Below are 144,179 nucleotides of genomic sequence, written 5' to 3'. Positions count from 1 at the left end.
GCTAGCTGTCACACTTATTGATGTATCATAGGCACAGATAATACAGCATGGTTGGGTTTCCTTTGTGTTTAGCCTAAATTGAAGATTATATGGGAACACTTTGACTGTAGCTCACTTTGAAATGAACACGATGCCTTTATAGTAAGAAAAGTGCTTTGAGAAAGTGACATATTGATGGCACAGTGGGAGATAGTAAGAACACTATCCTTTTGTTACAAAGATTCATAGCCAAAGGGTCTTCAAGACTGAGGATGATTTTATTGTTTCCAGTCAGGAAATGTTGATCACAAGATTAGGAATTCAGAGGTGGGTCCATAGTCCAATACTAGCTAGAATTTTTGTTATAAGAAAATGCAACCTTTCTTTGGCATCTGGCTCACATCCAACTTGTGTTACTCCTTTGTCATAACTAGACTGAATTACTGCAGTGAGCCTCTACACAGCAATATACCAAACTACTCATCTCAGAATTTCAGGGAGCAGAGCAGAAAGTTGCCTGCCTACCCGGCTTATTTTTCTGTAAGAGACATTTTACAGCTACTCAGAAAAATTTATTAGTACCCATTTTATTCCTAGAAATAAACTAATTTATTAGTATAGATCATTGAGCACTGCAGAGCTTATGTCCTATTTCCAACAAGTGAAATTAAGTGGGGTACTTCAATGGAGAGCCTCCAATTTAAACATGTTCTAGAAGACCTTGTGCATTTGTAACCTGATTCAACTTGTAGGCAGATCATAGCTGATTCCTTCATGAACATATTAGTAGGAAGGAAACTGAAAATTTGTTGCATGATGTAAAAGAGAAATCTGTAGTCTGCCTATAGAATTCAGCGCTGAAAAATTATTAGATCAATCACCCTGAAAAACTGGTGCTGGAATACAAATCATCTTTACCTTTACCATCACCGGCAAACAAAGGAAAAGTGCTTCCTTAAAACAATAAACAAAGGAGAATAAAGCTTCCATAGCAGTAATTCAGGTTTCAAGCATCAGAGAAACAAGATATATCTTCCAACACTCACTATAAACAGAAATGTGTGACACTTTTAATACTTCACCTGACTGTCTATTTAGCTATAATATAAACATGAGAATTATTAAATCCATATGTAGCTAGAGATCTCTAGTATCTGTCAAACAAATAACCATGGGTCATGTTCTAAAAGCCCATTTACCTTTGCCTTTGAGGAGACTATTAGGCATTGCAAGTCAAGCAAACGGTTTATGATTTATATGACATATTATGAAATCCAGCATCAACCAATATGCCATTTCTGACCAAGTATCAAGACTCTAATCTCCACTTTCCTTGATTCTTCATACCACAGTCAAAATGTCACTAGAACCAGCACAGAGAATTTTCAGTTTTATTCAGGCTCACCCCAGCTCATAGATTGACACGATGGACTATGACAGCTCTTTTGGAAGCACTCCAGTCTATCATGTCATGTGTGGCTGTTGTTCATGTTGCACAAGTCTGTGCACTAAAACTCCTTATGAAATATTTATTGGCAGAAAGGTAATGTGCATTACCAATAACAACTTCCACAAACAAAAATAAGTTAGTCATTTGTCATTTCTCCCCAAAGCATTGTGTGCATCACAGATTAATGTCTTCAAATCTTTAGCTAAAAAAAAAAAAAAAAAAAAAAAAAGGCAGGAAAAAAATTATTTATAATTTATAAGTGCCTGAATAAACTAGGTGAAAATTTTATGCATTTTGAACACTTTAAAAGGGCCAAACAATGAACTGCAAAGTGGAATTTATAATTGGAAGCAGTGACACGCTATACCCTACAGCGGCATCAAGAGAACTTTTATAGTACTGTCACCTGAACACACCATAATTTCATTTGGCAATGAAGTCCTATAACAGCCACTCTTGAAAGACACTCAATTCAATAATGTAAAATACACAGTAATATTTTTGCATTTATTTATAGGTTTTCATTTTAATTCCAAAACAAAATTTCAACACAGCATACATAATTCTGTCTGGTTTTAGGGGGTTTTCATTAAACTATAAGTGAATTGCCCTTCTGGCTGAAAATCTGTTTTCTTTTGCATTCCCATTCCTCTTATGTGCTACATTCCCTCTTAAATTCCACATGGATTCTATAGATTTTATTTAAGCAGGGCCAAGTTGCATGAACAGATCTGCCCTAGAGAAGTTTGCCTCTTTTAGCATGCAACCCACCACTAATGCTCCTTTTTCATTTAGGTTTTCAATTTGGATGAATTCCAAATTACCATTTATTCCAATAGAAACACAACTAATTACACAAAGCATCTTAATAAAGAATGGAAACAAGATTAAAAGCCCTCCTCCTTCTGGTGTTTCAATGTGTGGCATTTATAAAATGCAGAAAGGTACTTTAATTTTAGTTGTAGTTAGACCTCTTGCACATCTTTTGTCTGGTGTTTTAGTACTAGTCAACTAGAATAGTATTCAAGTTGAAGGCAAGATATAGTCACCTCATACATTCGTATGCAAACACAGGGTTTGCTTACTCATTGTATTTTCTCATGTTTTATGAAAAATAGCAGACAAGATCTTCACATACTATTTGTTCAGAGCACCTATCTTGCCCTAGATAATTCCCTGTCCTAAGAACGATATTTCCATCTTTAAGAGCTTTGCAAACTTTGAAGAGAGAAAAAACTCTCTCCATGTAATAACTGGGAGAAAGAACAACAATAGATATTTATTTTACAGATCATCTTGATTCACTACAATCAAAACACAATTTTTTATATTCTCTAAGAGCACTGCCCTGTTGGAAAAGAGAAGTTTCAAACAAGCTCTTAATGGTTACACAGGTGTAACAGTCCTAAGCTTAAAAAAGAATAAGGTGGGACAAGAGTGATAAAAGAGTGGGGATAGAAGGTATATTTAAGGAATATACCTTCCTAATATTATTATGTGAATATTTGAAGGTGATGGTAGCACTGATGCCACTAGAGATGTGAAGGTGGTGACTGAAGTCCTCCAGGCGAATGATACACCCTCCAAGTGGCCAAGTCTGATGACAAGTTTTCAGACTTGAAAATGCCTGACAGAAAGAATGTAGGTGCTAGAAGAGCCAAATAGACTTTTCCCACATAACTATTGCTCACATTCAAACCTGTATAATACAGGTCCAAGCTGTATAGGAACAGAGTCAAAGAGCACAGAGGAAAAGATTAGTTCCCTCTGCTGCCTCCTCTGTGCCACAAAGAAGCTGTGGCAGGATCCAGTTAAAACAGCCACTCTGCAGCACAGCAGATCACTTGCAGTGCTCAGCAGTCCAGACTCAGTCCCTGAATGAAAAATCTCTCTTACTTCCTTGGTGTGATATGTTGAACACAGTGAAGTGTTGGTAGCCACGGAAGCAGAAAGACATCTGGTTCAGAGCTAAATGAGAGAGCTGAAGCTCAAAGGAAACATGGACAAATATTGGAAAAAGTTAAAACTGTATTTTAAACTGGAGTAAGGATGTATTGGCTGGAGTCAGGATATACTTTAAATCAAATAATACCTTACTCTGAACTTTGATGTTTATACAAATTTTCTGTTGACCTGGTGTCTATTTGTGAATGGGTGTTACAGAAATTTATAGAACAGCAAAGGAAAATTATCAGGTCACACTAGCAGGGCTGCTGCTAGTCCTCCTCCTCCTGAATTCAGTGCCTGTCTATCCTCTCTCAAAAGCACTGCACACTGTTTGCTTCTTGCCTTATTAGTTATTCAGCTCATGGATATACATAGTTTTGTTGTAATAGCATTGCCTGGTGCTACAGAAAGCTAGCATGTAGCAATGACTAAGAGGTCAAAAATAGGATGTTGCAAGGATTGCTTGCTTCTTCCTGTGTTTATTTTTCAAAGGGGTCACTATGGGAAATTAATGATGATACAGAAGAGATTTCCAGATCTCACTGCTGGAGCTAGTGAGATTGAACAGGACCATATACATACACTGTGCTACCAGAAAGATACAGCAAGATATATACAGCAAGATATATACAGATATATATCTCTGGTATACATTCAATGTATGGCAACAAGCATCTGAAATATCTAAGAGGTCAGGAGTACATAACAGAAAAAATAGTGCTTTCCCAACCATTTTAATTGCTCTATTGCCCTAAAAACTTTTGGAAGTTTCATTTGCACTACTAATATGTAAGGGAAAGACAGTGCAAAGGAGAAATTGATTATTGTAGCGGAAAATGTCCTTTTCTCAACACAAATGAAAGGATAGCACAACCCAGTGAAAAAAGGTCTCTTTACTGTAGAAGGCAATAACTGGTTGTTTCTATCTTATGCTTCACAAGCATCACTTCTGCAAATTTAGTGCACTGCCCGCTGATAAACAGCTATTCACAGAGCCAGTTTGCAGTACTTCCTGGTGCTGTGCTGTTGAAGACAGGAAGACTAGGAAATCCCACAGTCTAACAGCATAAAGGTCAACAGCTGGGAGTGAAATACAGTAGAAATATGCCAGAGGCTACAGCCAAGTGGTCAACTCACTACTGAGACTCTGCTATAACCTTTTAGTTTCCCGGCACCAGTAGCTCACAGAAAAATGTCCTTTCCTTTCCCAACAGCTTCCTGGAAATCCTACTATCCCCACTCTCCCCCCTGTGGTTTTATCACAGAAAAGGGCTATAACTACTAATAACAATGTTACATAATTTTCAAAAGTGAGGCAATTTTTTGTGTAGCATAGACCATGCCCATCTGTACTAATTCATTATCTCAATATGCAGAGCTAACATGGTTCTCAGTAGTCTCACTTACTGGCAATAAGGGAACATCAGAAATGCATGGCACATCTGCAGCTGAGTACTTAAGGATGCTGGTGCTATACACACCTATATTTTTTTTATAGTGCACGAAGAATGTCTTCATAAAACTCTGGGTGTTTTTGTAAGATCCTGGCTAATTGATTAATGCTGTTTAAATGTGAAATACATTATGCACATCAGTTTTAAAGAGTATTTTCTTCTTCTCATATCTGTTTTTACAGCATATTTTTAATAGAAAATTAATTTACATAATAATGAATATATTTTTGGAAAAAAAAAAAAACAAAAACAAAAACAAACAAACAAAAAAAAAAAAAAAAAAAAAAAAAAAACACCACAAATACAGCAACTGGGCTTTACGCCCTGCCCAGTACAACTACTGTAACTGCTAGACACCTCTTTAACATGTAGTGCCATTAGAATATGTTTTTTCCTGACAGCAGAGTACTGTAAGTATAAAAAAATGTAGTATAAAGAGGAAAAAAAAAAAAAGAATCATAGAATACTTTGGAAAAAGACTTTCAGAAATGCAGCTTAATGAAGATACCTCTGAAAATTCAAGCTTTTTTGTCTAATTTATGTAACTGATTTTTGAGATCCATGAATCGTGCCAAAAAGAACTTTTTTTTTTGGGGGGGGGGGTGAGGAGGGTGCAGGAGAATGGTCAGAAACCTCTTAGTAATTGAGGAGAACAGAGAACACTTACAATGCTGTTGATAGCTGTAAGCCCCCATAAACAGTCTCTCCTAAGCTAAACTGAAATGTTAGCTTCTATTTAGACAGCAAAAAAGGATCAGTTTCAGGGTAAAGACACAGACTTAATTAATAGACTATATAAGAGACTCTAATATGCATCAGATTGCAGCTCTGAAGCAGATTTCTTCCATGGAATCTAATGACTCATACAATTTTGTTTCTCGTAAGTTGGAGATATAGAAGTTCTTGGCATCAGGGGATGGAACTGATTCATGTTATGACAATTCACCCACACGATGCTCACAGAAATGCTCTTTTACTTCAAAATCGAATGCTGAAAATGATTTTCTCTGAAAAAAATAGCTAGCCCATGAATGCTATAGAGCTTTAGTCACTCCACTTTTTCCAGCTCATAGAGCCATCACAGCTACAGATGCACGGAATTTTTTATCTATAGTTTTTTAATTATTTTTTTTAGTATAGCACTTTGTGTGGACTCAGTAATCCTCCCCAAGATTCTTAGAGTAAGTGAAATTGTGGAAGACAGAATCCCTAATACCATTCTCCTTCACATGTCCTGCAGCAAGTGACAGGAGACAATCCTTACTCTTGATAGTCTAAGAGAAATGATACTAAAATAGATAAAACCAAAATAAATAGACATTAATTTACAACACTACAAAATCCTGTCACTCATGGGATTCTCTCAAAGCACCTTTTATAGAATCCTCCATCTCAAAATCTGAAAAAAGTCTGATTACCAGGCTGGGCTTTTAGCTCCAGACCTTCTTTATTACTCCACCCTTGACCCCTATAGAAGGACTGAGCAGAAGGTGTAGAAAATTAAGGCTCACTCAGTTGCTTTTCTATCAGGTGGGTGATCTCTGCAAGGTTGTGCTCCTGTATGCTTCTGGAAATAAGCTGGGGCATGCGATGCTTTCCTCTGCCCCCTCTCAGGCAGCTCTTTTATAAAGGTCTAGCCAGGATGTACAACTGAAGCCTCAGTTTCACAAACCTCTTCCAAGTAAACTCCCACTGAGAATCTCCATGACTAGGTACACTCAGAGCAGGGCATATATTCATGCCATCAGCATTTTGCTGCGGATCTCCTTGCTGGTGGCTACTGCAGATGTACCTCTCCTCTGTTCTCTGCAGGTCAATCATGAGCCCAAAACATTGAGAACTGACAATGAAGTTTCAGTTGAGGTATGTCAGCTGGAAATTATACATATTATGAAATAAAGACCAAAGATTAACATCGCCATTCAGGGATTTTGAGATATAGCTGCTTCTTTTAATTTCCCAGTTATTTTCAGTATTGTAACAATTAGCCACTCCTGTCATACTTTTATTTGGAGAAACTTCAGGAAATAGTAATTGTCCCAAGTGCTTCTGGATTTATCCAGGCTTTGGAAAATATAAAGGAAATTTGAACAGGAGCTGACTACTGCTAATATGTTATTTTCTTACAGCAATTGCTGAGCTATTAATTATTTTACATGAATTAATGAATGTTTACATGATCTAATTGCATGTTAGTTCCTTCCACCTACAAATTAATGTTAAGAAATATTTTCTCTATGTGGGACATAGAATCACATTTATCAACGAGTACAGAAGTCTGAAATTCATACTTGTTTTTACCATGCTCTTGAGTAAGTAAAAAACCTCCCCATTTGATCCAATGTTATAATACTATTTTAATGATAAATCTGAATTTTGCATTAAATTTGGAATAAATTCTATTTCTTTTTCAAAGCACTCAATTTATACTTTGATAAAACAAAAAATTAAGAGTCACATGTCAAGAATATCTCTATGGAGTTCTGGTAAGTTACATAGATGCAGATTGAGTTAACTGCACAAGTTGAGTTCATAGAAGTAAATGAGATAAAAAGAAAGAGCTTTGTGAGGGTGATGTTTTGAGTAGGAGATACATGTGTAAGACTGGGTCTTCACTCAACATTCGTGACAGTTATCAGTTCCTTTCTAAAATATTGGATTGACAGTCAGTACCCAGCTAATCAGATTAAAAAAAAAAAAAAAAAAAAAGGAAAAAGGAAAAAGAAAATGAAAAACATCCTTGGCTGTGTTTAATAATAGAAATAATGTCAGATTTCCATTGTACATCAAAGGGTTCACAGATGTTTTACAAGCCAAGACATCTGTGAATGTATTAAACTGTCCAAAGACAGTTCACTTCTGCTGTTTTGGTATACATGCTTTCCTTATTGCTCAAGTAATGAGTGGAAATCACACCTGAAGAGTGTCTCAAAATAGAGAAAAGCCGCACTAAATTCTGTCAAGTTTTATTTGGCTATGACAAGCTGAAGAAAAATAGCAATTAATACTGTCAGAAAGATTCTGTATGCTACCACCAGCCCTTTTCACACTGAATGAGGGAGATGGCACATCTCTGCCCGTGGACTGGGTGACTAAAAAAGTGTCCAAAAGCTGTGTTAACACTGTCAAGAAGCTAGAAGGTAGGAAAGCCAAAAAGACCACGAAACCATCAGCCAGCATGTGTAAACTGACCATGTAGAGCAGCATGGACCAATTCCAGTGAGTTGTTAGCTCCTGGCAGTGGAATCACAAAGGGGAAGGTTATTAAAATCATTTAAAATCTGTAAATGTAACTAGACTGCAGCTGAAGCAGTGGGACAGGCCTTGGTGAGACAGCATACCTCGGTGTGCTTTGAGGGAAGAGAACACCAGCAGCAGCCCCAACATTTTTGGGACATCATTGCGTGGTCCCTGAGAGGGGTGCTCAGAGCAGTGGAGCTGGCAATAAAAGGTACAAATATTGTAAAAAGAATATGAAAAGCAATGTCATTCTCAGCTGAAAACCCTTGGCATACTAACATAAATGTTCATTATCTTGGACTTCACCAAGTGTAAATGTGAAGGAAAGCATGACACCTATCAACTCCTTTAAAAAAGAAGTTCCTCGTACTATGTCCTTTACTCCTTCTGCTCTTTGCCACTTAAAAAAATATACTATCAGGAATAGACAATTACTTTTTTGTCTCTAAATGCTGAAGAGTTTGGAGGTGCAACTTTCTACAGGACTTTGTTTTATCTTTTTCTATATACCTTCAGCCTAAGTTTTCACCTGCCTTTCACCCATATATAACTTACTTCCTCAGGTGGAAGCTGCTGTCATTGGCTAAGTCCTGGAGAAGTCACACACATCTATGATCCATGATACTTCCTCACCAGTGACAGATGGCAGGATGACAAATATAAGAGATGCCAGAGGAGAGTCACTGACACTAGAGAAGGACCCAAGCTCTCTGTAAAGGTTTCCAGCAGGTCCAGCCTTCTGAGCTTGCAGGCAGTGCACCTACACTGCAAATTTGTCAGCTGCATCACTGATTCATTGCCTTGCATCTCCCATAAGAGGACCAGGACTCTGCCAGCACGTTGCCAAGCAACCCTGTCTTGGGCTGAGCACAAAAATAAGCGCCACAAAGGCTTCAGGGGTGACTTTCCCTTTCCTTCACACCGGCAAACTTGCCCTTCAGTTACCACACAGGTCTCGGCTGCTCTAAAAACTCTGCTGCTGATGATCTCTCAGTGGGATGTGTGTTTATACTGCTGCTGCAGAGGTACAAACAAAAGGCCTTTACTCAGCCATTCTCCTGTAGCAAGGCTGTTAAGTCCTGAGTAGGGTTTTGGTGTGGCTGCCACTCGCTGAGTGTATGGCCAGCAAAAGATCATCCCTACACTTTTGGCTCACATGCTGCATAATAAGATTGTAATAAGATCCATCATTTAAGAGTCACGGACTCAATCTACGCCACACAGCAGCAATGCTAAATAGGTGTTTGCATTCATTTGTTTACTTCCAGCTGTCTTGGTAAACACCAGTTCATTTTCAGTGGCAGTCCTTAAGCATAACCGTATCATAAATGAAGATTAAAGTCTATATTTTGGAAGGCAGAGGTTAATAAAAGAATCGGCCTGTATATCCCTATTTATTACACAGGTCTTAGATAATTTGATTTATTTCAGTGACATCGTTCTGGCAGCACATTTTTTTTAAATGTTGCTGACTGCTTGTCCATTTTTAACCAAAGTATTCACAAGAGTGTTTTGTTTAAAAATGCACAAAGGTATCTTATTAAATAATGTCACAAACATGAAGTTCATTATTATGCAAATGCCATCCTCAGAACAGATTTGTTAATTGCAACTCATTTGCATAATTAATGAACTCTCAAATGAATAATGCCTTTGCAGATTTGTGCAGCATTGTTTTAAAATAAATTATAAAATACATGTCAAATGAAGAGTGCTTCTTAGATTCCCATAGCATTGTTTGAAAATTAATTACCAAACGCTTGTCAAATTAAAATGAGTTTACAGTTTTTACAATGTTATTTTAAAATTAATCACAAAATAAAATGTCACCATATTAAAGTCAATAACTTGTTCTTTTTTTTTTTTCGAAAAAATGCAGAAAAACATTTCTAAGCTTCAGTCAGATTTTTTGTTATACTGATCCAGTGTTTTAGCCATTTCGTCATAGCATTATGATATAACAAACTTGGTAGCAGTTTGTATGTTAATGTTTTAGTAAATCGAGATTAATTTAATTATATTGCATTGGATCTCTAATAGCACTAATGATTAATGATAATACCTGTAAAAATGTTGTGTGGGCAAGGTCAAGATATATTAGTAACAAAAAAGCTTGGACTTCTGATGACTATGTATTAATGCTTGCTTTTATACAGGGCTATTTATCTTTAAAACTCCTGGTGTTTTTGGATTTGTTTTAAACAGTACCCTGTACCAGTGCTCTTTTTCTTGACATATAGCTTTCCATTTTTCATAGAAAAAAATGACCTAAAAGTTCAGCAAAGTCAAAATTTTCCTACATTCATAACTATGCAGTCTAAATGAAGTCAGAGTGTTCTCAGGAATTCGGCCCTACAGCTTGAGCTCCCTTAACTCTTTGTTGTTTTAAAACCCAGATGATGGATGTTCTTCTCTGAGATGCAAAACCTTGGGCAGATTCTCTGCCTTCTGTAAATTAGTGTTCAGTGACTGTAGTGGAAGAAAGGCCCTGAGTAGCCAAGCATCTCTGTAAATGATGGAGTGACTGAAGGATTCGGGTACTCTGTTAAGAGTACAAAAGACAACACTAGTGTGTGTTTAATTTTATCAAAGCACCTAGCTCTTTTTGAGATAAAATTTACAAGACATTCAGCTTGGGGCTTTTTAATTCTTTTCTATGCAGATCCCTGAGACTGTATGTAACTCTGATGCCCAAGTGGAATCATTGCCCATGAATACATCCCAAAAGGGATTTGTAAGAAGCAGTGATGCACAGTAGCCTGTCAGCTGGGTCACTTGCACACGTAACCTTACACACTGCCATGCACGAAAATTCTCTCTTATTTTTCAAGCAAGCAGCAAACTTGGGAGACCAGCGAGAAGACCAGGTGCATGGTGGACACACCTTAGCAGCACGCTGTCTACGGTGTTGTATCTCAGCTGAGGACACTGCAGCGTGGATGGTGGTCTCATCCCTTAGAGGTGTGCTGCTCTCTGTTCAGCAGCAGAACCTTTCAAAGGAAAATTAACTTCCATTTACCCCTGCTAAAGTAGAATAAATAGAGGAAAAAAAGTTTCCCTAATATCTAAGTGTGGCAAGTGGTGTGTCCTGGCAGCAAGCATGGCCAACAGCATCCTGGGCACAACCAGGAGAGCAAGCAAACAGATTGATTATCCTTCTCCACTCAGCACTCACTAGACTAATCTTGAATAACAAATCCAGTTTTGAGGTCATCCCCATATACAAGAAAGACATCAATGACCACAACCAAATTCAGCAGAGGGTCACCATGATGGCTGGGGCTGGAGCACTTGGAGAGGAGACAGTGTAAGGTGAAACAAGAGATGATCCCACTGGATGTAAAGAGAAACCTTTTTTGCCATAAAGACAGCTGGGCAGTGGAAAAAGGACCCTGAGAGGTTGTGCCATCTTTGTCCTTGGCGGCTTTCAAGAAGAGACTTGAAAAGGCATGAGCCACCTGTTCTGACCTCATTGCTGATCTTGCTTTGTGCAGGAGGTTCAACTGGAGATCTCCTGGGATCCTTTCCAATCTGAATTATCCTACTGTCTGCAGAATTACCGATCTAGAGCATTTGCTTGATAAATCTCTGCAATGAAAACCTGTCATGTATCTTTGCCTGTGATTTCAGAAATTTACATATTTTAATACAGGAAAGAGATTAAACTTTTTGAAAGATGTTTTCCATCTTGTTTCTTTGAAACCAGATTCCCTCATAGGGCTTAGGAGTGACTGTCATGCTGGCTGCCTTTATAGACCAGATACAGCCTTTGCTTTTGGTCTTGTGTGATCAGACCCTTAAGTTCTTCTACCACGTACCACCCTTTGTATAACACAAGTTATTCAATTGAATGTAGTGATTCAGTTCTATTTATCCATGGTTTGTTTAATAATTATGTTGCTGAAATCCACTGAATAGGTCTGTAAGACAAACTATACTATTTGCCAGAAGGATACTGTAGAAGACAACTGAGCGATTGAGGATGAAGATCCCAGAAGCTACAATCAGGGTTCTATGAGGTATGAAATTTTCAGTTGTGGTTTAAATTTGAATATAGTATGCAGGAAATGTTGTAAACCAACTAAAACTACAGAGAAGACAGACTGGAAGTATACGTCATCTTTTTGAAAGCCCCTTAGATGTCCTCATCAAATGGCAACACAGGAGGTTTTTGTTTTGGAATGGTTACTGAAAATCAAAGATAGACGTTCAAAAGATTTAATTCTAATAATTTATTCCTTTAGCTTGCTTAGGAAAATAAATGCAGAGAGAGATGCTGGCAAAGAAATTTCTTTGTGGGTAAAAATAAACATAAAAACCTTAACCCTCTTGTTAATAATAATAAAGTTACAGATTTCTCTACAAGTGATACTCAAAATGGAAACAGATTTTTTAAATCCTATAAAAACTACAGTGAACTACTTACATAAGACAGTCCAATGCTCTAGAAAATAAATAAATAAATAAATAAACAAAATCATGGAATGAATTAAACTCTAATAGACCTGCCTTTAGGAAGTCACACATCCAATGTCAACTATAGAAGGATTACAGAGGACTTATTCTGAAGTAATCTTCAATTTATAATCACTTAGTTTCTTTTGGATTAGGTCCAGTCCATTTCATTAACCTGTAGTAAGGTTTTTCCTTTCTTGCTTTTTAATCCACTCTAGCCTGATTTACAAAGATTAACTTCAGATTGAAGTTCTTCAGATCCACATCCCCAAATCAGAATATTTGACTTAGAAACACATATATCAAAAAATACGCCTCAAATAATGGCCCTTTTCAATTTTACTAATTAAAAATATCAGTCTGAAAATGACTGATCAACCAATTTGTAGGGACATCATCCTTCTCAGACACTCCAAAACCTACTGTTGAGCCAAAAACAAACACCAAATTTAAATATGCCTTTATTGACCTTGTGGATGAAAATGATTCAATCTGATCTAATGAAATAAATAAGAATTAAGAAAGATACATAATAAATAAATCAGAATTGGAATGGGAGATGAAAGGAAAGCAAGAGCACTCCCATTTAGTGATGAAGTCCGAAAGTGACCTTAGCTTGATTTGTTCACCATTTGTAAGTTTGAGGAAAAAAGAATATAAATATGTAGTAAGACAAACTGATTCTATTTTCACTTATCATAGTGTAAATTCAGTCAAACATTACTGAATTTCAGTAGGCTAAGTCTGACTACTTGAGAACACCTCATCTCATATATTTCAAATATTAAAATATATCTGAGAAAAAAGAAGGAGACAGATAGGTGTATTTTGAAAAAGTAAAAAGATTTCCAGTACTTCACATAATTTTATGGAACTATTCCTACAGATGGTGTCTATGAATTAATCAACATACCAGTTCCAGATGTTATCATACATCTTCATTTTTGAAGTAAGAAAATCAAAAGGTTAGGATGCTGTTATGCTAAGATGTTGTGCACACATTATAACTGGGCTGTATGCAATGTAACCTTGATATTTCAGCTTTTCTATTCTGTGCCTGATGATGGATACTTCCTTCCAAAGCATTTTCATTTCATAGTAGTATTTGGATTTCTAAGTATTTTCATATAAAATAGCAAAGAAAACATAAGCCTTTAAGCCTTCTCCAAATATGATTGACATTTTTTTCAATCCAACCTGAATTTTTGTTCTAAAAGTCCTGTACTAGAATTTAAATAGATTACCAGTTTGCTCAATATATTTTATTAACTGAGATCATTAGAGTTACAAATAATAATAATAATAAATATAAATAAACCTGAACTCATGAACTGGCTCGGTCTACACTCTTGCCAGAGCAAATCACTTTGGGGCTCTGCAGGTATTTTTCTCTGAATCAGTCATATCTTTATCTAGACTAATGTGAAATTAAAAAAAAAAAAAAAAAAAAAAAGTGAGGATCACATTATAGAACAAGGATGTAAAGATATATTTGAGTTTAAAAATAAATACATGAAAAAAGAAAAGCAAAAACTGCCTTTGATATTTCTCATTTTAGGTTTGGGGCTTTGCCCCATCTGTCTTTAGAGAGGATGCTTCCCAGGGTAGCATCATGATTCACCCTCTGACGCTGGGGGTTGCTGGGAGCAGTCCTCACTCAGCTGTTGCTCTCAGAGTCTCCCACATTCAGCCATCATCCCCTCACCTTAGAGACAAGTGTTGGTAAAGTGCCCATGTCCTGGGAAGGCTGTAGAGGATCAGTTCACCTATGTATTAATGGGAGATTTCTGGGTGCCCATCACTTAGCTCTTTACCCAAGGGATTTAATATTGCACAGCCCTGTTAATGATCATGGTCCCCTTCCCCTTTTTTCTCTGAATCATCTAAGAGAATTACTAGAAACAAAGCCATCCTTTTTCTGTCCTCCCTGCTCAAATGATTCATCTTATTTTTCCTCCACAGTGCAAGTTCCTTAACTATTTAGCGATTTTAATAGACATACTGCCCACAGTTATGCCGGGGGGGGTTTCCTGTCCCTAAGAAGCATGACTCATCATGCACTGAGCCCCCATCACAGTACAGCCTTCCAGCAAATATTTGCTGACTCCAGCCATGGCCAGTGTATCAATGTCATTACGATTTTATAGGTCTTATACTGACTGCTCTATTGGTATGATCAGCAGCAGCTTGATGAGAGGTACACAGGGATACAATTACAAAAAGATCCAAAAAGATAAGGCTGATGTCATTGATAAATAAAATATGATTTGAACAAAAAACTGCAAAGGAAACTTTTTTTGTATCTATGAGGCTTTTGTATGAGTCCTTGTCAGCCCAACAGTCTCTGTGAAAGTGGCTCAAATTAACATTAACATATGATCAGTTGTGTCCAGTCTGTGGTGTCTAAACTCATTTTAAGCAAATAATATTATAGTTCAAGGTATTCTTCAATTACATATTAATTATTTTTTTTCCAAAATATTAGTTATGGTATATTTCTTTCTCTTTTATACTATGAGGCATTAAAGCAAACAAATGGATTAAATAAACATGAATCTGTTGCTAAACATGGAAAGTCAAAAGGAAAATACATGTCTAGAAAGAATAAAATTTAATTGAAAATATTTCTTCTGAGAATTGCTACAAACTTGCTTTTATTCATGACTTTTTCAGAGTGTTAGCTAGCTTTATAGTCAAAATCCATGCTACCAGTAAAAAGACTTCATTAAACCTGAGATAGATTGCATTCTGCACTTGGAAATAAAAGCTATGAATTAGAAGTACTATTTTGTTCAAGCAGGATTCAAAATAAAACATTTAGAAATGCCACAAAACCTAAAATGCTTAAAAAGTTCTGTTCAACTTATATTGACTCAGTTCCCTCTGTCACTTCTCACAAGTTTTGTTTTCCAATCCCTTCATCAGCTTTGTTTTCTTCCCTGAACATGTTCCAGTACCTCAATGTCCTTATTGTAGTGAGGGGCCCAAAACTAACACCGTATTTGAGGCCCAGGTTTACCAGTGCCATGTACAAGAGGACAGTCACTTCCCTAGTGCTGCTGGACACACCATTGCTGATGCAGGTCAGGATGCCATTGGCTTGCTTGGCCACCTGGGCACACTGCTGGAATACAACAGGACTTTCTTGCTTAGGGAGGATAGAGATTTCAAAACGGCTCTCTGACATTCTAGATGAGCATATTTGCCACTTGGCTATTTGGAGAGTTCACTTCCGCTGTTTAATTTTTAAAATTTGAAAGCTCAAGGTTGTGGGTTGTTTTCTTTTTCCCCAATGTAGAATGAATGCCAAAAGCTTGAAATCATTTGCAAAACAGAATTCTTGTTTTATAGCCAATCTCACAGCTGACTTCACTGGAGCTATTTGCATGAATAAGGGAAGCAGATTTTGACCACACTAGATGTGTCTAGACTAGGAGATTGAAGAGTGCCAGGGAAGTACTCCCAGGCATTGGAATTCGATTGTCTACCCTGTTAAATTGTTAAAAGTGTCCCTGGCACACTTCTGGCTTTTCCCAGCTAAAGCAGTTCCAAACAATTCACAAGGACTTTTCCTTGTAGATAGTGTGAACACAGACACTCTTTGGACAGTCAAAGAGTTTCATGGTATGGATGTGGGCCAGTCTGTACTACATGCCAGAGAACAGTCACAGCTAAGTTTAATTTACTGGTATATAAATAATCAGTATGGATCAAGAGAGAAAACCAAAATCTTTGCTTTCTCTTCGGGGAAGGGAAGAAAGGTTAGAAGAAAGGGGAAAAGGGTCAAACAATGATTATATAATTTTCACAACAAGGTGATTCTAAATGGACTATCTCCTCCTATTTTCTCAAGGCTAGGAAAACCTAATGTTCCTTCTGACAACATTCACATTGGTTTCTTTTTGTCTCACTTCTCCATTTTGCAATTTTGTAGTAATCAGTAAAATGTCAAAGAAAAAAAGGTATGGGTTTAACTGATTAGCAAATTTCACAACTAAAAAGTGTAGCTACTTTAATTCTGAGCAGGCCTCTGTCCAACCCAAAGATTCTACTGAAGTCTCTGTACTGAAGCATGAAAAAGGGGTCTGTTCAAATCCTTCTCCTCTGAATAACCTAAGAAAAGAAGATTTTGAAAAACAAGGATCAGCTCATCTGGGGGACTAAAGCTAAATTGTTTTTGTGTCTTTGCAGAGATACACAAGGGCAGAAGGGCATCTTCTCCAGGCATCTGGTCTCTGTACAGCATTGAGCACAATAGCAGTGATTGTACTCATGGAATGACAGGATTCTGCAGGGTTAAAGCCCCTAGAAATTATGTGTGAGAAGGGGTATGCACTCTCACCCTCTTTACTGCACCATTTATACGGCTGGAATTGGAAAGCAGAGCTTTCTGGCTCCCAAGGACTTGTTCTGCCTGTACTTTTGATGTTCACTTTTAGGACTTCCAGGACTGAAATGACCAAGGCACTGGAGAAAGTATGCCTGAACTCTCCATTATAGCCGCTGTGGTCCAGGTTCTTTTCAAGCACCTTTCTGGAGAAGGCAGCATGTACTGTACTGTTAGAAGCAGGTTCATTCAGGTGAGAAGCTCTGCTAAACTCAGTTTGACATGGTTCACAGAATCAAGATAAAGGACCTGTTTTGCTTTTATTTTTCTTCTCATCAGAGTGAGGTAGCACCCCAAGTAAACACCTGGTGCTAGTTTCCCGTCACTGCAATCCATCCCACAGAATGTTTTCTGCCATAGGTTGGAGAGAAAAAACTGCAGACTGGTTCATATCTATCTTTTTTTGAGAATACTATATTGCCTATGTATAAAAGCTGTCTTAGATAAGGAAATGTCACATGAATTAGTTGATTTGAAGACTCCTCTAACATTTCAGAGGAAATTTATTTCAGACCATGTATATTAATAAAGAAAAGCCCATGGTGTTTCCAAGCGTGCTTGGTAACATGTGCAGAACTGCCAAATGGTCCATTATTTCTAAAAATTATGTGTCCCAAGGCAGTAGCAAACTTGTTTTCCAGACTGTGGGCATCAGTTTATGTGCTACATTTAGCATGTCCCTTTTTCTTGTGCTTTCCAAGATAAGGTTGATTTTAAAAATCATATTCTTTGAATAACATTTCTTTCTTCAGAATATTATCTAAAATGCCTGCTTATTTTGTGTAGTCCAGTAGTATGTAAAGCATTAGCACCGGCCAAGACTGAGAATGATGAAGTATGAAAATGAAAGATCTGGAATGTAAAAGTTGTGTTATAGTAGCACATAAGGTCTATATAGTAGTCAAAAATAAGATATTGCTGCAGTTTTATAAGCCCCATGTATTTTGTCATGTTAATTATCTGTTCATTAATACTGGTGAGAGCAATTATTTTCTTTAGGGGTCTAGTATTCCATTTAAATTATGATGCCTGAGGATTTTTAGAGATTTGTTTTTGGTTTCAGCATCTATTGGATTATTTCACATGTTAGTGACAACAAGAAATACAGAGAATATTTCAGACTATCTACTTACAGGAAAAAATGGACTTTGTTTGCATAAGAAAAAGCTTTTAACAAAGAGCGTGATAACAACAGTATTTGATTCAGTCAAACATTCTGGTAATGGTATACTTCTAAAGAGTCTCTCCATAAAACATAGCTTACCAGTGACAAGTGCTTATCAGGATTTGAAATTGTACACAGAAGAAGGACAAAAAAAAAAAAAAAAAAAAAAGCAACCAAAAACAAACAAACAAACAAAAAACAGACATGATAATGCAACAGGGCAAATTCACTCTTCTTTACTGATCAAGAAGCTTCTTGTGAGCATGTCAGTCATGTTAGGTACTAATTCACCAACTAAAATATATGCATTTTCAATTTTAACAGGTGTGAACTTTGGTGTTACAGACCTCTACCAGGTCAAAACAATTATAATGCATTTTCCCCAAGGATTTCATGCCACTGAGAATTTTGGATTCATGAGGAATTGTGGAACAGATTTCAGCTGTCCCCCAGCCTGTAAAAGAGACTTCAGGGGGAGGGTGATTTTGGAGAGATGAGAAAATATATAAAATAGCTACATTGTTCTCAGCACAGCAGGATACTTCCAGCCTTTTAAATAGGTGGCTGTGCAGTCTGATAGATCACTGCCTGGGGTAACACAGATATCACCAGCTTCCTATCTGACTTCAGGGAAGCCCCTCTACCCATTTCTCAGTCTCTCTCATGATCTGTCATGCACAGGAACAGACAGAGACATCTAGTCTCTGCCTCAGTTTCTCCACTTTGTAGACAGAGATAATGCTAATGATGTCTCTAAAGTTCTTTGAAATCAGCTGACACAACAGAATATGTGTAAGTCAAGCACTACTCATGTACAATTGACTCTCCTTTTTACTTTCTGGAGATCAGACTGTCTTAGAAAATAAAGGAAAATAAAACTTTCATATTCATAAAATAATCAGGTTGTAGTAGAAGGATAAATGCTTGGAGTTGATCAGTTCTGCCCTCACCAGCAGAGCTGATAATAATCAGTCACTTATGTGCTATTTCACAGCTGATACCTCCTCCAAAAAAAATTAATTGCAAAAGTTTCACAGATGTCTGCAGCAGTTGACCAGAGCTCTTGGGTTATTGCTTGTCAGACTATTAATGGGTTTGGCTAACCATGACAGTCATTACTTTCCCCCTCCTGTGAGCTACTTTCTGTGTAATTTATGCATAGGTTTTGCCAAGATTTGACAACTTTCAGGATATTAACATAAAATTAGACTGCAGAGCTGAACAATGGGTGGCATTAAAATTAGCAGCAGTGGAAACCAATCAAAGAGAATTGGTTTCTCTCCTGCTTTGCTTTTAAGTGAATATTTTTTATTTATTTTATCTTATTTCATTGTAATTTTAGAAGGAGAGGTAAAAGAATAAATGCTAAAAGCAGTTTTGTTTTCCTGGGGAATCTTCAGAATGGTGGAGAAATTTCAATGAGACAAAATGCCTGACAGCATCTTAAACAAGAGTTATCCTGAAATCAATCACAGAGGACAAAAAGTTAGAAGTTTGTTGTTGTTATTGTTTGGTGCAGTTTCTGTTGTGGTTTTTTTTTTTTTTTTTTTTTTTTTTTTGAGAGAGAGTAGGCCTTTAAACAGAGCAGAGTCTGCTCCACACAGATTGTTTAGTGAATGCCATTACAGAATGCGATGTGTGTGTTAATAAGTAAGGACATCTGGTAACCAGCTTTTTTCTGATTCATTAACTGACTCTGCTTCTGTGGCCACAGGGCTTGATAGGGAAGGCTGCAGGACTTCTGCTCCTAGAAAATGGGACTTTGATGTATGCTTCATTTCTTTGACCCAACCATATCCTTTACATTTCCTTTTATGCCTGCATTATAAATATTTAAATTTTAAGTCTTGCTGGAAACACTCAAAATCCTAGAAGAAGACATCCTCCTATTTAACTGTACAAAGTAAGAAGTTGTATTTAAGATTCCTTCATCATTCCTTTATAACAACTCCTCCCACCAACACACATCAGTAAGTGATGTTCTTTACATGTTAGCATTTACCATGGCTACATTTAATTTTTAAGTTATTCTCCTCTTTCTCAATGTTTACACTTCTTCAACCATGATTCATGACAATAGAAGGAATCTTTCTGGAAAAAAAAAAAAAAGGCTTTGAACTGATTCCTTTTTTTTTTTTTTTTTTTTGAAGACTAAAATTTGTGCCAAACTGGTAGCATTTTTTTAAACACTCCATGAGATTAATGAGCTTGGACAGAGAAAGTAAAAGCATCACAATGCTCATATCAAGTGCTGTTTTTCTTCATATAATACAAGTGAAACAGCTCCAAATGCTCTAGAGAGAATGATTGAGCAAAAGAAATCTAACTTGATAGTACATGTTGAGGGATGAAATGGACAATGAAGTTTCCATATGTTGTTTTTACGCAGTAATTAGAAACTGTCACACACCGTTTCATTTTTTAGTTTCCTTGGGCTTATTTGCATGTATGAGGCTTTCCTTAGAGCAGAATTGTAAGCATCAAACTGGCACCCAGTTGAAATCTGAGGCAGTGACACGTGGGCTTCTTCCACCTCATGGACAAGAAGCCAGCGGCAGGTACTGTGATGGCCCAGAGCACAGCTCAGCAGAAGCCAGCTGCAGCCTCACTTACCTCTCTGCCTGTGCCAAATTTTCCTTTCCAGGTTGAAGCAGTGGCCGTTCCTGTGGTGTGAGTCTGTACACACTTGGATAGGCAGTCTATCTTTCATTTACAATAGATAGAAGGATTTAGGCATATTAACCTGCATGTGTGCTCAGTGGGAGTTTGGTTCCTCATTCTTTCAGTTCCTTTGAAAATCCTTGCACAGTTTCTCAGGAACAAGACAGGAAAAATGCTCTCGTTCTCAGTTTATTCTTCAACTTTTCTCATGTATGCAGACAATTGCCCACATGGCTTTGACACATCTTTCCAGCTCTTTAGTAGTGACTTCTTTCCATAGCTCAACAAACAGCTGGTTCTCTTAAAACATCTGAATCTGGCCTTCAGAATCACACAAGAGCAGAATGACCAGTAAAATAAATAAATAAATAAATAAATAAATAAATAGATAATGATTTGACTTTTATCTTCATTATTCTGATGGCATTCTGATGATCAAGGACTTTGTAATAATTGATTTATTGTTGCTGTTGTTGTTAAATGAAGGCTATACGTGTACATTTTCAATGTCTGCTAAGGAACTAAGTCAGTCTGTATGTGTGTTTTCAAGTGGGCTGATGTTTTCCATCTTTGAACTGTTTTCCAAGCCTGTGTAAAATACCAGAAAGCTGGATGCAGATATCTCTTGTCTATGCATGGTAAGTTAGCTCTCTGGATTGTTGTCTAATTAAAGCTCTTAAATGACCTATAACCCCAACAAGCATGCCTCTGAAAACCATCAAAAGGCATGACTACATTCACAATTACAACCAAGAAGCATATTTCCAAGATCTACTGCAAAACCACTTTTTTGTTGTCGTTTTTGGTTTTGGTTCTGTTTGAACACTGGAACAGATCCTTGATCTTACTGATCCCCTTTTGTTCAGTCTTGGCTAAGGCAATATTGTCTTTGTTTAAAAAAAGGCTGAATAAACATTCACTGTAATCAGTAATTGTTTGTAATGCCATAGCACTGAAACACTCCCCTGTGCCAGCTACTGTACAACTTCCTAGAGACCTTCATCTTCACACTTGATCCATAGAGACGGCTCCAACATCTAATTCATCCATGCAAGAAAGTCTTTGAGGAGAATAGGTCATGACATCCTTCTGCTTACTGATAGACACTTTAAAGTATATAATATAGATCTTTGCTTTTATGTGTATTTACTGAATTTTGTTAGTTATTTAAACTATATTCAAACTGTAATTAGGGGTTGATTTTTTTTATTATTATTTCTTCATTTTTTTTCTGAATACAAGAGCAAATTCTCAGGAAGCAATGAAGATAAGTTGTTGGTTTATACCAGGAAAAAACATGGACATTATAATTTACAGAAACTTTCAAAGGCAGTTATAGTACCTTACTTTATTTTTGTGATTGGAAATATAATGAAAGAAATGAAGAGAAGAAAATGCTCATATGGAAAATGATATACAGCTAGATTGAGAGATAGAGGTGTTATTGGTCAACACAGTGGAAGGCATGTCATTGGTTATAGCACAGCTGCTGGAGGTGACTGTGTTGGTATCTGTAGCATGTTGATGTGTGAAGTGCAAAAATGAATCTTATTCCTCAGGAGAGTCCTGCATATGTCAAGTATATTGTCTCATTAAGCCAATCCATTTATCAACCCACTGAATGCCAATTAAATTGCACAGGATGGTGCAGGTATATGGTGGGCTGATGGTGCCAAACTTTATTACAGCTGAGCTTTTCTGGCTCAGTACATTCCTGCATAGCAAAATGGCAGACATATCAAAGCCAAATTAAATGTTCTTGAAATAATGCCTTTAAAGAGGAAGAAATGCCACAGTCTGGCACAAAAGAGTATGAAATGTAATGTCACTTCTTAGTGTACTTTTAGTTCCAATGAAGATGTCACGGCTCAGATCCAGCCAGTGCCAAATGTCTTCACAGCGTGCAAATTAGATCAGTGTAATTTCATCAGGATGATGATCAGATTCTGTTGTAGTTATATGGCTGCATACACAGCTTCTGCTGACTGCTGCAGTCAGACTGGCACAGCTGAGCTAATGCTGCCATCCTCAGAAAGAGACAGAAGTTGATTTTATAGCATTCTCCTGATGCCAGAGTCCAAAGGACATTTCTAGATCCTGGGAATATATTGCATTAGTATCTACTCCAAAGAGTAGATTCAAGTAATTTCCCTTTAGCAACAGTAACATGAGCATCTTTTTCTAAATACATTATTGTTACATATTTTCAGATGATCGGATTTTGATTGAAGGTTTTTAATCTGTTAAAATGTGAATAATGACAATCTAGAAAATAATTTTACCCTTCCTTTCTGCTCCAATACACTGTCCAGTTCTGGGCAGTAGAAAAGACCTACTGCCTTAGCTACTTCAGCATAAAGTCTATCATAGGAACACAAACTTATCTTCTTTGGCAGTAGTGACTAAGGATTCTAACAGATGTTCTCTGTTGGATTTAGTATTAGCCACTAAAACATTATTGCTCTGGCTGTCCACCTCACCCCTTTGCTGGAGGTTGCAGACTGCATAGCAGTGGTGGGAGAAGTAAACATTTCCCATCTTCTTCAGTTCACAATTCACAATTCACAATAGTAGCTTGAATTAACTGCTAAAGCCAGTGTCTCTGGCCTGCTGAGTCTTAGAATACCAAACCCTCTTCTAGAACGGCTGGTGCATGACCGTGTTTTTGGTTTGCTGATGGATCTGGTCACCACCAGCACCATGGAAAGACAGATGGTAGAAGAAATACTGTCCTAAAAGGTTTAGCCTGCCTGCTGCCTTTTTGTATGCTCAGTCTCCAGGCATGCAAAATGGGCTTGCCTCTTAGAAATGCCACTATGGTGCAGAAAGATTAAATCTACTAAGTCAACAAATTGCTGACAAATGCATTCAGAAGCAGGAACATGCTGTTTGATACTAGATTTCAGCACCAGGTAAGAGGCATACATATGATGTATTGAAGGTTTGGTTTCACTTAGTTTTTTGCATGGAGGATTTTATATGTTAAATTGTTAGATTTGGTGATTTTTTTCTCCCTAAAGCATTTGGTAAAGAGCAATTACTTACACATATAACAGCTAAAATCCCTAAACACCATGGCACACAGCCATTTGAGGCAAGTTGCCAAGTCCGTAGCTTCAATTAACCTTCATATATCCCCCCCCAAACTTGGAACACTATCAGAAGGCTATTATGTTCAAGCCTTACTCATGTGGTGAGCACTTAGACACTGAAGTTGAAATCAATAGGACTGGTGGATACATGACTGCTCATGTATTCGGGCTTGCACAAGCAGACTTGAATTTGTGGCAGTCTCTTCCAGATCAAAGCAGGGAGACATAGAAACTTGCAGACACAGCCATTTCTGGATTTTGCCACAAAGATCAAGTCCTTTGTCTCTCATACAGCATCTGTCCATCACCAACCCTATTTTGGCTCTGATAGCAGCTACTGAAGGTGGCCTGCAGTTAAAGGGAAGGGAACACAGCAAGATTCAGACATCCCATTAAGCCTGTGAAGTAGCCACTGCTTCCAGTAATAGCTATATGTTCATCAGAGGTACCGTGAAAACGAGTTGCTCTCTCTGGAGACTGAAGCAGAGTCTCTATGCATCCCAGATGTTCCTAAGTGATTTACTTACCCTCCCTTGTGTGCATTTAATTCTCAAGATGGATGGAAATGGAGCAGAAATGGGAAATGAAATAAAAAGTCAGTTTTGGCTCTAAACTGAAAATGTTACTTATGCTCACATTGAAAATGTAAAGCTTCACTAAAAGCAGATAAACACAGTTTTTATGTGGGGGCAGACAAAGGGCTAGATGCCCAGCTGGTATAAACTGGCATAGCTTCACACTGAAGTTGATTAAGCATAGTGAGGTTTGTGCCAGCTGAAGATCTGGCTTACAGTTACTGTTCAGTATCCCTATTGTGTGGGTGACATCCTATCTGTCTAGGACATAATAATGCATCCAGCAATGAATATCTTAGGTACAAAGGCTACACACACCTTATAAGATTATCTGAAAACTTACACAGTTTTTGTACCTTATAAATACTACTACCAATTGCTAGAAAATGCAAAAATGTACTACTAAACAGAGCCTGAAATCCTGGAAGAGCTTCTATCAATAGAGTAAATGAAAATTGTATTTAATATATCTATACAACTTTATATTTTGTGAGAAATATTTACACTGTGGTGCTTCTGCTCAACCATTTCACATTTGCAGTCTACAGGATCTGCAGTCTGAAGCAAATTAGATCTTTCAGCTGAAACAAGAAGCAATTCTTTCTGTGTGTGCACCTACCCCGATGATGGGGATAGCACCCCGGGCTGTTCCTGGGGTGTGCCAGGACCCAGATGCCAACCTTGGGAAGGCTCTAGCAGCAACATCTGGCTGCACGGCAAGGTCTGAAGGCAGTTGTGCTGACAGATCTGGAATAGCCTCTAGGTTTGGGCTTGCTTGCACTCTCCTAGGATACGTTTTCCTTCTGCTCACCTTTGTTTTGTCCAATGCACAGGATTTTCATTTATTACACACTAGGGTAATATGGAAAGACTTCATATACTATCAGCAAGAATTTTTTGTATACCTCTTATTCTCCACCAAATCCTTGCTTCATTATCTATAACCTATACAAGTTCATACTACTTGATTTTTTGCCTCTTTCATTTTTATAATGAAACTCTTTTTAAGATCTGATTGCTGATTGGAAAATTATAACAAGAATCTTTCATCTTATTTTTAAGCAAAAAAAGGGTGTTTTTTTCATTTTGTTTTGTTTTTTAAATCCATTTGCTAAACGTATCAGGTATACTAATTATCTTCTGTTTACACTAGGGTCAATTTGCTGGTGAATTTCTTCAAATTGCTTCTAGTAACACAAAACCACAAAAAAAAAAAAAAAAAAAAGGACATGAAGTTTTAAGAGTCCCTACAACATTTGAGAATTAAACTCTTTCATATTATTTCTCTGTCTTTAAGCCTTTATTGTACATTGTATGTGCAATGCAAAACTTATCATAAGACAGATCCTTGCATCATTAAACTGATGAAACCTACCGGAAACATTGTTCAAAGACCATGAATTCTATTGCATCAAGAATTGCATGCTTTCAGAAATAGAGAGGTTTCTTTGTGTCCTTTATTTTAAAACAAAAAGTTAATGAACTTGGCAAACTATTTTAAAATACTGTCAACTTGGTTTAAATAGATCACAGTTTAGGAAGTCACGGGGTAAATACCATCTTGAAAACAGAACATTAGTATTTGGCCCTAAACTAGAAAGAGTCATTGTGCATCTATTATTCACTATCATTTAATAAATGAATTTGAACAGAAAGATATTTTTTGTCCGTGGCAAGAGTGTAAAAAGAAAGATTATGAGATGGAATTACACTAGTCAGTGTGCGCTGTACATTGCTAAAGGTGTTCAACCAATTTTTATACAAGCTGAATTTTTGTTATACACTTCTACAAAGCAAATAGATAAATAAACGTTAGAAAAATAATGCACTAAGCATTCTAGGTGTTTAATGGCAAAAATTTGTTTTGGTCTGGTTTGTTTTTCTGGCTTCATGGGAATGAAATTACTGCAACAACTACAATCCTGTGGAACTAAGGAAAATCTTGTTCTTCAGGGATTAAAAAAAAATCACTCAAGAAAGGATAAATCCAGAAAATATAATCCAAAGAAATCCAAAAGGACATGCAGATTAGTACAGAGAAAAAAATAATTGGAGCATTAAATGTTAAAGAAAGCATGAAATGTAAAAAGGAGGGACTCTAATTTATATGTTGCTCAGGGATTTATGTGTGACTCTGCTTAACTGCAGACCAATTCATGGGTTTCTTTTGAGTTTAATCTAATGCCACATTTAAGAACTCATACTAGGGTTACAGCAAATGTGAAGTATTAGAGAGCTGGCTGAAGCAGTACATTTAAAGGACTGTGGAATTGATGATAGAGATGATGCAGCAATAACCAGTGCCATGATATTACACTGTATTTGAAACTGTCTCATGGAAACTCAGTTGACCATGCCAAACTCACTTATTCAGATTTACATCAGAGCTAATTAATAATCACAAGTGAGTTATCACTAAAGCCAACTCGGGAAAGACTGAAAAAGAATTACTGATAGTCTGTAAACCATATTTACACTCACAAATCAGGACCTTGGGAAGGTACTCATTAACATCCGAGTTACTACAGATCCCCAACTATTGTTCCCCTGCATCACAAGAAGGAATGTAGCCTGCTGTTCATAGTCTCCTAGTACATCATATACTAAGCTTTTCTATTTTTTGTATGCATCTGTGGGTGGGTAGAAGGCTGAGAGAAGCCATTCCTTCTAAATTAATTCAAAATGACTGAAGCTAACTTCATAGGGAAATGAGCTGTGGAAAAGAATTTTGGCAGCAAAAAAATGGTAAAATATGTCTGACAGATTTTTCTTTAATGTCCAACCACAGCTGAATTATAATAGGGTGAGCGATTAACTATGATTAAGAGGTGATGTCATTAATTTTTTTAGCATATAGGAAAAAACACATTTACTCAAGGCAAAGGAATTTATAACTGACTGACTGTTAGAGTCTTGCCTGTCCTCTGCTGCAGAAAAAGCATCGAAATAACTCCAAAAGTGGAAGAATAATGATGAACAGTCTACCCTAAAGGAGATTTCACACCATTGTCCCTTGATGAGAGAAAGCTTACTCTCAACATGTAACTTGTTTCTCTTCCAGGAAAAACAATGAAAGCCATTAGCCTAATGTCCCTTCTGTGACATATTGAAGAAACAGGGCACCATCCTCAGGGGCCCAGCCCCAGGGAGACAAGAACAGGCAGCCCCACTCCCTGTGGATCAAGAGTGTTTAAATCTGCCTCTTGTCATTATCAGTGGCATCATCTAGGAAATAATAGATAAGAGCTCTGTAAAATAATATCACCTCACTCCCTGTTCTCCATATTGCTAAACATTATTATTTTTTTAATAATATATTCCAATCACAGGAATTTATCCAAGTCTCTTTGGAGAACAGTGCCTAGTTGTTGGCATTGCCATAAGCTCAAAAAGGGCAAGTAGTCACGTTTTCTTTGCTGGAAGCCAAGGATCAAATAAATACATTATCTGGCCCATAGCTTCTTTTCTTCTTCTATAAAGATGACACACCTATCCCAGCTTGCATGTGTTGAGTGGCAGGGGTAGGGACAGAGTCCAGGATCACCCATAGACACAAGAGCCTCATGTTCTTAAGAGATCACTGCCTCTAAACTTCATAACGAGGGCACACAGCAAAGTCCTACTTCAACTTTTAGCATGTCTGGATTGTTTAATTTCACTTTAGGAAGCAAAGGATAAAATAATGTATTCCCTAGCCCTTGATTATTATTATACTTCTACTATTCTTCTCACTCCTCCTATTACTTCTAACAGCAGAATGTGGCCTGATTTTTTGAAGTTAAAAGAGTTTCAGTAGATCATAAGACTAATGAAGACATGAGCAAAGCCTGTCCAACTTGACAAGCATGGATCCTGTATCTATAGCTTAGGCACATCACAGATTTACATGGCTGGAGCTAAGAGGGCACCATTTCTGCCTTTGATGTGACTGCTCAGGGAATCACCTGAGAGCACAATCCAGGCAATTCTGGAGAATCTGTCACAAAATCTTTCTTCTTCCCAGCCACACATTTTCCCAAAAGTTACATTTTATTTTTTTTCCCAAGAAGTTACAGTTTTTGAGCTTTCTTACCTTTTACCAAATACAATAGATACATTTCTCCTAAAAAATCAGGCTATAGCATTTGTAGCAGAACACTGCTTAATTAATACGTAGAGTGAATTAATATAGTCCACTGACTGACATGCACCTTTTGATAACGAATTCTATAGTTACAGTCTTACATTTGCTAACAGGAGTGACCTCACTGATTCATCTGGCCTTTTATTATTGTTTTGTTATATGAGTACCATTCAAGTTGCAAATTACTCTGGAATGTTACATCATGTTCATCTTTTCTAAATTAACGTCCTTCAGTATGGTTCTTTGGTTAATGCAAGGAAAGCATGGATTACAGTCTTTCCCATTGAGTATAACAAGGGGAATACTCCATCATAAAATATCAGTCTGGAATGTATTTGGCAGATTTATGGCAAAGGCTTTGGAAAATACTGGTTTAGAAAAGTCATTTCTAGCATGTCCTTCAATTCAAGCAGCTTGGCTGCTCCTGGGAATTTCCTTGTTAGTACTAGTCTTGACTGTATGAGCTACAGGGAACTTGGAGCAAATTCTTGGATATACAAAAGTGAGGTTTCACAAAGGCCGTATAAAACAAGCTATTGACACTTTGTGATTGTAAGTAATGGCATCAGATTTCATATTTATTAAATATGCTAGATCCAGGGGAACTACAAATAAAAGATCCTTGAGGTTGAGTAGGAGGACAACTTTGCTCTTTCTTTACCTCAAGGCCGATTTACACAGGCTCTATCTATGTGACAATTTATTCAAACTTGATGGCCAAGAACATCAGCACTGTGGCAGTAATAACACAACTATCATTGCTAAATGCTTTTTTTCCTCAGGCATTGCAGCCTGGGTGGATGAAGAAATTTAAACAAAAATGCTGACTTCTTGACTTTCCAACAGCACTTGGGTTCAGGTCAAGAAAGGAAACGCTGGAACAACAAAAATGCTGCATCAGACAATGATCCCCTTAAGCAGAAATGGTAATTTAAGCCTACACTGATGCTAGCCTGCAGAACCGAAAGAAGCAGAACGTGTTGCATTAGTTAAGACAAGACTTTGAGCTTATCTGTTTAAAATATGTAACTGATATCTGAAATTGTTTTGAATCATGCAAACCAAAACTTTTCCATGGCACAGCTAACTCTGCTGGGAACTAAACCTTGTTTGAAATTACTAAATTAACCAAGCTGATTCTTTAAAAATACATATATTGTTTATAGAGACTTGACTGTCATATTTGGTTACTCTTAAGTTTAAAGACAATCTGCAGAGGCTTACCACTGCAGTTCTGTCTGGGGTTAACAGAAGTCTGCGTGGTTAAGTATCATTCATTGCTTTGACAACATATAATGCCCTTAATTCTTCATACACAGATCAGATGTTGGTAGTGGAAAACATCTGTTTCTGCTCATATATTATAAGAGAAAACAACACAAAACAAAAAAGACAACAATGAAGATTAGAGATGGGTAGCACAGTTGCAAAATTCTGGCTCAGAATTTATGCAACGATAATGTCAGGGGACACTCCTTTCCTGTGTTGCCCATGCTTTATACATTTTTTTAATATTTTAATACTGATCTATTGTTTAATTCTCTTTTATTAAGCACAAAAAGTTATCCATGGTAGTACTGAATAATACATATTTTTTGGTGGAATTGTTTGAAACTTTGAACAGGAAAATAAAATAATTGAAAGTCATGGAAGTCTTCATGATGTGGGGGGGATAAGCTTCCATAAGGGCTGAGGTGCATGTCGCTAGGGCAGCCCTTGCCCTACACCAGCTCCACAGAGTGATCACAGGCAAAGATTCACAAGTCCAAGGAACTGTATCTTTGATTTTGATCTCCACGGTGAAAATAATCATGAATGCTAAAAATTGTATTCCACTTGACTGAATTAAATTTTACTTTTTAGCAGAAAAGGATTCTGATGGAAAATTTCTGGTCAGATCCAGAAATTTCTGTTTGTTACTAGGACAGTTTTTCTTTCTAGCTTTTCCATGTGACTTCTGAATTCCTTTTTTTATTAAGTTCTTCCTTATATCACAGTAAAATTACTCTCACAACAGCATTAGTTTCATATTACATTCTTCTCCACATGCCTGTCATGGATACAGATTTTCTAAATTAAGCTTTTTCAGTTATAGACTAGTCTCTTTTGAATGGGAAAACTCCAGTCTTACCATCACTATGTACGTGGATTTTTTAAACAATTCAAATCTTACTACTATATAATATATGTCCTATTTACCACAAATGGTGGTAATTTAATTTAATACAGTAGCTATCCAGTTTGTGTATTTTTATAAATATTTAAAAACTTAACTTCACAAAACTGTTCACACTGTTTGTTCTCATGAATGTTTCATCATTACAAAACTGTTAATGAACATAACAAAACAATTGTTGTTATAATAAGCAAGAAATTAAACATATTTTATTACAAGTATCTTCTGAGAGTAAACCACATACTACCTCCTAGATAGTAATTTGTTTGTGGATAAAACACTTTCCTGTGAAACCTTTATTCATTTTTCAACCTAATGCTACTGTGTAGTACTTCCAGGAAGAAAAAAACCTGCAAAAAATAATTAAAGGAAATAGTGGATCAACCTCAATATTTTCTGACCTTTTTCTTTGTCTGCGTTCAACTCAGTACTAGAGTCATATTTACAGCAGATGTCATCTGGACATTTTTCATGTAAGGGAGAAGGTTATCATGTAGATAAGCCCAATTATGTGTAATAATGCACATACCTCAAATTATTGCTTATATAATGAATTGACTTCAGAGAGAAAATGGTAATTTTCATAATTGGTAATATCTCCTGGATAAATAAGCTGCATTCTTTTATTCTAGTTCAAAACCAAAACGATCTGCAATAGCTTTAAATTTCGTACTCATACATATTGATAACTCCATGCATTTTGGAGGGCTGCTAGTACTGAAGGCTAATCAGGCTAATTTCACCTTGTTCCATTTCTAACATGGCGGTATGTGACATGACCAGACCTTTGGGTTAGAAAATCATTCCTGACTTTTTTAGACCATGTAATTTATAGCCTTGTTCATACTTATTTCTGTTGATAGCATCCATAATCATGTCAAATATCAACTTTAACATAACCCCTGAAAACACCAGAAAAAGACATTATATACCAGAGATTCCGAATCTCTACCTCATTCTCCCACTTATTGTGTACTCTGTCCTTCAGAGATCAGCCTGCTTTAACATTTATATATAATAGTCTCTTTGTTCTTCACATATATGACTTTGCATATAATTTTCATTTATAACTATTATTCCTGCTTAGTACTATCTAAAAGATTGTAAGCCTGCTTTTCCCCATGCTCAGCAGGAAATAATTTTTGTACCGATTAAGATATATCCTCAATACTTTTATGTTCTTATCCAAGACCAATAAACAGCGTAGTGGTTACATTTCGTTTTTCTTTCTGTGTGATAAGAGAATAATCCTTCAGAAACTTCTAGTAAAAGTTTCCAAAACATCTGTTTGTGTGCTATTATAAAGTTTTCTTAACGTGTAAATTACACTATAGATACAGCAAAGAGTATATTAAACACAAGATTTTCAAAACCACTCAAGGGAAACTAGGCTGTATCTCTAAAAAGCTCACAAGACCTGAAGTGGTGTAAAACAAGTTAGGAAATTTTACCCTAAGTGTGTAACTAGAAAGTAATCGTCCTTATGAGTTGGAATATGATATAAGATAGCAGAATTCTTCCTGTTATACAAAATTAAATAAATATAAGTAATAGAACTTAATTGTCTTCCTGAAATGCTCTAACCTTTTCCAACAGCCTTTCTTTGTCTGTCAGAATCCAACAAAGTATTTAAATGAAGACCCTCACAAAGCTCTTCCCCTTTTGGGTTTTGTTTACATCTTCTGGTTAACAGAATCTCTATGGAACAGTTTTGCGCAAAACACTGCTGTTGGGTTGTGAAAGAGAACTCTGCAATTGCATTAAACTGATACTAATATAAAATATAAAGAGAAACAACCAAAGGAGAAAGAAACATACCTTGAATTTATCTACTTACATGGACTAGATTTTATACTGAAATATTCTTGTGAATTCAATGAAAAAATTCAACTAAAATAAGATATGCAACTAAATTTCTACTCATCTTAGCTCTCCTAGGCCCATTTGGAGTTTATGTTCCAGAGAATATCAAAATAAAATTAAAATCTGGTAAAAATACTTATTTCCTAACAAGCCATCCAGATTTATTGCAATTTCATACAACCAAAACCTCTAGAGTTCTCAGTTACATTCAGGTGCCTTGCCTTCAGGAAATTTTATCCCACTCTTGAGGTGTATAGGAATGAGAATGCTACCAATCTCAATCCTCCAAATCTCCCAGGCATCATGGAACAGTGAAATGATATTTTTTCCCTGGATTTTCTCAAGAAGAACTCAGCTATGCACACTATGGCACAGCACAGTTTAGACTATCTCAGGTCATAGTAAGTGAGGTGATGGTAGGAACATGGTAAGTGAGAAGATGGTAGGAACAAAGAGTTGCTAATAAGAAAGGTGAAGAAGTAGTAAAATTGATCTGCAAAAGGACATACCATCGCTTCTACTCCTTTTCCTTTGAAAATGACTATAAAACTGGAAATATAACTTTTTTTTTTTAACAAAGACATTTTGAAAAAGATGGAAAATGAAAATGATGTTGTATTGTTTGAAAACAGCAATACTCCTATTGTATAAATATTGCTATGCTCCTATATGCAAATTTTGCTGAAATTTACAAATATAACTTAATTCAGTAAATTCCTTGTTTTGGTTCTGTTGTTTTAAATCTACTTTGTTTAATAATTTTTGAGAAAAATATTGCATGTACCAAACAGAAGATACAAGCTCATCTTTCCTTATTCTGAGCCATCGAACTGCTGAAGCCCGAGCTAAGATAATAAATCCTTTTATATTTCCCATATGCATAAGATTTATTTATTGTTGTAGCTAGCTTATGAAAATTCCAAAATGCCTTACCTACCTGGTGTTGCTGTTTTATGCTGTATGGTATTGAGTGCAATTATGATACAATTCTGTTATCAGGGAAAAAAGAACATTTGCAGCAAAGAATGTATCTCATAAATGTAATAAAGAGGAAAACTGCTTTGTTTTCTGTTTCATACTGTACTTTCAGATCAAGAATTTCCTGCATTGAAAAAAGATCACAAAACTGAGGACTGTTTTAGTATAGATCAATGGTTTAACAGAAAACACTCAGTATCTGAAGCGGTGCTTTTAGCTTTCAGAGGAACTTTCTTAAATTTGTTCCACTAAAAATTTGTATCAGGTGCACTAGATTATAAAAATCAGTATATATAAAAAAAAAAAAAAATGGTCAGAACTGGGATAGAAAAGTGTATTAATTCTGAATTTCTTAAATCTCAGGAGACGCTGCTTAAAGAATGACAGACATTTTGGAGTGTTCTCCAGTTTACCTTGCTCATGAAAACAGAAACTTTTGGGAGATGAAGAGTGGAACCATAGTGGAACTTACAAGAAAGGCAAACAGTAAAATATTATGCATCCATCTTTTTTGTTTTGGTTTGGTTTTTGTTTTTCATAATAACATCATCAAAGAATGCTTTATTGTACACACAGCTAGAGTTGCGTGGAGCACATTCCTGACTTGTTACCCATGAGTTATTCACAATATATAAATGAATTGCTGAAAATGAGAATAGAAATCTTATCATTTTTTCCTCGAGAAGCCTTTCAATAGAATTGGATGAACCATTCAATATTAGCACTGTTTGCTACATGTCATTTTCCTTGTTAGAACTGAACCACAAACCACTGATCTTGCAGAACTTTGTTATTATTCATCACTGTTCAGTGACACTTGTCCAAATTACTGCCTATCAATTATGGAAGGTTATTATTTGCTTATAATGATAAGTGATAGATCATTCAAGTCACGTGTTATTTAGATATTAAATATTTAATAATAATAATAATAATAATAATAATAATAATAATAATAATAATAATAATAATAATAAATGTATCTGGTTTTTACTAGTCTAGGATTTTCCAATGGCTGAGGCCCAGAGTCCTGCTGGATCCTTGGGAATACCAGACAATAGATATCAATCTCTTTTGCTGCCAGTGAAAACATCAGGACAAAAGAAGGGGAAAACCTAGGTAAGATTCAGCTTTAAGATTCTCTCTATAACAAAATAATATCCCCAAGCTTGGTTTTAGTGATGAATGGCTGAAGACTTTTCAGTGACTATTTCCTGTTTTCAGCTATCACCTTGAGGATGGGGTTTTATTTTGGAGCTGCTACACAGATCTGAAAGGGTTACATAGGATTTTCCCTTGGAGTTCCTCACAGCTGTTGGACATTATATTTATTTTAAAATTACTGTAAGCAGTCTGTTTCATTAGGCATTTTGTCCTGCTCTGTTCAACTTCCATCAGTTCATGCAAAATACTTACTTGAGTCAATGATACTTTTGTGGAAGAACTAAAAGTATGAGCCCAACATGTGGTTTGATGAAATTAGACTTTCTTCCAGTATGTTACAATGGTGTATCTATACTGCAGATGTAAAAGAAGCACAGTTTTCTTTCTTCTTGTTATGAAGAAAATAGAAGTCACTTTGTAAAGTTCCTTAATATAAAATAATGCAGGCCAAACCCTAGTACTTAAATGACTATGTCATTTAAATCTTTTACAACCTTATACATAGAGTTGATGTGATATTCACAATCTTTCCAACATGATTTATATTAGAAGTATTCTGATTGAAATCTTTAGATTTTGATATATTTCTTTAAGTATCCTCTCTCTCTAATGTTTCTTCTTTGCAAGATAAAAGATTCAGCTGCATGCTGTGGGCATTTCCTCTGATTTTTCACTATCCTTTCCAATGCTATATGATTATTACATTTGTATGGGATAGTGATTATAGCAAAGTGATTACTGAAATACAATTATTTTTAGACTTTAGGGAGTTGTACATTGTTCCTGAATGCATCTGTTAAGACCCTGTAAAAACTGAGCCAGATGCTGCGTGGTATGCAAACACTCTCAGTTGTAGAGATCATATGTACAAAGACTATAAAAATACTCTCTATAAAGTAACTGTGATTATGATCACATAGCTGATAGGCAGCTAAAATTGAATTATGTCCATTTAAATTCCATAATCCACACAAATTTATGGGAAAACTTCAGCTGTCAATGAAACTGGCCTTACTTGTGGCAAAATTGCTGTAAAATATCTAACGTCAGCACCCACTGCTGAACAGAGGCAAGAGGAGAGGAAAATATTTTAGAAAGATAAAAATACCTATCTACTGCTCAAGGAGCGATTGGAAACAATTCACCCCACCAGATTCTCAGCTAGCATAAATCAGTGTAATTCTACTGACCTCTCATTCCCCATCATCCCTCAGGTATATACTATTCAGCTTTCAGACATGGAATAAGAATCTACAATCTCCCTAAAAAACCTGCATTGCTACATCTTAGAGCTTTTAATATATCATCTGCATGATTTGCTATTATATTTTTCTCTACAAGTCACAGCTCATTGGAAGTTCTATTGTCAGTTACAACCTAAGATGGTAAACAGTTACTTATGCCTACACAAGCATCTATTGAAGTCAGATCCTGTACTCAGCTGATTAGATACAGAGCTGCAGTTTTTATCCAAGTGCAGGAACTATGCACTACACTTCCCTTGTACTCATGAATCTGTCCTTCAGATACCAACCCAGACTTAAACAGGCCTTTTCCCACTCCTAAATAGTGCAGTGTTTTCCTGCATTCCATCTTTTCAGGGATTAACTGCTACTTGAAATACACAGTTTTATTGTGTCGTAGATTTTAAAAGATGTATAGGCACCTTTGAAAGGTCTGTATTTTCTCTCTCAGGGTGGGGTGGAAGGTTGTGTATATATCTGTATCTATAGCTACATCTATATTTACATCAACATCTGTCTTCCTGTATTTAAAACAGTGATTACAGTAACAGATCACAAAGAATTAATGTTTGTAAATGCTTTTTTGCTTTTGTTTCTAGATGTCATCAATTTTATTGCTCTAAAATTTTAATGCACTTTGCTTTGACTCATCTTATGTACAAATTAACATAAAAACTGAGGGAAAAACAATATCCCTTGTGAATAATCACCTCTTGCATATACTGAACAGCTAGCAGGCATAAACTAATATTAATAGGGAAAAAAAAAAGTTCAGAAAGCAATATTTAGAAGAGTAAACCAATAAGGCAAGTTTTGTGGAACACTAGCTTTTGCACAGGGTTTTCCATCAGTCAACTTGTTCCTTTAAACATGAAAACGCTTCAAAAGCTGCAATTCTTTTCCCTTGTGGAAGTCAGCTTTCTACTACTGCTAACTTTTGGGATTGTTCCGTTCTTTTCTACTCATCTACCAAAAGTTTTAAGTCTAACAATCATTGCAGTCTCCTAATGATTTCAGAAGCAATGGATCAACTTATCTGTGGAAAAGTCTCATGAAGATTTCTCAAAAAATGTATATATTTGGCATTTTATGGACATATCAATGAGAATGACCACAAACATTGGACCTAAGTATCTTTTTTGAAAAGGAAATCTACTACTGGTCTGAAATAGCTTCCTAAATTTCAAAACATAAAAAATATAAAAATATTTATATATATATATACACGCACAGGCCCCTTGGCAATACATAAAACCAGAACTATTTGATCTCAGTCTTCATAAATTGCATCTAATGACATTTTCAAGACCTTAAATGTGAAAGATGAATGAACAGGCAACACAATGTGAATATTCAAAAAAATTTTGAAAAATTAGATGACACAGGTCTAGGTTTGGGGTATATGATTTCAAAAGTAGATGTTACTGGCCTTGAGAACTACAAGTAAATATAAAACTGGATCTAGACAAGAAGAAGAAGATGTAAATAAGAAAGATGGAATACTCAAACTTTATTCATGCAGAGATATACCCTATTCGTAAGCTTTCTGATGCATAAAAATCTGATTGATTGCCAGGTTTGCTTATGTAAGCCTTATTTACTGTTCCAAGTAAGCTATAACTGAAAATGGTTAAGTGGCAAAATGCTCAAAATGGTCTTGAACAGATAAAATTACACAAGCAAATCCATCCTTTATCTTATTTTTGAAAACATTTTTAACTCTATATTTTAACTTTTTAACTCTGTATTTTCATACATTTTATGCTTTTAAAAACATTTACTCTTGACTTTGAAAGTTTTGCTGTCAACACATGGCTATTAATCACTGGGACAGGAGGGGAGCTGTTTACTGACTTGTTCCTCATGGTAATTGTTGTACATATATGGCAGAAAAAAGAAATACCCAGAAAAAAAAATACAATATTGTACTTAATTCTAAGTTAATTACTTAATTCTAAGTAATTAACAAGATGAAAAAATGCAAATTCTGTTTACAAAACAGGAAGTTGATAATAGTGATCTGATAAAGTAAAGACATCCTGACACACTATATTACTTCAGAATAGAAAGATCTTGGGCAAAGTCAATTAAATAGATAATCTATTTTTCATATATTTTGCCAAGTTTTTATGTAATAGTATTTTAAGTAAATATATCAGAATACTTGTATGGGTTTTAATTAGAAGATCAGTTTTCATTACCCAGAAAAACTGAAGAATGTCCACTGCAAAGCACATTATTCTGATTCAACGTAATGATTACACTTCAGCCTCCATGCAGTCCCAGACGAATACACAGATGGGCAATGACTGAAAGATTATGGCCCAGATGAAAACAATGGAAAAATTCCATTAACTATTAAAAGAGCTAGAATTTCAAACTGAATTTAGCCTTAAATCTCTAATAGTATAAGCAATTCTCTCCACTTTATGAAGTGAAATGCCAAACAGCTTTCATGAACGTTGAATGTTACAGAGACGTGGCCCATTGCTGAAGATGTTTAGAATTTAGTAGCTCTGGATCAGAACTTAATTTTCTAAGAAACATAAAATTTTGTCTTAGCTACACAAAATACATATTCAGCATCTTACTTCTACCCATCTGTGATGACACTTAAATTCTGTTTTAGTTTTCTCTGAGCTGCCTTCTGTGATCTCAGTAAGCACACACACACACAAAAAAAAAATAATTAAAAAAAATAGATAAGCAACATAACCATTTTGCAAAACAGATATTATGTCTTATTATCCCACAGGCATGTCTATGATGTAAACTGCATGCTCATTTGTGGGCCGTTTGTGTACATGAAATAGTCTTGACAGTGAGAATAAAGAGAAAACTGTGGTTCAGATAGATGTGTCACAAGAAAGAAAATAGCTCAGTTATTTTTGTTCTCATCTTATGTAGTTAGTTAAAACCAATATCACTTTATATATAATTTTAAGTGCTATCACATATGGCTTATAATGATACTTAAATATACGTGTTTTGTGTGTTTGTTTGTTTGTTTGTTTCTATTAGTATATCTTTTCTCTTACTCTAAAGTTATAACAGACCATAAAAAGAAAATTGTACTCTGCCCAAAATAATGCAATCCTTTTGTTCTTAAAATTGTTATTCATTTTTATTTCTCTACTCATTATGTAATAAATACTGTTTTGTGGTTCTGGTAAGTCAGTAGATTCTTCATTCACTTTATCTAATACAGATGCAAATTAAAATATTTAGGACGAGATCCCTTTATGAATTCTTCAATCATACAGAAGTCCTCTGTCCAGCCCAGGAAGGATTCTCATGGGGTAGGAAAGGGTTATCAGAGGAAAGATCACAAACTATAATGTTGATTTTTTAATAGATGTAAACCCTAGGGATGTAGGGAGATACTTGTGTAAGCAAGAATTGTGCCCCTTACATACAGTATGAGAAATTCCAACTCACTTTTAAGCCTGGAAAAAGTAAATAATGTGTAGTTTCTTACCCCATTGTTACGAAGAACTTGACTCTTCTGCAGGTACTAGATGTTGATTAAGCCTCCTTTCCTCATAGTTCTTAAGAAAAAGAAAAAGAAAAAAAAAAGAGAGAGAGAAATCAAGTTTTAGGAAACAGGAAGAGATAAAGAGAGAACAATTTAATGATATTATCTAAACCCATGATTCACTTATACCTTGAATATTGCCCTGAATATTGACTATACATTGAATTTTACAGCCCGTATCCCCTTACACCACAAATGGTACGGTGACATTGGAAAATGCCTAAACCTTAGCAGTGGGTTAACCTTGGCAGGCTTCTAGATGCCCATTCAGCTGCTCTCTCACTCTCCCTCCTCAAGTAGAACAGGGGTAAAATAAGATGAAAAAGCTTGTAGGTCAAGATAAAAACTGGGGGATCAATTACTAGTTATCATCTTGGGCAAAACAGACTTGATGAGGAAAAATAATTTATTGCCATATTGCCAGTTAAAATAGATTTGGAGTAAGTGACAGACAAATTAAAACACCACCTTCACCACCACCAATGTCTTTTTCCCAGGCTTAACTCATCCCTTCATACCCAGCTCCTCTATCTCCCTCCACTTCCTTCTCCTCTTCACCCCTTCCCCCCCCCACCCCACCCCCCCATGCCCTTGTAGTGCAAGGGAGAATGGAGGGTTACAGTGGGTGTATGTAAGTTCCTCTCTGCCTCTCCTTCCTACTCACATTTTTCTCCTGCTCCAGTGTGGGTCCTTTTCATGGGCTGGAGTATTCCAAGAAAGATGTGCTCCAGCAAGAGTTGTCCATGGTCTACAGTTATTGTCAGGAAAACATGCGCCAGTGTAGGTTCTCCACAGACCACAGCCACATCAATAAAAATCTGATCTAGCATGAACTCTTCATGCCACAGTTCCTGTCAAGAGAATTTGTTTGATCTTGTTTGGGCCCTTCAGGGCCACAGTCCCTGTTAGGAGAACCTACTCCACTGTGGACACTCAACAGGTCTCAGTTTAATCAAAAGAGATAATGCCACAGTATGGATCTTCTTCATCCACAGCTCCTGTCAGGAAAAAAACTGCTCCAATTGTCCAGGGCTGCATTTACTCTCAGGAGAACTGACACCAGCATAGGATATCCATGGGCCACGGTTCATATTAGGAAAATTCTGTTCTGGCATATGTTCTTCAGGGCCAAGGTTCCTGTAAGAGGAATCTATGACATTGTGGGTCCACTCCATGGCCACAGTTTCTGTCAGGAGAACTTGAACTAATGTGGGCTCTCCATGGGCCACAGAAATGTCTGATCCAGCCTCAGCTTTCCATGGCTGCACATTCTGTCAGGAAACTCCTGTTCAACCAGGGCTTCTCCAAAGCCAAAAATTCCTGTCAGGAAACGTCTGATCCAGCCTCGGCTTTCCATGGCTGCACTTTCTGTCAGGAGAAGTCTGTTCTCCTAAGGACTCTCCAAAGCCAAAAGTGTCTGTCAGGAAATGTCTGCTCAAGCCTCGGCTTTCCATGGCTTTCCATGGCTGCACTTTCTGTCAGGAAAAGCCTGCTCAACTGGGGCTTCTCCAAAGCCAAAGTTCCTGTCAGGAAATGTCTGATCCAGCCTCGGCTTTCCATGGCTGCAACTTCTGTCAGGAAAAGCCTGTTCAACTGGGGCTTCTCCAAAGCCAAAAGTTCCTCTCAGGAGAACCTGCTTCAGTATGTGTTCTTCCTGACCTTTAACTGGTTCTGGTCTTTCATTGGCTTTCTGTGTGTGCCAGTGTGGATATCTGCTCTACCATTTTCCTCTCCAAAAGCTGCAGAGAAGCTTTTCCTCTCAAAAGCTGCATCTTCTCCATGGTGTCTGCAGAGAAATCTGCTCCAGTTCCTGGGGCACCTTCACCTTTCCTCCTCTGGCTGTTGTGCTCACAGTGCTACCCCTCACTCTTTTTTCCGTCACTGCCTGTGCAGCATTTCCCCTTTGTTAGATGTCTACAACGAGGCACCGTCAGCTGCGCTGATTGGCCCGCCGTGCTGGGGGTCCGTTAGAACCATCTGGAACCATCTGGAAATGGCTGGAAGTGGCTGAGCCTGGCACAGGGTTGCCCCTGAGAAGCCACCCTGTTTTGTTGTGTATTTTTTGTTTGTTTGTTAGAAATTAAAAAGGAATACATTTCAGTTCATAAATTAGCCAATACTCCCAGTGTTTTCTGTGAAATTCTCTAACCAATACCAACTTAGCCAGTGAGTCTCTGATTGATATATTCAGTTATGAACTAATTTTAAGTTCACTAAAATTCAAGGCTTTGCTGAATCTGAACACATGCTTCCATGGACTTTTGGGACACAAGTAACTTTCTGAGTCCTTTGTGTTAAGGGGGTTATTAAATAATCGTTTACACTGTCCATTCTGCTCTTATATAAATATTTGTGCATTTTGCGTAAGATAACTGATACATGTGTCTTTACAGTCCTCTCCCACAAAGAAAAAGATTAGCTTGTTTAGTTGGAGGCAAACCACAAATATGTGGAGACAGACACATGGCCTTTCCTTGACTTTTGGAAGTACTGTCTCATTAAAAAGGGAAAAAAAAAAAAAAATAAAGGTAGATGCTATTCCTTTCTTATTAAAGTGCTGATGTTTTACTACTATAATATACCACTGTTTGTATAAGAAGACACTTTGGAGAATCTTTCCTTTGTTAAAGCATCCTGTTTCTGGTATTGTAACACTCAATGGCTTTGCAAATTATATATTATAGTAACAAATAGTTGAATATCAATATTCTTTGATAACAGCAGGAGTACTGGAGTCAGTATTTTCTCAGTACAGGCTGTACTGTCAGGCACCTGCTCATGTACGATAAGTGCTCAATGAAAAAGAACTTTTTCATACACTATTCCTACATATACAGGCTGTGTAAATTTTTCAATAAGTTAATGAAAAAGTATAACAGTATGCTACGCAATATCTGTGCCCATTATGCAACAGAAGACATACCTATGTGAATATGGGATTAAAATATGTTAATACATAGTTCATATGTGTATATTGGGTGTTGAGTCTGTAGAATTTCCAATTGCCCAAGAGTTTACATACATCTCAAGTACATCAAGCTATGATTACACCATTTAAGAAAAAAAAAAAAAAAAAAGAGAGAGAGAGAGAGAATTACAACACATCAAAATCAAAGTTCTTATAGAAACAAGTTGCAACTAATTGCTTATGGTGCATATTATGTAGATCACTACACAGAAAAAGACCTACTTCAGCAGAAGAAAAAAAGACTACTTCAGCAAAACCCAGGAACAAGGACAGATATGTGATATGTTTACCTTTAAGTGGATGAATTCTTAGTAGCATATTCTCAATTTATTCTGTTTTCTGTCTAGTTTGAATATTCCTTGTATAGCTGTAACTTTAAAAAAACTCTCTTCCAGACTACATGATGATGAGACTCAAACTGGACATGTTTTTGCAAGCTCTACGTCTATATTTCTAAAGAAGTTCTTTAAATTTAAAATCAGAGGGTCTCAGATTTTATTGGACCTGATTGCTTTGAAATCATAGATATACAGGTAGCAAATAACTAATTACAGAGGTTATGTCAGTACCAATGACATTTTAAGTCAATATTTTAACAATAAGAGCTCTGAGAGACTGCAAGAAAGTTTTTATTTTCCCATTTTTTTAAAAAGGCTAATAAATCCATGAAGATATATTGTGAGGAATGTATGTTTTTTCTATTCATGCTAAGAGCATACATGGAGGGAGCACTAGAATAATATTAATAGGTACATAAAAAGGTAGAACAATCTTATTTCTTTCTCTCCTCTGAAAAAGTCCAAAAGTCTCAGATTGCACATAGCTGTACCAAATCACAGAATTTTCACTGCCTTCTATCGTAATTCTTTCTTATCTTAATTCTGTCCTGGATTTAGCTGTGGCTTGTCTTTGCAACTCTGCTGACATCTTAGAGCTGGTTCTGGTTAGAGATGTCTGGTCCCACCCTCACATAAGTTCAGAGTTTGTGAAGTAATCATTTTTGTGCGTATCTAGGATTCCATTCTAGCATCAAAATAATGATACAATTTCTCATGAATGGATGAAAAATATTCCTGATTTACTCAGTCAGGAAGCAGAAACAGACATAACAATTACCATGCTTCATAAAGGTGACCTGGAGTCCATATTCAGAGGTATGATCTCATTGTCATGTTGTCTGATGAAGCACGGTATCATATCCTGGAAGATGTAAGTTATGGTATTCTGAAGACAAGACTGAAATTGGAGTGGCATTTCCTCCAGATGTTTTCCTTCAACAGCTCTCTTCCAACAACTGATTTATTTTGTTTTAGAAAGAAGGGGGTCTTATGAGTTCGTTTCCTATCTGAAACACAGCCGTTGTCACTGCTAAAAGAACACGCTCCAATTGACAGCAGACACACAACCAAAACCTTCATAATCTGGGGGCTGTTTTCTTGTGCTCACATTTCCTGTGAAGCCAAAGGCTTTCAGCCTCAGCATTATTTGACCTACAGACTCAGAACTATTAATTGTCCAGCTGTTGCCAATCATTTATCATGCCTATTTTTTTGTCACAAATAAGAGGGAGGGAGGGAGGCAGGGAGAGACCAAAAGACACCTCCACTCTCCACAAAATCTTTAGTCATTTGCGTGTCCTTGAATGAACACCTTTGGAAAACAGCAACTATTAAAGTGGTCTTGTGTAATATGACAGTCTTACTGTACTGACATATGCATGTATTCAAAAGCTGATACAATTGGAATCTTTGATGTATCCAAGTCATTTTGGTCTAGTGATGATAAATGTTGCATAAATTCATATCTGAGCATCTGTAATACAGAATTGATATTTCCTGCCAGCAAAACTAATATCTCATTTGGCTAAATACCCAAAGCTTATGCTTTTTGTGTTCACTGGTTTTTCTTGCCCCGCAGAAGAAACAGACTGTTATTTAACTTAAAGCTGCATTGCAGCCAGCAAAGTTCTTTTGAATTCAGTCCTTTCACATTGCACACAATTTTGTCATCAGACACTGCATAAGAACAGAAACAAGTGAAAAACAGAAGTCTGCAATATCAAGAGATGGTTGGGAATTTTTCTGTTGAGAGATTGGAATGGAAATGGAAATTAATTTGCATGAAAGAGTTGAATTAAAGAAATTATTCATTTTGAAAAAGAATGAAAACTAAATAATACTTCACATTGAAAATCCGTGAACAAAAATATTTACTTTTCATGCCAAAATAACAGTGTCAAACCTAAAATACTTGCTTTAAAATGTGAAAATAATGAAAAATGCTACAGCTGTGATGACCCACACTTTTGCAATGGAAAACACAGAGGTAGTACATGAAAATGCTCTTTGTTTGAATTTGGGATAGGAAAGTTTCAAAAGCTCAGCAGTTCCTCTAGGATGGGAAAAGGGGTTACTGCCCAGCTCTACTCAAAAGTAATTACTTATGCTTGGCCCTGATTTTGCAACTCAGAAGTCTTAGAAAAAATATTAAGGAAGAAATTTGATATACAATGCAATTATCACACACATATATATTATTATTTTCCAATCTTATGTATCTTATCACTGTAAATCAGAATGTAGTCAGTCCTACCTGATTCTGATTATAATGATCTACTATTTGATTATTCTGATTATATATAAAAATATATTAAAATATACTTTTATATAACTATACAATAATATATTTAAAATATACCAATATATTTTCTATTATTATATAATTTGTATATTTTATTTTGATTATCTATTATAATGACCTATTCTCCTATGAAGAAAGGCTGAGAGAGTTGGGAATGTTCAGCCTGGAGAAGAGAAGGCCCCGGATGAGACCTCATTGCAGCTTTTCAAAATCTAAAGGGGGCTAATAAAAAAGATGAAGAGCAACTTTTTGCTCGAACAGATAATGATAATAAAAGGGGGAATGGTTTTAAACTGAAAGAGTGGAGATTTAGATTAGATGTGGGTAGGAAATTCTTCACTCAGAGGATGGGGAAGCACTGGAACAAGTTGTCCAGAGAGGTTGTGGATGCCCCATCCCTGGAGGTGGTCAAGGCCAGGTTGGACAAGGCCCTGGGCAACCTGATCTAGAGGGTGGCATCCCTGCCTATGGCAGGGGGTTGGAACTAGATGATTTTTAAGGTCTCTTCCAACCTATGCTGTTCTATGATTCTATGATCCCATGATTGTTTGTTTCTTGTAGTCAGGATGCCACAGACATTATCTGTATTACACCATTATAAGCTTAAATATTGGAAAGATCATTTAGAAAACTTGTCTTATACTTCACCAACACAACTGTTCATGAAAAAACTTCTTTGAAATATTCACTGAAAAGACATAATATGAGCTTGAAAACACTATTTGTCAATTAAGTGAAAAGTTTCTTCTTTAATTGATTCTAAATGAAATTCTCTAGAGAGAACAAAAGGATGATAAAAATTAAGACCCTTGCTAATATTAAGTTTTTTGTTATCTCAGACATCTGTGCTTAATTCTGCTTGTCAGTGGACAATATATTCTATTTGTGCAAGCTCAGATATAACTTTCTGCAGAGGAAAGATGAAGTTTCTTGATGAGAATCTTAGTGGTAAGTGTAACAGTATATTTGCCTTCTATAATTTCTCAAGTGACAGCATATGAATAATTGATTTTTTTGGTCCAATGCAATTGTTAAAAAAAAAAAAAAAAAGTTAAATATAGAAAAACAAGATACATTTCTGATCTGACCAAAACCCTAACTTTTCCTAGTTTCAGTGAATTATAAAGGTTTAGAAAATTTCAATGTGAAATACCAATGTTTAAATACTTTGACAATTTCAAACTGAAACTATCAAACTTTTCTAGTTTGGAAGAGGAAATAAAATGTTAATCATTTTTATTTCTAATTGAGATTTGATCTGGTGACACTCCTCCATGGGCAGAGTCAGGTTCACATGAAACAGGAGAGCAGCTACAGACACGGCTGGAAGCAGGCATATTCATGAAGATTTTTAGGAATGTGTGCTTTCCCCTGTATTTGCAACACAGTGAAAAAATTCATGTGACCAGTTATCCAAGTTCAGCCCATACATGGGACTTAATTTAAACCAAATGCCTTCCAAGTTAGGGAATCAAAAAGTGAGTAGTACAGGTTACACAAAAGAAAGCTAATGACAGACTTTCAGAATGAATATGTTCTTCCTACAGCATTTTTCTCTCTTCTCACTAGCAGTGGGATGCATTACACAAAAGCAATGTTGACAGAATGATTAAAGACACAAAATATCATTGCTTTTCTCAAATTGAACAGCTTAGGGGAAGACAAGATTTATTTTTTTTTTCAGTGACCTCCTTTCAAACCCCTTCAAAATGCAATGAAGTAAGAGATGAAAATCTTTGCAATACTATCTCAATACTCTTCTCCTGATATAGACCCCAAGTCTTCTCATTGCTTGTTTCCTCTAACAACTCATGAAATTAGGATATATGCATCTGGAAAAATGAAATCATCTCCATATTTTCTGATGAAAGATACTCACATGTTGGCAGACATTTCCTACTGGAGGTTTCTCAGTTCTCTCCCCAGCACACACAGCCAAAAAATATGCAGGGTGCTGATTGTGTGAAGTCTTATCTGCTGATTTCCTATGGTTCAGGCTTCAAAACCCACAACAGCTACTCTGTGGAACAACTTTCAAGTTTCCAAAGTTCTCCAAAAATCATTATAGTGTTAAGAAGGCAGATCATTGTAAGGAAATTGAATTTTTCATTATACATGTGAAAAAAAAAAATAATAATAATTCAAAGAGATGTACTTCAGTATTTCTGTATCTAAACCACTCTAAATTCATACATGCTAAAAGAGTATTGAAAATGGAAATTTCTGTAAGGTGCAATGTCTCTCTCTCTCCTCCCCGGATGACCAGCATGACCACCTAATCCTAAAGGCTTGGTCAAAAATCCATTTGAAAACTATCTATCCATTTGAAACTGGATTCAGATCAGTATCTCTTTAAACAGGTCACAAAACCTAATTGTCAGGCAGTATTAGCCTTGTCTTGGATAGTTATCAGGATGTAAAATGCCTCATATAATCCTCGGCAACTTAACAGACCTCCTAGACATCTCCTATAACATAAATTCTTTGTTAAGATGGGTATTTGCCTGCCATGGACAGTACAAATGTAACTGCGAAGTTCAAAACTAGCAATGTGTAGTGAAACGGCCTCAAGTTATGCCAGGGGAGGTTTAAATTTGACATTAGAAAGAATTTGTTCATGGAGAGGGTGGTCAAACACTGGAATGGGCTGCCCAGGGAAGTGGTGGAATCCCCATCCCTAAAGGGGTTCCAGAGACGTGTTGATGTAAGGGACATGGTTTAGTGATGGGACTCAGTAAGCCAGGTGGATGGTTGGACTTGATTATAAGAGTCTTTTCCAACCTGGATAATTCTATGATTCTGTGACCATTTCCTGGCTGCTAAAAGTTTACTGGAGACTTGGTGGGACTAAAGAAAATCATGGTATTCATATGAACTGAGTTCCTACTTTTGGCTGATGCTGAAGCTATCCAGCTAGTTCAATTATGGAAAATTTTCCATGTTTTAACACATAGATATATTTTTCCTACATTACTAAATTAGCTATTAATGTGCCATCAGGCACTGTCTGTGTCATTTGTTAGGCACTGAAACTACCATGTGTCCTCATATTTCTGTAGGAGAGACAACTATACCACAGGTATAAAGATTAAATATATTTAAGCTTTAGAAATTACTCTGTCAAAAAAGCTCTACATTTTTAATACATGATGCAATTGGGTATTAAGTCAGAGAGTAAACATTTAAAGAAGAAAAACGATGAAAGAAATTTAAAACAGCATCAGAAAAACAGTAAAAGTAGAATCATGGGACTTGTAGCCCAATCTGTAATTTATTATATTAATAGACATGAGGGTTCTGAGCTATGCTGGTGAAACACAAGTCTTTGTAATAGATTTTTAATAAGTTCTCTTGCAAAGACAAGCCAAAATACCACATTCATAGACTGATGGAGGAAAGAGAAGAAATACTAGTGACTAATGCTATGTTACACAATACCTTCTGGAGAGACACAAGCAGCTGAGACATGTTGGTAATTAGACAGTTAACATCATGGAGACTTGTCACAAGCGCTGCCTCTAGCATATGATTTCTTATATGCTGCTATTTATGCATGTTCTTATCAAAAAGACTTTCTTTTTACAGATTTAGGCATTTATGCCTTAATGTACTTTAGTCTACTATGCCTTTAGCTGTCTGTATCACGATTTTGAGCCTGTTAATAGACTATTATAGTCACAGTATAGCCCTGATACTCATAGCACCTTGTGAGAACAAGGCTTGCAAGACAGAGAAATTACATTTTGTAGACTTAGTACACCTGGAAAAAGCAGATAGGATTTCAGTAATCCGGGCTTTCTTCAGGACTGGAATGGAATTTCAAAAGTAAATTCAAGATGAGGAAAACTGCAGTTTAATGAGCAGGAAATCATCAGGGAGAAAGATAGCTGGTACCTGTGGATTAGAAGAGCTCTTACTGTAGAGGAGAGAGAAAATGCATTATATGTTGAAAGTCAGGCTAATTATTTACAGCCTGTGGAACCTGGGGGGCTGGGGAATGAAGAGGTTCTAAGATTACATAATACACATATTTTCCATTAAAAGTTGTATTTTTTATTGTCCAGTTGGATTATGAACATAATTCCCAAATTTGTTTTCCAAAGGTACACCAGAGGTCTCCTTGGCATTAGGGGTTTAAAGCCTAGAAGCAGAGTGCCAGAAGTTGTTGCCAAGGTTATATGGCTTCTTCTGGTTATGCTTACATTCTTCTCACTCTGCCCCAACAAACTTCTCCATAAATATCCAGTGTTCATAATTGCATTAGGAATATTAAATCTTGAAGAACCATATATAATCTTATTTAGAAACTGATGGTTACTGTGATCGCGTGATGTTGTATGTTGACATTTATGGCATCAGTAAATCAGATTTATTCTAATATAACTTCTTTTAAGCTGGATGCCTCAGGGCATAGGCAGAAGAGTGTTTGGGCCAAGATACCTGAGCTCCAGCAGGAGGTCAATGCTGGGGAAGTGGACTTCTATTTCCATTTTAAAGTACATATGTAGGCTTTAACCTTTCAGATTCTTGCCACTTCCAAGGCCGTAGTCTTAAAAAGCCCTTACAGCTGCAGCACTGGCCGAAACTACCCTACTAATACAACTCACCCAACTGGGCAGCCACATAATACATGCACTGATCTAGATCTGTGGGGGTGGCTGGGTTATTTTTAACCCAGATCACTTCTCTCATCAGGTTCACTGCTCAGTCACATAACAGTACCAGTGTAAGAGACAGCAGTATGATTCAAGCATGAGCAGTGAGAGATGAGGACAATCAGATGAAGTGCATGCATCTGCCATAAAACATGCTTGCCAAGCTCTGGCCTAATATACTTTCTCACGTAACAAACCATCCCAACAGCTTCTTTGAAATTGCCTTAGATGGTGAACCAACATCAAGCAGAAAAGCAAGTCACCGTGATATTTTGCTTTAGCGTTATTAACTCACAGAGAACTATGGGAGATAGCTTGTCCAGATAGCATAGTGGCAAGATTATTTTGGGAAGGATTTATTTTCATTATTTCAGGATAGTTTCAGTATCCATATTTGTGAAGTAAATACAAATGTGTATTTTCTTTGTAAATACCAATACTTGGCTTCCAGTGTTAGTTGCACCTTTTCTGCAAGTTTTCTGAATCCTTGAAACTCAAATTCTCTCTTACACCATTTTGTTAGTTTTGCATTGATGTTTTATTGCTTCTGCCTGGCCCTGCACCTGACCGATACTGAAAACCTCAAGTATTTCTCAAATTACTGTTTTCTCACAGTCCAGGAGATTTACCTTCCACAGACTTCCTTGATATTTGGTGAATCCTGACTGCATCTACTCTAACACAGTCTAGGAAAAAACAGATATCTCTTTCTGACAAGCAAGGTACAGTAAGTTTCTCATCTGCACCAAGTACACAGCTGTTTATGTACTAACAGCTGAATCCCATGGCTTTAGGATCCACCTCTTCTTGTCATGTAGCAACTGTGCTGCCAGTTCCATGCCCTCTTTCTCTTTAGCAGCCACTAGACTGGAGGTTCTACAAAGTCACTGTAACTTTCAGCTGCACATCTCTCTTTCCCTAAACTCTCAGCCACACCAGTCTCAAGAGACTAACTTGTCTCTGGTTACCACAAACAGCTTGTGTACATTTATCCCTTTTCTATGACACCGGTTGATAAGCCGCAATACCTAGTGTGAGGAACAAGTCACATATTCAAGGGTTAGGGTGGGGTCCCCCCAAATGTTTAGAAACACAGCTGCAAAGAGATTGCTTGGTTGCATTCATGTTTTCTGCATCAGCTATATTCAAAATGATAGACATAAAATTGGTCATGAGAGAGAGCAGAAAGGACAGAAATTCCTAGACCATAAAATTGCCAGGGTAAAGGAGGCTGAGAGATGGCTCTTCCCCTCTCTGATTTTCAAGGGATAGAGCTTTGTGTCCTTTTTTGTGAACAAGAAACAAACCCAAGAATTGTAATGATTTCTTGGAGAAATGCCTGGAAGTCCCCAAAACCAGGCTAAGTGGTCAGAATAGTGGTGAAATGGTGGTTCAATTAAACCACAATTTAGCTTTTCAGATTTGAATCATGCCTGTTCTGCTGCTTTCAGAATGACAGTGAAAACCTGCCTAGTAGAAATGCAGATTCACAGCTGCTGTTGATTGTCATAACTCCTTTGATGTCAGTAGTTGGAAGGAAGATGAAGGGCTGCTGAGGGGCTGTTTAGCTCCTTTACATGAAACAGTCACTGCTCCACACCGGTGCTATCCAGGGAAGCCCTCTGATGGTTCTAGACATGAGTACTTCAAAAAAAGACACGGTGCTGACTGACTGATCGCCTGTCAGACCTTGCAATGCACTAATCCCATTACAGGCATTATACACCTGAATGCGCTTAGGACAAGATGTATCACTCAGTGTCCCACTCTGGTAGTTGCACTGCATTTAGCAGAAGTGTTATTTTTTCCACACTTTGATTAACTGACTGGAAATGAGAGGTTTTTTTTATTCCAAGAAGCTTAAAATGCCATGTTCTGAATTTCTATTTGGGGTTGGTACTCTACCATCTCACAGTTATTTCTAATGCGTGTAATATTCAGCAGTTGAAATGACAGTGGATGTCTCCCAGCTACAGTAAATAGTCTTTGCAACTAATTTTTCCTCTTTGAAGAACTGCTTATGCTCTTGTACCTGTAACTGAAACTACCATAGCGCGTAGCTGTGCTACTGTAGTACTGCAGCAGTGGGGAAGCCCTGCTATTCAAGGGACTTCAGCAAGGCAAGGTTTATCTGTGGAGTAACAGCCTTGATTTCAACACACACCCAACCCAATGTGAGCTAAATCGAGACTCAGTGACTGACTCTGGAAACACACAGAACCAAGCTCCTTACTAAGATCAAGGGAGCCTTTTACAGGGCCTGCTAAGCATCAGGTCTCCTGCATGATGTTCAAGTTTTTCTTTATTCCTGTGCAGTCCAGCAGACCGGATGGTAACTTTACCAGCTACTCAGCTGGAATGCAAAACTGAACAGGAATGTGAAATTTCATTTTCAAATGTGAAAAAAGTGCCAGGGGTTGTTCTGATTCCGTCCCACAGGGAAGGAAGTCATCGGCAGGGAGTGGTCCTGTGCAACACGGGCGGGATGGGGCTCAGGACCGTCCTCGGCCGTTAGGACGCTGGTTTTGGGGCTCTGGTACCTCTGGTACCTCCCCACCGAGAGGGGGGCCCGGGAGTACCCCCCAGTGCAACGGCCGAGGGGCAGGAAGGCTAGCAGCACAGACACGAGGACTTTTTCAACTTCCAAAAGGAAGGCACGAATCTGACCGCAGTTTCCCTCCCTGAGGACGGACCCGGGCTTGGCTGGATTTCCACGCCGGGACTCGGGGCAGACGCGCTCAGGGGAGCGGGAAATCCAACGCGCCAGGGCGAGGAAGCCGGCGAGGACATTTTGGGAACAGCCTCCCTCCATCTCCCACCCCCCCCCCCCAACCCGAACACCGGGCAAGGGGCTCCCGGGGGCCGCGGGGAGGCCCGAGGGGGAGGCTCGGAGGCCGTGCCCCGTCCTGCAGCACCCCTGTGCGCGGGCGGGGCGGGGAGAAACCCGATCTCCGCCGCCTGAGGAGGGCGAGGGGCTGCCGCGGCACGGGAGGAGGCGGCGGCACGGCCGAGCGGTCCCCCCCCTCCCCTCCGCAGGGGACACCCCGCACGGCCGCGGGGACTGAGGGAGGGAGCCGCCCGGCCCGGCTCGGCTCGGCCCGGCGGGGAGCAGGGCGCGGGCTGCCCGGTGCCGGGGCAGGGCAGGGCAAGGCAGGGCGGGGGCGGCGCTGCCCCTCGCCGAGCAGAGCGGAGCGGAGCGGGGAGGCGGGCGGCCGGGTGCCTGCGGCCGGCAGGAGCCATGCGGAGTTGCGGGAGGGCTGCGGGCCGCGCCGCCCCGTTGCTGCTGCCGCTGCTGCTGCTGCTGGGGCAGCGCCTGCCGACGGCGCGGCCCTACAACCTGGACACCCGGTACCCGCTGCTGTTCCGCGGGGGCACCGGCACCTTCTTCGGGTACTCGGTGCTGCTGCACAGCCACGGCGAGGAGCGATGGTGAGTCTCGGACGGGGCTGCCGGGGGGGAGCCGGAGCCTGCAGCCCCCCCGCGGCCCCTCACGCCGCCGTCTGTGCCCCGCAGGCTGGTGGCGGGCGCCCCGCGGGCCAGCTGGCCGGCCAACAGCTCGGTGGACAGCCCCGGGGCCATTTTCCGGTGCCGGATCGGGAGCAACCCTCACGGGCAGTGCGAGCAGCTCCAGCTGGGTGAGTGAGGGATGGAGGGAGAAAGGGAGGGAGTGGGCGGCGGGCGGTCTGTCGGTCTGTCTGTCTGTGCCTCCGCTGCCGCTCTGAGAGCAACCGGCGACCACCTTGGGACCAAAGGCGAGCCCGGTGCGGCTGCCCCATCGGGCCGGACCGTAGGGGAGTCCCGCACCTCCCAGAGCCTCGCTGGGGAGTCGGTGCCTCCCCTCACGGCTCTGCGTTAAGCGGCCGCAGCTGGCAGAGGGGGCTGGGGCTGGCACCATGTGCCCGGCCATCCCTGCGCGAAGCCGCCCTGTGGGAGCCCGGGTGGGCGCAACCCGCTGGGTAAATCCTCTTTCTGGGCACCAAAACTACTCGTGACCCAGGCAGTTTTTCCAGCTTCTGTGTTAACCCAACTGCTCTCTGCTGCCACAGTCCCAGAAGGTGTAACTGGATGCGTTTTTCTGGTACTTGCTCGAAATGAGCACGCTTTGCGATGGGTTACCGTGAATATGCCTGAATTGCCTTGGGGTCTGTTCTTGTCCTCCTTGCATATGGTACCTTCACTCTACCTCCACGCTGCATGTTAAAAGTTTCCTGAACTTTCTCTCCCGCTGTAACCAAAACTATCTAAGCCGTTAAAACCATGAACTCGCCGCCCAGTGAGGAAAAGAAGCGCGGGAAAGAGTTTTCAAAATATTTGAAACCAGTGGAAATGATAACGCACCATGAACTGATGTGCTTTGAGGACAGAATGCAGGATTCTGTTACAAAAAAAAAAGTTACAACAGTAATTTCTCTAGAAAATTAGAATTGGTGGGTTCTATCAACTTTTTTTCTACAGACGGAAGCAAGAGTTATATTTTGTAACTGAACTACAGAAAACTAAGATACAAGCAGTTGCTCGTGGAAACTGCAATTAAAGTTATTCCAGCCCAAACCTCTTTTTTTTTTTTTTTTCCTGAGTGATTTCATTCCAACATCAGATCTATTGGAAAAATAATATATAAGAAAGAGCTTTCTTCTCCAATTGCTTGTTTAAGAGGCTTGGAAAAGCCAAAGAAGTAACTAAATGGGTAAAAGAGTATATGCTAAAAAGGCATTAAGGCCCTACTGGATTGGAGGCTAAAACAGTCCCTCACTGTGATGAGGCAAAGGGTAGTAAGGTTTTAACTTCTTTGAAAGCTGCAATACCTCTGCAGTACTTGACTTATTCATTTAGCCAGTGGAGAGACAAAAGCCTCTAACAAAGGAAATTGGTAGGCTTTTCTTCAGTAGCTTAGGGGTTTCTAAATGAAACGGTGCAACAGGTGAACGAAAATGTTTATGTGGTACCAAGGGCTTGGTTTAACACCACTTCCGTCCCTGGATTTAGAGGTTGTAGGTTGCGCAACAATGTTTACTCTCTTGTCCTGCACTTCTAAAAACAGTAATACCACAAGACGTTTTTTCAAAATGTTTGTTTTCATTAGTGATAGGTGACATCTTTATAACACTAAGGTACATCAACAGTATTTCTGAAATCACATGGGTCCTTCAAAAGTATTTCTGAAGTTGCATAGGTACTTCAAAGAAGTGTTCCACTAAAACAAGAAGTAAGGTCAATAAAGAAGCCAAACCATACTGTGGTGCATGAGATGTAAATGAAGTAGATTAGTATCTGAGCTTCGTTAAGTTTCTGTCATCCTGCTGAGCGGTCACAGAAATACACAAGGGAATTTGCAATTGCAAAGCTGAACTTAATTATCTCCTGTCTAACTCATTCAGGCTGTCAGCAACTTTGGGACATAATGGTTTTATCAACACCATGTCTTTCTGTCAGTGACCTCCTTGTTCTTTTTTCTGCTTGGATTCTTGCCAAGTTTGGATTCTGAGCTCGTAGAAAAGGATATTTTTCTGTGAAAAATGTGCAGGGATATATTACACTGCTGGGACAGGCAAACTGAGAAATAGCCATTTTTATCTTTCTCTTAAATACCTGGATTCACATTTCTTTCAGTAAAAGAATCTCTGAGGTAATAAGTTTCTGATCCTGTGTCATAGAAATATAGAGGTGACAACAGGCAACAGAAGTCTTATTTGTTTTTTTCCTTCTGAATGTCAGAACTCTGTAATAAACAGATTTGAAGTACTTAGACATAAACATGTTAAAACACTTTGTTGCCATTTTTCACTAAAGTAGCCTTGAAACTGGCTTAACTAATTAATGAAGGATTCATGCACAATTAAGAAGCCTCTGATCACATAAAACTGTTATTGTGTTTTCTATGTCACACGTTTCTATGTGATTGCTCAATAGAGAAAGACTTGGTTGGAACAGTCTTATGCTACAGTCATCCAAGCATCCGAAAATAACTCATCTAGGCATACTTTAGAGAATTTTACTGTTGTTCAGAGTGTCACAGGGATGTGGGCTGGTTTAAGAACCAAGGGGAGTCATGAGATACACTAGTAAATGTTTGTCTTCACAGACCCTCATTGAAACTTTTAAATCTCACTGTGATGGTTGAACAGTGAAGCGAAGTTTTCAGTTGCTTTTCTAGTTCTAGTACTTCTGTCAGTGGTTTCAAATATTCAAGTCTACTGATTTATTCATAATTGGAGTATTTTTCAGTGATGGCTTATGTTAGATGCAGAGGCTTGTAATCCACCTGTAGGCACAAATACAACATAGAATGCCTCAGGTATGTTACTCAGAACACCATCAGTCTGCTAGCTTGTGTTTCAATTTCAAGGCCTTGTCCAGGTCAGTTTGGGGGTAGTAATACATTACTGCAAGGGGACTTGTGCAATGTTCTTCAGATGTTTTGACCTGTTACATTTTGGACTTGCAAAATGTTACAGAAATTCTTCAAGAAAATTGCTCTGGTATTTGTAACTGAGAATGATTAACTGGACAGCAAACTAGTTACAAAAATTGCCATCAAGTGTAAACAAAACAAAACAAAAAGTTTCAACTACAAATACATACAGTAAACGCAGTGCATGTTTTTTTAAAATCAGGCCAGCAAGCTCTGCCCACAGTATCAGCCTTCCACCCCTCCAAGAAGTCCCAGCTGCAATTAACCTATGAACAAATTGCCCTCTAGCTCCCCCAGCTGAATCGTTACAATGGAAAAGTGAGCAGTTAATGGCTTTCTCCAAAAGGCAGACCTGTGTTTCTTCAGCTTTGATTTCAGTAAGTTTTGCCTTTGATACTTTGGCTTTTTGATCTCACTTGCATCGATTATACTCTGCCAGTGATCTACTTGGAAATGTCCTTACTGTGGAAGGAGGACAGGACATTCTGGGCCTCAGCCTGTTACAGAGTAATAGAAGCAGTTCTCATGTAGCTGGTGTGTTTTGGTGGAAGTGGTTCTGGGGGCATTGGAAGAATAAGACTTAGCAAATCGCTGAAAAGAGAGAAGATTGCCTTGGGCAAATGAAAAGAGTCTGGTGAGGCCCTGACACCTAGGAGCAGGACATCAGGAGGCCTGTCATCTTTGCAGTAGACTTTGTAGTTTAATCAGTTAGCATTAAAGGAGTTCTGGGAGGATAAAAAGGATCATGGGAGGCTGTTTGGCATGGAAGGCACTGGAGCGAGTTATATAAACCTGGTTTCTCAGATGACATTGCAGACATCTGTATTAGAGTCCTTGAGGCCAGAGCTAGAAGTGGCTTTTCAAGTTCTGACCTTATTTGTATGCGATTATGCTGTTTCTGTGGATGCGTGCAGCAGGGATTATAGCAGAAGTGTATCTTCCAGCTGTGTAATGTACACAGACTGGGCAATTACTTATCTCTCAGTGACTTTATGACAACGCGTGCTCCTTTTCCCTGAGGCGATCAAGCTGCTGTGTCCTTCTGAGCTTATGCAGTGCTGCTCTGTTGCTTGTGCAGAATGCAGTGTTTTCTCTTCTCATTAGATAAAGCCTTTGCAATGTCCTACACGGAGCAGGGGCTCATCACCATGTTGAAGATGCCAGGCTCACCCTTCTCTTGCCCATAAAGGCCTAACATTTTTAAGGTGTTTGAATACTTGCCAGGCAGAGGAAGAGAGGAAACATAAGGCAGCAGATCAGCTGAGGTCCAAAGGGAACCTGCATCAAGAACATGTGGTGGAGCCCAGGGAAAAGGGAATATAACCCAATGAGCAAGAGTGAATGGTGGTGCTTTTTTTGTTACGGGCCTCTGAAATGCATATGGGAATGCATCGGACACTGGATCAAGCAAAGCTTCCTTCTGTCTTCGACGTTAGCTGGCTTTGCTTGACTTTCTGACAAGAAGGCTCATAAACCCTCCAGAGATCTAAACTTATGACACTGGTCTGCTTTCCTTTTTCATTTCCTACAAACTCAAATACACTATAAAACAAATCCCAAGTAAGTCCTTGTCATAAGAGGACAGAAAGTATTGCTGGAAAGGGAGTTGCCAGAAGGGGCTTTTCTGATTTAAGGGTATATTAATTCCTGCATGTGGGAATGTAATGGAATTTTGTTTTCTGAGGAGACTTCATTTAGATTAACATGCTTTGTAATTCATGGAAACCATGGAAGTCACCTCCCTTAGGAAGTGAAGTATTCTAAATGACAATACCAAAATTAAATTCCCAAACTAAATTCCAAAATTGTCTCAAAATTGCTGCAGGATGGGAGGGTAGAGATGTATTCAGTATATGGAAATTCATGTCCCTGATGTTAGCAGTGTGGGAGAATTCAGAAGCTTATCACTCTAACCTCAGTAACTGATGGCCTGTGGAAAAATCAACTTCTTTGTAGTAGATGCTTAAAGTAAGGCATTTTACTTCATGCTTGTTTTGAGTAAGAGCCCACATGTTAGTTACCATTGCTCAGGTGACCTACAGATATTCATTGAAGTCCAGCAACGTAAGTTCTCTTGGCCCAAAGACAATTGAATGTGATGTCATTGTAAGTGCTGAGCTTGGTTCCTATTTACAGGGACTTCACATATGTATATCCTCGGTGTTGTGGGGAAAAGCACATGGGGGAGGAGGAAGTGGTAAAGAGGAGATGAAGAAGGGTCAGGTGCCTCTTCATCCTGTGAAGGGAAGTGTTTTAGGAAGAAGGTAGAGCACAGTTGTGTTGGTCAGTGTGCATCGTCCTCACTGCGGTGTGATGCAAGATTTCTGACTGCTCTGCTTTGGTCTTTCCACCAAAACAGGGTGAAAAAACAGTATTTGGAAAATGAAGTAGAGTAGAAGTAGCATGGAAGAAGAAAAACTCCTTGCAACAGTTTCTTCACACAGCTGTTCAATGCTAGGCCTGTCACAAAACTGTAGGGAACAAGCTCCGAGAGAAGGATGACTGTTGGCTTTTATTCCTGCAGCTGCTTCTCTCCTGAGTGTTTTGTTTTGTTTTTGTATTTATTTATTTTTTACTGTGATAAAGAATTGTCTTGATACCATGAATGGGGTATTTTTGGTTTTAAAAAAAACAAAACAAAAAAAACCACACAAACACACTCTGCGACATCCTGGTACAAAATTATTTAAAACAGTGTTAATTTTAAGGATGTGTACAGCAAAGTCATTCATCTGTCCGCTGGTCACTGAATAGACTAGATAGATGCTTTGTTCTGTTTCCATACTTACTCAATATTGGCAGTTGTGTCTCCTCCAAAAGAATTTCAACAAATCCACTAAATTAGGACTGCATTTATTTAAACTGTCAAATGACAATAATAAATTTCAGCTCTGATGGCAGTGCAGTTTGGGGGATGGAGGTGGATTTTTTTCCCCTCTCAATGTCACCTGTAGCATTGGTCCTCTGATCTGTATTGGCGCCATCTTCTGGGTAACTGCAACAAAAACTTCAAAAGTTACGGTTCATCACTAGCTGTATTGAGTCTAGGAAAGTCTTAAAAGTTGTACAGAACAACTTGTTCAAATGACATTATGTGTTTCCTTATTTTATAAGCATTTTTTTCATAAGCTGTGTCATGGAGATGCATAAAAAATACCAGTTCAGTGTGTTTATTCTCCTGAGCATGTAGTAGGTACTACTAAGAATGAAAAGCTTTCTTTATATAACATAAAATACTTTTACATGTGTAGCTTTGTCTTACCATAGGTAGTCCTGATGCATTCTAGGAGGAAGCAAATATTTACTAGCTTGGTAGTACTGTAATCTTTTGGGGGAGTTCGAAGAAATTTCACTATGTTCTCTAGGGTTTTAAAAATTAACTCTCCTTAAGAAGAAAAAAAAAAAAAAAAAAAACAACTATAAAACTAGCAAATAAAAACTACTAAAAATACAAAAGAAAGAGCTACTGCTAAATAAATGCAGCAGTGCAAGGTGTACACAGGGCAAGTAGACACAGTGATTTTATATCCCCTGTAAAGACTGCAGTGGTATTACAGCACTTTACTTGATAGCCATTTGCAGTAGAGATAATTTTAAGATCTGCTACCAATTGATACATAGTTTAGAAAGAAGTTGAAGAAATGTTTGTTTTAGGCTAGTTTTTAGGGGTACTCAGGGGTACTACTTCTGTTTATAAGAAACCTTTAGGCTGAAGAACACTGGAGAAAACAACCCTAGGATAGTCTCATTATTACATAATGAATATTTCATTATGATATAATTTATGAAAGAGAGGCTACGTGAGAAAAAAAAAATTCTTAATCAGATTGAGTGTAACATCATTTTCTATCTTCGTTTCAATAATGACAGAGAAGCCAGTCCTCACTGCCTAACCTACCCTGTTCAGAACCAGCACGCTCCCTTTGGCTTCATGCAACCCTACCTTTGCTCAAGCATGTGAAAAGTATATGCAACCAATGCAAGACAGAGATGGGGTCAGGTCCACCAAACTGGGACTGCCTGAGTCTCCCCATAGAGCTCTCCTGTTAGCCACCACGTGGCCTTTCAGCTCATCCTCTGTTCAGCACATTGGTCTTTGTGTCGTAGGCAACCCCAACGGAGAGCGCTGTGGGAAGACCTGTGTGGAAGAGCGCGATAATCAGTGGCTGGGCGTCAGCTTATCAAGGCAGCCAAAAGAGAACGGATCTATTGTTGTATGTATTAACCGTTGGAGCTGCGAGTCCGTTTGTCAGACCACCTTCATAACTGTTATGCTTGTGTGTCAAACGTCATGTTTTTTATCCATAGGCTTGTGGACACAGATGGAAAAATATCTTTTACATAAAAAATGAACACAAACTGCCGTACGGTATTTGTTTTGCTATCTCTTCTGATTTTCGAACTGAACTGAGCAGAAGAATATGCCCGTGCTATATAGGTAAGCAGAATGCTTGGGTCCATTCTAGGGAAGGAAAAGATACAAAATTAAGAGGTGCAGATTTGTGAGAAGCCTGTGTTACTCTGGGCAGCATTTCTGCAGCCAAAGGCTTGAAGACAGTGTACTGATGTTATAAACCCAACCTGTGATATAACTTTGATAGTAAGATGTTTATCACTTTTAGGAAAAATTGCTTTCAACAGGCAAAACAAATAGTTTAAATCAAGCATCAGAATACTTGCTGATGAATACTTGTGGTTCCTCAGCACAACACCGTGTCCCGTGTCCAACACTGTGCATCCCTGTTCCTACATCTCCTCCTGCCAAGGCTACTGCCATGGCACAAGACCTTCGGCAGTCCTTCCTCAGAGGACCGCAGGAGCAGAATAAAAGTCAAGACCATAAACTTTCAAACAAGGCCATCCCTGCCTTCCCTTGCATGCATCCCTCCCATCCAGGAGAACAGTCTTGTGACCCTGTCCCTTGCCAAGGCAAGAGAGAGCTGACAATCTGCCTTCTTCATGCAGACCAGTAGAGTAATGCCATCAGACATCCCGCTGCTGGCTTTGTGGACTGCTCGGCATGTTGGTGAAATCATGCTTTTCTCTTCAGCAGTGCTCAGGTGAACAGATCTAGGGATGAGACAAAGGGAATCCTGATGGAGGCAGTTAGCAAGAAGAAGAAGGAAAACAGAGCTGGGCATGTTGGATGTAAAAACAGCTACTGAGGATATTAGGTGCCAATGTTTCTAAGATATCCATATTACAAGCCCTTCAAAATCTTAATGGAGCACTGGGGCAATTTCCATGAAGACACGTAAGCCTGTCAATCAGATTGCCTGGATTATACACTGAGTGGAAGAGAGGAGTTGAGTTTATCCATCTGTGCTGCTCAGTTTATACTGTTTCACTTCGTGTATTACTTACTTGGAATCATTTAAAAAGAAAACTATAATCTTTCACAAGATTTCAAAGGCAGCTGTGATCAAGTGATACATGGTGCTTTGCGTTTGTTACAATAGGGTATTGAAGCTAAAGGCTATACCAGGGAAAACAGTATTTTTACTTTTATTACAGAACTGAAAACTGATTTTTTTTTGTTTGTTTGTTTGTTTGTTTGTTTTTGGTTGAGTTTGGTTAAACTTGTCTCAACTTCTCTTTAAGACTTAGTACTAAATTCTGAAACTGCATGTTTCTCATCCTCTTTAATATTTCTTGCCCATACCCAGATCATGTGCGAAAGTTTGGAGAAAACCATGGGTCATGCCAGGCTGGAATATCTAGTTTTTACATTGGGGTGTGTATTGAAGATACAAAATTTCTCACAGATGTATGTAAATATACACATATGTTAAAGTTGTATGTGAACACAAACATTAGCACTGCCTTTGTTGTTGTTGAAGAAATAAGATTCATCTCATTTCTTTTTAATGGAATCTTAATAATACTTGCATGATAATTCCCAAACTAACCAAGAATACTTTTATATTCAAAATTACTTTTATTCTGGAATTAAAAGTCAAAATTACCTTTCAGGGGTAAAAAGCATGCATATAACAGAGTATGAGGTTTTATTGTTCTCTTTAATCTATTTCATATAACAGTAATGCTAATAAGGCTTACCTTCTTGCTTTGCAAAGTAATATTCTGTATTTAATCAATGCTGCACTCTAAGCACTCTAAGTTTATGATTTCTAAAAAAAAAAAAAAATCATTTTGAGATGAAACTGTACAGTTTGATGCTCTCTTTCAAAATGTTCCCAGATCAACGTTTTTCAAGAAGCATATTTTTAGAAAGTCTGAAAAATGGTGTCTGTGATCTGGTGGTAATCTTGGAGCACTGAGCTATATACATCTCCAGTATCGTTTCACTGAGTTCACAGGAGATCTAAAGAGAAGCATTTGACTTGTTTTGCTATCTTCATGAATACTTAAACGTGAATAACATAGCTATGTTTTATTTTTCTTTTAGGACTTAATTATAATGGGAGCCCCTGGATCATTTTATTGGACTGGTTCTGTTTTTGTATACAATACAACTGCAAATACAATCCATGCTTATACAGATTCAAATAACCAAGTGAAATTTGGCAGTTATCTAGGTACTTCAAACATTTAATACTTTATAAATATATAAATCAAAGTCTAAGCTAAATAGTTGATCTTGAAGTCAGTGCACAGTATTTCTCAGTATTTGCTATGTTAATCCCAGGAGTGACATTTCTATAGACATGCTCTGATTTTTGTTAAATATTGTAAGGCTTCTTCTGTTATTTTCACATGGAAGCTTTTCAAACATTGTTTCTGTCTCTATCATCTCTGCACTGACTTTCCATCATTTCTTGCTATAGAAGGGGGAGAGATGCTTCTGATTAGTAGCAGTTTGCACTTGGCTCTTAAGTCTGAAATACTTAAATGTTTTTATAGCAAAAGATGTGCTTTCACATGTAACAGAAATGTAAAAAGTTTATTACAGTGAAGGCTGAAAGGAAACAAGACCTAATTATATTTTCAATAAGGGGGAAGCATGCTATGATCTTAAGAGACTGACTTGCCTCCAATCATAATTTATTTTTTTATTCCTGCCATATCTTGGTCTGGATACATGGGAATGCAAACCTCACATACAAACATCTACAATGAAGGCCACACAGCTCCTATACATGTTCCTTTAACCCAGTGGTTAGCTGGATTTAGTGCTAGAATTTGTAGGGTTGTATGCCAGAACCATCAACAACTTTAGTTTTCACACTACACGCTAAGACTATCTGTCCTTCTTGAACTGTTAAGGAAGACTGCTTTTGCCTGTGGCCTTTTTTCTTTTTTTTCTTTTTTTTTTTTTTTTTTTGCGTTTTCCCGTTCATAGATCTAGTTCATGTGGATAAACATTCCTTTTTTTTAGTCTTTTGGCAATAGGAAGCAGGCATAAATTATGAAATAAATATTGGGAAATATAAAATGTCTAACATTTTAGAAGTCAGTACTGAGCCTTGCAAAAGCTGCAGCTGGGCTCTGAGGAAAACTCAAGCAAAAGATGCTGGGTGTAAAAGGTGATTAGATACCCAGATCAATAAAGTTAATCAGTAATGTTTCTAACCTTTCATAGGACAAATTAAAAATTTTAGAGGGTGCCTACCACTAACATTTAGTGGCAAAATATTGCACCTGTCTGGGAAAAAGCTTATCCAGATTTCTCTCCTGCAAATATAAGGGTGAGAATCTCTGTAATGAATGAATAAACTCTTTGACAGCCAAAAACCAAATATAGGCAAGTGGTTAAAAGCTTGTATAAGAACTTTTCTGGGGAGCAAGTGGGGAGAGGATTAGATAAGTTGGTTTTACAAATCAGCTGGGCCTGATGTAAGAGTAACCTGAGATACTTAACAAAATCCTGTAAAGAAATCACAAAATAATTGATAGTTTCTTTTAGGAATCTGAGAAAACTGAGAAGTCAATATAATATCTATCATTAAAAAGGGAGGCAATGAAAAGCCAGAGGATTTTAAGGTAGTAAGCCAATCTTTAGTAATGCAGAAGAGGAGATAATACTGGGGTTGGAAATAAAATCTTGTTGGATTATGCCTTTAAATTTAAAGGGTCAATTACGTGATTTCCCCTCCTCCCCCTAACATTTGAATGCCACAATAGAAATCTGTGTGCTCTGATGACAACAGTTTCTTTTGGTGACTTTATTTTTTTAAAAGTTCATTTATCAATAACAATTATAAATATTTACACTTCAGTAAAACCAAAATAACTATAAAATAAAGATCAGAGGAGGTAAACGAAGGTTCATCTAGTCAAGCTTAATTTTTTGGTTGAGTATGTAAAAACTAGGTATTGACCTCTAAATGATAAATTGTCTTGTTTGCATATTTTAGCTTAAAATATGAAAATAAAAAGCTGGCCTTAAGAAAGCTTGAATTCTAGACAGCTGTCTTCACAGATGAAGGATTTAAGGCCCGTTCTTATCTGATCTGATATGATTTATCCATTTTCTCTGTGTGCTGTGAAAATCAACAGAAATTCAGTAAATGCGAGAGTAGCAGAATATGTTAACTGTCTTTTCTGTTTCAAATTAGCCTTAACACATTTTGGAAAGAGTAACAATGACTGGTGTGGCTACAGATTAAGGCGTCAGCCTTCAGTTTGCAATTCTGTGGCTGGACAACTGAACCAAAATATGGTCCCGGTTGTCAAGCGCTGTCTCTACGCAGACAAATACTTTATGTGGATCCAGTTAAAAAAGCTGATGCAATGTTTTCTTATTACATAATTAGACTTTGCTGGAGACATATTAATATGTGAATAAAGACAATAAGCTGTGTTTGTATATATGTACATATACACATACACATACAGGTGTATGTATATGTGGACACATAAGTACCCCCGCATTTCACCTCCTTGCAGTCCAGTTATAAGAATAATTGAATGAGAATTGAATAAAGTGCATCCCTATTGCACTGTATGGACATGTGATAGTTTTTATTTGTATTGCAGTATGAATAATCACCGAATGATTGTAGAATATGAATTAACAAAAGATGTTTGCAATTTATTTTGGAGACTTTTAAAGTATAGCAGATAATTTAGATCCTGGGAAGAAATAAGTGTTTCTGACACTTGTTTCTGCTTGCTGGAACTTACTGTTTGTATTGACCTTTTGTTTATATTTAAAAACGTTCCTTTCTGTTTTCATTGCTAACTTGCATGAGTTCTGAATGTCAGACTTGCAATAATTTGTGGTGTTGACAGCTTTTATACGTCATGTTCCCATTTTTTTCTTTGTATGGTATTGACAGTATTGAATGGTGCATTTGTAATTTACAGGATACTCTGTTGGTGCTGGACATTTTCTGACATCAGACAGTACAGAAGTAATTGGAGGGGCTCCCCAACAGGAGCAGACTGGTAAAGTAAGAGATTGTTTATAGTGTTGTTCAACATTCTTCCATATACTCACACATGTTTTTTCAATCTAAATTAGCATAATAAAGGCAAGTGTCAGGTAATGTGGTTTTCTCCCAGGGAGAAAAGTCGAAGGAAGGAAGGAGGGAATACAGTCTAGATAACACTGCTGTGAACTATGGTGTTAAAGAATGGGAACAGATGGGAAAAGCAAGTAGTGGTACCTTGTGATAGCTGATTCTGTAGCACATACTGTAGAGAAAGCACAGGACTGTATTTCATGTTACTGTTTGCTGAAGGAAGCTTTTGTTTTCTTTTCATTTTAGGCATACATTTTTAGCATTGAGAAGGACCTAAATATTCTATTTGAACTAAGGGGTAAAAAAGTAAGTCTTTCTTGCTACTTTTCTGCACCTTAGAACTTCTAGCATGTCTTCCCCAAAGTCTGAAATAACAGGATTTCTTGTTTGCACACAGCTTGGTTCTTACTTTGGAGCTGCAGTTTGTGCTGTGGACCTGAATGCAGATGGCCTCTCAGACTTGTTAGTTGGTGCTCCAATGCTAAGTACCATCAGAGAGGAAGGACGAGTTTATGTCTATATCAATTCAGGTTCTGTAAGTATTTTCTCTTAAAAAATAAAAAAGAAATAAAATCATAATAACACTGTTATTATAGTGTAACAAGCTAAAAGAAGAGATTTCTTCTCTCTTATACAGTATTTCAGAATAAAGCAAAAACGTTAGAACCACAGTGACAATCTCAGCAGGACTGTGTAGCGCAGCTGCAAAGGGTAGCTCAATGAACCTCAGTGCACACAGGTTTCTCAGAGCAGTAAGCCCTTCTACTCTGATATAGGCCTGCTGCTGTTTGTAGCTGTTTGCTATGGGAACACGTTGCTATTCTCATTCTCAAAGAACAATTTTCTTATTCTTTCTTGTTCTTAGGCTAAATATTGTTAGAAATCTTTGATAATGCTGACTTCTTCGCTACAGTGTTGATTAGGAATACACGCTAGCATTCAAGATAGTTCTAACATTTTGAGCAGTGTTGCAGGTCACCTGGAAGAGCCTCTGTTAATTTGCCATTGACTCTGTTTTCCTTCAGGAGGCAAAGATGGTAGAACTGGACATAGAGCTCAGTGGGAGTGACTCATATTCAGCCAGGTTTGGAGAGTCCATAGCCAATCTAGGAGACATTGATAATGATGGTTTTGAAGGTAAATATAAAAATTAAACACTTGGTTTTAATTCTTGCTGAGATGTGGACCGTCACTATAAACAAGTGGATTATTGAAGGCTAAAAAGACTGAATTGCTGACCTGACCATTCCTTTCTAGGCCACTGACTTGAAATACAGTTGGGTAACAGTCATTGATGTGTAATAACAAAAGATTAGCTTTTGTCTCTTTAGTATAGGTGATAATTTATTCTACAAATTTGGGTACTAGTAGAATCCCTAATGCAGGATCAGGCCCAATGTTTTTATCCATTTTGTCATGGTTTCACACAAATAAGAAACGGTCAGTTTGTTTGGAAATGCAGCATGTATTCCCCTCCAGCAGAGGTGCAGGCACAAAAAGGCTGTGCAGGGACAAGATAAAAATACAGCCGGCATTGTCTGCTGTTCAGAAATTCATAAATGGTTTCATTTTTTCCATCAAAAATTGGACTGGATGCAGGGAGCTATTATCCTGTGTGCAAAAACTGTCAGCTTTTACAGGGCTGTGTCTTTACCAAGTTCACATCTTTCTTCACGTTTATGAATAACCCTTTATATTTTCAGTTATCATCCAGGGTTCTTCTTTCACTCTTCACTTTGTCTTGTGTTCTTGATCCCACTCTGGAATCTGCAAAGCTTGTAACAGTCATTTTCTTCTTATCTGGTCTCCTTTTCTCTAACAGAGTCCACTTTCTCCTTTAGAATCTGTTTCTTTATCTCTTGCTAGAATCCCTATCTCCTGTTTTACAGTTATCTTGACAGTTTTACACACAAGTTTTGGGATTTGCCCCCCCCAAATATTTACAAACTGTAAAGGAAAGTAGTAGCCAACAGTATGACTGGGGAACAGAGAAGTAAAATCAAATTAATAGCAGCATATAACAAAGTAGATGTATGAGAGAATATAATGTAAAAGGGGCATCGTAAAACTGCAGGGGCAGTCGAAGCAAGTGGATTAGCTTTTGAAGAAAGCTAAACATTGAAAAGAATAAGTGGAAGCAATATTGAGAGTGGCAGTAGGAAAAGAAATTTCCATGTAAGAAAAACAGCTGGAAGCAAAACATAAAGAGAAATCGGGTGCTAGAAACCATTTGTCTATAGTAAGTAACAGAAAAGCACAGCAGAGCTTCAGTGATGTAAGCCTTTTGTATCAGCCCTGTGAAGATAATGGCGTGCATGTTGGTGTAGAATCTGACCACCCCCAAGAACATATGTTTAGTTTTAATTAGACAGCACAACTTGGCTGTCCTATTTTCATCTCACCAGTGGAGAGACATATTTTGTGTGTTTTAGTCACCCAAGTTGTGGAATCAGTCAATGTGGATTCAATCAGAGAGCTGTTCAGCTAAACCAAATCATCAGAGCTTTGCTTTTCTCGTGATTTTGGTTTGGTGCTCTGTATGGAGTATTTATTTGTAGATAGTTCTGTTTTATTTGTAAATGAAACTTCACAATTACTGATTCATATGGGTGAATTTTAAGATGTAATAACGCATTTCCCCCTGCTTTCTGGGGAACGTACTATGGCTATTTGAAACCTGAAGCTTTTTGAAGTTTTCGCAAGGACTATTACAAGCACTTTTTTGCATATTTGTATGTTGACACACTCTGCAGGTATTAGATCATCTAAGCATAAAACATACTCCTTTGTACAAATGGACCACCTTCATTTCCATGTTAAATGCCCGTTCAAGCCTGTTATCAGCTGTTAAGGACATTTCAGAGAAAAATAAATGGTTCATTTTAGTTAATGTAATAAGAGCACTTCTATTCTTCTAAACTTCAGTGTTTAGTCCATTTGGGAATAGCAGAATGCAGGAAAATCATCATAGTTTCAAGAATAAAAGGCAATTGTTTTTCAAGACCACAGTTGTTTTAGCTACTCTCCATGATAGCCTCTTAAGGGTCATATTCAGAATTTATAGGAACAGACTTTTTATTGCAGAAAATTAGTGGCACAGGATCAGTTAGCACTTACTCTCCAGAAACATAGTACTCCAGGCAGTCAAATTATTTAGTTGATCTGTATTGTTTTAGATTTCCTTAATGTTTAGCACTTGCTTTTGAATTCAGTCAAATGAGTTTGGTCTGGTATGGTGTGCATTGTGATTTGGATTTCTTTAACTGCACCTTGTTCAACTGTTTACTGTAAAATTGTTTTTTTCCACAGATGTAGCAATTGGGGCTCCACAAGAAGATAATCTAAAAGGAGTTATTTATATATACAATGGTAGGAAAGATGGAATAACCCCAACATTTTCACAGGTATGCTTTTTCAGTGGAAAACAACCAATTCAGAAAAACCTTAAGTTTAGATTGAAGAGGGTTTTCCCTTAATTTAGCATTCAGACCATTGGATTTTAAAAGACTTCAGAAATTTTTACACAGTCTGTGATTTCAGTCCTAATATAATCTTTAATAGAAAAATAAAATGTTTTAGAGGCCTCAGACAGGGCTTCTGGGATATAGTGTTTAAAATTCTGGAGGAATATTACTTTCAGAGGTATACTTTCACAGGTAGGCATGTGATTGCCTGCAGAAGCAGGATGTTTACACTACCATTTTTCATTGGATATTGTAGCTGAAAGATTAACTTTACAAGAATAATTTTATCTTCTTTTTCCTCCGTAGAGAATACAAGGACATCAAGTCAGTAATTCTTTAAGCATGTTTGGACAATCCATAGCAAGTGGCATTGACGCAGATAACAATGGTTATCAAGGTGAATTAAACAATTGTGATTATTTTTAATTTTTAGAGGAGTATAAATTCACAGGGAACAATGTCATGGTGCTACTTATTACTCTTAATGGAATAAAATCTGTTATTAAGATGATGTGTCTTGCAGTTTGGGAAGGAAAAAAAGGTAAAGTTCAGGTGAGCATTTTTTTTTTACAGTCATGTACCTATTACTGAAGGACTCAGAGAGATGTAATAGCAAGATTATAGTGCTGAAGTGGAAGAAAAATGTACTTTTTTTTTTTTTTTTTTTTTGTGGTGGCCATCTCATTTGGTAGTGTCACAGTGAGCTTATTTGGGCATTTAAAGCATGCTTACTGTCCAGACTAGTATGCTAAGCTAAAAATCTCACAGGTCTTCATGTAAGTCTGGATCTTGCGAGGAGTCAGTGAGCTCAGCAGCCCTCACGGTCTGTGTGAATGGTATGTTAACCTGCCTCACAGCTCATGAAAGTGGATTAAGACTCTTGCGGAGTGCTTTTGGGCATGGCAGAGAAGTGCTCATTTGTTGTAAAGTGGCTTAGCTGGTTCTAAAAACATACTCAAATGTTTTGCTGTTGTACAGAAAAGGATTATGTCAGATCATACTTGTGTTAAAGCATAACGTTACCATTAACTTCATGTTGTAGGCTCTGGCTGTGTCCATAGAAATCTCATCTGGGTTGAACCCATTAGGCTGGGTTAAGAGATAGTGTATAGGTAGTCTGCTCTTCGGTCACCTGCTCTTTACTGTTTAGGGAGTCGCATCCTCTGACCATTATACCATTGAGACTTATCTGACAGATTTACTTTTGCTACCTCATTTGAGGGGTACATTTCTTTCCTTACTGCATCAGTAGTTTTCAGATAATTTGGAATAAAACATTTTTTCTGTCTGTTTCTTCCTGTCTCTATGTATAATGTGATACATGTAATACATATAATTGTTTTTTATATACACATACATTTGTGTGCATAGCAGAGCAAAATCAAATATCTGGGTTTAAAAGAATGCCCGTACCCTCCATTTAGCTGAATTGTATTTCAGTGTCCTTTGCTTAAACTTGTAACGGAAATCAGATCATCACGTTACTAATATCTGCAAATCTAGCAAATTAGTGTGTGGTATTAATGGACAGGGGACAACAATTTAAGGAATCATCTGTATGGAGAAGTGCACCTCTGAATATTAACATATACCTTTTAACAAATAAAGGGCATGTAGTGGTTTAATGATGCCAAAAGGTGAATATGTTGCAAAATGCTTGTACCTGAAGTAATTCCTGTTGACAAATTATGCGTATTGATCTGTTTTTTTCATACAGATGTAGCAATTGGTGCATTTCTGTCTGATTCTGCTGTGGTGCTGAGGTGAGGTTGCTACATTTCAGTACTTTTAAAGACCATCCAGTTTAACTGTACTTTAAAAAATGTAATTCAAAAAAAAAAAGTGTACTTTAACCTCATGATAATCTTCTTGGGTGTTTTGAGCTTTCACTCACTTGTTTCCAGAATGCTCTACACCTGAAACATTTAAGTAAATACCTTGAAGAAAAAGAAAATACCCTTCTGAAATTTTTTGAGGCAACAAAAATATTGCATTGAACTACTTGGATTCTTGAAAATGCAGATAACCTAAGAATGATAATACTAATATAAAAATAGATTGTTAGAGATTCTGTAAATTATTTCTGAATCACTTTGTGAACACTGACTCTTTTATATTCTTAGAACAAAACCAGTAATAATTGTTGAAGCTTCTTTAAAACATCCTAATTCAATAAATCGAACTAATTTAAACTGCATGGAAAATGACCAGCCTGCCATCTGTATGAATTTGAAGATATGCTTTACCTATACAGGACGAGAGGTACCTGATTATATTGGTAAGCTACTTCCATTATATGTATTCATTTGAAATGCACACATTTGCAAAATAAAGCTATTGGTGTTTAACAAGTAGTTGAGTTCACCAAAATGAAAATGAGTTTAGTATAAAATAAAAAATTAAGACATACGGATACCTTTTTTTTGAGCTCCTGCAACATTGAGCCATTACACTTCTATTTAATTTAGAATAAATGCATATCCCAGCTAGGACTAAGTGAGTTATATGTCATGCAAAAGGTAATGATGTTAAACAGGTGAAAAGGCATTGTGGTTAGGATGGCACCCTTGTAGATTCGCTATTTCCAGTACCTGAATTAGTTTAGATAATAGTAGCGTCATAAAATTCACTCATAGCTTCAGATGGTCCCTTTCATAGCATCATAATAACTTAATATATAATTTTAATACATTTTTAATTAGATAGTATGTCACAAGGGATCACAAAAAATACAGTGCACTTATTCTATGAACACTTTCTTTTTTCTTTATTTCCCCCAAAGATTATATTCAGTTTTGCAGAGGATTGTCTGTCAAGTTTGTCTGAACTTTCCACATGCAAATATGTCTGAGCCGTTGCTTTGCAAATAGAGAGGGAATTAATGATGGATGAATGTCTTTTCTTAATGTAGAATCAAACAGATTATTCAGCATGATATTCAGATGTCTTCTAAAAGCAATCCTCCTAGACCAAGACTGCTTTAGCCTGAAGTCTTCCACTTCACAATAAAAAAGATGTTTCTTTTATAAAGCTGCTCAAGTACCTGATTGTAACACTATACCATTATGTGAAAGAGAGGGAGTCCCATAAAAAATACTGAAAAATACATCTTGTAGCTATCTTGTACATAATGAATATTTTGCTTTTGGCAAAAACTTACTTTGCTTGAAGGAATATCTATGGGAGGGAATATATTCAAAATAATTTACTGACTATATTATAAAAGTAAATTGTTTAAATATTTTCTATGTGAATATATGCTGTCCTTTAGGAACACATTACCGAGAACACATGTAAATGGAAAACTAATATTCCAAGTTCAGATCTTCCGAAATTCATATTTGAAATGAAAGATGAGCAGTCAAATTGGACTACCCTTGCTGAATTTGGACATATTACTTGTCAACTTAGACAGAAGAGAGTAGAGGAAATTCTAGGTATTCTAACTTTTGGAAGAAATGAGGAAGGAAAGTAATAGGTCGGTAATGCTTTGAGATGTTTTTGCAATTTGTTATCATAGCAGTTCATGCTTTCCAACTTACATAAAAAATAATTAAAACAAACAAACAAAAAAAAAAACAACACTGAAGTGAAGCTGTATTTGTCAATGTCTGGTGACTTCATTGTTTCTTGAAATTTAATGTCAGCCCAATGAGGAACTGAAGAAGATTTTCTGTAAACAGATTCTGGTAGAAAACTGTAACTTGACAAAACTATCACTGATGTAAAAGCATGTATCAGGGATCAGTCACTATGCAATTATTTTCAGAGGTCTAGAAGCTTTTCAGGTATGGACTTGTACCAGAGACTTTTTAAGTGGAGCATTTTGAGACTGATATTATGGAACATAATTAAGGGAATGAGTCAAAAGATAGATAGGATTTCTATCATTACTTCATGAAAATTATTATACTTTTTATAACTCATTTTCCTTGGTTTTTATTTTGCAGTATTGTTTTATAATCTTAGTGTCGATGTGAATAGAAAAATGGATATGCCAGCAAGATTTTACTTTTCTGTCAATGGAACATCTGACACAACCTCTGGAAATATTAAGATTAACAGCAAGAGCATTGCCTGCAATGACCATCCAGCATTTATGAGGGTAATGTAATTTTCAACATGTATTGCTCTGTAAATCCGTTGTTCTCCTTTGAAAGCACACCTGCTGCAAAATAACTTGTTTTGTTTACAGTTGCATCACATAATTTCTGAAGTAAAATATTTGTGTTCATAACTTCTACAATTAATACCTTGTAGTTCTGATGCCAATTTAGCTTTCTCTGGGGAAGTCGGTGGGCCTGCCATCTCTTCTGTCAGAGAAAATGTGCATAACAATAATAATCACAGTGATAAAGTAGGACATGAGCATATTTTGACTTCTTTTTTCACTTTGTTATGGATGACATCATAGACTGAAGCTTAATCCTGGACCAGATAAGTAGTGAATGTAGTTTCCATTCTGTCCGTGAAGGTACAGAAACAACTTTGTTGTGGATTTTTTTTTTTCCACAACAACTTCGTGGTAGAATTGCTTTGCAGGAGATGGCACAGAGGTAGCGGTGCTGCCAGCAGAAGCGGGTGTTCAGCAGCAGGTTATTGGAGACCTGTGAGCTGTCAGCCAGGCAGGGAGACATGTACCAACATCAGTAGTAGAGATGACGCCAGCCACTCTGCATCAGGAAGTCAGCTGTTGGTTTCCCAGAAGTAGAGTTTGATCCAACAGCAGCCATCCTTTGAATTTAAGGATGGTTCTGACTTGGAAATAGGTTAGTAAAAATGTAGTCAGTGAGATCCTAACTCCAATAGTAGCCTTTAAGTCACCTAGAGCAAGTGAAATGCAGTATTCATTCTTGTTGTATCCCTCTAAAGGATGAATGAAGGACTTGTCTTGAACATAAAAATAGATGCTGTCTGGACAGAGATAATAAGACCATTTACTGAACAAGAAAGAATAAAGTGATTTAATATATCAAACATCTTAGAAACCCACCTATTCCACAAAAAAAAAAAAAAAAAAAAAAAAAAAAAAAAGGAGAATAAATTAGAAGAACTTGAAGTCCTAAAATACAATAGAATGAAACCTAGCGGACAGAGAAGAATCACCTTTTATTAAACTCAGGAAAAAAAATAGATTTATCTCCTGTAAGGCATTATCTAAGGAGGAAAAGAATTCTTTAAAGAAATTCTAAGGACAGGGAATATGAAGTAGAAAAGAGGGTAATAAAACAATGTGTTAGCTTGCCTGTCCCTTTTTTAAAAATCTTCAGGTAGCAATTCTGTGACTTTTTAGAACAAACATCTATTAGGATAACTGGTGCAATTGATCCTGAGCAGAGGCTGGGAAATAGATGTAATCTTCTACAGCTAGAAAGAAACAGCAGGGAAGAAGTCTTCCATGTATTTTCTTCCTTTCCTTTACTTCTGTTTTGCTTATGACATCATCAGAAGCCAATTCTTCAAGATAAAGCTTTGGGTTAGAATGGAAAGCCTGTGTTACCTCCTGGAAAATTGCCCAAATGCATCTCAATTGGTAGTTGCACCTAAGTGAATGTTACTTAAAGGAGCAATGTCAAATTGCCCACTTCTTTACAAGAGTTGTGTAAGCTAAGAGAGGTCTGACTGACAGCTGACCTTGTACAGATTGCCATAGCAGCATCAGCATGCATTTGTGTAAGAGGAAAGATATGATTTGGCACATCACCTCCTATAGTCTATCATTACTATTTTTACTTCCATATAGCTCAATTTTATTTGTAATTGTTAATTAACAACAGTATAAGCATCTTCTTCAACCCACTGAGGTTTCTGTATGAAAGCTTGTATGAAGCTCCTAAAGCTAAGTGTAAATGTTGAATACAATCCTTACGAAAAAAAAGCATGTACGTTTTATGTATTTTAAGTAAATAGTAATTAATGGCTAATTAGTATAGTGAAAATAATATAAAGCAGATGCAGAGAAGACCTTGTGGAAAATTATGAATTACATTACACGTGATTTGGTCAAAGCAAGCTTGCAGATAAGAATTAGAACAGTGGCCACGTGGAGGGACAATCAGTGAATTGTACAGTGAATCTGTCGTACATTCTTAGGGAATAATTCAGTCAGGTTTGCTATTGTTAGTGCGCAGTGCTTCAAGCTGTTCAGATTTCACAAACAAATAGTTTGGGCTTTGAGCTCCCGCACAAGTCAAGGTTTCATATCAAAATGGTCACTTATTGAATTTAATCTTAATACAGAATTAGAAGTACTCAAAGGCAGAAGAGTAAAATGCCATCATGGAAAGATTTAGTAGTACTGTGTGAAAACTCCTTTTAATTTGATATAGGGAAAAACCCATTGTTTTTGTTTGGAATTATCCCACTGTTCAACTTTTTACCCTTTTAGCCTACTTTTGCCTATTTTTGTAATTGGGCAGTACAACATTTCATAGGCATGTTAGGGCAGTATTTTGGATGGAAGTAATATAGATCACTATCCAATCAAACATTTTTAATAAAAGAATTTGTTACAAAATTCCTGATGTTGTCACTAAATGTATTACGATTTTCTGCATTTCTGATTACCTCTTTCAGTAACAAAGATGTCTGGAAAAATATATGAACCATATGGCATAGGAAATTATTTTATATTAAAAAAAAAGTTTCTGTTTAACGTAGTTCTAGGGCTCCTCGTAATTTTTAAGACATATGCATACATGTCTTGTCTTATATGATTAACTCATTAGGTTTCCAATTTTCATAGAAAGATGTAAGGGATATCTTGACTCCTATACATGTTGAAGCAAGTTATCATCTGGGGCAACATATTCTACAGAAAAGAAACACTCAAGAATTTTCTCCACTTCAACCAGTTCTTCAAAGGAGGAAAGAAAAAGATGTTATAAAAAGCAAGGTTAGTGTATGATTTCTTCTTTCAAATGTAGTAAGTAAGTATTCACATTTGAATCTTTAGTTTCAAAAAAAAGCTTCCCACAACAATAGCTTATGAAGGAATGCATTTTCTAAAACATCACCTAATCTTTTGATCTTAATAAACCAGCATGCTAAAAACATGGGTAAATTTTCACTAAAATTAATTGTAGCACTGGTAATATACCTCAGAACAATATCAAATTTCAGTATGAACCTCACTTGTAGAAATATTCATTCTTTTTTGACTGCAGGAGTTACTTTCCAAGATAAAACTGTCCTTTAAAAGGAATTCTATGTTAAGTACACACTATTATGCCGCTATTAATCTTGAACTGTTTCAACAACGTTGCTGACATATTCTTTCTGTGAAGGTATTCCCAATTCTCAATGGAAAGTCGGGGGGAAAAATGGTGTATGCTGTATCCTTAAACGAATATGAAATCTACCATTTTAATTTAAAAAAAAAAAAAAAAGATTATTGACTTAAGAAATAGTGAGGATAATTTGAGTTATTAACTACCATATGTTCATAAAAATATTATGACTTTTCACAAACAGTAAGCTTTATGTAATTCAGATACAGTTGACTGTCAGAACTCTGAGATATTTGAAAGCTCCTTTTAAATGTCAATGTTTTCCTTTTCATCTTCCAAAATTTTGTTTTAGGAACCACAGAGAGACCATTGCTGGATATAGTGACAAGTGATATCAATGTGCTCTATGGCATACTGATAATCAAGGCATAGACACATGGTATCTCATGATACCTACAGTTTGCTAAGTAAAATTTGTGTAATAGAACTCCCTTTCAAAAGTTACTGTCGTATTTTATTGTCATATTGTATTGATACTGCAGGGACCTCAGTTCTGGATCCTCTAAAATGCTCTGCCCTTTTTTTGTACTCGTTTTAAAATTAACTGAACATACACCCACAAGTCTGACAGATTAAGCTCCAGCATGGAGGGCCTCTCTGTAGTTTTTCTCAGAATGTGTCTGCAAATGATTAAAAGCAATTGTTCCTAGGACTATTAGTTATTAGCTAATTCCAGATACTTGGTAACAAGGTGATATGTTCGTTTCATAATATGCATAGTATACTAAAGTGCTTTTTGTTTTTTTTTTTTTTCCTTTGGTCTTTTATAGTTTGTTTTTGCAAGATTTTGCTCCCAAGAGAATTGTTCTGCTGACTTGAGAGTTTCTGGAAAAGTGGCTTTTCCAAAGTAAGTATGGTCTGGCTTTCATTTGCAGAAAGAAGTTCAATAAGATCTTATTTAAATTGTTACTTAATCTTTCAAATATAAAATGAATTTGCAAAAGTAGACAATGGACTCCCAGAAACGTATGAGGAAGAAAAACCTGTTTAGTTGAAGAATGGTTTGTAAATTATAAATGTTTCAGGAAATGTATAAGAAATGTAAATATTTGTACATATGTTCTTGCATAATTAGAAGACTTTACAGCTCAGAAAGTACTACCAGCTTGACAAAAGGGTAAACTTGTGTTCTGTGGTTCATACGTTAATGTGCTAAGATATGGAGTACAATGCACACTCAATAGGTAGACCTTGTAACTGCCAATATTTTGACAACTCAATTATTTCTGCTGCTTTTATGAAGGTACTATACTTGCACTGTACAAAGAAGATACTTAAGTTTTCTACTAAGACATTGCTATGTTTATCCTTTCAATTATAATTAATTAATTAATTATTAATTAAATTAAATAATAAAAAAATAAAATAAATAAATAAAAAATTAAATAATAAAATAAATAATTAAGTGGTTCCTTTTCTTCATTTACTTAAAAAATATTACATCTTCATTTTTATACTGCTGATTGAGACACCAGATAGTTATTATGCAAGGTTGTGACTCTTTTTCCTACATGAATTAGCTTGCGTTTTTCAAAAAATATTTTTGGGAGCTTTTTTTCATTTACAGCCCAACACTTTTCAAGATCCCTTTTAGGGTGTTTCAATTTTTTCCATTCCTTCCAATTAGGTTTTGTGTTTAAATGCTTTTATTATGTAAGATCATTAAGGCACTTTAAAAGTATTACAATTATTACTGTCTTGAAGAATCTCTACTACACTAAGCAATGTTTTGTGAGAGATACTTCCATCTGGCATCATATTTAGAAAGTTTTAAGCCATGTACCAACATTTCAGCATACATTTTAATGATTTGATTATAAATTACATTTTATCATCACAACCTTTTTCTTTATTCAATATTATACTTTGAAGCAAGAACCGTGGGCTATTGGTGTGCAAAGACAGAAAAGTTGTACCTCTTGTGTATCTCAGCTAGTTTGGTGCTTTATGTGAGGCCTGGATTTTCCTATGTAATTTTAAGTTGATTCTACTTTAATCGAGATACTGGGTTTATCTCATATATGAGGCACAACCTAAAACGACACCAAAAGATGATAGCAAACACACAATGCTGATTAATCACACCTGAGTGATCCTGAGCATAAGCTTTTTCATCTTCATAGATTTCAGAAGATGAGCATCTTCCTGTCTACTTTAAGGCATAGCCTACAGCATGAACCTTAAGCCCTTTCATTTTCTTACACTTTCCATAAACTTTTCAGAAAGAAAGATTGTGCAGCATTTCCATTTGTGATGTTAGCAATGCAATTTTGTAACTACTTCAAAGCTCTAAGAAAGGAAAATAGATTATAACATACCTGCTTGGCATTAGGTATTGGTAGCAGCTTTTCAGCCTTAATAAATAGGCTAAATATCTTGATAAAGTGTGAAGTATCACCTTAAATTACATTGTGCCCCTGGTATCTTGATTAAAAACTAGTTAGCTGTGAAGCATTAATTTATTTTGTCTAGACAGAATGCATTCATTATCCTTGAACAGCAAAGCAAACATTTTCAGTCTTAAAAGAATGAAATCAAATAGCAGTGTCAATGTAATGCTTTACTTACTGAGTTATGAGTCTTCATGTATACACTATCATGTTCTGTTTAAATAGCTCAGATTTTGGCCTGCTCTGTAAATTTCTAGTCTTCATCATGCATTTTTTAATGAAGAATGAAATATGATTACCAGGGTAAAGCTCTGGTTCAGCTTTGTTTAGTCCCAGATGTGCACCTGGTGCTTTTGTGTACTTGTGTGTTAAGCTGGGAGGCATCTTTATGATGGTGTCTTGTTAATGAGCTTGGCTTTAATGCGTATAAGAGGACTGAATGCTAAGCATATAAGTAGTAAAATAACTTTAAAATGTAACCTAAATTTAATCAAGCTACTGAAATGTTAACATTGTGTTTCTCTTTAATTCGCTTTTGTCTTGGAACCTATCTGCTTATGCAGTGCTTTTACCTTCTGTTGCTTGTCTAAGTGCCAGCTTCTTTCCCAAAGGTGTTCAGTGACTAATGCTTTGGTTTCGAGCCAGAGTATCTGATAAATGTCTATTTCTAGGCAACCCTTCTACAAGTCTTAATTAAACTTTAATGTCAAGCTGAAGTTTACTTTTAGACCCTCACAGGGTGTCTGGACTTGTAACATGATTACAGAACATTACATAGATCACAAGATAGGCACGATCATTTACCCTTCTTGTGGCCTGTGACGTATTAATTTGAACAGATTTTGAAATAATATCTGAAAATACTGCAGCAGTAGCATATTGCTATTCTCTTCTGTAAAGGAAAGGCCCTCTGCTGTGAAAGCCAGAAGCATGATAGGTCTGATAACACTGTTCACATTAATAACCTCAGGCCTTGAAAGGCACAGTGCAGCAGTTGACCAATCATCTGTTATCATAACTTCAGTTAAGAGGAGTGAATAAATGCTTTCTTAGTGATTTCCAGCTCAGCATTTTCAGAACCAGATGATATTAACTAAAGGAACAGGAGATTTTTTTTTTCTTATATTCTGTATAGAGAATAATTTTTCACTGATATTATGATCTTTATTTTTATAGACCTCATGATAAGAAGACCTATCTTGCTGTTGGAAGTACGAAGACGTTGTTGCTGAATGTTTCTCTGCACAATGTCGGAGATGATGCATATGAAACTGTCCTCCACATTCAAGTCCCTAAAGGCCTTTATTTCATTCGAGTTTTAGAATTGGTAAGTACAAGAAAATCTGTCAAAGAGTAATCCTTTGATATTTTTATTTCTCAACCAGACATTTTCTAAATATCATAATGGATTGTTGAGTTTCCTTAGATACTGAGAATTAACCCCTCACATACCCTAAAATGGCTGACAAAACCACTTTTAATATTCTTAGATGCTTAGCTACATAAACCACAGAATAGGTGCCATTTAATCAGTATCAAGATATAATGGTAAAAAATACAAGAAAAAATTGTTTTCCAGATGTGTTTCCAGTGATCACAAAGATCTTGTTTAATCTGACCTTTTTCACATACAGTCTTATGAAAAAGTCACAGATCGAATTGTTCTCACTTTCCGTCTTTTTAAATGATCCCACAGTGCTCTGTGTAGAATGTCCATCACCCACACCTTTCAGACATTGGATTTAAAGGGATGCATTAGTCAATGTAAAGATATGTTAAAGTAGTCATGAATATTACAGATATTCTCTATATGTCGTTAGTGAAACACCTATTTTAGACAAAAAAAAAACAACCAATTTTAGTCTGTGCATGTAACTGGAAATGTCTGAAAGAAGTAATTTTAATCACTAGTAATTTTCCATCGTTTTAGGAAGAAAAACAGATACATTGTGAAGTAGTAGACAAAGAAATTAATGTAGTGAAACTTGAGTGCAGCGTTGGCTATTTGTATGTCGATCAAAAATCAAAGGTAAGGTATGCATGAAGTTCCTGCTTTAAAACACCTTAAGTATGTTACTATGATTTCACAAAAAAAAAAAGTCTTGCAAAATCACCCTCATTCCCAACTGATATCTGTTATTGTGTTGGTATCTGAATCTCCCTGTTCCTTTTAAAATTAGTTATGTGAACATTTCTGAATTAATTAAGGGACAATGTTCTTTGTATTGTGTGTCACGTGATTGTGGTTGGCGTTCTAAACAAGTTGACCTAACACTATGAACAAATGTGTAAAGGTAATAGAAAAGGACTGGAAGATGCAAAAAGCAAGTATTTTCTTAATCTGGATTTTTTTTTAGAAAGCGAGAAATTCTAAATGAATTTAAGAAAATATTTTGATTAAAACTGTGTTAAGACACACTATTATTTAATATAAACATTTTTATTTTTTTTTGGCTCTGCAGCTGGATTTAAGTTTCCTCTTGGATGCCAGCTCATTTACCAGAGCAGATGACGACCTCAATATCATCATTAATGCTAGCTGGTAATGTATAATAAGAAATGCTCATTGAAAAATACTTGCAGCTTTGGAAAACAGAATAGAGAACACTGGAAAGACTGCAAGAAAGAACATCCATTCCAAAATCTGTAGAGAAAGGGAAATTACGAAACAAAATAAAAATTAGGTTTCTGCCTGTATAAAATCTTTTAATGTATTTTAATACGTTGTTAATGATAAAATGGTTTTGTTTTAATAAGCTTGAAGATAAATTTGGAATTCGTTGATAGAAATAATGCATAGCATACGATAATGCATTTTATATTAATATTTCTCTCACCGTTTTTATAGCAAAAATGAAGATGGAAACATGTTACTGGATAACACACTAACCTTAGCTGTACCTCTGAAGTACGAGATTGAATTAAATGCTCATGGGTAAGTCAACGATTGTGATACTTATGTCCATAAAACTTGTTTTCTTACTATTCTGAATTCCCAAAGCTCTTAAGCAGAGGCATAGAGTAGCTGAAAAATCCTGGGAGTGAGATGGCACAGCTATTCTGCAGTCTGCCCCATCCACTTCTAAGGTTTTGTTTCCAGTATTGTGGGATGAGACCAATAGTATCAGTGGTGCTTTGGATTTGTCTCTGTCTAGTATTTTTTGAGAACTGGAATATTTTAAATAGAAGTAGGCATTTCTTTAATAACAGCATAGCAGTACTAATTCATTTGGTTTTCTTTAAACAAATGTTTTTTTCAAAACTGAAGAGCTGGGCAGGATGTTTACATCAGTTTCTTACAAAAAAAATGTGTGAGAAACCTCACTGAAGGACTTAATCACACGCACACACAAAGCCACAAAAGAATTTTGAAAAAATGCATAAATAGGGTCTTACACACTGAGTATGATAAATGAATGCTAATCTAAGAACTAAAATAGATATTCTGTCAATTACTCCAGTAACAGATGGCATCAGTTACTAATTCTAACACAGTGAGTTTTGCAGCTGTATTTTACTTGACTATCCAATTAAATATCTCAGGAAGAAAACAGAGATATATCAGACTTTTATAGCAACTTTCTCTAGATGCCTTTTATTGTTCCTCTGGAACAAACAGTCCTGAAAAATGCAAATTAATTTTGAAAACTTAAGATGGAGATGAATATAGAACTGAAAGCCAGTAAGGAAACAAGAGATACCTCGGTTAGATGTTGAAGAGAAGAGCAACTCTTTCTCAAAACATTGCTCCTTCTGCTCCAGAGATGCTTTTCTCAATGTGAAATTAGACTGTTACATCGCATGCCTTGCTTACCATGAACCATATTCTGGGTTTGTTGTGGTATGTTCATGGATATTAGTTTTTGGTTTGTAACTTTTGGTTAATCTGCCTTTTTAAAATAAACTGTACAAAAATAGAGGCCTTCTACTCTGTTCCAGGCTTTACGTAACTGCAAACTCAGGTAATTCTTTTCTTAGAATTAACCTTACTGGAGATAGTATGGAGCAGAAAGTTATGTTAATGCTGTATATCAAATCTACTACATAATTTCTGAACTGTTTTAGATTTGTGACACCAGCTTCGTTTGTTTATGGAACAAATGAGAAAGAGTCACCGCTTACTTGTATGGAGGAGAATATCAACTTCACTTTCCATGTAAGAGCTTTTCTTCGTAAACCTTATTATCCTCATTTTGAAGATTAATGCTTAGATTTTCAGTGTATATAAAAACAGTCTGCATAGTCAGTAAGGTCAATACGTTTTTAGAAGTACAAGGGCAAAAAGCAATTTTTAGGCGTTAATGATGGAAAGTGGCTGTTAATCCCTCTTAGAATCCTTTCGTTTGGCCTGGACACTCTTCCACTGAATGGTCAGAAAAGGAAATACACATGCAAAATTGAAAGTGGTAGAGCAGTTCTGACTTGCCCCTGTTTCCATTAGGAAACGTTTTAAAAGGAATTATGTTAGAGTAAGCAAAAGAAACTAGGAGCTACTTATAAGAGGATCTATAGGTATCAGATTTGTCTCCAATGGATTAAAAGCAGGAGATAGACATTAATCTCTTAGTTCTTTTTGCACGTTTTCCCGGAAGGCAGTCTGTATGACCTCAGGGCAGTCATCAAAAGTACACACCACTCATTTGGTTCAGAGAAGTGAAGTATTCAGTAAGTCTGCAGAATAAATCAAGCAACTCATCTTTTTAAACAGCTCCTAGCAGAATTCAGTTTCACGTCAGCTTAACAATGCAGGTGCTACCCACTTCTGTAAAGTTCATACATTTTATATAAATATATTTGTTAGTTGAATAGCTACCGTGAATTAAATCTAAATTGTTTAACTTTCTTCCTCACAAGGTTATCAGTGCAGGACCAAGTATGGCTCCAAATATAAACTTAGAAATAATGATACCTAATGCTTTTCCACCCAATGACTTCAAATTATTCAACATATTGGATATCAAGGTAAGCACAGGTTATTTAGTATTTTATTATCTCTATGAAGTTCTATGAAAACATAGCATAACAGGACTAGCTACAAAGTGTGTATTAAATTTCTATTTCTATTACTTTCTTTCAAACCTACCTAGTAGCTTAGGTTCTTAGTAGAGTGCCACTGAATTCAGTGGATCCATCTGTGCAAAGCTTGGTCTTTGGCATGCATCTGTGGTTTGTGTTTGCCAGTTTGTTCCTGCAAATAAGTACCAGAGTATAGTGTATTTTAAAAAAAAAATAAAAAATGAAAATAAAGTCAAGGTATTTCTGCATTGGATAATTCTTTAAAGATTAGTTCATCACCCTTAGTTATTTCATATCAAAACAGACACTTATTGTTATGCAGAACATACAGTACACAGTCCTTCCTTTGTATAACATTAATATATTCATAAGAATCAGCTAAAATAGGGTACAACAGATGCCTTATGTCTATATATGCCCACAGTAGTTGACTCAAATGAGCACAAAAAACCTCAAGACCCTTTCTAGCTTATTATATTTCCTTCCCAAAACATTCTGTGCAACAGGGAAATGTAGAAGTATGTTAGCTATGGTGAAGCAGAGTGAACAAGATTAGGACAATCTTCAGCCCATGTATTTTAGAATTCTGAAAGTAAATGTTGCCTTCTTTTTAAGCTCTTGCTTTTCAGAAACTTGTCTTCTGTTTATTACATGATGTTTAAAAGCAAGCAGTGATTGTGATATTTTTGTTTCCAGACAACAGGTGGACAATGTTCCTACAATAAATATCCCAGAAACTGTAATGCAACAGAAAAAGCTAGAAACATATTAAAGGATGTTGTCACCTTCTTTTCAAAGGCTGCTAAGAGACACATGGTAAGGTCTATCTTTTAGCATCAGTAGCAACTGAATGATTGTATGAATGAGCCTAAAGATACTGGTATATCTTGTGTAATGAGGTCACCAGAGCAGTCTTCCAAGGATTTGTGCTGGGACCTGTGATATGTTCAGCATAGTCATAAGTGACTTAGTGGAAGAGGTGAGAACTGAGGAGAGGAAGTTGATTAATGCCATGTCCCTGAAATGGGTATGGATGACAGGCACCTAGAAAGAACTGCAGAAGTGTTATGTAACCAAATGAGTGGGCAAAGAGAACAGCAGATGAAATTCAATGACAAATGGAAAGTTATGTATATGGAAAGAGTCTTTACTGTGCAGATGATGCAGATCAAACATTCATTGCCTTTTCAACATCAAAAAAGTATCATGAAAGGCAAGCAGTACTCATGGTAGAACTTCTTACTAGAGGATGTTGTGAATGCTAAAAATAAAAGTGAATTTCAAGGGAGAACATACAAGTTAACAGGACTGACAGTCATTGAGTATTACAGAATATATAGAAATGATTTTTTGGCTCAGAAAGCTCCTATTAAAAATAATTGGGAGGCTGAGACAGTATCATACATACCTGGCCTGTTTGAGTTTATCCTTGCTTGGTGATCAGATACTTGACTATGTAGACCAAACAAGAACTGTTCAAGTGGTACATTTCCAAGGGTTTGTTCTCATGGAATTTTCAATGTCCTAGAACTTGATAATAAAGTACAGCTTTAATACTTTAATCTTAAAAGAAGCTAGACATTTTAAAAATACTTTAATGTGGGGCTTCAGGTAAGCATACTACAGGAACATCAAACACTGCTTGAGGGTGATCCTGCCCTAAAGTATCAAAAGTGTTTCTTTCAAATGAGAACTTTAGGCTTTGCAGTCTTGGACAAAGAATATAATCATGTAAAGGCATGTGTTGTTGGTTGTTTTTTTCCTTCAAAAGTGTGTGAAATAGTGCTAGCTGTCAGTGTATGAATGCCGTCTCACACTGCAGTATTTAAGAAATAATCAATTATGCTACTTCTGCTGTGTATCATAGTCACTGTCATACATCATTCTTAGTATAAGCTAATTTGAAATAACTGTAGAAACATATAAACAAATTATTACAATCACCATTTTTCGTCCCTTTTTAAGAAAAAATGACCTGTTATGTTCAATAACAATTAGCTTGGCACCTTGTACTGTTTCTTTAGCACCTAGGATGTAACAGTTCATGGGTTGCAAATGGGATGACAGTAAAGAGCTACACTGTGACCTTTAAAGAACAAACATAAAGCTTTTGATTTAATCAGTTCCTGAGTGTCTTTAATCTTAACAAAGATAAAATTGATAAACTTCAATTGTAATCTTTCCCTCCCCTCTACAGTACTGCATGAAAAATGACAGTCTTTGCTTACAAATACTTTGCAAGCTTGGAAACATGGAAAGTGGAAAAGAAGCAACCATTCAGTTGCAGCTGGAGGCTACTCCTTCACTTTTAGAAATGGTAATGTGAATTTTTCATACTTACAAGGCATATTTCAAGGCGTATTTGTATTGTCTGCATAAAAATTTCTTTTTTTTTTTTTTTCTTTTGTCAAACAGTAGCATTAGAATAATGATAGGTAGTACATATTTTATCTTTTTCAATGCTAAATTTAGAAGTGTTATATGAAAGTGCAAACCACCAAAAAAGATGTATTTTAGATTATCACTTAATTTTATAGTATATATTACTTTGCCTATTCTGGCTGGGTTATGTAGGATTGGGATTTAATTCCAACTCATAATTATGATTTTCTAAGAAAAGCAGCATGGATGTGGTATTAAGCAAAACCCAACTGGGCTTTTTTCCAGGTTCTGGTACTAATTTGTTTTGTGATCAGAAAAAGGCATGAAGCCATGTGTGCTTGTGTGAGATTCTGTTTCTGAGAGCAGCTGTGTTACCATTTTTGCTGGGTAAGAATTAATGTGTTGAAAAGATGTGTGATTTTTGTTGTTGTTGTTTAAAATCAGGATGATGTATCAGCACTGAAGTTCGAAGTCAGAGCAACAGCCTCACCAGAAAAAAATGCGAAAGTTATTGAACTACACAAGGACAAGCAAGTAGCATATGTAAGAAATTTCTTACTGAATCCATGATAAAATTGTTAAACTAGAAAAAAAAAAACAGCAATGGTGGAATTCTGTACATATCTATATACAGAGAATGAACACAGCATTAATTATTTGAGAATTTAATTCATTTTTCTAGTTTGTTTTAGCATCATTTAGAAAGAAAAAAATAATACTAAACTTATTTTCCACTTTACAGGTCTATTTAGAAGGAGTGCACCACCAAAAGCCAAAATACCACGTTACTGTGCTAATTATTGGAATAGGCTTAATAGCTGGCGTTACCTTGTTTTTGCTTCTTTCATTTATATTATGGAAGGTAGGTTTTCAGTATTTCTCAGTTGCTCTCGAGTAAGGAATTCAAACTGTTGATGGATCTGTAGATCTGTTAATGCAGCTTTAAAAGATAAAACAGTATTTTAGTATGATCTGTCCTTTCTATAAAAACCTAAATACTCCCTCATTTTCCTTCATTTTAGCACAAAAAAAACAGGAAGAGGTGATATCTATTGTTTGTAAATGATTCATATAATTTAATATCAAATGATTAGTTTTTGTGGGGTGGTGCTCCTTGACACATGATCCAAAATCATCTACAAAATAGTTTCTTGCCAGAGCAAAATGTTTTAAACTGATGCATAAATAGTAAAATATCCTATGATAGTAAACAAAGAAAACTATGAAGGAAGCAGCTTCTCTAGCAAATAATTAAGAGCTTGCTGCCTTTACTTACATGCAGACTTTCTTCATTCATTGTTTTTCCTGGGAAGTATAGAAATGAAGCAAATTAAACTGGAACACCTTTTTACCATTTCACATTAAAAAAAAAGTAAAATAAAATTATATGGACAGTTCACAGTCCACTTTTTCTTACTCCTCACAGCAGGAGAGTATAACCCATCCCCGAATGTTAAAATTAAAAACAACTCCTTTTTAATTGATGAATAACAATTGATTACTTGGTAATGACAAAACAATGGCATATACCATCCATTTGAAAGCACAATATGCTTTTTATTTTAGTTCATGTTATGCTGTTTATATTTGATAACAAAGATCTGCTGACATACACTAACAGATTCCAAAATTATGTATTTCAGATTGGCTTCTTCAAAAGGCAATACAAACCAGTCCCTCAGGACAAGAACGAAAGAGACAGCTGGAGTTTTACAAGTGGGAGCAAAGACAACTAAGAGGGCAAATAAAAGCTCATTTTGAAATGAAGAATTAATTTTCAGGTTAAGTCACAGAAGAAACACCAATGAAATGAAAACAGGTCATGAGCTCACTTGCTCTTACAAAATACACTTTATTTTCTTGATCTGTATGGAAGACTACACCTTAATGTACAGTTATTTTTCTAATATGAAAATGATAAAACAGTTTCAGTTTTGAAGTCTTAATAATATTTGAAATACCATATATATCATCTCTGGTTTCAAACATCAGAACACTAAAGATAAAGGAAAGAATAATTAGTTACCAAAACGAAGAGTTCTTATAAAGTAAAGTTTGACCAATCTTAGAAAATTGGATCTCAATCATAATAGCATGAATTATTCTATTCATTTTTAAGTTTCAATAGTATTTTGTTTAGACATTCAAGAAGAAATCCCCCCTCATCTTGCTTTGACAATTTTACAAGGGTAAGGTAGCTTAAACCAATAGAAGGACCATAAGTAAGTAGAGTGCACAGATGTAGAAAACAGCTATCAGAAGCTCTCTTGGGCTTCTAAAAGTAACCCCTCATAAGCTTGACTTCACAGACACAGCTACAGTATTGCAGAGACTTAGACAGCCAGGCAAGTCAAAGGTGGATTTAGAGCAGGGAATTTTGTATGGTTACAGTACACAATCCTCTCAGCTGTAGAAAGAATAATGTATTGGACATCATAATTTGTAGCCATTTTCAATGAGGTACTTACAAAAATGACAGAATTAGTTGTCCTTTCCTTAATTATCAGCACCATGATGTTTTGGACTTCTGCAGTGAAATAGTTCTATCTGAGGTTTGTTTTTTATAAGCAAATATTTATTTTTATTTATTTGAAGATTTTCTATAATACTTAGCATAGTAGTGTTTAGTACTGTTATTCTTCCAGTATCTGAAAGAAAGACTTCACATGGTAGAGAAACATATGTACCCAAAACACTCCAAATGCCAACTGTACTGGGCCAAATGTTATCTTTCAATCCTCCACCTGAAAGCATTTAGTAAGTCATTTGGAGAGCTAGCTTAGGTTCTTGTGAAGTTTACAGATAAATACCATCCAAACCAGCATCCTCAGAAGCCACGCATTGGAAAGGCAAATGATGGAATAGAAACATGGTTCAAATCACTGCTCTGCTACTACAGAAAGTTTCTTCAGCTAGATAAGTTTGCACTGCCACCTAGCTTTGGTGAAATAAATAGTATAATCCAGGAAAAAAAAAAAAGTGACTGCTCCCAGTTCAACTGGACAATGTACAATGTCATCAATAGCTGGATCTATTGCAACAGCAGTATGCAATATGGCCTTTCTTGCCTTGTCTTGATGAGTTTCTGAACTGCAAGGAGAAACAAACGTAACGTGTACGAACACTTTGAAGCTGCACCACCATATGGAAAATAGCCTCTAACTCAAAAGCAATACTTTGTGCCTTCAACAAGCAATTTTTCTAATGGAGTGTATTTGGTGCCATAAAAGCCAGATTGTCCACAGATTCTGAAGGTATTGGGGACCATTTTGGACTTTCCTTTCACTTGATTTGGTGCCAAACTTGTGGTTCTAAAGTATGCTAAAGTAACTTTTCTCTTTAAAACCTTCGGCACATTAAGGACAAATGAATGTTTATGTATTTAAAAAGAAAATCAAAATAAAGTGTGAAGAATTAAGTATTTTCTTGCAAGTCTATGAAACATATACAAAATGTTTATCCTCCGAATGGCTTTAGTGAATTTTTGCACTTTAACCAAAATATCTTTGAAGAGAAATTTGTTTGATATTACAGCGTATAAATATACCTCAAATACTGGAAAAAGCATTAAAATTCTTTTTAGTACAAACAATGCAAAGAAACAAAACTAAAGCATCTGTCTTTGAAATAGTTTACGTAAGTCAGTAAATGGGATAATGTTGCCTTGGAATGTTTTCTATTCAGATTTGATTATTAATGTGGAAATGTTGGATGCCTAGTTTTAGCCTATAAAGCAAAAAAATCAATTAGCTGTTATAAACAAGATTGACAAAAAATGAATGTACACTGTCGTGAGGAAGGCAAGATTATAAAGTATCACTCAGTTTCACTTGAATAAAGAGAATCCCAACAAGTTAAGCACATGAATGCTGCTGTTGTTTTTTTTCAAAAATTTTGTTAATTTTCAATTATGTAATAAAAGCAGTTAAATCTACTGCATGTAGTTGGAATATTTTTCTCAGCTTTATGAAGTTTAGTTTGAATTGACACAAATATTAAAATATTTGATGCAATATAGTATCAATTATAGGAGCATAATTGGAGACTACTCACTGTGACTTGGAGAACGGGTATCAACTGAAATGGGAGGCTCCACCTGGATGTCATGAATGTCTTCTTCCCCATGAGGACAGCTTGGCTTTGGAGCAGGGGCTCAAAGAGATTGTGTCATCATCACCACCCTTGGAGGTTTTGAGACCAGACTAGATGAAAGCCCTGAATAACCAGGTCTATCTCATAGCTGGACCACTTGGAGCAGGAGGTTGGGCTAGAGCCCTGATGAGGTCTCATTCAATCTGAAGGATGCTGTGACCCTGCTCTGTAGTCACTAACTCCAGTGCAGAGAATAAAACTGTAGCAGCGAGGTTCCTGTAACAATTGCTTATGAAGCAAGCATTTTATTGTCCGATTGCAGACTTTACTGCCAGACATGTTTGTCCACAGGAACTGTATGAGATTTCCAACAAGTAACAGCTTGTTCTTACAACACAAGTAACCATCTGCAATACTTCAGGAACACCACATGTTCATCAAGCTTATCACCAGTAAAAATTTTTCACAGGACTTAAAATCAAGTAAAATACAGATCCCCTGTAAAGGCTTACACCCTGATTTAACAAATCTTAAAAAACTGGATTTCACTTATGCTTAACTTCTTTCCAAAGAACTTCAAGCAACTTGTTCCAGACATGAGAAAGCACAGCTTTCACACCATTATGCATCAGCCTTTTTCTTAACAATTCACATACAAGTGAACACTTGCTTGTGAATATTTAACTATAATAATAATTTAAAATAAATAATTTAAAATAATAAATAATAATAATAAATAATTGAAATAAATAACTACATGCATTACCCCTGTGGCCCTGCAGACAGACAAGCTCAACAGGCTGCTACTTTTCATCATCTCAAAGGAAAACAGTTTCCAGAAACAGTCTTAATTTGCATTCATCTCAAACAGTTGTAGTAAAGTTACCTAAAAATCACTTATAAAAATATTATAAAAAAAGTTATCCAAATAACTCAGTTATTTATCATAACTTTATTCTCAGCAACAAAAAAAACTATGCTTAATATCCCTCCAGTTCTCCAATATCTCCCTTCAGTATACATTAAACATTGTTAGATATTTATCTTGTACAAAGAGTAGTCCTTAAAATAACTTTCACCAAAGAAAAGCTGTGCATCAGCATATCATTTTTTCCTTTGTTTGACTAGAAAAAAACTTGAAAGCAAACATATTAAAGCAACATTAAAAGCGATACCTATCCTTGATCAAAAATCCACATTTTGACTGCATTTCTGTATTTCCACTCACTAGTTCTATTTGAACTGAGTAACCTGATAACATGAATAACAGCAGCCTTAAAAATACCTCATATTATATTTATTGTAGAAGCTTGAACAATTTTAAAGAGAAAAATCAGTTTTCATCTATTTTGATAAACATTTTTAGAGCCCCAAATTTATAAAAGAGACCCATATAATTACTTTTCGTTTTTCTTGTTAAGTCTAATAATGCTTCTTTAAATATATTTTGATAAATATATATATATATTAATTGATAAAAATTTAAAGCCAAAAATACTATAAACTTTTGCTACAACTGAGTTCAATGAGTTCAAAACTGAGACTTTAGAAAGACATTCATATGGATAAGAAAAGGGTTCTAACACAGAATGTGCAGTGTGTCCCTTCTATATGCAATTGCATGTTGCTTTGGAACTCTCCAGGTCATCAGTGTTCACTCCATAGAGATTAATAAGTTGAGGATGCACCCTGTGAAGTGAAGAAATCAAACTATCAATTTCATCAGCTCTTGCAATGGCTTTTTTTTTTCTTTTTGGAAAACAAGTATGCCTGAATTGCGATATGGAATAAAATCAGGTGAATTACATTTTGAGAGTTCCTACAAGGTAATCTCTAAAAGTGTATATTATTTTCTCAGTCATCCTATAATATGATCAGCCTTTTATTTTACAAAACGTTACCTCAACTGATCCTTCAACTGATCCTTGAAAAACACAAAACACTGCAGAAAAATGAGGCGCCTGTTATTTATTTCTACCGATAGTCCTATTTCCCCATGTATTAATATTCTTTTTTTGATCCTACATAGGGACACTATTCTCAAGCAGCACTATGTTTCCCACAGTTGAACAACTACATGTTTGCATTGAGGTTGCAAACAGGGCTTGCCAAGCAGCAATCCTCATACCCAAACAAGCTCCTCCCAGGACTCACCAACCTTTACCTACATCTGTTCCCCTCAAAGAAACAGAAGGGTAAAGCAACTTGCAGAAAGGGGAGGAGAGGAGCTGAAAGGTGCTGAACCACCAGAAAGGAGAGGTCTCGAGGGCATAACAAACCTTTCCAGAGATAGGCACAAAGCAATACGGCAGAGGTTCAGCACAGCGTTAATACTACTCTTACAGTATTTACAATACCCCACTTTGGTGTCATTTGTATTTAATATACATTTAAGTAAGATTACAGTACTGATCTATTATAGGTATACTGTCCATAGCATAATACTTCACCTTACCGAACATGAACTTCTGATGCTTCTTCCATTAAATCCCCATCTATATTCCAAGGGTAATTTCCTTCTGCAGAAGTGGCATTCAAATACGTATTTTCTTTGGCATCAAGCCCACTTTTACGTCTTGGTTGCAGTTTGACTTCTTGAACTGTGTAGGTCTCAACAAATGGAAAACTGAACTAAACCAAACACAAATATATGTCAAACAAAGATGAAACCTGTAGCTGACGGTTTAGCAACAAACTGGATTACTTGAAATTAAAAAGATTTATTTTTGGGGGGTGTGCACTTAAGTATATGAGAACACAGCTCTAGCTTTGACCACGAGGCATTATATATTCTGGCTAACATTTATGGATTAACATACTATTTTTATCCTAAATAATGCCTCAGGGGAAAAAAAAAAAAAAAAAAATTCCATTCCTCTATCATACTTGCTCAATTTACAGGTGAGGTGGTATATTTTTCACATGCCAAAATGGCATATGCTTTCAGAGTACATGAAAGCAAAAGGAGATTTTTTCCTATCATCTGTTCATCGTTGCCAGTAAACCCAGTGGCCACTGAGGCCAGTCAGAATTCCAGTAAATGGTGATCTTTAAAGATCTAATCTCTAATTTCTAACTATAATCTCTAATTTCTAACTAATTTTTAACCATAAAAGCAAAGAAAAGCAAAGCCACCTTCCCCAAAGACTGTAGCTATGGCATAACTGGAAAACATAATCTATTTCCTAAAGGCATCTGTTAGTGCTGTCACATGGAACTACTGCCAACTCTCCGCCAAACTCTCTGACTGCTGGATAGCTATCTAATCCAAACCTACCTGTAAAAGCGAGTTCATGTAATCCTGAAACTTTTGAGTGACTACAGGATATTTAGACTATACACAGGATATTTATGACTACAGTAAGGCACTGTATTTCAATGCTTCATTTTTTCTTCCAAAACAGAATGACCACAACTTTGAAGTACAGTTCTACAAACATGCATAACTACATGGAACGCATCTCTGCTAAAATTCATGTTCATAACTTGATGCTGCCAGCATAACATTCAGTGGCATGCAGAAATTAAGGACTTCACCTATTTCTTACAGAGTTGCATGATGCCCTCCCAGTCTGCATTCTTGATGCCTGTACTACACAAGATATAAACACAGCATGTATTTCCTCTATTGTTCTGGAATTGCTTTACAGCCATAAAACAACGGGTACAACAAAAATACAATTTAAACCACAACAGATGGGCTGAAATAGGCTAATCGGTATTAGTCTAGTGATTTAAGAAAGAAAAAAAATCAGACAAAAAGGGGGCTAATGTATTCTGACAGGAAGCTAAGTCTCCTTATGAGGATGCTAACATTAACTCTTACAGCATGTCTATCTTCACGATTAACTGTTTCTTTTATAATCACCAAAGAGAAATCAACAGTACCTGATTTTTTACACTGGCATATCTTTTCAGGTGTTTTATAAACTCAGTTCGAGAAGTATTTTGTACTACAATAAGAGCCATGCTTCCATTGTTCAACCTGAAAAGCAGACAGACTTAGTTCCCAGAAATAAATTAATTACTGGAAGTTTAATAGCCTCTTCAAAAGCCTAGGAGCAAGAGCAATTTAATAGAATAGTCATAATTAAAAATAAATACTTTTTTTTTTTTTCCAAAACAAAACAAAAAACATACCACTCTAGATCAATTAAAATGTTGTAACTGAGGTTATTTAGCATCTCTATATTTATAACACACACTGCAGTAATAAAATTGTATTTCCTTATCAATATGTACAATTTATTGAACATAATGCATATTATTTAAAAAAAATGCTTTTCTACTTAAAAGTGGAATTCTTAAAAATCACACATTTATCTTTACATTTTTCACTCAAACAAATAACAACAATCACCACAAATGTTGTGAGGCAGAGATATGCCAAGTAGCTGTTCCCTTGACACATGCAAGCACATTCCTGTTTTATGACCCAGTGCAGATGGACTCACTCACCTCCACCGTTAGCACTCAGGCTGCCCTAAGCAAGACGCTGTTCTCTGACTAGGATCTCTTAGAAATTCTCTGAAAAGTTCTATTTACATGTTTCACATTGAACGGAATTAAAAAACTGGAAGGAATTTTGTGGAAAACAGTTGTTGTACACTAGAGGTTAATCAAGAAGAGACTGTAATGACAGTGGTCTCTTACTCAATATCCAACTGCATTGATATTTAGCACCTTTGAGAATCTGAATCAATGAGCTACTATTATTTCACAGAGTCTGCAATGCAACTGTACCTTGTCACAGAAGCTAACAACCTGAACCTCACCACACAACCATTCCTAAGTCTCACTGAAGTTACGGAAACAAACCAACTTTTAACAAGCCTATCCGATGAACATGCCAATCACTGCTGAGACGATACTTCATATAGCAATTATGTATTTTATATCTTCTGAATATATATATTTATTTATTCAGCTGGTACACTTGGTAAAAAGGCTAAGAACGTTTCCAGAAAAAAGTATTTCCAGCCTACTACTTCATATCTCCCCACTCACAGGCCCCTGACACCTTGACAACTACAACCGGAATGTTTTCAGACTGCAACACAGCTCCACCTAGAAAGATAATTTTTATATAACCATTCATCAAGCCACTCTGCATAGCACTAGTTTACTGACTTAGCAAACAGCAATGGTGGAATTGAAAAAGTCATCTCCTTAACATATTTGTTACCAGAAGAGACATAGCAGGTTACTAGGCAATGCATTCCCCTTTATGAACTTGTGTTTCCTGAGATGACTAAGAATTCTCATTAATTCTTTTGAAAGTCCAAACTGCAGTGAGGCATAACACACTGTGAGACACAAACATCCTACATGGCTCATATAGTTTAGACAGTTATTTATATTTCTGCAAATTTAAGGTAGTATAAGTAGAGTTCCATGCAGTAGTAAAAGCCTTCAAACGTCTTCACATGGCAAAAAGCTCTCAGGGAAAAAATAAGACAGAGTAAAGAAATCTAGCTGAGTTTAGCTGATGCTGCCATAACAGGTCTTGCATCTCCAATAATTTGTGCAACATTTGTCTCCTGTGTTGGAAAGCTTTCCAGTCAAAATATTATTCACTATGACGAATAATTTACCTGTCTGAAGCATCAACTCCTTCTACCCTACCAGCTGCCTGCACTCCTAAGATTATTTTTAAGAGTGTAAAAAAGGACTTCCTTATATATAAAAATAGAGGGATCCACTGAAAAACTGTAGGAGAAAGACTCATTCAAACCTGCAATAATTGCATGGACTCGTCATAAAATTCCCCATCACTGAGAAGAAGGTGCCAGAACAGATGGAAAGAGAAAGCAAAGCTTAAAAAGACTATTCAATTCAAGACTGTTCAAACCTATTCAGGAAAAGGATTTTCACCAAGAGGGTGGTCGGGCACTGGAACAGGGAAGTGGTCATGTCACTTAGCCTGCTGGAGTTCAAGAAGCATTTGGACAAGGCTCTCAGACACGTGGTCTGATTTTTGGGTGGTCCTTTGGGGACCTAGGAGTTGGACTTCATGATTCTTGTGGGTCCCTTCCAATTCGGATATTCTATGATTCTATGAATTCTTCTCAAAATTTTTCTACTGACTGTAACAGTAAATGCTGAACAAAGTTCCTAAGAGGGGATAACAACACAGCACTATCCTGAAGTATATGCACTTCTGTAGGACTCCTGTAGCACAGAAACCTTCCCAACAAGAACTTCATCAAAACAACTTGTTTCTGCATTGTTTTCAACAAATCAAATCCTACCAGATCAGCAAGTCATTTCGAAGAGAAATACCTGATCAGTTCCAAGGCATGTGTATTTTCACTTAAGATAATCAAATGTAAACAAACCACAATCATTTCATAGTCTTTTATGCATGGTTCTACATATGAAGTTTCTGAATATATAATGTATAAGAAAAGATTCTGAATTCTAATATGAGGGAGTGTGTTGCATTTCATGTATATGTATTTCATGTTTATGAAGTTCAAACTTGCTATTCTGCTTACAATCCACTGAAAACATCAGCTGCAAAGATTTATCACCTGATAGCTGTTTGATCACCACAAAGCATGCTCTCAACAATGAGCTGAAGGCAAAATGAATCAATGTCAACAACCAGATTACATACTCATTTGTTTTCCAAAACCCTACATGTAAAGCTGCATTTCCCAAGTTTGGCAAAATTAAGGCAGAATACAAGTGTGAATTTCAGTTCTTCTTGACAGCAGAAAGACTCATACTTCATTTTTTCCTGGCTGTAAAGCAAAAGATTAATGGCACCTTTATATTGGAAAAAGTAAAATAAAATCCAAGAATGAAGTTTCTACATATAGCCAGAACCTATGACAGATGACTGACTACTGCTTAAGTCGGACTTGCCAACTAATTTAATCACAGCAATTATCCACTCATTATTCTAGTTAGACTACTTGACCTTATTTGCCTGATCCAAAAACTGATTACAATTTCTGGGATTATCAAGTCTGCTGCAGTCCATGCTCCCTCCCCCATTCCAGAGGGTCTAGACTACCTAAACACACGCTTGTATTCTCAGAAAAGCCAAGGTCTTAAGGTAAGATGTCAGAATTTATAGACATGACTAATTCTCTAAACCTCTACTGACCTCGTATTAGGTGCCAAGCCTCTTGGTGCCATTGAACACAGACAAGGGATTGCCATAATGCTCACATTCAGGAAGTGACCCTGAATTTTGTGCCATTGATCCTTGCTACCTAAGTATAAGAGAGTAATTCTATATTAATTTAGTTTAACCAGCCACAGTTCATTTTTACATAATAATAAAATATAAGGCTCACCTTTTTTTTTGTTTTTCTCTTTCTTCTTCCTAAAAGAGTGAAAACATGTAGGTAAAATAATTTAAAGTAAATTCAGAACATATATATAAACAATATTAGTTTCGGAAAAAAAAACAACAAACAAACAAACGAACAAAAAAAAACAGATCTCAATAGAGGAAAGTATTAATGGAACTGAATAACAGAGGAATATTTAGTGAAAGACTGCTTGGCAATAAATCCTCTGTAGTCTCACAAACAGGGACCATTTCACAAAGTATGAAAGCACACGGTTGTCAAAATAGATCTTTTTTATTTTAAGATATTGTTTTACCTGATATACAAATTTGAACAAAAATGAGGATTTGTACTTTTTTTAATCTTCAAAGATGCACGTTTTTGTACATTTCATATTGTATGACTCAGTTTTACTTACCTGTCGTTTTCATGACAGTCTTCCTGTGGAATTTGTAGAGGTAGAAATGATAATTCACATTCCTCTGGCCTAGTAAAATAGTGACATTTATTGTTGGGTAATCCAATGTTCTGACTGCTACACAAACTTTTATTCAGTTAAAATGATTTTAAGATGTTGAATATAATGAATTTAGCATCTCTAATAGATAATAAGATAGCTAAACTACTGTTCTCTATATTTTACCACATTAATTATTGGATTTTCCTCAAGAAAATTAGAAATATTAGAAAAATATAACAACTTATGGTATACTTGAGATCTGCCAGTGTTTTGATAAAAGCAAAATCCTTCCGCTGATTGGAGGGCATCCAACGGTGCTTTTCAGCCAAAGCTAGAGTCCTTGCACCAAAACCAAACATAGCTGAGAACCCAAAACGCAAAAGCTTGCTTGGAGTACTGAAAGTACAGACATCTACTGGTTGAATATGACCTAAGATTTCACAGACAAAGATCAGAAATTACAAATAACATCTGTATTTTAACTGAATACAACTTACCATTTCCTATCCAGCTAACTTAACTGAAAGAACTCTAGACTCTTATCTCCTTAGGAAGTCAAGTTTTACTAATGAAAACTGAAACCAATTTAGATATTATCAAAACTGGAAAAGTACGCAATTCAGAGAACAATGTTCTGATGTTTCAAAATGTTAAAATTGTTATTGCAAAAATCCAGCCAATTCATCAGGCTGAACATGGTCTGGCTTTCAATTACTCTACAACTTTTCAAAAATCATTATCAGAGGAAATGTAATGTTGCTACATAAACACATTTGAAACTTATATTTAAGAGTTCCTGAAACTCCTCTAGTACAATGTTTAATCATTACAAATATTTTGTGAAAAGGCTGCAAATGTTGGACAGGGCCTTGAGCATTCTGGTGTAGTGGAAGGTGTCCCTGCCCATGGCAGGGAGGTTGGAATTAGATGATCTTTAAGGTCCTTTCCAACCCGAACCATTCTATGATTCTATGAATTGTTTTTAAAGTTAGAGATTTTAGATATCTAATTCTGTTCAAGACGGGGTACATAGTTTTTTTTCTGCAGTAGAACCTGTGTGGTTTCCATTAGACTGAGTATCTGATTTTAAGAGACAGGTTCAGATTTTGCATGCAAATTCATGTATTGCTATCTAAACAACATAGCAAAGAGTTCCACTGCTGCCTGCAAAAGTATGGAAAACATTCAGGCTGAAACTTCCTTCCCCATTGTTCTCTGTTTTTCATTAAAAAAAAAAAAAAAAAAAAAAAAAAAAAAAAAAAAGTGCCCTAAAGAAAAAATGCTTTAGGAAGAATATTATCATCGCTCAACTAAGCATTTCATACTTTCTAAGTCCTGAAAACAAGGTTTCCACTGGCAACTTAGTTTTTCCTTTTAGTATAATTGCATTTTCACGTTTGAAAACCTATTTGTTGTGCAGACTGAATGGCAAGTAAGACAGTTTTTCTACTTAATAAAGCTCTCTTATGGAAACTATTCATTTTTAAAAGAAATGCACACAGAGCTAAATGATAATTTCTCAGAAATATGACAATACTTCCCTGAAAAGTCCAATCCTAATCACTTTGTCAAGCAGAAAGTATTGCATAGCTTCCTATTGTCAGCAGCAGGTACATTAAATTAAAGTAAGCAGATGAATATGCAACCAATCATTGCATAACATACAGAGTAACACAGTTCACACAATCAAGTCTGGAAAATGTTACTTTTTGCATTAAAAGAACATCAGCAATAGGACACAAATGCCAAAATCAGACATTATTCCATGGCAGATCTTTGTTATCAGAAGATGAGGTCCAGAACCATTGTTACTGAGCTATATGCAAAAAACTTTCCACATAGGTATACAGGTACTTTCTAATACTCTGTAAATCAGGATAAAGTCATTTGGGTTTAAAATTCTTACAATAGAGTTTACAGCGCTATAGTATAACACCATTGGACTCGATGACCTTGAGGTCTCTTCCAACCTAGAAATTCTGTGATTCTGTGATATGTGCTTATTAAATACCTAGTTAAGGCAAACTTCTAAATGCTGCTTTCTTATTTAAAAGCTGATAAAATGTATGTAAAAATATTTACCCATTACAATGTGCAGCGTTGCAGTCACGGCATGTTTAATACCATAGAGAGTATGGGCCAAAATATTAGTAGTACCTGTAAATGTAAACACAAACTATTGTAAAAATAAGAAAGATATATTGAGGATGACAAGAAGCATATATTATAAATGCATTAAAAAAAAAAAAAACCTCCCAATTATTTAGTCTTGGTAACAGCAAAAATGATAAATAGTACAAATTAAAAGTATAAAAATTTCCAGAGGTCTATAAAATCTGCTCTGAAAATTCTTTAATAAGTGCCATAAAAAAAACAAGGGAGGGGAGGGAAAGAGTTTAGTAAATATTGCTTTTTTAAATTTTAACCAATCCCCCTTTAAAAATGTCTCGTTTTATACCGAAGTGCAATACTGAGGAAGTATAATAGAAAGCAGATTATCTAACAGGATGCATTTGCAGAATGTTTTCCCAAGTTGGAAGAAGAATAGAATGTCCTGCCAGTGTAAAACAACAAGTTTCCCAGAAACAATAAATAAATAAATAAATAAAATCTACAAGATCTAGTCAAAGATAGCTAGATGTTTCTCCCCTTGCAGGCTACCTCTTAGGCTCTTAGGGGCACCCGTGAATATGGTTGATTATAGAGTGTCAATTTTACATATGAGAACAACACTAATGATTGAAAAACAGCTTTAACTTGGCCAAGTAGCAGAGCCACAGGATCCACTTTTGCACAAACAGAACACCAGGGCCTGCCGCCAAGCAGACAGGATAGAGTACTGAGTAAAGCATGAATAATTTGATAACACATTAATTAAAACTACAAAAATTACAAATGAACAATTTAGAACCTAACATTCCATAAAGGATTGAGTTCACTTACGCAGATTTTCAAATCGTTTTCTTGTTGCTTGAATAATTTAATATGTTACAGCAGCAGTAGACAATTCTGGATGATAAATTTGCCTTAAATGTTATGGATGCATTTAAACTTTGTCAAAAGTAGGGGGGAGGAGGAGAGAAAATCAAGGAAAGGGAAGAGACCATTACATTTCAAACAAGAGGCTGTCAATATTTAAATCAGCACTTTAAAAGTATTATGTACCAGACTGAAAATCTATGTCTCAAAACATCTTTGATGTCCCATTAGTGGTAGAAAACAACAGTAAATATGGAAACATTGATGTATGCAGTTACATAGCTGTAAAGGCATCTTGTTTTTGTTATGCAGCACTACATGCTTTGATTTCTTTTCCAGTGATTTGTAAAATAACTATGAATTTTATCTCAGTATCTCACAGGGTACCTGTTACTTCCCTCAGGTCACCTGAGTCTCTGAAAGCAATTCGGAGACTCATGGAAAGCCTTCACAACCTCAGAGAGAGAAGCTCTGACTGAGTGCCTCCAGGCTCCTGTTATGTAAAGGAAATAAGCGAGGTACATCTCTCAGGATAATAGACATAAAACATTCTTTGAAATTTACATCTTCAGTGGTACACGGAAGAAATCAGATTACATGCAGTTTGATTCTTTGAACAATTCAAACGGAAATGCAATTTAATTCACGTATTTCTCTGAATTTTACGGGTGACTATACCATTACATTTACTTCCCCTTTTCCTAATCTAAAAAAAAAAAAAAAAGAATTTAAATAAACCCAGCAAATTTGGCTTATGAAGTACTTTGAAAGATGGATAAACTCCAAAAGCTAAACACGAATCTTCACTTTTTTAGTCCAAAAGAAAATTTCTCTAAATACACTAGCAGGAAATGCAGTTTATTATGTATTTGTATGTTACTGAAGATCAGGATAGTAAAGATTAGACTTGGTATCTCTTAAACCTGGAATTCCTCATTTAAGGAAAAATAATTCATCAATATAGATGGCAGCAAGATAACAAATGGTCAGGGCTGAAATCAATACCAATCTTCATGCTGACTAATTAGAGCTAGATCACATTCCTACCTACCACAATAGCACAAGTAATTGCACCCTTCTCTTAAATCTGTGGAGCTCATTAACATTTGCAGAAGTAAACAAGACAAAACCCTGCCCTTTCCCGACTCCCAAGAAAAAAGTCATGCCTGTGTTCAGAAATGTAAGTGCTGCATCCATATGAGCCCTTCCACAAGTTTCAGATCCAGGACCAGCACAGTAATATTGCAGTAGCAAGCACTACCACCTACTTCAGAAAAAAACTCTTAATAGACACCTAACAGCATCTTGACCTCAATGACAACTGAATTATGCATCTCATTACCTATGTCCTGTACAAACAGAATGCCACAAAGAAAGCTTATAAACAAGGCCATAACAATAAAAGTTATCATTCAAAAAAAAAAAAAAAAAAAGAGAGAATACAAGCTTTCAAGCTTTGCTGACTTAAATGGTGAAATCATGACTTTAATACCATCATTCATCTTTCCAAGTCAACCATCCTTTTCCAACCTTTCCTGCCCTAGGTAAACTTGGAATATTATTTAGCAATAACAAGATGGTTCCCCTGACCCCTGTTGTATTACACTACAAAGACTAATAGCCTTCTTTGATGCTCATGTATGGGCTTTGCACTCCTCACAAATTAGAGAGGGTCACATTTTTAGATCTCATCCCAACTACGCAATTTACTGTAAAAGAGGTTTCAACTGTACAACTCCAGCATCTCAGTCACCAGCTTTTTATTTATTTATTTATTTTTACACAGAAACAAGATTTTATTATTCCAAAACCACAATTCTGCTCAAAATACTCACCCAGTTTCCTGACATTACAACTTCCTACAACACTCTTCCTACGAAATGCACAAAAGTGTCACAGTAAGGACAAAGTGTCTGCAGGTCATGTAAAGCATGACTGATGAAGGTAGCAAACAGAAATTGTAGGGAAAAAAATTGTCCTTGGAAGTGCAAGCACTTCTGCAGTACAATTAACTTAATTAACCAGACAACATGAATATTCATAAGGCTGTTAATGTCTCCCCCATCCAAACAGATAAATGTGATGTAATGACTTCCTAGTCAAGCATAGCTAAAATTCTGATGAAAACTGCACCAACATTTTGGTTCTTTGCCTGAAATATCACAGAAATTAACAGTCCCTCAGTAATATTTTATTTCCCGAATTAATTGGAAATCATGAATTTATTTAAATGAACCATTTAGGACTAAAAGGCTCGCAGTCATCAGATACAGATTGTCTCTTGTTCTATAACAACTGGATCGCTTTTTTAATGCCCTTCCAGTTCCCCCTCCCCTGCCTCTGATTCCCCCTCCATACAGTTCCTTAGCAGTAGTTCCCATAGCAACAAACACTCTTGCTATGGCCAGCAGTACCTCTGCAGGCTTCCCCACATCTCATCCATTTGATTTTGACCAGAATAAGGCAGCTCAGTCCGCTACCTCAGTGGAGGATTTTAGTAAAAATGTGCCCTTCAGACCTTTCTGTCCAGGAGGTGAGAGTTTCAAAAGCAGTTCCTCCCCATCAACTGTTCTGAAACTTCAAAATTCTGCTCTAACTACTAATAGTAGTGGCCAAACCCAGATTTTAATCCATTTGAGGCATACAATCCCATAACATGGCTTCTATTCTTAGACATAAAATCCTCATGATTTGGTTCAATGGATTTATGGGGATGGAAAGATTAACTGACCATTAAGGTACATCATCTTCATGTACACAAGTATCACACTTACCTATTTCCTAACTGCTTTTTGAAATGCCAACAGTATTGAAATAAAGTAAGCTTCAGAACATTTTTAAGAAACTACTAAGAAGTTTCTCACACTATCATTATACAAATTGGTCTCAGGCTCTTTCAAGAAAGTCTATTCCAAGGAAGTCAACGTGCCATTCTTTTGGGTCTACATACCCCTTTTGATTACGGCACTCATCTGTTGACAAACTGAAGACAATAAGCACTAGTGATGATGCACAGTGACTTGAGTACGGCCAGAGTGCATGGAGCAAAGAGCTAGAGAGATTCCATCTCACCACCATCAAGACATTCACAGCACCTAAATTGATAAGTGATGGTCAAATTGCTGATATAAAATTCATTTGCTTCATTTCTGAGATCATTGCATCTTTTCCCAAGACAATTTCAAGTTTGTTTGTTTGTTTTTTTTAACTTGAAAAAAAGCTTGTAAAATCTTGCATTTTTAGAAGCCACCATTTTAGATGCTGGTTTTAATGCTGCTTTCAGAAGTGCAACGTAAAGCACTTAAAACATGCTTGCTCTGTCTGGCAGTGACTTGCTCCCTTTTTAGTAAAAAGCAGAAAAGAACAATTTACTGTTCACCTGGCTGCAGGGCTTTTTTCCTTACTAGTTAAAAATGTCTGAGAAATTACAACAAGCAGTCACATCAACAGCCACACCACGGGGTACTTTCCATGCAAAAATACTGCTCCCCTTTCAAATGGAAGATACCAATGCAGTATCAGCCTTGCCTCCACTAATTCTAGCTGGTCCAAGTAATACTGAAAAGGGAAAATTGGAAATGTTGGTGGAGAAGGGAAAAAAAATAAATCAAACACACAAGATTTAAGTACAAGTAAAGAAAGGAATAAGAGTATTTTTCAAAAAAAAAAAAAAAAAAAAGCATTTATTTTATGTATTTTCAGATCCATACAAATAAAGAAGAGATAAGCAGTTTTGAGTGCACAGTATTTTTTTAATATCATCTGAAAAATGTATTCATAACACACCATTTAAAAATAGACTGTAAGCATGAATCCAAATGAGAATCTGCCAAGAAAACTAGAGTGAGAAGCAAAATCACCATGGCTTATGTTAAAGACATTCTCGAAAATAAAGTTTACATTTGGTATCATTTCTGTTGGCAAATAAGGGCAAAATGTGATCTTCTCATGGATCAACTGAAGATGATTTTAGTTTTATTCTCCCAGAGCTACTTCCTTTAGGCAAAGAGCTCATCTGTGCCATTACTATAAATTATCATAATGATTTAAAATCTAGTCATTTGTAATCAATCTAAATCACTAATTTAGGTCATTTATCCAATAGTTCCCTTAAGTGACTGAAGCTTTAGCACCAAGAACTGCCTTCAGTAGCCAAAACTATAAAACATGCCAGAGGGATTTAAAACAGATGACTGACAAAATGTAACAGTACTGTTTAGCCTCACCTGCTGGTATTACTCCAAGAGGAACTGACGCTCTGACAGGCGCTGGTATATAGTCTGTACCTTTTCCAGCATCTATCTGGGCTTTAAGTAGCAGACCATGAGCAACTTCACTGACAGATCCATCTCCACCAACACAGACTACCCTATTACAAAACAAAAATGCAAAAGCTGTTTCGTAACTGAGCAAACAAGGACAGTACAGCTACCACACCTCGTCTACATAACAGCATTGCAAGTAGATAAAAACCATTCTTTCTTAAAGACTTGTTAGCGTTTTACTGCCAGATCAGTGAATATTAACTAAGATATAAGAATCCTTATTTCTGCTTCTTTCTATCCAAGTAGTAAGAAGTGTGTTTAACAATTCATAAATTACAACTCACCTTATCACAAGTTATGTGAGCGCACTGGAGCCACAGAACTGAACAGGCACAGGAATTAAGCACGTGCTCAAGTGCTTCAATGGAGAAGTTCTTCAAACCTTTCAGTACTGACCCACACAAGCACTCTGCTGCTTTTTAATTACCATTATAATAACAACTCACCAAATATTACAATAAAACTAAAAATACTTGAAAACAGTTAATCCTGGATACTCTGCAGGCAGTTTAGGGATTTAGCAAGGTATAAAACCCTAGTACCAGCAATCCTTTGCATGAAGGTACTTAATCACTGCTTCTGGAGCATGTAATTAAACTCCCACCTGCTGTGGCTATAGAGAGGAATGCATTTGTCTGTAAAAGCTCAGTTACAGCAAGTGTCTTTTTTTGTTGTTGTTATTTTTAGTTTTATTTAAGTAACTTAGAATTTGATTCTCCAAATCTGTATGATTGAAAGTTAGAGGTTATTAAGGTACACATTAAAAATAATATACTCCAAACCTTTAAAATATACATAAGTCAGGTTTACTTTAGGAGGCACTTAAAGTATTTCTTTCATACATCTATATGAATGCAGTTGTGAAATTGTCTGATAGTTCAACCACAAAACAAACAAACAAACAAACAAACAAAACAGTAAGCTTTAAATTAAAAAAAAAAAAAAAGTTTCTAAATGTTTAAATTCAACTATCACAGATTCTATTTTTTAATTTAAATTCTCAGGAATATTTCCACTTCCTTCTATCTAAACACTGCTCAAAGGGAATAAAAAAAAGGAAGGAAGAAAGAAAGAAAGAAAATTTGGAGCCCATTCTCTTCCTGCTTGTAATCAGGAATCATCTTCTTTTATCTCATTTTTGGTTTAGTTCTTGTTTTATACCTAGGCTTAAATATCCCTGCCACAGCAACAAAAACATGATAAGCTGTACACCTAGAGGGACTTAAATGTGGATGCTGGATATTAATACTTTTTAAAACAGATAAATATTCTTCTAATTTTGGGGGGCTGTGTTTGTTGTTGTTATACACAGATGAAGAATCCACAAAATTACAATAACAAAAATATGCAAACTTTGTGTGTGTGTGTGTGTGTTTAAATTAATTTAACATAAATCATCAAGAGTTGCTTTTTTGGCCAGAAACAAGAGATACCATCAGGCACCAGGGATTCCAGACCTAATCAGCAAGAACCTGCTATGCATAAGGAGTAGAAAGCCTTGAGCAGACAGATTTCACTAAGACCATGAAGAAGCCTTCTTAGAGGAAAAAACATCTGTCTAGCCATCAGACACAAGTTTCTTAATCAACTGTTCCCTAAAGTCTGACTAACCCAAGCTACTCTAAACAAAATCCATAGTAGCGTAGGCCCCTAATTAGGGAAGAAATACCTGTATATACCTTGCATATTTCTGTAACTGTACAAACAAGAGAATGCAACTCAGAGGCATCACAAATGCACTTTATTTCTCACCACAGCTTGGCCCCAAGGCAGGGAAAAAGCACATTGCCAACATGGGTAATTTCAGTACAAAAAAAAAAGGGGGGAGAGCAAAAGAGTTGAAATATGCAAGATGCATGACATATGTCTATGATCTTGCAAAACATAGTGGGAGCTGGAGAAATCAGAGAAAATAAATGACATAGAAGCCAGACAAAAACAGCTTTGACAAAGAATTAAAACACAGCAGTATTGCTTACAGAAAGCACCGAGATACAAATACAAAGAACTTCCAACACCCTACTGCAAGTTGAAAGCTTCTGATTTACTTCATATACTGTTTTAACATGCAGGGAACATAACTCTTTTGGAAAGAAATTCAAGATCAGAAGTTGTATTTTACTGTACTTCTTACCTAGTGTAATGAATAAAATCCTGTTCTGTCTTGGAGGCAGGAAAGCACTGTTATCCTGTTTACACTGTAAACAGGGAACTAAGGGACAGATACAGTAGCTGACTTGAACAAAACTGGACAGGAAGCCAGGGCACAACTGAGAAGGACTGGAATCTGCCAAGTCACAAACAACACTGCACAGTATATGAGTAAAACTTCTCAAGACTCACTGGAAATAGTGAAGTGACACCATGTCAGGTGGCTACTTGAATTGCTAAAAGGGTGGATTTTCATCTGCAGTATGATTTCATGGCTATGGAGTTAATTTTCAATTCAAAACAGATCCCATACATTTTCTGGTTTAATTTTAAATAAACTAGAATTATAATTAAAATTTTATTTGGGAAATACCAAAGTGTTTTCTTGAATAACCCATCAAGATACCTCCAGCTACATCAGTGGAAAAAATTACCCTTGCAATTCATTTTCCCTACAACCTCGCATCAAAAAAGCATCCCAAGTTAGATATTGAATAGGATGTTCTTATTGTGCTTTAGTGAACAAGTACATGGATGGAAACCAGGCTTTTGGGGAAGTTATAAAACTTTTTTCAAACACTTCAGAAATTTACAAACAAAAGACAAACACTTGAACAACCAACTTAGAAAGGATGGGGATCTTTTCACCTCAGACATCCAGTCACCATGGTATTTTCTTCCAGCTTCTTCTGTTCCTATTTCCCTTTGTATCTGGCTACTAGAAAGATGCCTCACACAAGTACTCCAGTAACTGCACCCAACGATCACAGACAAAACAATAAAATGTGGCTCAGAGCAGAAGGGGGTTGTGCAAGAGAATACATGATCGGCTTTTCCTTTTTGCCTTCATATCTGCTTCCCAGGACAAACTGGTTCCCCAACCATCACCCCAAAAGACAGTTATGGAATTGAAATAAATTATCCTCAAAATTTGAAATACCTAAAATACACCTTCTGATAAATTTTCTAATGTATCTCTGTAAGTTTCTAGAACTACTAAAAATTGAATCAGTCTACGAAACACTTAAGCCTTGTTGTGTAGCTCACAGCATATGCTTATAACAGCTCTGAGAAATGCAGTTAGACTTCCACAGCACACAAACCTATTCCAATTTATTACTGAATATGCTCCCATAAATGTAAAAATAACTAAGATTGCAGTATTAATCCACATAGCTGCAAGGTTTTTAAAAATGATTGAACAAAAATTTCATTCTCAACTTGAAATAAGCTTGAATGATTTATTTTTAGAATTTTTAATGGGAACAACAAAAAAAAATCAGGTAACTTTTAGATAAAACGTTCTCCTTAAGAGGCATTTGAATGGATAGAGTGAAGTACAAAGCACTTGCTTCATTCCTGCAAATACAGAATGAAGTTTTCATGAAATGTATTTAAGAAAGCTTTATGTTTATTTGCCATTATTTATCAGTCTAAAATATATATTTTTTTCAGTAAGTAATAAAAAAAAATGAAGCACCTAATTAGAATTGATTTTTTTCCATCTGACAATATATTTGAAATGGAGTAACTCATGAAATACCTACTGGCATAGCTTTGGATGGAATACAAATAAAAACTAATGTTATGAGGCTTACTAACATTCATTACCACTAATCAACTTACCCATCAAATGCCTGGAGTTCACATTCTTTCAGTACTGAGAGAGCATGTCCTTCATATTCAGTTACTGTGGAAAATGACATTATTTGTTATCAAAATATTATATAAAATAAGATTTCTTTTTTTTTTTTTCCTTCTAGCATAAGGAACACACCGTAATTTGGTTCAGAATATATTTTTGGATCAGTAAATGCATTTGAAAAGGTAAGTTGTACAGTTAGACTAGCTAAAAGATAAGATATCAAAACTCAGCTGGTATGAGACACAGGGCACATTTAGAGACACATTTAAATCCAGAAAACTAGAGAAGATGTTTGTTGCATCAAAATGGAAGTTTTAGCACTGACACAGTTGGTAAAGTTCAGGAAAATGTAAGCGTATCCTCAGTTAAGACTGAATTATTTCAGTATCAATCACATTTAATTGCCTTTGTGTTAGGATATGCAAATTGCCAAGTCAAAAATATGAGTTAAACACAGAAGTATGAAATCAAGCCAAATACCAGTGACAACAGAATATAACACACAGAGGAAGGTGGCACAAGTATACACCAGAGTTCATAGCCTCTGGAGGAAATGAATCTGTCACTCTACATTGATGTCTCTGTGTTTGCTGATACCCTACATAGTACCGTAAATGCCAGCGAAGACAGGATAAACTGGCATACTACAGATGGCACAAAGCATCATAACTACATTTAGCATTTTCTAGGCCAGCTTTGCCAGAAGAGACAGCCCAGCTGCATCCACCCATCAAAGATTTTTGCTGACTGACATGACACTTGCAGATGGATTTTTTGTGTAAGAATGTGCATGATTATATGCAAAATTACATTAATCTTTCATGCTTGTCTGTCCCTGGTGCTAGCATAGTTCGAGGCTTTTCTCCAGTGTTTCTAAATATTGTTAAAATTATTAGTCGTGGTGTCTAAAACAATCACTCTATATCTGTACCTGCTATAACATAGTATTTCTACAGACTACTCAAATGCTGCTTACAAAAATAGAAAATGCTTCTCTCTCCAAACACACATATACAATAGTGAGTATCTAGTTTCTTTGAAAAAGAAAAATCAAAATGAAAGTGATAAAATCTCTACATTATGCACTAAAAATTGTCTATCAGCACATAACTTCAAATTTTGCAAAGTTCTAGTACTTGGTGTTTTGGAAACTCTTAATGAAAACTTAGAATTATTTTGATATGAAAGTTAGAGAAATATTTTGCTACATAAATGCATATTAATAAAATAACTTTCAGGTATTGCTTACAGAATTTCTTTCATGCAGGACCTATTCTGGAAGATCAGAGCACAGTATTTAAGCTATCACTGTACTCAGTGTTGTTTTTAAAGATGGTAACTCTATGTCTAGCAGTATGTGGAGCTTGTGAAAAATAAAAACCAATAAAATTGTGTGCACCATGCAAAAATGATGCAGAAAGACTCAAATACCTTACCACTACTTCAATGAGAAAATAAAATCTTCCTGTGAAAACACACAGTTGGTTACCAGGTTAAATGCCTGCTTTTTAAATGAAGGTAATGACATTTAGAAAGTTCTGCGTACAATCTAATTAAAATGGTATGGCAAATAAGATTTTATATTGTAAAGGAAAATATGCTCAGTAGTTTCCTAATGTAACGATATAAGTTACGTTTATTATTACAATATTAATTCGCTCAAAGAACAAGGACATGAAAATAAAGAAGGCACAAGTCTACAGAGAAATCAGTAAAGGAAGTTAAAAAGACAGTCACAGATTGATGGGAACTCCATCCTCTTTGCTTCTAATAGCTGAAATTTGGAAATTACAAAGGCGAACTACTGCTAGGCATAAGTCTTGGGATGATTCCAATAAATTTAAAATTTGATGAGCAAATGGCAGAGGAACATAGTATCTGTTTTGAAGCACTGTGACAAAAACAATAATTAAAAAATATATGAGATTTCCAATAAAAAACTTGATGACAACTTATAGAATACCTATCAAGTATAAAAATTAAAAAAAATCAACACAGGCATAAAAAGACCACGTCTCAAAGTTCTCTGCAGGCTAGACAACCTACAGATGCACATATAAAAGTCATTCTGATACTTGGAAAAAAAGATAGATGTTTGAAAATTTTGGTGCTTGTAATTCAGGAGGAAAACCAAATTTTGTTAAGAGGAACAAAGAACATCTTTCACAGTTTAAGGATTCATGTAACATAATTGGCATAGATAGCGTTGGCTTTTTTTCAGTGATTTCTAACACAGAATTTAATTGAAAATGTTTTCCTTTTTCAAGACATTTTGTTCCAAAGCTCTAAATTACGGTAGGGAAAAGAAGGCAATTGAGTGATTTAGAGTTGAACAGAATCATATAATCCAAAACATTGTAACACCATATCTCATGTAGCAAAACAAGAAACTAAGGCTTCAGTCCTCACATAAAGAAAAAAGTGATATATAATTGGTTCAATGCTCCAAAATGTGGGACACTTCCACATGACATGCCTAAATGCTGGAACTCATGTCACAGACTAGTGCCAATAGGATTAAAACTGCTAATAAGAACAACAGATTAACTGGTGTTAACATTGGAGGAAAAAAAATAATATTAATGTTATTTAGCACACTGCAAGTTTAAACCAATGTTATTTGCCCAGTTCTCAATCATTCTCTTTTCCTTTGTGATTCTGCCTTAAAAATGATGGGGGTGAAGGGGAGGAGGCTACTGTTTTTGCCAAAACATCCAGCTTGTAACTGTGCATAAATGGAAGCAGAAGACTCAAAGCTAGAAAGAGAAGACAAACTAGGAGCCTGTTGGGTTTACCTTTGTTTTTGTTTTTTTTTTTTAAGTTTGTGTAGGATTTTGCAACATGTTTCTAAAATAATAAAGCCAATCATCAGTATTTGCCAGTACTTGTAGGTGTCCCAGATTTGGGGGAAGATTTTGTTGAACTGGACTTTTAGAAGAGTCACCGTTCTTCTAAATGTCATACCCCAACAGCAGCACTGTTAAACTCTTAAAAGACTGTATAAGACTGTATAAAAATACATTACCCTTTAAGACCTGTGGTCAATCTCAGTAAAATCAATGTATTTTTAGTGTGCAACGTAATATGGAAAAAAAAAATAAAAATTAGAAAGATTATTCCAATAGAATTAACAGTGAAAATTAAGTCATGAGAAGGTTGATCATGTAAAAGCCAAAATCACTACACAGTAACACCAATAGCCAGCTACCAAAACATGAGATGGGATGAGCAGAGTTCTGTCTTTCATCACTTCATTGTCCAAGTTTCATATTTTTTGTTGTTGTAGTTGTTGTTTTTAATTATATTTAAAGTCTTGCCTTGTATATGCACTCAAAATCACTTCAGAGATTCAAATTTGCTTTAAGATTTTTGTGTGTGAATTTTAAGCTTTGAAGAAGTATATGTGTAAAGACTAGAAGTAAACTATCTACAATATAAAAACTGTAGAGAAGCCTTTAATTTGTAGTACATAATACACCTTTGTACACTGCTATGGAAGTAAATGGTCATGTTTCAGAAAAGCAGTAATAGTGAGATGCACACTTCAACATCACAAATAAAAGCCATAACAATTATTGGAGGAAGAAATCTGATATATTTACTCGAAATGAAGCACTTAAGAGTTTTATTAGATGTCACCAGTGAACAAGACTTTCAAGCGGTCCCCCTGTTTTTTATTTTTGTTTTTTATTTTTATTTTTTGTTATTTTTTTAATGCATATCTCTTAATTATTTAGTTCTCCACTAGCATTTAAAACCCTAATGTAGTTTTCTCATTTTGCCTGTAGGAGGAGTGTTAGGCAACTAATAAGCACTTCAGTATTTGGATATTAGCAAAATAACGTTATTTTTAAAGATAAGCAATTAAACATTTATCTAGCTAAAAACAGAAGCTTCTTTTCAGAATTTAAAAGAAAAATAATCCAAAATAAACTTTAAATTGTTTTTCTTCAAATAGGAAAAAGCTTTTAAAATTCACTAACAGCGATAATCATAGCTAAATTCTATGAATTAATCTTTAAAACTGTTGGTACATATTTGATATATTACACTTTAGGATTTCAGATGACATTACATAGCTAAAAATGTAATCTTACACAAGTTAATAATAAATCTGCCTTTAGCTGAGTTTTACAAACAAGGTTATGTTCACAGCAAAAATAAAAGAAACACTAACCAGTAGTAAGGAATTTTTTTAAAGGGTAATTTTATTTAAATAGTTGTTTAAAACAGCTAAGTAATAGTTAATTTAAAACATGACATAGTTATCTCTTACTAAAATCTGCATGATAATATATTTATTTATTTATTTATTTTTAAATTGTGACCAAGCAACATTATGCTCAATTTCTAAGAAGACAGCATTATTAATAATTTGTTTATGCTACTTTGTCTTGCAGGTGAAAAATGCATCTGTGAGAATTAAAACTCACATAAAGCTTTTAATATTCCTTTCTCAGTTAAGAGAAGTTAAGAAAAAATCACTACATAATTCTAACAGATTGAATTCTTTTTCACACTTTTTGTGTCTTTAATCTTCATTTGATTTTACTTTAAATTGTGGGCTAAATAATTTAAAAATATATAGAAACAGGTAATAAAATTAGCAAGACAAATCTCATACAAACACGTATCGCGTTATTATATTCTTATACCTAAATCAGATTTTCTCAGAGTGCTTTCTGGCATGTAGCCTAAACTAGTCATGATTTCACAAGAAGTTTAGACAATAACTACAAGACAAACCCCATCTCTTTAATCTGGAACCAATTATTTTTGCAAACTAAGTAAAACAGACACAGGAAAAATACATTTTGATATTAAAATGTCTTGCAAGAGAGTTTACACTTCACATGGATATGAAATGTGTAACCAAAGAACAGCAGTGTATTAAAGGGAATTATAATGCTATTAATATAAAATTATTTGGAACAGGAAATACTAATACCATTTCTCTGTATGCTTGGAAATTTGGGGAGACGACATTTGATGCAACTTAAGTAACTTTCAGTCATTTCACAGAACGGGGCAGAAATAATAACAAGATCATTACTAGTTTACTGCACTAAGAAATCTGTTGTTTGCCTGCTCAGTTTCTTACAGAAAGCCAATGAAATAAAATAGCCAAAGGGCAAATTCAATGAAAGCCAGAAGGACATAAAGCAGAAGTCTGGCAGAATTTTGAGCTTTAAATCCAAGCCTGATATCAAGAACCTATTAGTGAGCAGAAGGTAGCATCACTACAACATTAAACTTGTACCTTCATGTTCTCCAGACAGCAAGTCATGCCCGCCAGCCTGGTGAGAACGACCCTTGCCATCCCATTAATCACTTAGGCTTACAGGTTATCCCTGAAACTGAGTCAGACCCTAGAAATAGCATGTTCTTCCAATCAGCCCCACTCCCATGACCAATAGATCTTCTAGGAAGAGAGGTAATATTTTAAGACGTGTCTGTCAGAATGCAGGAAAAAATCTCAGCAAACGTAGGCAAGACCATTAGACATTAAATGCTTGTTTCCTTTTATTCAATGTTTGGTTTAAAAGTATGAAAGATATATTACTGGTATTGATGGCTATAGGGGAGGAAAGCTATTCAATGAAGAACAGAATTACTAAAACATTTTTTTCATGAAAAAATACATTGCATTGTACAACTACATTAAATAAATTATAAATATAAATTCAATACTTGCAGACAAAGTTAATAAAGATTCAAATTATCTTTCATGCTTAAGTACTTGTTTCACATGAGATTAAACTATGCTTTTGAAGCAACTTACCTGTGACATCAGTTTTGACGTCAGCAAGCTTAAAAAGTGGTGCAACTTTTTCATAATAAACATGAGTGGCTTCTCGTTTGTGGCTGCTTGGATTAACAAATACTTTTAAGGATTTTGGTCTATTTTGAAAGCCTAAAAAGAAAACACAAAACATTTCATATTGCACACAGCTATTCATACAGCTTAACTGCATTTTTAATATTAGAACCAATATAATACTTAAACAGGATATGTGAATTAGAGTATTAAAATGAACCAGAAAAAAAAAAAAAGTATATGTCATAACCTAGTGAAACCCTGAAACAGGAGCATGTTGAATGTGGAGAAGCTAAAAGACAAGTGGCAAAAAATATCAAAACATGTTGCCTTTGGAATTTAAGGTGAAACATTGCCAGCAGGCATAATGACAGTAACATCCAACAGAACTGACAGCACAATTCACTACTTTTGTTTTCTGGGATTACAAATCAAGCAACACAAAGGAAATTTCCTCATCTTGAAAGAGGTGAGAAGAAATGCAAAGAAACAGATTACTTGGCAATACCATTTGGAAATCTAGTAATTATTGTTCATTTTATTTTATTTTATTATTTTGGGGGGGGGGGGGGAGGTAGGGATTTGTAAACATTTTTATATAAACACTACTTTTCAGGTTCCCATTTCTAGAATTCCTGTGGTTGCTGTTACTGAGTGAGGATGGTTTACCACAAAAAGCAAATGATGGTGCAAAATACTATCTGAGTTTTGCTAGTTACTTACAATAAATGATTGAACAATTTTATATTCAATTAATTCATTTATAAATTCTCAATTTACTTTTAGTTTTAGGTTAGATTACCACTTGTTTAGCCAAATGAAAGCTAGGTCTGATAAAGTATACTGCTTTCAACATTCAGGAAGAAAATTAGCAATAGGCCTCAACTCCAAAAGGAACCAAGAGTGAAAAATTTTTCCTGCCCCATATAGAGTATTACTTCAAACTATACGGCCACACAAACCTTAGAAGTGTTGGCTGGGACTTCCTGAAGTTGTTTCCCCACTTCCTGTACCTCAAAAACTGAACAGCAGTAAATCTTCTGAGAAATTATAACTAAATACTGTTTTTAGCATCAAAGGAAAAGTACTCCTTAAGATCAAAATATAATGATTATAAGAGTCCCATAAATTATTCTTTCACTCATTTAAACACATCAAAGAATCTGCAAATGAAAATTAGCACTTTATCCAATTTGTGCTAGTAAATTTTAGACGATTTCTTAAAGATACTGAAAGAAATTTAATGTGGCAATGTACTCCCAATGCATTGTTAATGCCTGATGAATCCTGAATGTCTTCAGCAGGAGGCCTGAGTACCTACACAAAGAAGTACATCCTCAGGAAACATGCCATATTGTGCACATGAAATAAAACACCACTTAAGTAGAGATAGGTTCCCCATTTATGCCAAACCACATAATATATTAAACACTTTCAACACTATGAGTTTGTTGCTAACCATCACTGATTTTCAGTTCGAAATCACTGGCTGCTTTGTTTCTCTCCAAGAAGTACAAAATCCATGATAAAGAAAAAGACAAGGCAGTAACTTCTCAATCTTCTTAGTTACAGAATTTCCCTCCCTCTCATATTTAAGTGATATTAGCAGAAGACACACAGACTGTTTAAGAGTAAGGCAACAACACTTTTCCCCTATAAATGGTATGCTGATGAGTTCTCTCTGATGTACCACCACTGCTAACTTGAAAAAACCCTAAGATGAAAAAGTTTCATTTTTCAATGCCTCATACAAAGGTGACAAATACGATCATGAAAGGACACAAGCAAAGGTGCATTCCAAAGGCTCTTGATGGAAGACCAAATCTGTACTCATTTCTTTTTCATTTCACCAGTGGCATTTGAGCAGAGAGATGGTACACTACTCATGTGGTTTCATGCCAAACGATTGCCAACAGACATGAATGGATAATCTTGACAAAAATTATTAGTTATCATTCACAGAGTGCAATGATCATGTAACAAACAACTGGATGTAATGAAAGAAAATCCAACCCTAATCAAAGACAAGATTTTCACACAATATAGTATGAAACACATAATATATAGTGAAAGCTCTTAAGTATTTTTAAATAATAATCATCTTTTAACTTTCTTTAAACAACACTGTGAATGAATTGATCTTATTTACTAGAGCCTGCAACTGATTTCAGTCTGTCAGCCTTTTGGTGCTGTCCTAACTGGTATTCTGTTATTGTTTTCTGTAGCTGCTCCATTTGAAATGAACCTGCAGCCTAAAGCAGGAAGGCCAACTGTTCCTCTAGTACTAACAAATGTGCTAATATGCACTAGTTTAAACTTGATCTATCAAGTGAATCAGTGAACCATGAAGGGTGGTGGGTCAATCAGGGTGTTCTGAAAACAAAGGCTCGGAGGGCAGCAGAGACGCTATGCTCAGACATACATCTGTGCTGCTTTCAGTTCTGAGTTTTATGAAAATGGGTTTATGTTACAAAAGTTAAGAGCTTGGAATCACATTGTTATTACATGCATTTATAAATACTTTATACAGCAGTAGCAATATTATACATGAGGAAAACTAATAATATGAAACATTTGTTAATGTAACTATGGAGACACCACTGTTAATATTAACTAAGCAAAGTTAATGTTTAACATTAATGGTTTAATTAAAACTTCATGCATGAAGTTTCAGACATTCGTATCAAATCCCAGAACAAGAGAGATACTACAGAATGGTACATAAAAATAAAATGTACTTCATGTACTTTTACTTACTTCATCATTTATTCTTAACAGTATTGTCTTCTGTTAACTTACAGAGATTTTAAGTGAAACTCTTTCAAATCAACACTGTTAACAAGAATAAGACTCAACACAGCTAAAGAAATTAAAAACAAAAACAAACAAACAAAAAAGAATAGGTAAGCATTGCTAATTGTCCCTTTTCTCCCATTTCCAGGGGTGTTTTAACCCTTTAAGTAGCCCTGGGCATTTGCATGCAGAGAGGATTCCAAATCAAGCAGTGAATTCTACTTACACAGTATGTCTACAGCACATGCCCATAAGCCCAGCACAGAAAGATGCAATGTATAAATGGAAATCACTGTGAGTCAGGTGCACAATAGGTCTGACATACAACACCAGACTAGAAACAAATGTCTAAGCTGCCATTTGGGGCTTTCCAGGAGCCAATGCAGAATCTGGGCTCCAAAGGTGCATGCCTAAAGGTAGAAGCAGTCATTTTACATCAGTTTAACAAATAAGCAATGATCAAAAAACGGGTCAAAGTTTTCTTGAACATCATATCATTGAGCAAGCTCTTAATATCTCACAGGCGTGCGTCTAGACAACAGCACTTATATGTAGAAAATAAGAAATTTTTTTTAGAAGTGGGAAGACAGTAGCATGCTTTTTACCCTGTTACACACACACACAGAAATGATGAATGCTTAAAAAAAATAATAAAAGAAGGTAATCAAATAGAAATTGTATTTATTTTCAGTTGTCAGAGATGCGCCTTTTAGTAACATTTAGCCATTCTGACAAATGAAAATACGTATTTACTGACAGCTGTACCTAAGCATACAGACACTCTACTTCGGTAGATCACCTGCTTTTAATTTGCTCCATCCTAGAGGCAATAAAAATCCTTCAGGTAAATAGTTCAGCAGTTAATGAAAACTTACTTTCTGACAAGACACATTAGGAAAAAGAAATACAGTTCAATTTTGACTATTTTAGAAGGATGGACTTTTAATTTTGTGTTGCAGTCTGTAAGGATATATCCTTAAATATAAGGATATAGCAGGATTATATAGCAGAGCTTATCTATAAGCAGAGATATATCAATGCAATGCACCTTTTGAGACTTTAATTACTGAAGAAAGAACAGAACTTGATCTGTTCTTATACATAATACTGGGGCCTTCCTGCCAATGTTTGGCACATTTTAAATTAGAATAAAAAAGTTTCCCTGAATTATATTGTTAGTATATCAACACTGTTTGAATTAATGATAATGTCTCTCTGCCACACTCAGTGTAGAAATGTTGCTGTCAATTTGCTGATTTTCTGAAAAAGGCAGAAAGGCAGTTTGAATACCTACTCAGTCTTCAAAATCTAATAGTGTGAAAAACTACTTTTACTACAGTTGCAGAACTCAGAACAATGTACACTTTAGTAAACAGTATTGTGGGGTTTGCATTTGGATATTTTTCCCAACACACTCTGAGTCCTGATTATTCCTGAAGTAAAAGTAAAGGAGAAAAATGTACTGAGTAGACATCCAGAAAAAGCGGCACGAGGTTTGACTTCTGAAGAAAGATGAAAGCTGAAGGAAGAACCAGAAAGAGCAACATGGCACAGAATGCTTTTTTCAGGTTCAGGTGGCTTGCAATTACAAAGCTATAAAACAGAGACTGCACCTCGAAGTCAAGGCAACCTGAGCAAGAGATACTGCCTCTTTTTTTCTGTGAACATATGGTATCACTGCTCCTGATGGATGGAGGGTAATCTGGGAACAAAACAGACATTTGCTCCGTATGCAAATGTCCTTGCCTTTATGGGTAGCTAGAGATCTGCAAGAATCTTGGCACTTCTGCAGATTTAGATATTTACTGATAAAGCCTTTCAAGAGGGGCAAGGGGGGACACTTTTTAATATACAATTTTGTTTGGAAAATCCAAAGCATATTGGAAGTAGTGTATGTATGCACACTTAATGAACATTATTTCGTTTTCTCTATTTCTGCTTAACTTTAATAGAAGAACGCTATAAATCTCTACTGGAAGTGCTGTTACAAACAGTACAGATGTGTAAAATTTGAATTCTGTAATCAGGCTCAGTATTAACAATTCGGCTGAAGTTTTAATAATCTGTTATAAGAAGGATTGTTTTTCTTCTCTAATGAAGAAACTCATTTGCTATAGTCAATAAACAGACACAATTTTGAGATAAATCAGAGAGTTTGGTTTGTGTTTTGTTGTTGTTTTTTGTTTTAAATCACAAGTGTACTATATTCTGTGTCTTCCCAAAATTCATAGCATTAAATTACAGTGAAAGGCTTTGGCTTGTTTTTGTTTTGGGTTGCTGTTTCCCCCCTACACACACACCCTAAAAAGTCAATATTAATTTCTTAAATTTGATGCAACTTACATGAAAACTACAACTTTAATGGGTTAAGAAAGCATCCTGAAATTATTATAGCATACAGAAAAATATTTTTAAATAAAGAACTGCCTCTCATCACTAACTAGTATCAATACACTAGTATCAAATTATACAGTAAGAGTTCTACAGAGCCTTAAGAGCCCTTTCACCTGTGATATTATGAGGAGGAAGCCTCTCCCATTAGCCTCTACGAGTCTGTGGGTCTCAAGCGGGAGTTCCTAAACAGGTTCTGGGCAGTCTCTGAAGAGTCTCCTGTGCTGCAACAACTCCAGTACCATTACATGTGCAGCAATTCCAAGTGAAAGCACCAACATTGTATTTTGTTTAAGAAACAGATTTCTCAAAAGACTCTTCAGTCAGAAAGCAATCAGCTACTTATTTTCAGTGTTTGAACACTTCCAAAATATAGCATCAGCTTATTTTTTTAAACATGCTTTAGTCATTGTCACTTTGTTAAATTTTATACTTCACCATGTCAAACTTTGGTAGTGTACAGCATTTTCCAACAACATTATTCATACGTTTGTGTTTTAATTTCTACAGGCAAAATATTTTTTCTAAGAATCATTCAACCTTATGCATCACCAATAGAAAAAAGTCTGAAATAATAACAACCCCGATTAAGTGCTTACCATTCAAAATTTCCTTTAGATGTCTAAACCATGAATTACAGTGATCTTCACTTAAGTTGTTTAAATGGACAGCACAGTCCGTTAGTTTATTTTCTTCTTTATGCAAGCATTTAAAAATAGTGATACCCAATAAAGTACCACCTTTTTTCTGTCCCACAAAACGACGGCGTTTTAGTTTGACTGAAAATACATCCTTCATCTCAATAATCTCCTCTTCATCCTGTAGAACCGTACTGGAATCACCTGTAAGGAGGAAAAAAAAGTTACCAACTAAGAGTAATATCTAATCAAAATAAGCAAACAAAAAACAATACTGTTATGGCCTCACCTCTAGTTTCACTTGTTGCATCTGCTCATGCCTATACTGAAACTTATTGCATATCACACGCGTCAATCTCTGATCTCATATTTTACCAACTCTATTATTTAGGTACCCTGCTATACAAATAGCACAATCTCAAAGTGGCTATAGTATCCCTTTTTGATTCAAACAACTAAAACAAATTCGAGGCTCTAAAAAAGTGACACCTCCCCAACTTTTGTGTTGCTATTGAAGTCACAAGGCAAATTTTTCGTTCTCTTCTTCAGAATCACCTCTCTCAGAAATCAGAAAGTGCAATAGGACCCAAGCTGACTATACAAATATAGCTAATTATATATATATTTAATTTATTTTTCCAATTGATACTACAGCTGCCCTTTGGGTTTAGACTAGAAAGAGATCAGAAAACGGCTGTGCAAAACCAGAAAAATACACCAAACGCACATCACCCATTTCATCTTTCATTTTCAAGTTACACGTTTGATTTCAATTTAGAAGACAAGAAAAACAGTTTCAAAAGTGCTTGTGACAGTTCAAAACCCTCAGCCCCAGAGAGAGTTATGTCAGGCTGGAACATGAAATGAAGGCTTTCTTGTATTGGGGTTGACATACACACAGATCCCTGGGTTGCTGATGGTGTCATGCACTAGTTGCAAATGCCTTTTGGAGGTGTAATAATTAAGCCACTGTGGTATAGGCTTATTCTGTTCCTTTTCTGCTCTCTTAAGCTGTAAAACACCCAATTCCTCAAAACTAAACCCATTCAAATACACAGACTGAAGGAAAAAAGTCAACATTCTTATAGGAGTCAGATATTCTGAACAGGAAAAGCAAACTTTCTTTGCTATGTGTTTACAGCAGATGCAATGTGATATAGAGACCAAGAGCCCCTTGCAGACCAAGGCACCAAACTAGAGAGCTGGATTCTTACCAACTCTACATCACTCCTCTAAAACACCTGGGGAGTCTTTGTAGACCTTAAATGAAAGACTTCACAACATCCTCAATCACTTTTCTAGAACTACAGATACAGACCCATTTAAGACCCACCTTGACTATAAAAACAGCATTTTCAAAGGGGAGGTCTACTCATCTTTTTCCAGAAACACTTGTCAGACACACAGACCACTGGACATTCCAGCACACACACAGTGTTTTAGGAACTTGGGTAAGCAGACATATGAAGTATAATAGCAGCTGCCCAGCAGTTATTCACCAAGACCAGTACAAATAAGCTAAACGGGTTTGCTTTTTAAATGTTTTAAATTAAATAAAATTTTGGAATATTAGCTTTGCTGAGAGCATCACTAATTTTGTTGTGCTAATATTATGCGTACAAACCGTAAATAGATTACAAACATTAGTCTATTTGTCCTGCATGAAACAATAAAATGAAGGCCTGCTCCAATACTCTCTTTCTGCTAGCAATTTCCATAATATAACCTTAGTTGTCAGTCAGCTAAGGCCCATTTCATCTTGTCTCTTCATGCTACTACTTCAGCCAGATATTTATTTGCTTTTAAACCTTCCTCTTCCTCTACATTTGTCAAAGTCTTGCGTTGCTTAGATGCACATAAAAATTTTGAAAATTAAAATAATCCATTCTTACTAGGCAGCATTACATTTTCAAAAATAGTATTTTTATTCCAGCTGTTCTACTGGAACACATTTTCAAATACAGCTTGGAGAAGTATATAAACTATAAAGAATGATATAGAGGTGCTCGAAAGAGTCCAGAGAAGAGCAACGAAGCTGGTGAGGGGTCTGGAGAACAAGTCCTACAAGGAGCGGCTGAGGGAGCTGGGCTTGTTCAGCGTGGAGTAAAGGAGGCTCAGGGGCGACCTTATTGCTCTTTATAAGTACATTAAAGGAGGCTGTAGAGAGGTGGGGGTTGGTCTGTTCTCCCACGTGCCTGGTGACAGGACAAGGGGGAATGGGCTAAAGTTGCGCCAGGGGTGTTTTAGGTTGGATGTTACAAAGAACTTCTTTACTGAAAGTTGTTAGGCATCGGAATGGGCTGCCCAGGGAAGTGGCGGAGTCACCATCCTTGGAGGTCTTTAAAAGATGTATAGATGTTGAACTTAACGATATGGTTTAGTGGAGGATTGTTAGTGTTAGGTCAGAGGTTGGACTAGATGATCTTGAGGTCTCTTCCAACCTAGACAATTATGTGATTCTGTGATTCTATAGGAATACCGAATCATACAAAAGCATCATCCTCAAGTTTTACATTGTAAAGGAAATATTGAATGTGTTAATATGATCAGGACAGGCAATTTTTACTACAGTTGAAAAGTTTTCATGCAAGGCCTTAGGCCTACTGTACAATTTTTTATCTTCCATTTTTACTGAAAATAAGATCATCACAAATACAGTAAAATTTTATTTTAAAAAGAACTCAGATGAAAATTTAAGCCATGAGTTATATGTATATATTTTATATATTTATGAATATGTAAATATAAGTATATTTATAAATATATTGCATATGTTATTATGAAATATCTCTAACAGGTAGTAACAACCAAGTTTACTTTAAAAATAAAGTACATAATGCATTAGACACTTCTTTAAACTTAAAAAAAAAAAAAAAAAAAAAAAAAAAAAAACACAATCAGTTTGTTAGTATCATATTGGTTATTGCTAGCTGTTTCAGGACATTAACTGTCCTCTCACATTACTTAGAAAGATATTGGGTACCATCTGTTCTTGCAAGAGATTTAAGTATACATCTATTAGATATCATGCTATTTATTTAATTCAGTACCCACTTCCCATTGTTGTATCTTCTGAAAAAAAAAAAAAAAAGTCAATTTAATTACAAGGAATAAAGATAATCTCTTCTACCAGGCTGCCCTGTCATCATGAGAGCTGAGAGGGAACCTGTATAAAGTAGGTTACAGGCGTTAGGAAGAGTAAAACTAACAGCACTTAACATTTAACAAAGACCTAACAAAAACAGAATATATGGCACTTAAAAAAAAATTACTATAAGCCAAGAGCTTGTCTAAATCAATCTCAGCACATCTGTCTGATGTAGAGCGTAAACAGGATTAGAGTTGGATTTATCTGCTTGACGCTAATTGTACTCACAGTTTCTGCACATGTCCACTTTTTTTTCCTCCCCAAATACAGCATGAAAAAAGGCCTGCCTGATATACGAATTTCTAGGAAGTTTTATGCCTCAATTTATCCCATCTCTGTTTCTCTGTTTTCAAAAAAAAAAAAAAAAAAAAAAAAAAAAAAAAAAAAAAAAAAAAAAGACTATCCTACATTTTTTTCCTATTTACAGTAATCTAATCTCTTATTTAATAAAAAATTAAGTGTTAAACTAAGTTTTAAACAAATAGAGTATCTCATGTTTAAAACAAAATTGATCAAAACATACAGAAGAAAAAAACAGCACTATAGAAAACAGAACAATTTGCAGAAATGTGTCATTAAAATACAAGTGCAAACACTTCAACAACGTATCATTTATCAGACTGTTATCTGACAATAGAGGGCCAACATCTAGGAGTGGTATCTGAGGACTTAATTTCTGTAACAAATATCTGAGAAATACGTATGTCAGGTGTCTGTATAGTTCAACTACAAGATTTGGAAATAAGGAACATAAGGTTCTACTCCCCTGGTCATGAATTCTTTGTATGACTTTTGGCAACTCACCTAGTCCCACTTGATTCTATAGGTAAAACTACTACACATTTTGTCCTATTAGGCTCTCAAGCTTACTTCATTGATAGTTCATTGCTATACCTGAGTACAGTGTAACATAATAGATAAACAGAAATAAAACCATCAAGATTATACCAAAGAAAATACAGTAGTTATTGCAGTTCTTCTTACACAGCATAAACACTGTTTTCAACACTATTATTCCAAATATACAATAAAATATAGTCGTATTAATATATTTTTAAAAGGAAATAGAATGAAAAGTGAAAACAGTTTTGACAATATGTTCACAAACTTATGCTTAGCAATATTTATTTTAAAAATATAATTTAAAATAATTTAATAATTAATTATTAAATAAATAATTTTAAATAAATTCTGTATAAAACACCAAGTACTAACTTGAGCCCATTCTTCCCATCAGTGCAGTAAGGGCCATGCAACTGACTCATGAAACCACTCCAGAGTTTTCAGCTACTACTTTGGTTATGAAGGACTAGCAATGCGAACTATAAAGGTGAAAGTATGATCATTTTTTGCCAAAAGAGCTAAGAATCACTGTATAGCTCACGTCAGACTATTCAATATTAATTTAAATACACAAAACATAAAACAGAAAAGCTACTTTCAAAACATCTGAATTTTCAATCTATTTCAAAAAAGATCAGTCATGCAACACCTTGGAAGGGGTGGGGGGAACAAAAAAAAAAACCACGATATTATGCCTCCTACTCTCCTTCATAACCAGAGAAAGCAAAACTTCACTTACTGCTTGGCCAGAATATTGAACAGTGAGCTGGGGAGAAGGTGGTAAAGCATGGGCCAGGCTGGGGAAGACCTGTTTCTTTTTGTTTGTTTTTAAGATCACCTTTGTGCTACTCAAGTCCTTTTAAATGGTGTTATAAAGAGATACATAACACAGCCAAGACCATAGTTTAGAAAAATATTTTCCAGATTGTGTGTAATGACCTCCTAGGGAGCTCAGGAAGTATTACAAAGTACTGAAGAGATGCATTGTAGTTCCTCCAGAGCTCGAGAGTAAAAGCAGGGTGCAGCTACTACCTTCATCTTTTAATGCCACCTATTTACTTGCAGCAACAGCTGTAACCCTTCAGGGCAGAAAATTGAGCTTAAAAGCATCTGACAGGAAAACGACCGATTTTCATTCTCCTTTAGAGAATCTCAGGGTGAAGTGATGTATTTTGCCAAGCCAATGCAAAACCGTGCCATTAATCCCCCTTCCAATATAGGCACCTACCACAACTGTGTAGTCCAGCCTTTGTTTTGTGTCTGGCACTTGACAAAACCAAGTTGAGTCAATTCAACTCTCTAAAGTAGCATAGATTGTCCATTTTATTTTATTTTTTTGCTGGCTTAGTCTTCTGACAAGTTAGTTAATGCAGTCATTTCAACACGAGTCCTGCAACCAGAAATGGCTCAAAGTCATAAGAATACACATAGCAGGGAAGGAGGAAAGACTGGAACTGTCTCTTTTCATCAGCATGAAGTCAGTGTGGCTTGGGCCAACATGCTGTGCGCGTTAACTTCTAATTGCTAATTCCTCAAAGATCATCAACAAGAGTCAGGAAGAACTGGGAAAGATGCACACTGATTTTTTAGAACTCTATTTACGTGTTATTAAAAATATATATAATACTCAGAATAAAACTCTAAGTCTATAATGACACAGTGTGTTGGGCAAAAAATTACACATTATTTTAATACAGCAGCAAAAGGCATCATGATAATTGTTTACTATTCATGTTCAGCAAAGTTACCCCAAAGAAGGAAGCATGGCTGAAATTACCAGCCAGCAGGTCACTCTTCTCTATACAATGCTTTATTTCTGTGTATATCCAGGAGTACATTCCTGTATATTCATACAGGCATAATGTTCCTAGAAATAAAAAGGTTATGACAGAATACTTTCATAATGCATTAGGATAGTCACCTCAAAAGTCCCTACTTCCATAAGTCCCTCCCATGGTATTTTAGCACAACTAGTTTAATATAAAGCAGTCCAAGAAGCAGAGGCAAGAATCCTTGACTCATGACTTCAGTTGGTTGCTTCCTCCAGCCTTCTCCCCTCCTTTTCCATCTCTCTCCATGTTCCAAACCTCTCTTTCCACAGGACTCCTTCACCAGTTGATTCTGATCCCTGCCCTCCACCACATCTTTTAAAAACTAATCATCCTTGTCTTTCCAAATATCCTAAGGCCTTCCTTCTTGCATGAGGCTCAGTACACATCAGTCCCCAAAGCTTTCACTCACAACATGTTCCATGAGCAGCAAAACACCTTCCTCTCAAACTACAAGGTAACAGTAAAACTTCGTCAGCAAATACACCAAAATTCATAGTTTGAAAGGAAGCCCAATAGTTTCTTGAATAAAGACATGAGCCGAAAAACAGCTCCACCATTATGTGATTAAAACTTAGCACAAGACCTAGCATTTTTTCAGACAAGAAGCTCCGCCTTAAGGAAAAGTTTCCCCATCATTCTCCAACAAAGGATTTAAAGGAGATTATGAAATGAAAAAATAATCTCCAAAGAAGATCTGCTGGGAATGATGCTGTAGAGAACAAGGGTAGCTGAAAGGAAGGGAGGCAGAGAGACATTCTGAAACTAATGCACTTGAGAGGGGACATGCGAAGTCTTTGCTTTTTAATAGTTACATTTTCTCATTAACATCACATTAAGAAAGAGGTCACTGAAAATAAATTTACTATAGAAAGCTCTACGTTTTACATTAAGAGTATGGCCCACATACTGCCTGATTTCATAATACAATTGGAAAAGTAGCAGCAAACCTTTCACAAAGTGCCTGAAACTCTGTGGTGTTTACTGTAAGAAGTGGAAGGAGTTGTGTGACAAACGTCCATGCAGTTTGCATCCTTTCGTAAAGCCTCTGCAGACACAGGCATCAGATAAAATGGATAGTTTTACAAAGACCACTAGCACCACTATCATATAATGGAATTAATTAAAAGAGAGAGATCTGTGAAATAAAACAGAAGACTGGGATCTAACGACATGTGATTTAATACAACAGGCTACCAGAGCTGAAAGGTACTAAAGAAACCCCAAAGAGGAAACATGAGCTTCATTTCACACTCTGTTGAAAGATCTCACATATACACACCATTTTGTACCTCCTAATTTGTGTCATAATCATGACAATTACTTCTGCCATTTCAGAAAATAATGATGAAAAATTGAAATCACCTCTTATGCCCATATGACATCACCAGGTTTGATCAATTGCAAGTTAATAATTAATTCTACTTGCACTCTTACTGGCAAGGTATTTGCTTCAGCCTCAAATACAAATTTACAAACCATCCAATACTGCTAAATACCAGTGACATTCAGGAAATTCAGCATGCCTCAAATATCTGAATTTTCATCTTTTCTGAAAAGATTTTTAAGTTAACATTTTTTTAAGAAACAAAAAAAAAAAAAAAGAACAGACACATCCCATTCTAAACACCAGACAATTCCCTTCCATAAGCTATTGGTAATTAATGCATATTAGCAATTCATGCTTTTAGGTACTGAAGCACAGCTATCAGCTGCTAGATAAACTCATCCATGAACCTCTCATTGATTAACAGCTACATGTTCGGTTTTATGCTCATTGATCTTTAGTTTGTTTTTCTAGGAGATTTCTTCATAAACTCAGCCATCCTTTGTATCATACTGCCTGCACCTTCCACACTCGCCCAAGGATAGGAGATGGCAGCAGCACCACCAAAATCCTCTGGCAACCATAAAACCCTTCTCTCGCCCCCAGTTCACTTCAGCTCACTTGCCACATAGGAATAGGAAGAATGTAAGACTACACCACTTTGCCTGAAGGGATGAATGAATCCCATTTTGTTCATGTAGACCAGACTTAACAGACTTAAAAGAAACGCAAAGAAAAAAAATAAAGTTAGATATCTTTATATTTTTCCCCTTGCTCTTAGTGAAAATGTTCATATTACTCTAATTAACCTTGCAAAACATTTTTGGCATATTAAAAATATATTTTATACAACATGATATATGTTTAGTATGAAACATAATTGCTTAGAACACAATACAAAATTTAAGGTATACTTAGTCAAGTTTTCAGTATACAAATGAGTCCTTTGTACAAAGAAGAAAGCTTTCAAAATACAACACTCTAGAATCTTTCTGGTATTACTGTCATTGTTAGTACAGGGAATTTGCTACATTTACAGTGATGCATAATCCTGTGACTGAGGAAATTACATTCTCAGACTTCATCAATTCTATGATTTTGTTTGTAGCTTAACATGATGACAAAGCTCTCACAAAAGATTTGATACCAATATGATGTGACACAACTGAACCAAACCTTAATTTCACTCACAGTAAGAAATCACAGGATTAAGTAACACTGTGCAGTCTTTTAGAAAAGTTTATTGCTTCCAGATGGATGCAAGTTTCCTTTCAGCACTGATTTTATCTTCTGTACACAGGGTGCCAATGCTACTATAAATATAGACAAAATGTAGTTATAAAGATAAATTATTAAAATATTGACATAAACAGGCTTATACAATACTGCCTCTTTCCACAGAGGGCAGCTACATTAGAGTGATGCATATATTACAAATGTTCAACATTAAAACATGCGCACCCATTTCAGAAATTACAGCCCATGTATGAACAAGCACAAATTTACAAGGTATCCATAAAATGACTTCTAATTCAAACTGCGTGCTCTTTGCCCCACGTTGTGTAGTGCCATGTGTTTCACTGCATGGTGCACACTACCAAGATGTCCACCTGTGCCCATGTAACTGTGCAGCAAGCTAAGTATATGCTTACTTCATTTAGCAGCAGAACTGTTGAATATACACCGTAATAATACACGTATGTTGAAATTAAACTAAAATTGTAAATAATAAATGTATGCTCATTAAATTTCAAACCATGTGCTCAAGACACTGGCAAAGTATATGAACAGCTCTATAAAATATTTTAATGAAAAAAATGAATTGTGGGGAATAACTGATTGGACTGTAAGAAAATCATATACAGTGTTATTTTGGAAATCAAGATACACTAAAAAATTATGGGGGGGGAAGCTGGTACTTTGAGTTGTTTTAATATTTTATGTTGTTACACTGTTCAGGAACTGTAAGAATATTGGTAACAAGTTATTTAAAATATTATTTGAAATTATCACGAGATTCTCAAAAATCTAAAGATCTCCATCTTTCTTTAGATTTGTATAATAAGCACTGCATAAATTTGAATAAGATAATTCATTTTTAAATAACAAGCAGGATCCAGAAAATGCTTTATGAATAATATTTTAGCATTAAGTACCATGAAATTCAAAATTAACAACCAGCATAAAAATAACTTTCACTTTTACGTCAAACTGCATTAATATACTAAGTTACACACGGAAATGTATGCATTTTCAGGCAGGCATATCAACTGACACTAATAAAAAAAGAAAAAGACACTAATAAAAAATTCTAAATAAATAAATAAATAAATGAAGCAAAAAACACCCCACAACAGTCCATGACTTATGCTTCACATCTCTGCATGGCTGGTAACCTCAAATAAGTCATCTCCCATGGTTTTTAGGCAAATTGGCAAATTCCTTGTCATTTCAACCTATTACTCTTAACTTTGGTATTGTAACTGTAGCTACATACCACATTTACATATGTATTCCTAATCATAGTCACTAAAGGTGATTTGTACCAAAGCATGGAAACCTAAGGACATTTTCATAGTCTTTTGAATATATTTGGGGAGATAAGTAATAATCACACAAAGAATCACAAGAATGCAGCATGAAAGAGTACCAAGAATTACCAGGATCAAATGGAAATACCACTAATGAACTTAAAATACTCAATTTCTGATGAGCTCTTGCTGTTGGAGAAACATGCATGTCAGATGACAAAAATACTTTTCAAACCTCTATTAAAAAACATGAATTTTTACTCCTCCAAAATGTGAAATGTTAACACCATACCAAATGGTCACACATCTACAGGGACTACTATCACTGCAATGTTTAAGTAAGTATCTCACTTGGAGATCCTGAAAATTTTACTCTTAGCATAAAGATCCTGCATATGGTTGCAGGATCAGAGAGAGATTCACATTCAAAGTACCCATGCAGCCACTAACAGATGCATCTTCAAACTGGATTCAGCAACAGCTTAGTTAATCCACACCGTTACTTCAGAAACACGTCAGCTAGCTACCCCTATCACTAAAATCAAGCTACTCCACAGCCTTTGCAAAAAAAAACTGAGACTAAGAAAACTCAAGTAATGATGTCTTTGACAGGATCTTATGCTATAGATTACAATAAATATGACTCACATCTGCCCTCTTTGCAGAAAGCCTACTTTCACAACCAACAAAGCCAAATGATGATTATCTTAGAGTCTTTACAGCTCTTTCTACGGGAAAAATAAAAATAAAAGTTTGTTGTAAATTTCTTTAAGTAGCTGCAGCTTAGGAAGAGGCATATCAAGAGGGGAACAAATCATCTACTGCTGAAGAAAATACACAAATAGGGAACAACAGATCAGAAAGAAAAAAAAAAAAAGAAAAAAAAAAGAGTAATTCAGAATTGGAAAACTCCAAAACCTGGTGAAGACTTCCAGCAGTGTTCAGAAAAATTCTCAGCACCACTTACTCATCTCCCTCTTCTAAAATAGACCATGTAGTTATCAATAAGGATGGAAAAGTTCAGAGTCTAAAATGGCTGACAGAGAACAAAAGTCTTCATTATGAACATAAGTACCTTGCAGATGGAGGCTAGGCAAACACTGACATACAAATTCTACCAAGAAAGCTTGCTTAATAGTGCAAATACAGGTAGAGTTGCAGACGAGCGATGTGTGTTCTTTTACATAAAATATAGTTTAAATATAACTTAGCTGTTTTCTGGTACGTAAGACCAGCAATATCAGCTCAGAGCAAGAGTCCATCTGTCCCGGTATCCTGTGTCAAACCATAGCCATAAGCAGATGGTAAGAGAAGAGAAGGAATCGAGCAAGCATTTTTTCTATGTCTCTCTAATACTCTTCTACTCCCCACCTGTTTTCATTTGGGATACCCAGAACTGACTGTGGTTTCTAGGTATTTAACAGCTCTCAAATGAGGCCTTCAGTCTCCGGCTGAATCCACAAAATCTTTTAGCATCACCAATATCCTTTGGCACTATGTTTCACAGTTCTGTTGTACTCACTGCATCCTTTTGTTTTGAGCCTGCTTCTTCTTATTTGATACACCTGACTTATTATATTGGAAGGTAGAAAGCTATTGCCGTCTGCTCCCCCCACACCCTATCTCAACTGCCTCTCTGTCAGACCAAAAAGAAATAATCCTTAACATAATAATACATACAACAGTTTAAGTGATAGATGGTATTTTCTTCAGAATAAACTTCTGATTATATACACTAGGAGCAGTCTAACAACAGTTCCTGATCTTAATCAGGATGATGTTAAATAAGAGATGAACACATTACAGTATTGTAATTACTGTTAATTGTATCAACTCTTGATTCACTGTCACATCTGTAAAATGGACATGCCTCTGAAGTTGTGCTGTAGGACAGGACCAACAATATCTAAATGCTTTTCCATTTCTATTTTAACAGTCCACAAACATACAAACTCAATGTTTCTGCTTCTCTGTGTTTGTCCCATGACAGCTTTTTCCCTTCCATACCCTTTTCCAACCACACTGTTAATACCAAAGGTACTATGAACTTTTCAGGCAGCCTTCACTCCATGCATTAGAGAAAGAAAACAAACACCAGAAACATAAAACAAATAGAAACGTATTTAAAGACAGCTTTCTTTTTACTGTAAGTTCATTTCATTAGTCTGCTTCTGCGCACAAACTAGTATTGTTAAACTTGCAAATGCAAAAAAAAAGCAGTATCTGCTTTAAGCAAAACGAACAAGTGTGTATGTATAAATCATACTCTTGGCTCAGTACTGAATTTATGGGTACATTCCACAAGCAGTTTCCATAAAATGAAACCTAAGGATGAAACTTCAAAAAGACCACCTGCTTGTTTCCATCATATTTTAAATAATTAACTCTCCAACAAATGTAAGTGCAAAGAAAATGCTGTTTTGTTTGTTCTTCTGTAAGAAATAAACATTAAAAAAAAAAAAAATCCCACACCCTTAGTTGTTACTATTCCTCCATCACAAAAGATGTATGAACAGAAAAGGACCTGGAGCATCTTCGCAGTTTAATCACAGCCTCATTTAATAAACACATTGCTGTTAAGTGACCAAGAATCATTGCATTTCTTGTGAAACATTCATAAGCATTCTTTTTCCTTCAAAAAAATCAGTACCATGTTAAAAATACATATCTATGTAAAATCTTTTCCTGATTATCGGAACATGTTGATGGTTTTGTGGGCTTACCTCAGAACATACTAACTGCAGAAATTGCTACACAGCACCACAGATCAGTTCAAAGTCTGAAGTCCATGAGTTACCACCAGCTACAGCCACCTATCTGTCTGTGTACTATTGACTAGTGCCATGACAATTTTGATCCCTTGCTAATTACCTCTTCCCCAGGTACATTCACCTTGTAGAGGCAGCAGAGCAGGCCCTCGAGAAGTCCAGAACTACTCAGGTCTGGATCCTTTCACTGCCCTCCCTGGCAGGGCTGCGATGAGCAGTGCACCAGCGAGAAGAGCTGGGAAGGAACAATTTCTTGGTGAACCATATTCAATACACTCAACAGACCAGACAAGGAAACGTGTTATTTTCACATAAAATCCCAGCCACTCATCTAATTTTTTTTTCCATTTTCCTTCTACTTTATTCACATGAGTTGTCATCTAAGTCAAAATACAATTGACTTTTATTTTAAAGCCATTTTCATATGTTACTTTAAGTGAGAATATTTCACTTATTCTGCTTCTGCTATACTAAGCAATACAGAAAAAATATAAAGACAATTTTTAAACATCTGTCAAATAAGTGTTTTTAATGTAATGATGAGCATTTAACTACTCAAACTCAGTATCTGCAAAACAGCATTATATTTAGTCATTAGTATTTATTACTGTTACCCTTAGCATGATCATTTATATGTGAAATTTTGTTTTTCCAAGACTGTCTGCACTGTGTAAAGCTCTGTTTCCAGGATACGTATAATAGTGCAGCACACAACATCTGTTGCTTTGCATTTTCTGAGCTTTGCAAAGCATACTTTCCTATACTCACTTGAGTGTATGAGCTGACAGAAGAGATATATGGTCACAGTTCAAACAAACCGACAGCTACGACAACTACTCCAAACTAAAAAGCCTCTAAGTAACTACCATCTTACATAGCCTGCCGGAACAGACAAAAGCTGGGAAATTCAGAGTTCAGCACTGAATTCTGTTCATGAACTGACCATTTGTTTAGAATTGCAACACACAGTGAGGAAACAGCCACAAGCTAGATGAGAGAACTGCAGGGTAAACCCAGTTACCATACGCTTATGTCAGATTTTATATGTTCTTACATCTACAACTGAATGAGAAGCTGAGGTGGGAGGAATTGCCACCAGACCTTAAACATAAATAGAATTTTATTCCATCAAATCCTTAGAGAAAGGCTATTATAATGCAAGGCTCACATGAAAATTCATACCTACAATTTTTTAAATGCATTTTCTTTTTCAAGCAAACATATTTGTCTTGAGAGAGCTCCCGTGCTACTACTAATGAAAACTAACAATTCCTTATAATGTAAGGAAAGCAAATGGTGGGCCTGGAAAATAATTTTTAATACCTCTACAAGTTATCTTGGGGTCATGTGAATAACTTTTAATACACTCTGGATTTTGAGCTCCCATTTTACATAAAATGAAACACTGTGGTTTACAATATTCTACAAGCTCTGGCTTGCAATCACATTACAAAACCTTCAAATTAGTATGGCTTGAAGCCTATTCTTGGTTTTTGCCACTTAAGGACTTACATATTTAATGTATCAATCCCAAAGTTTCTAAGAACTACATCATCATACATAGATATAAGTTCTGTGTTTTGATTTTGTTTTCTTTAATCTCTAGCATTCATAATATACTGTTCAATATTTGGAATTTACCATACACACTACACAGAAATACTTGTTAACATTCAGCTAGGATGACAAATACAAATCACAAGGAAAAAAAAAAATCATAAAACAAATACCCACCTATGAAAAAAACAAACAGGATATTCTTCAATCCTAAAAAGACACACACTAGGAAAACATGGGGAAGGAATCAATTCAGAAGCCCACCCTCAATCCCTACATAAACATTTCAAAACACTCCCACTTACAAGCATGATAAAGACACACATACAGCTCAAGAGTTTAAACAAATGTGTTCGTCTCCAGGCACCAAACTCATTCCCAAAAGATAAACCTATAGACTACTTTTCTATATCAGACATGAACAACTCCTGAAAGCTAACTAAAAAATGGGGATTTGTATGTTGTAGAGAACACAGCATGGATTCTTCTCCAAAGAAGAAATGGCACTGTTGGCAATTCTAGCACCATAAAAATTCCAGGTTGGGGGGACATTTCTTGTTTCTCCACTGGACTTTTGGATTTTTTTTTCCTCTCATTTTTAATCACTCCACAAGGACGCACAAATAGCAAAACAGCAATGTTGAGACATTACAAGGAGCAAAAGGTTCTCATTCAGTAGAAGCAGTGCATTTTTAATCTTCATAGTTTAATAATAAGAAAATACATTAGGTTTTTAGGTTCAACCAAGAAAGACAACTGCATGTTAAATGAGTTGACTTTATTTTTCCACTGGTAAATTTGTCATTGAAAAATATGAAGTAAATTACTTCTAGCTTCATAATCACTTTTGGAATTAATACACTTCTGAATGAAAAGGTGTAACAAGGTGAGAATGCATGTCAATACACAAAGCCAAAGAAATACAAGAAGACTAATTATCTTTCAGAATATTAAGTCTCATACATGTATTTAATTTTTAAAACCATGAACAGTGTCATGTGAAAGTGAATGCTATCCTCATACAAACATACATCATACATTGGAAGCAAAATAATCAGCCACTTATCCAAATAACACAAGTTCAACACACTTTATTTTTTCTTTTTCTTTTTTTTTTTTTTTTTTTTCCTGCAGAGGGCCACAGCAAAACTGTTTGATAATAAAAGCTGGAGTCCCATGTAAACAGAAAATAACATTGTCTTCAACTCTTTATCATAACCTATATAAAATCCAGTTACCCAGACCCATCTACATGTGAAAGATCATTATACAGCATGCCTATTCACCCAAGAGGATGAGCTTCCAACAGGCTAAGAACCCGTTTAGGCTGCCTTTACAGGATCATGACTACACTGCCAGTTGCAGCGGCACACCACAGCTGAGCTTCAGCTGTATTTGCTGCTTCGCTCATTCAGCTTCACTTGCAGATGTGATCCTAAGCTGTTATCACTGTGCTTAACTGAACAGGGGAAGGGTCCCCAAACTGTGAGAAAGGATTTCCAGAACTTCTTCCCTAGTGAAATAGTTTGAGAAATGCTGTCCTTGCACACTGTCTGCACACACAAGTATCTTTGAGACCACCTAAAAAGTGGGAAAGGGGAAGTTCTAGTAATCTACTTCAAGTTGACATACATTTAAATAATAATGAAATTCTATATTAAAAGGTTGATTTATCACCTTCACAGCTGCACTTAACTCTATAGCATGCCAGAGTATGATGAAACCCAATTAAATCAAAAAATAGAGAGTTAACGTCTGTGAAACAGGAATCAATTTAGAAAAAGATCCCAGTGTAATGCAATTCTATAGGAGTCCCAGTAGTAAATGACAAAAAGGTCAAATTTTGAAAGGAAACAGCAGATACCACCACAAAACTAGCAGATGTTCCTAAAGGATCATCTGTACAAAAACATAAGCATATGTGAGAGAAATCCAACACTATCATGAAATCAGTTGGTGTCTAACATAATAGCAGTTCCTTATGGCAATATGGTAATACATGTATCAGATACTCAACACATTATGGCTTTTTGTCTGCACATACTGTTACAACATAAGTCATAAAAACCAAGACCACTGATTTTCTTGAAAGGAAAACATTAGATCCATGATCCACAAATGTTAAGGTACACAAAGACTATCCAATCCTTCAGGTTTATGCTCACAGATTTGCAGCTATTTAGGGTCATAAATTGTCTAAGAAAGATACAAATATTTCTTAGAGTACCACACATACTGAAATAGAAATATGCCTCTAAAAACAGGGCCTAATATAGTTGTGTATACCTAAATGAAACAGCAAGAAAAAAAAAAAAAAAACAGATTCCTTGTCTCCAGTGCCTGTTTGCTTGTTTTGGCATAAAAGTGACAACAGCCATTAGATACCTGCTGTTCTCGTTTTATGTAACAAATATACATTTTTAAATAAATATATGTAGTTAACAAGGCATCTACGATGAAACAAAAGTTGTTTTCCTAAGTTTTGTTTATTTTGACTCCTATAAGGACAGACTTCCCTGCTTTATTTCTGTTTCATATTTGCAAAAGAAAGGCAGAAAGGCCTTAATCTAAGCACATCTTTTGTCAAAATACAAAATAAGAAACTGCAAAAGAACATCATATCCTGAATTCCAGCGTGATCAGGGAGCACAATCCCCACTGCTGTTCCATGCAGGTACTCCAGAACCTCACTCCACACACACCAAGGAGAGAAACAGCTGCAGGCAAAGAAAGCAAGTGGTGGCCTCGGGGTCTGAATGGACAAGCTATTTGTAAGATTTTGTATTTATTTCCTGAAGACATTACTTAAAAAAAAAAATTATATATATATATATTTTAAGGCATGTTTTCCAGAGTTCTGATTGTTCTGTAGTTTCTTGGACATTTAAAGAACACTGCTCCTAAATGAGAGGGACAACATGAAAGAAACCACACATTGTCCAAACATTTGGGAAGGGGTGGCTAGTGCTCCAGACAGACTTGAGTGGTCTGATCAGAAAGAACTGCTGCCATGTGAGTAAGCTACACCTGAAAGTCAAGATAAGCTGGTAACGGGGATGATATGATAAATAGGGATAAATGGGGATGATATGATAAAAATGATGACCAAAAAAAAGATTGCAACAGCATCTAGAATGTGAACAAGGCAGATAAAATAGCATTTCTCGAAGGCTGAAGAACAGGACAATTGAGAAACTGAGGTACAAGACTTATGCTTAGGAAAGGAATTTGTGAACTTTTTTTAATGGTTAGAAAAGAACTTTAGTTACCAATGAAGAAGGGACACTTAGCCCTGTACCACGGACATCAAAACAGCATTAGCATGGATATCAAAGACTGGTGAATATATAAACATTTTTTTTTTTTTTTTTAATGTATACGCCCAGATTCTTCCAAAGGAAACAGTTAACTCATGCACACCTTTGCACAGAAAGCACAAAGAGTTAGCAGTTACTCTCTGAACAGGAAACTGATAAGTTGGTTTTTTGTTTGTTTGTTTTAAAAATATTTTAGCACATGAATTTGCATCCTACCTCGTTTTACCTCGCCACTTTATTATGCTTCCTCTGACTTTTCCGCTTTTCCTGCCCCGTATTTCCAGGCCCTGTACCCCACAGCATGATCCTGCAAGCTGACCAACAACTGTGGTTTCCCCTCCATTTCCTGGTGTCCCCCTACATTGCCCCTAAAGCCCCCCCCACACCTGTGTGGCACCTCAGCTCGCCAGGCAGGAGGAAACAAGGACGAAAGCTGAGCTTTGCCTTGCCAACAGTAACAGCACAGCAAAACCTAATTATTCCTTAGAGCAACAGGAGAATGAAAAAATAAACAGAAAACCCACCACCTTTGGCAAGTCGAAAACTCTCCATTTTATGGGCTACCGGAGCTCTACGATAATAAAACCCACAATATCAGCAACAGAAATACATTTCTATTAAAACTTAAATGCCATGAAAAAGAGTTATTACTTATGTGAAAGCTGAATGACTTTGGGATCCTGTTAGCTCAAACTCACGTCACACTGTGAAGAAAGTCATGAACACATGCTGTTTAACATGCATGTAAACCCAAACACACAGCAATGCAATTTGCAAGACCTAGCAAAGAAACTTATTTTCTGGAACAAAGATTTCAATATCTGCTCTTTTTGGATAGAGAGAATCAAAATACATACAAAAGCCCCTATTAGATGTCCAGGGTATGTTAATCCCTTTTAACATGTTTAGAGAGGTGCATAAACATGTGAAGTATAGGAAAAACAGCAGAAAACATGAAGCAATGTAAATTGTTCCACCAACAGCTAGCCATGGACTCTCCCAGACTGACCGGCTGATGAAGGAAAAAAAGACACACAGAAAATCAAGACATTATGTCTAGAAGTAGCCTCAAATAACAAATGTATTTCCGAGACTGATAATATACTCAATTTCCTTAAATAGTTTTTTTTTTTTTTTTTTCAAAAAGTTAAAAATTAACATTCTTCCTAAGAGATATACATTTTATGGACTTCCCTGAAAAAGATTTGAGTCTCTTTCATGTTTAGACACTTTGGGATTGTTTAAGACTGTATGATTTTTTACTTCAATTTATATCTTAAAACCATATATCCATGTGATAAATACACATCACACTCTCAGTTATACTTTGCATTTTTATGCCTTTTCCTACTTGGACAATACATAAGCAACTTAGAGAAATTATGTTCTCTACACATCAGGCAGAGAATCAAAAGCTTTCAGTTTGACCAACGTACAACTTTGGTAATTCACGTTTTGTAACAGCCAGTTCCCATTTCCATTATTCCTGTCTGACCAATAGACTGACAGATGTCTTACTTTAGAGATCCCAAACAGACTATTGGTATCTATTTCACCCACATCTGTTCCTAAATAGCCTTGGCAGCAGGCCACTATGCACTCGGAATTAATTTTAAGTCCTTTATTGCTAACTCTTTCACTGTTTCAATACATCAGTGATTTTTTCCTTATTGCTGCACTTACATAAAATATTTATAAATTCTTATTTTAAATGCATATCAAGAAGATTATACTATATATAAACTACACATTGATCTTTAACTCATGATAAAAATATATAGTCAATAATACGCTGACCTCGTGATTGCTCCAGAGATATTACTTCCTTGTCAGTCAATTAATTTAGAATGTTGTATTCAATTACTCATATTAAAAAAAAAAAAAAAAAAAAAGTTTTTATCTGACAGGTTTATTACCCAACTACTCAGTCCAGCCTATATGTTGTCAGTCTGAGAGAATGGATTCATATACCTTTGAGTCAAGTACACTGCACACACAACAAGCTACACTTATAAAAAGGTTTTTCATAATTATCAAAGGCCTCCATGCTTCCCATACTGGTGAAAAACTGAGTCAGTGCTGTTGTCATTCCATTTCACAGAATTGTCTAGGTTGGAAGAGACCTCCAAAGATCACCTAGTCCAATCTCTAGTTTCCTATCTGATAGAAATCTGCTGAAAAACTGCAATTGCCACTGAGTTTCACAGTTGAAAAGTCTTCAAAAAGATGCTGCAGGCTTTAAGGAAGTATCAGGATTAAAGTTCTCATTCACATTCAACAGGAAAAAAAAAAAGAAAAAAAAAAAGTCATATTGGAAGAACAGAATAAAGAAAGCTGACCTGTTCCAAAATATATATAATACCCACATCCACCACTGCTAATCCCCTATATTTTCTTAGCTTTTAAACTTTAGCCACAGTGAAAAAATACTGCACTCTGAGCATCTCTTCTTAAATGCAAATAATTATTTTTTCTGTCATTCTGTCAAGTGTATTATCTCCTGGAAATTTCTAAAAATCACAGCTAATATTTGGATCTGTTTTTCATAGAATCACTTAGGTTGGATAGCTTTCTCTGCTATTGCTTTGCAGCAGCATCCAGACTCAGAAGCCCTACAATTTGAGCTGGATTACGAACGCAGAGAGAGGTCTTGCCTTTCCTTAACTTCAGTGATGACTTTTATGGCATAGGAAAACCACGTGGAAAGAAATGAGTAAAAACCAGTAACGGCTGCCTGCAAGCTCTGCTTTTCATCCCAGCATCCAATGCATCATTAAAAGCAAGTGACCTGGCAGGTGTCAGAGAGCAGCAGGCTGCTGCGAGAAGGGGCTGAGCTGAGCACCCCCGGGCACAAACAGCAGCCTCGTGGTGGGGCAGCCAGGCCCTGTACCACGCTGCCCCCTCGACCATCCCCTGCATCCTCACCCTCAGGCCCCAGGCTCAGGCACTGGCCCAGACCTTGCTTCTGCCCTAGGCTTTGCTATCACAGAGGATGCAGGAAACTTGCAATGGATCATTCTTATTGGAGCAGAGAGGTAACAAAAACCCTCTAGGAGACAGCTGCTGCAGAAAGCAAGGGGAGAGTAAAGAAGGGAGTTTGCTGGGTAATCACATTGGCCAAAAGCTCCACAGAAACAGTGCGGCGGGGCAGAACTGTGCTCATGTCAGGGTTTACATGAACAAACCCAGGGAAAGCAGATGTCATGTACTCGGGAACATTAAGCTGCATCTCTGAGCTGAAAGAGCCAAGGCAGAACAAGCTGCCTTATAATGGGAAACAGAACTGCAGATAACCAACAAGGACTTCATCAAGACAGGAGTACCCTTGGCAAACTGCTGAGGTGGGAGGGAAGAGAGGAGAAAGAGACTACCTGGCACTCCTCTGACTTGACTGCCATAGAAGAAAGGTCTTGTCCTAAAACAGGAAGAATTGGTACATACAGGACTAAGCAGGAGACATTTAGTGTCAAATTCAGGCCACCTGGCAAAGCATGTTTTTGAGCCTAAGGTAAATTACATTATGAAGCTTTTGGTCTGGAGAAAGTATGCTTAAAGCAAATCCCAGGGGAATGGACCACTGAGAGTGATACATGCTGTTCAGGCAGCCGTCAGCCATCTCTTGTACCTTCACAGCTCAGGCCATGCACCGCACCACTGCACCGTGGTCACACAGAATGAGGCAGTCACAGGCAGCTCCTGCAGCACCAGCATGACTCCCACACTCACGACACCCCCTAGTAATTGCTTCTGAGATACAAGAATGTGGGCGAGAAAAAACATCCAAATTCCAAAATCCCTATTTGACCTCAGCAATTGCCAAACAAATACCATCCTGGCCTCCAGCATCCAAGATAGAAGGCAAAACAGACAAGCCCTCCACTGGATCCATCCCTGCAAGGGCAGCAAGCTCAGCACAATGAAATCCTCAGCTACAACTGAGCTCATCTACAGACAGTCAGGCATGCACAGAGCTGTGCCAGCCCACGGGAAGGAGTCTCAGGTATTGGCATCTATTTAATGCATGTGCACTAAAAGTCCAAATCCTGGTATAATTGACATCAACTTGTCAATGCTGCTTAGTTCTGCCATCTGCAATATGTTTGACTTTATACACAGAGTACTTTATTACTTCACAGGAACTAGGAAAATCTCCCCTTGTCTGTGTAAGCAAGCTCAGGCTGAAAAGTTCTTACACAAAGTAGCAGTTTAGGGGGATTGACCTTTCATAGAAAAACAAAAAAAGAACAATGTATTCCCATCCCTGTAAGCATGAAGCTTACTGAAGTTCATTTTTCTTGTTTGTACCTTAAAATCCACCACTGGTAACAATTTAAAAACAATCATGGACTTATAGTTCCTGATATATGACGATTCAAGCTACATTAAAGTAGCTAGCACATAAAATGGCAATCAAACTAGAGCGTTCCACATGGAACTAAATAATTCACAAATTACACTTCAGATCATGTACATAGAGACCTGTAGGTAGTCCCAAACAGCGAGGAGGAGAGGCTACAGAGTTGTGCGTTACTGAAACTGCCACACTGGCTGCACAAAAGGAAGGTCTGTACAAACATCAGCACAGACTAAAAACTGAACAGCCCTGCAGAAAAGCAGATATTTGTGTCTTTGCACAACACAGCATGAATGTGGTTACACTGTTCAGAGGCCAAGAGCCAGCAGCTGTGCATGGCACCACATGGCTTGGTTTGAGTAGCTCTGCTGTCCCTACATGCTATGTGAAATGAAGTGTAACCTCAGCTCTGGGTATGAGTACTCCACTGCAACAGAAGCACGGGAACAACTGCCTTCCACACAGCTCTGGAGCCACATCTTACCCGTACAAAGTTTTAAGATCCTTCAGAAGTAATGCTAAACTGAACCTGGAGTTTTAGGCCTGGAGAAGCTAACTGAGCCATAACAGCACACAGCTGTGCTGTCTGGAAACTGCATTGCTGAAACACAGCTTCAACTTATCCTTCACGTAAGCACTGGGAGGTCACTGCGGTACACAGGCACTGCTAGGAGTACGTGCGCAGTTTTGAAAGTGACTATGTTTTCAGAGTTTCCAGTAGAAAATAAATAAATAAATAAATAAATAAATAAATAAATAAAGACTATCTGTGTAAGTCTGGGGAGCGTTCCTTTCCTTCTAAGCTTTGGCACGAACTTTGTTTCACTTGACCACATCCTACAACGCTGCACCCTCAGGGCACGTCACATGTCGGGGCCAGGGAAGGCGCCCCAAGCCCCCGGGCACCCCTGGGCGAGCCGATGGCACCCAGTCCTCTCACCGGGCTGCGGAGGGGCTACGGGCACACCCCGTGCACCTCGCGTTTCTGCACCCCCCGCTAAGCAGCACAGGCTCTCTGCAGGATTAGGTGCTTCGGGTCCAAGCCGCTCGTTGCGCTCTGAGCTATTTTATTTCTTTCTTTTTATTAAGCACCAGGACAAGCCCAGGGGGAAGAGGAGCTCAGAACCCCCTTACAGGCGGCGGTTCGCGGTAACCCCGTGCCGGGAAGCCCCGATGCCCTGCCCTGCGACAACGGGCTCGGCTCGGCTCGCCCCCTGCCCCTGCCCGACAGCCCCTGCCCGTCCCACCTGCGGGGCTCTCGGGCACGATGGGGCTCCAGCGCAGCCGCCGGGCGCTCAGCACCACGTCGCAGCTCCTCTTGCCGATCTCGAAGATGCCCCGGAGGAGCGGCTCCTCTCCCCGCTCGGCCGGCGAGGGGCTCGCCGCCAGCGGGGCCACCCTGCGCCGCCGCTCCTCGGTCCCTGCCCGCCGCTGCGGCCGGAGGAAGGGGCCCGCGGCGCCCAGCATGGCGGCCGCGTCCCACCGCGTCCCGCCGGCTGCCAGGGCAGCGCCCGCTCCGCTCCGCCTCCGGGCGGGGCCGCGGCCGCCCAGGGGAGGGCGGCAGGGGACGAGGCTCGGCCCTGGCCCTGTCAGGAGCCGTCCCCGGTCGGAGGCAGCCCCTGGCCGCGTCCCGCTCCAGTACGGAACGAGTGACATTGGGCTGCCGGGCGCCCTAACGCAGCCGGCCCCCTCCGGCTTCTTCGTGCCCAGCTGCTTTCACTCCCCTCAGGAGGGCCACAGAGATGCTCCAGCTGCCCGCGTTCACGTAAGCCCCCTC

General features: G+C 36.5%; 2 protein-coding genes across 2 annotated transcripts; one reads left to right on the top strand and one right to left on the bottom strand.

Moving 5' to 3' along the window:
* Positions 1-52,754: 52,754 nt before the first annotated feature.
* ITGA4 (integrin subunit alpha 4) lies at positions 52,755-89,975 on the top strand. The gene is made up of 28 exons (XM_084289598.1): positions 52,755-53,180; positions 53,265-53,386; positions 60,271-60,377; positions 60,472-60,601; positions 61,830-61,897; positions 62,573-62,702; positions 65,434-65,519; positions 65,838-65,897; positions 65,989-66,126; positions 66,617-66,728; positions 68,901-68,995; positions 69,362-69,452; positions 70,773-70,818; positions 71,179-71,333; positions 73,006-73,160; positions 75,801-75,950; positions 77,115-77,191; positions 79,911-80,061; positions 80,665-80,763; positions 81,197-81,276; positions 81,583-81,669; positions 82,800-82,890; positions 83,589-83,696; positions 84,447-84,566; positions 85,948-86,067; positions 86,577-86,675; positions 86,875-86,994; positions 87,776-89,975. Exons 1-28 carry the CDS (start codon positions 52,990-52,992, stop codon positions 87,866-87,868), a joined length of 3,081 nt encoding a protein of 1,026 aa, XP_084145724.1. The 5' UTR covers positions 52,755-52,989; the 3' UTR covers positions 87,869-89,975.
* A 1,856-nt stretch (positions 89,976-91,831) lies between these two features.
* Positions 91,832-143,869, bottom strand: CERKL (CERK like autophagy regulator; the record flags this gene model as incomplete). The annotated part of the gene is made up of 13 exons (XM_084288815.1): positions 91,832-91,913; positions 92,680-92,855; positions 94,113-94,209; positions 97,339-97,447; positions 97,532-97,560; positions 97,947-98,015; positions 98,241-98,418; positions 100,071-100,145; positions 105,194-105,336; positions 109,070-109,133; positions 114,871-115,002; positions 120,690-120,932; positions 143,650-143,869. The coding sequence occupies 13 exons, from the start codon at positions 143,867-143,869 to the stop codon at positions 91,832-91,834; spliced, it is 1,617 nt and encodes a 538-aa protein (XP_084144941.1).
* Positions 143,870-144,179: the final 310 nt, after the last annotated feature.

This window comes from Netta rufina (assembly GCF_964035555.1).
Source record: "Netta rufina genome assembly, chromosome: 6".
Classification (NCBI taxonomy): Eukaryota; Metazoa; Chordata; class Aves; order Anseriformes; family Anatidae; genus Netta; species Netta rufina.
Note: the sequence above shows the minus strand (reverse complement) of the source record. Positions and strands in the feature narration are given on the sequence as shown.

Coding starts and splice junctions, on each gene's coding strand:
- ITGA4 (XM_084289598.1), top strand. CDS start 52,990: ATGCGGAGTTGCGGGAGGGCTGCGGGCCGCGCCGCCCCGTTGCTGCTG. Junction 66,127..66,616: donor TCTATATCAATTCAGGTTCT/GTAAGTATTTTC, acceptor GTTTTCCTTCAG/GAGGCAAAGATGGTAGAACT. Junction 81,277..81,582: donor ATCATCATTAATGCTAGCTG/GTAATGTATAAT, acceptor CCGTTTTTATAG/CAAAAATGAAGATGGAAACA.